General features: G+C 46.9%; 3 protein-coding genes across 3 annotated transcripts; 1 reads left to right on the top strand and 2 right to left on the bottom strand.

The window, feature by feature from the left end:
* The first annotated feature begins 222 nt into the window (after positions 1 to 222).
* On the top strand, positions 223 to 2,406 carry LOC112953152 (tubulin alpha chain-like). The gene is made up of 3 exons (XM_026046154.1): positions 223 to 236; positions 1,755 to 1,977; positions 2,176 to 2,406. The coding sequence occupies exons 1-3, from the start codon at positions 234 to 236 to the stop codon at positions 2,388 to 2,390; spliced, it is 441 nt and encodes a 146-aa protein (XP_025901939.1). The 5' UTR covers positions 223 to 233; the 3' UTR covers positions 2,391 to 2,406.
* Positions 2,407 to 6,236: 3,830 nt separating this feature from the next.
* On the bottom strand, positions 6,237 to 6,824 carry UCN3 (urocortin 3). The gene has a single exon (XM_026046153.1). It carries the CDS (start codon positions 6,794 to 6,796, stop codon positions 6,308 to 6,310), a length of 489 nt encoding a protein of 162 aa, XP_025901938.1. The 5' UTR covers positions 6,797 to 6,824; the 3' UTR covers positions 6,237 to 6,307.
* Positions 6,825 to 22,049: 15,225 nt separating this feature from the next.
* LOC112953147 (collagen alpha-1(VII) chain-like) lies at positions 22,050 to 115,269 on the bottom strand. Its single transcript, XM_026046149.1, has 72 exons — positions 115,236 to 115,269; positions 110,678 to 110,858; positions 110,194 to 110,353; positions 109,032 to 109,125; positions 107,820 to 107,993; positions 106,748 to 106,905; positions 105,665 to 105,794; positions 104,057 to 104,173; positions 103,329 to 103,484; positions 102,672 to 102,788; positions 100,152 to 100,298; positions 99,015 to 99,134; positions 98,392 to 98,550; positions 97,436 to 97,564; positions 96,701 to 96,850; positions 96,221 to 96,346; positions 95,629 to 95,775; positions 94,937 to 95,056; positions 92,248 to 92,394; positions 90,921 to 91,060; positions 89,948 to 90,071; positions 89,291 to 89,434; positions 88,768 to 88,958; positions 86,809 to 86,883; positions 86,408 to 86,488; positions 86,290 to 86,316; positions 84,987 to 85,031; positions 84,275 to 84,343; positions 84,067 to 84,153; positions 83,154 to 83,180; positions 82,951 to 83,004; positions 81,956 to 82,027; positions 81,410 to 81,469; positions 81,185 to 81,220; positions 77,940 to 77,975; positions 76,606 to 76,638; positions 75,160 to 75,231; positions 74,405 to 74,464; positions 73,727 to 73,762; positions 72,185 to 72,247; positions 69,970 to 70,011; positions 68,193 to 68,246; positions 67,166 to 67,204; positions 66,713 to 66,748; positions 65,779 to 65,913; positions 64,859 to 64,975; positions 62,577 to 62,687; positions 56,238 to 56,282; positions 55,721 to 55,756; positions 55,362 to 55,397; positions 54,739 to 54,798; positions 53,808 to 53,933; positions 53,095 to 53,166; positions 52,588 to 52,623; positions 51,753 to 51,812; positions 50,001 to 50,045; positions 49,173 to 49,208; positions 47,983 to 48,018; positions 44,626 to 44,682; positions 44,153 to 44,224; positions 42,986 to 43,057; positions 42,488 to 42,523; positions 37,386 to 37,466; positions 36,420 to 36,473; positions 36,138 to 36,191; positions 35,153 to 35,215; positions 34,505 to 34,567; positions 32,963 to 33,079; positions 30,143 to 30,220; positions 29,077 to 29,130; positions 27,559 to 27,607; positions 22,050 to 22,447 (listed from the first exon to the last, which is right to left on the bottom strand). Exons 1-72 carry the CDS (start codon positions 115,267 to 115,269, stop codon positions 22,050 to 22,052), a joined length of 6,468 nt encoding a protein of 2,155 aa, XP_025901934.1.
* Between the last annotated feature and the right edge of the window lie 12,275 nt (positions 115,270 to 127,544).

Below are 127,544 nucleotides of genomic sequence, written 5' to 3'. Positions count from 1 at the left end.
CCAACCCTACAGATCTCCAGGAGCAATTCCTTCTAGACATGTCAGTGGCCCCATATTGCTGTCTCATAAGAGCAGAAACGTTAGAGGACTTGGCTACCAGGTGTGCACAGGAGAAAGGGCAAGAGCCAGGAGGAGGTGACACTGCCCCTTTAATGGTGAGACCAGCTCTGCTGCTATAAAATGCCCCRAGAAGGGGGTGAGGTTCCATTGAGGAGCTCAGGTGGTTCCCAGTCATGGTGAGGAGGTGTGGGGGCTTGAGGAGGGGGTTTTCTCTGAGCACCACCAGCTGCCCTGGCTGGTCCTTTGCAGCTYAGCAGGAGGGTGAGACTGGAAGCAGCTTTTTCTCTTTATTGCAGCTTGGTGGGGGGAGAAGCAGGGAGCTGAGAAGCATGTGAGGGCTGAAGAAAGGTGTCTTGGGGTGACCAATGGGTGCTGGGGGGAGCTTGGTTTGGACTTGCAAGCGTGGTGCTCAGCAGCGTCTCCTGGCCTGGGGAGGATTGACCCACTGCAAAGGCTGAAGCCCTTCCAGACCTGCGTGTGCCCCTTGCAAAGCTCCCTTTGAAGAGCTTGCAGGTTGTGTGTGATCCCAGGCAGAGGTGGGACTTCTCATCCTGCCCTTACAGCAGCAAGGTCACCAGCCCCATGGCTCTGGTGTAGAGGGTTTGTTAAGCAGGCTGCAGGGCTGCTCCCTGAGTAGGGAGAGGAATGTTTGGTGGTTAGTGCAGAGCTGCTCTCTCAAATGGCCACCCTTGGGGCAGGACCTTCTGCTGTGGTGGAGGATGTTGCCTTGTGTTTKTGTGCTTTAGTTTAGTGGCTGTGCTGGGTGTCTGGTGGGGTGTCCTGCCCAGCACATGCTTAAAAACTGGGAGCTAGGGCAGAGTAAGCTTTGGCCAAGCCTATGAGGCTCTCCTAGTTAAACTTTCCTGTAGGTGAGAGCGTCCTAAATGACTAGAGGAAAAAGTCCCATGCAACTCTTGGTGGGTATCTCCTAGCCCAGTGTCTCTCTGAGCCCTAAAATCTAACAGTCTCTAGTCTCAGGAAGTTCTCAGCTTAGCTATGCCTTGAATAAAGGGCTCTCCTCCTTTGGTTCAAGCCTAGTAGCTCCATGGGACAGTTGCTGGCTCCCATATGGAGCAGGTGACTGAGCAGTCTCTGCCCATTGTTGCTGGTAGCCCCTCTACCTGTCTCCAGCTGGCTGCTCCTGCACAGCTGCTCTTGGTGGAAGCAGAGATGAGGCCAAAAAAGCTGGCCTTATTCACCAGTCCCTCCCTGCCCAGCTGAGAGTCCCGGAGGCTCCACCTGGGCAGGCTCCGTGTGCCCTGGCTGCTGCCCAAGGCAGGATGGGCAGAGCAAGGGGCACGCAGGAGCAGTCTCCCTGGCTCTTGGTGGCTGCTCTTCATGGTTTGCCTTGCTGGCTGTGCTGGGAGCAGCTCTGCTGTGCGGAGCGAGGGCAGTGCTGGGGTGCAGCAGGTCCTCCTGCACTCCGTGGCTCTCTGTACCTGCCTTGACAGAAGCATTGGCCCCTCAGAGAAGCTGCAGYGTCCCTTGTTGCTAGTTCTACAGCTCCTGGGTGCTTGTTGTGGGGGAAGTGTCCTTGTTGTCCCGAAGCTCTGCAAATGCTCCTCTTGTCCTGTGTCCTGCTCCTCTTGTCCTGTGGGAGCTCCAGTGGTGTCTGCCATGTTCTCCGTGAGCAGAGCCTGAGGTTCTAGCGTGGGCACGTTCCTAACGTCCTTRTGTCTCCTATTGCCATGCAGAGGGAGTGTATTTCTGTCCACATTGGCCAGGCTGGCGTGCAGATGGGCAATTCGTGCTGGGAGCTGTATTGCTTGGAGCATGGGATCCAGCCAGATGGCATCCTCTCTTCTGAGGCATCCGTGGGGCTGGTGGACTCTTCCTTTGGGACCTTCTTCAGCGAGAGTGGCTCGGGGAAGCATGTGCCCAGAGCAATCTTTGTTGACCTGGAGCCCACTGTCCTTGGTAAGGCATGAGAAGTCTGTAGGACTCTTGTTAGAGCTCCTGGAGCTTTCTGGCCTGCTATGGGGATGTTGGCTCTGAGAACTGCCTGGGAGGTCCCTGGCTTCCATGGGAAAGGGTTTTTTCTGAAATGAGTGGAAGTTTCTTGGGAGAGGGTGGTGGTTCTGGCAGGGGTGCTCCTGAGCTCACAACCTCTTGCAGATGAGATCAGGACTGGCAGTTACCGCGCACTCTTCCACCCGGAGCAGCTCATCAGTGGCAAGGAAGATGCTGCCAACAACTATGCCCGCGGCCACTACACCATTGGGAAGGAGATCATTGACCCTGTTGTTGAGAGGGCTCGTAAAATGGTAACAATGCCCGTGAGACTCTGCTGCTGCTGCCTTGTGGCTGTGGTTTCCATGGCTGTCCAGTGAGGCAGCATAGGTGTAGCTGCATGGAATTCTGTTGGGTTGGCCATGATCCCCATGGGACAACAGTGATGAGATGCTCTTGGTGGGAAGAGACCGACTTAGTGGTTGTGACTTGAGGGAAAAGAAAGGGGTGCCTAAGTGCCTAGTTCAAGCTAAGTGATGTGGCATCCCAGTTCCTAGCTGATATCTCCTCTCAGGTTCCCTGGGCAGCCTGTTCCACTGCTCTGGACTCCCTCTCTACTACCTTCTTTTACATAGTTCTAGAGTGATAAGGTCTGTCTCGAGCTTCTTTTCCACACTAAATTATCCCACCTCCCTCAACTGCTTCTTACCAGGTCTGTAAGAACGTCATTCCCTGGCTTTGTTGCCCTTGTTTATACATGCCCTAGCACCTCAATGTCTTTCTTGTAGTGAAAGCCCCAAAACTGAACACGGGATTTGAGGTGGGGCAATGCTATTTACTGTCCTGAGCTGGAAGTCAGTTAGCCAAGACGTCACATATGCAAATGTGGACTTCTTGTCACATAGCAGGGTCTATTTCTAGCTAGATAGCTGATGCCCATTGAGTTACACGGCCTACATGCTGACCTTTGGGATCATCCTCATCAAGATGGGCATAGGACCTCCTCCATCCCAAAATGGGATTCAGACACCTTGGACTTGCTGCCTGGAGGAGGGGCCCATATCACTGTAGTATCTACAGTTTGCCGTGAGGTAGGTGAATGAGGCTTTTGTGTATTGTTTTGTGGAGGAGGAGGATGTGTTTCCTGGAGGCCAGGGAAAGCCTGGATGTGCTGGTGAAGAACTATGAAGAAGCTGCAAGGGACATGGCAGTGGAAGAAGATGAAATGTGGAGCAAGCCTGACTGAATCTCATGTATCTACTCCTGACTGTCCAGTGAAACCTTCATTTTGAATGCAGTATCAAGGAATTGAGTTTCATCTCTGGATTCTCCATGAAATGGTGGGAATGACTGAATCCTCGTCTGATTTTTATGTAACTGCTCATGCAATCTCTAAATAGCATCACTGTCAGCCCCTTCCTTTCCAAGAGATTTGGCTCCCAGGGCTCCCAAGGCCAGGTGGTGGCTGATAGATATTTCAGCACTCGTGTTTCAATCCAGCTTCCTCAGGAAATCTGGCTCCTGTGACCTTTGTCTGTATCTCAGCCCCTCCAAGCAGCTTGTGATCGTGCGTGGCAGAGGCTGAGAAGATGGATTCATATTGGAAAGGTTTGTCAAAGCCGACGTGGGATGTGAGATAGACTTGCCTGTAGGGATGTAGCTGGGGCGGGAAGATCTCTGCTTTCCTCATCACTTGTTTTGTGTTAGTATCTGCTGTCCCATGCTCAACTGGGCAGTCCAGGGAAGAACCTGGAGCCAGCAGACACCCTTGGGCTCGTCCACTCCCAACACAAGATGCATCCTCCAAGGGGACACTGCTGACTGGGATAGCAATATGGCCAGAGTGCTGAGTGGGACCAGGTGGCCCATGCTGGAAGCCAGGCTGGATGCCTTCCTGTGAGCAGAGCCAAATGAGCAGCTTTGCAGTAGCCAGATTTGTTTTTTTTTTTTTTTTTTTGGCTTCAAGACAGTGCCTAAAACTGAACTGCCTGTGGATCTGGATGTAGATAATGTGAGGCCAAATGCTCCCCAATTCCTCACTCCTTAGTCCATAAGGAGGTGGGAACCTCCCCCAATACGTGTTGGAGGGATGTTCCAGGTGGCTGAACTACCTGATGTGAAAGCAAGACGTGGACGTGAGCCCCCAGGAATGGGATGCTTTGATTTCTAGGCAATAACATGGGGCTGAGATGTTCACTTTTTCTGAAAAAGTAGCCATCAGTGAGTGCTTTCCCTCCTGGAGCATCATGGGGCCTTTGGGCCACAACCAACATTGCTGCAAATCCTCCCGACTGCTGGGGAAAGGTCCATTCCCAGCCTAGAAATTTGTGGAAAAAAAAACAGCTGAGGCTCCTCTGGGTGGCAGGGAGCTTCCTTGTGCATTAGAAAGGCTGAGCCCTCACAACCATGGGACACTCTTGCAGGATGTCCAACCCGCACAGGGATAAGCGTTTATCTGGCTGGGTATCCAGCTGAGTCGGACTTTACTCTTCCCACTCTGTCTGCTGGGATGTGAGCTGACATCTCTGCCTCTCTCTGCTTGCTGTCCATAGGGCTCCCTGGAGCTGGTCCTGTGCCCTAAATCATTTCCAGGCCAAGCTGGGTGCTTTGGGTTGGGATGATGTGACCAGTCAGGTCCTGGGAAGGAGGGTGGATGTGTGGAGAGGGGCATCTCCTTACTCAGGGATGATCTTTCCTTCCTGTGCTGCCCAATCCCAGAGGAACCTCTTTGCGGAGACCTATACTCAGCTAATGAGTTCTGAATGGAAATGGAGAGGACTAACCAAACAGGTCCCTCCCACCCAGGCTGCTATTTCTGGTGCTCTGGAAAGACCTTCCTGGTCTATCCATGCCCCAGTGCAGAAGTGGGATGGGCTCAATGCACAAGGGCCCTGCAGGTGTGTTGCCTGCTGGAGCAGTGTGACATGAGGGGAAGATGCTGGATGGCCTCGTGTTTTATTTTGCATTCACTTTCCAGTGTTAAGTCCAGCCTATGGATAGTGCTGAATGCAGGTCCCCCTGGTGATGTCCCTGGGCTGCAGCTCACCCAGAAGCCTTGGTCACCTGAGCTGGGTTAAGGGCTGAAATCAGATGTGTTGTTTCCTCTGGTGTCCTCCTTCAGAAAGCCATGGAGCAGAGAGGAGGTGCCTCTAATTGCTTCCCTGCTCTTGACTGGTGGGTCCCTTCAACTCTTCAAGCAGAGACCATTCTCCAATAAAGCCCTACCTGTATGGGGCTACTATAAGCTCTGTTCTCGTTCTTGGCCAATGTCTCCTGGGGAAGAAGAGTCAAGGTTCTCTCCATCTCCTGCCACTGTTACTATGCAGGGCTTGAGGCCAAGAGCATCTTGGAGCTGGGTTGGGAGGGGAGAGAGATTATAGAGAAGGGAACAATAGCACAAGGCAGCTCTCTTGGGTTCAAAGAGCTGGGACATCGATGGAGGGTGGATGAAGAGGATTAGGCCATGTGCAGATGACTTGGAGAGGACTGTTCATGGGGAGGTTAAGTTCATCAATCTGCACAGATGCCCACTGCAGAAGGGGGAAAGGCAACGGTGTGAAGGCACCTGTGATGCTTGGAGCTCCATACTCACCTCAGGCTGTGGTTGTCAGCACCTTGTAGAAGCACGCCTAGGACCACCGCAGACATGCTTGTAATGGACCATGTGGATGGGACCCATGTCTGGGCCATGGGTGAAGCTGAGCTGGCTGGAACTGCTGAGGGTGTGAAGGGAAAGGGGTGTTTGCAAGATGGCTTTAAATCTAAAGGGTCTCCCACATCCTTTGCTGGGAGTTATTGGGAGACTTCTCTCCTGTCCTCCTGACAATATTTCTTTTCCCTTCCCAACACATGAGGTTGTGTGGGGGAGCTGGGATGGAGCAGGGGTTGAGTGGTGGCAGGGACAGGGACATATGGCTGGATTGAGGGAGACTTTGGACAGACCACAGGGCCCAAGTGAGTACACAGTGGAGGTGATGGGAGAAGAAAGCATTGGAAACCTCAAGAGATCATAGCTTTAATAGGGACCTTCCCGAGGCAACACACCCCCTCGCCCTGTTTCAGAAACCAGCCTCTTCTCTCCATGTGGAAATGTCCAGGGCATGAAGGAGGACTGGGGATAGAAGGAAGGAGAGAAGGAAGAAGAAGAGACACCTGAAAGTTAGGTAGCTTGCTGGGTCAAATATATACAACACTGATATCATACACAGCCGTCAGTCCCCTCTGGCCGGGGGGAGTGGGGCTGGTTGGTGGCCCCCCTGTCCCCACGTGGCTGTTTCTGCTCCAAGTCCATCCTGGGTCACTTTCGCCGCCCGATCTGGGCCATGAGGTGTGCGTTGGCCGCAGCCTTGGCCCTCAAGTTCTTGGCTTTGGCGATGTTGAAGAGGATGTTCATGATGTTGGTGGGGACGTCAAGAGAGAGGGTGACTTTGGTGCGGCGGTCGCTCTTGGCCCGGTTTTGGTACGTCTTCCCCTTCACCTGCGCTTGAGAGACGTATTTGTAATGGCCTTCCCCTGGGAACGTCCTTTTCTCCTTTTCTTCCTCCAGCGCTGCTTCTTCTTCCTCTTCCTCCTCAAACGCCTCCTCCGGTGGTGGGTAGTCCAAGCTGCGCTTGTCCAGAAGATCGTTCTCATCTGGGCGGCCCTTTTGGGCCTCCGTGAGGGCTGCGTTGAGGCAGCTGAAGATGGAGGCGGCGTTGTAGAGCTTGAGGGCCCGGCCGGTCTCGGTGGCACAGAGGAGGGCAAGGAGGAGCAGCACCTTGGTGTGCGGCATTTTGGTGGCCTGCATGGTGGGAGACAGGGAGGGGAGGACAGAGGCGGCCGTGAGAGCCCCTTGGGGCTGGTGTGAAGTGGCATCACCCTCCTCCCTGTGACCACCCTGGTCTTCCCTGTGCTCCTCCCAGAAATGAAGGTTATGGGACCAGCAGGACTCGTGCCCAAGGGCCTCCTTCTCCTGCTGTGGCTCTAGGGGCAACCCACAACCCCTTGTTTTGGGGTGCTCATGGGGAGATGGGGTGTTGGGGCATTTCCCTTGAGGAGACAATTTGGCTCTTATGCCAAAATGCAGCTACCTGCTGTAGGAGGACCTGCTCCTACCTGGGCACCTCCCTGCCTGGGACAACCTCCTCGGCCTCCTCTCGCAGACCCTCACCCTGCCTGTCTTGCTCTTTACACCATGGGGTAGCCGTGGATATCACAGACCCAAATCTGGCTGCAAATGTAGAGTTTCCTTCCAGCTCCTTTCCTGTCAGCCTGAGGCCACCAGAGACGCTTCTCTGCTCTGTGCTTCTGCAATCACCTGCTCTCCCAACCTGGTCTGAAAAGTACGTGGCATATCCGAGGTGTGGGGTGCAGGACAATCTGCCACCCCTTAAGCTGACCCTGTGGCTGATCCTCTGGTCCCCTCTCTGATGCCCTCCACACCTTCCTGTCCTGCAGCAAGCTGGAGCCTACGAGTCAAGCGGAGCCCAGTGCTCCTGGTGGCACGAGACCGCCCACATTTACCTCCCATGACCAAGGAGCTTTGGAGAGGGTCCAGGATCCCTCTCTGTTCTGGGCACAGGATAAGCTGGTCCATCTGGTGGCACGATGTTCCCAGCAATGTGCTCTGCTGGGCAGTTCTGCTGGGAAGTCTTGGGGCACCTCGTGGCACAGCGGTATTGCCCCCTCAGCCCTTCCCGCCTTGGAATAAGTGCTCTTCTTGGGCCCGGGGGCTGTGCAAACCTGCTCTACCAGACCTCCCCATCTCCAGGCTCCGGGAAGCACTGGGTAAAGTGATCAGGTTTATTTATTAGTTATTGGGATTATGACTCTTGCGCCCATCGCTCCATCTAACAGTCTGTCTGCTCAAAGGGACCGATCAAGACCGATTTTTCCAGGGATTCTTTGCCCTCAGATGAGCATCCCTGGGGCCATTCCGAGGAGGAACTAGCCAAGGGGGACTGTGTGGACCTGGGCTCGCATTCGCAATCTTCGGGCCCCATCTTGTGGCAAATGCATCGCACGGCAAGCCCGGAATGGAAGACAGCGCCCAGGGATGCAGGGACCCTGTCTGGAGTGATGGAGTGATGGAGTTTGGGAGGCAGCCCCACGGAAGCCCTTGTAGATGCCTCCTGGCCAGCTGCATCACTCGGCACCATCCCTGAACGTTCCTCTGCAGCCGCTGCACCCTGGGAGCAGAGTCTCGTTGGGATATGAGATCTTGAAGAATTGCATGAGGGTGTCCTCAGGCTGGTGCAGAATCAAATCAAAGTCCTTTCCCCCCCGGGGAGCTGCCACTCTCCATCTGCTCTTCTGTCATTAGGTCATGGTCACTGCTATCACCTTAACTGTGCCCGTTGCTGTCCCTTGGACTTGGATCCCTCACTTGGATCCCTCCCTTGGACTTGCATCCCTCATTGCAGGCTCTGCTCAGCTCCCACCTCTTCACCTCCCTCCTCTTCAAACCCGACCTACCTCTGGTTAAGAACCGTCACCTTAACTCTATCCCCGATGCATTTCAGCCTCTGTGAGCCTAGAAATTACCATCCTTCCTCCCCCTGCCTCGCAGCGATTTGGGAGCAATTGCTCCAACGGGACATGGAGCTTTCCTGCCCAGGAAAACTCCTTGGGAAACATGGGCTGAGCGAGAAGAGGGTCGGCACAAAGAGGGCAAACACAGCTAGAATGCATCCCGCATCCTGCATCCCTCTCCAGATTTGCAGTTCCCAGTCTTCAGCTGGTTGGTGGATATGCTGGAGAAAGGGAAAATGAAAAAACCAAGGAAAAGCCTCAAGGGAGCACAGTGCCTGTGGTGTGGGCTGTGTGCTGGCTGTCCTGAGCACGCAGCAAAAGTGTCATTTTTTTGGGGGGAGAAAAAGAAAGAAAAAAAGAAAATAAAAAAGAAAAAAAGAAAATAAAAAAGAAAAAAAGAAAATAAAGAAAAAAAAGAAAATAAAGAAAAAAAGAAAAAAGAAAATAAAGAAAAAAAATAAAAAGTGGAAAAAAAAAAAAGGTGGAATTGGGTCATTCGGATCATCTCCCTAAGCAGGATGAGAAGAAAACCCATGTGCAGCAGATCCGAAGAGACTGGACCTGCATCTCCTCCTGCTGCTGGAGGGTGACCCGCAGGTGCTGCTCGCTGCAGGGAGAAATTGCTGGGATGTTTGTGGGCAATTTGCAGGCGTTACAGCAAAATGCTGCCGAAAATCTGCCTCTAAGCCTTAAAAGAGAGAAGCAAATCCCTCCCCTGAAGCCCCTCCAACAACGATAGACAAGGTTTGCTGCTTATCGTGGGCTCCTTCATGGCAAAGGCACCAGATTAAGCTAATTTTTATATATATATTTTCCCCATCAAAACGTAAGTCGGAAATAAAGCAGAATTGCAGCTGACACCTGTAGACTTTTAAAATTCTTTCTGCCCAAGGCCACCTCTGCCTTTCTAGCAAACCTCTCTTGCAAAATGCCTTGCTTCTTCCCAGGGGTCCCCAAATCAAAGCCGAGCTGCTGGCGAGGGGGCTCTGCCTCGATTTCCCCCCTCTCCCTTAAAGCAATAGCTTTTTCATCCCCACTTTTATCTTTCCCAGGAGAATTTTCAAACTCTTATCACACTGCCCAGCCTCAGCTGCCCGATCCAGTTCCCCAAATTCACCTTGAGGGACCCAAGACCCAATATAGTATCTCGAATTACTTTTCCCTATCCTGCCTTTTCTTTCTAATTTTTTTTTTTTTTATTCCCATGTAGAAACGTGGTCCCTGTTCTCCCAAGGAAAAGCACGGGAATATTTAAACTTCGTGCCGATGGAGCCGGCTGTGGTTTAATGAATGAAATCCCGGCAAGACACTCACCTGCGAGGCTCCGGTGGCGGGGACGGGAAGAGGCTCCGTCTGCGAGCGGCTGTCTCACACCGAGCAGAGAGGCATCAGGACCGTTCCCCCGAACTTCCCTACCTTTGCTTTTCTTTTATTGTTATTAAGAGGGCTGCGATGCTGGTTTTTTTCTTTCTTTCTTTCTTTTTTTTTTTTTTTTTTCTCTCTATGGAAACGCTTTTCCCCTCCCTCGTGTATATATAAAAATGAGCGATCACGGGGTTGGAGTCGTAACTCCAGACGTGGAGCCTTCATTTGGACGTGATTTCATTAAAATGAAATCAGAAGGAGCTGGCAACGTCACGGGGCTGCGGTGTCTGTCCTCATTCAGAAAGAAAAAAAAAAAATAACAAGGGAGCGGGGGGGAAAAAGTCCTCTGAACCCAAGAGGCTGAGCAGGCTGGTGAGTCTCACCAAGAACCAGGGCAGCCGCCGACACGGGGACCTTGCACGGGCTGCAGACACATTTCCCCACAGTTTCCCCCAAAAGCTGGAGATTTGGTGTGAAAAAAACAAACAAAAAAATTACAACCCCTTGAGAGGCTTTTTCGAGTTTTCAGATCTCAGTGTGTCCTTGTCCTAGTGCAGAGTCGCCGACCCCCTGTCTGACCAGAGGACAGGTCTACCCTGTGCTGTGTTGACCACAGCTGAGGGTTTCTGTCTTTGGGTGTAGGGGTCAGAATTGGGAACTCTTTTTGCAGGACATGGTAGCAGAGTCCCCCATGGTGGTTTCTGGCACCTTGCTTGGGTCCTGAGCACTCTACCGAGCTCCTCTCTGAGGCTGATTGGTGCCTTCAGCATCTTGGCTCATGAAAGCTGGCTGGTGTTGGACACTGAGGAGGGACACCCGTGGACCTGAGTCTCTGCTTAAAGTGCCACCTTCTGGTCAGTGGTTGCTGTCCCTGAGGAGGGAGAAGTCCTACTGAAGCTGAGAAAATGCCGCTGAACCCTGTCATGAAGAGGTGAGAGCATCCAGTAGTGACAGCGAGTTGGGTGCCAGGCTAGGATGGGAAGAAGTTCTTGACCTTAGGCCATATGCTGGTGAAGAAAAGAGCTAGAGACCTGGATCTTCTTGGAGAAGAACCTTTGAACTTCCACTCATCTTCTGAAGGTACCAGCCGTGATCTGAGAGGCGGTGACTGGTAGTGATGAGAGCTCTTCGTTGGCTTTGATGCTGGGTAGAGTATTTGCCCTGCATGGCATTCAGCTGTTGACTAAGACCCATCTGGATCCACTGCTTCAGCAATTAACTCGCTTTTTCATTTTCCTCAAGGCTTTCACCCCCTGACCTGAAATTTCCATTTCTCTTCCTTGACCTAAGGTGGTTTGGTTATCCAAGTCCCTGGGCTCTTTGGTCATATTCCTGGGCAAGGGAAGCCACTGCAGGTGCCAGTACAAAAAGCTTGGTGGGAAACTCCATTTGAGCTACTCAGGTGTGGGACTCTTTAGCAGCAGGAGTTGGAGGATCCCCACATAGCCTGCAGTCCTTTCTCATCTCTCCCTCCAAGAAACTCCTCTAGATTTATTTATTGCAAAGGGATGAGCTTTCCCTCAAGGCTGCATGGTCCCTGGAGCTAAGAAATCCCTTCACCTTGAGTTGAAGAAGGTAAGATCTAGCCACATTCACACCAGTGATGCCTGCTCCACTTCCGCAACGAGCTGGTGGGGAAGCATTATGAGAACTATTTCCAATGTGTCCCTCCTTCCCACACCACATTAGAGCTCCATTAAAGATGAATTCCCCCAGGACTGGTTGTAGATACCCAAGGGCTGATTCTCACAAATCTTCAGCTCTCCGTTCACTGTCAGGTTATCTGTCTTGCCTTTCCTTGACATCCATGGGGTGAGAAGGGTTTAAGTCAGCATTGTTACCAGGTAGCTTCATTAGCACTGATGGCCTGGGTGACTATCAGGTCAAAGCCTGACACTTGGCAGAAGATGTCAAAAACTTTAAAAAAATATGCAATTCCTTGGGGAGTGCTAAACACTTGAGTTCAAGAGCAGGAGAAGACAGAAGTTAATAGCAGAAATACGTTGTTGAAAGAGGTAGCACATCCACGTCTCTTTCCTTTGGTTGTCCCACCAAGCAGGTTTGCTTCCCTGTAGAAGAAGGCTTCGTGCCTGTGGTGGATGGTGAGGACTTTCTACCCTTCTTTATCTCCAAAAGAGATATGTTTTGCACCCTCTCGCTCCCTGAGGCATGTAGATTTTGGTTGAGGACCAGATAGCTGAGGACACCCTTCAGCACTGCTAGGCTCAGAGCACTGACAGCCCAGTGCACTCAGTGCACTCTATATAACAACTGAGCAGAGTGTAATTTTCCCACTAGAAAAGTGAACTTGGATTTCCTTTCTGGAGCATTCCTGGTGACACAAGCCCTGGAGATGAGGCCCTTGCCCTTCCTCTGCCCCACTTCCCATGTGCTGAGAACACAATGTCTCGAGCACTTCCTTTTCACCCTACCTCCCTGTGCTCCATTTTAGGCCATGGTGGCCTGCTTTTTTGGGCTGTGTTCAGGTTGTCAAGACCAGCCAAGGCAAGTCCCTGCACCCAAGGTAGCCCACGGCTCTCCTTTGTAATCAAGATGGGCTATGCAATCAAGATGCTCATGGAGAGCCAGGACTCATTTAGTCAGGGCAACCTGATCACCCATCAGTTGTTTCACCTTGATTTTCTCAGAAAAGCAGGGACAGAAGGATATGATGCCTGGCTCAGACTGGGGTTGGGTAAGGTTTAGCCACATTCACACCAGAGATGCCTGCTCCACCTTTGCAACCAGCCCGCTCCTTGCTGTGCTCTCTCACTGAGGTCTTTCTTGCGCTGAAGGAGAGCATGTGATGGAGGGAGAACATATGAGCAGTAGTTTCTTCTGCACTGCAATTGCACTGGGACATCCCCAAGGGTTGTGCATGTTCCATGGGGAGGAGAAGGTTGGGAATAGGGCAGTGAGGAAAGACCCAAAAGAGCCCTAGGCCTGTCTGGCTGATAGTGGCAATAAGGTGGCTCAGGGATGTTGGGAAGCAGCTGACTCAGGCTGAGAGGGTCTGTGGAGCATTAGGGGGTGATTCTTGGTGTCCTCTTCCATCTGGATTCCTTGGTGAGTGCAACGAAGGACTTGCTGTTATAGTCTTGCATGGGAGGGTCACAAGCATGCTTAGCCACCTAGACCAAGGGCATCATCTTCATGGTGTTTGCTTGGTTGAACATGGGCCTGTTTGGCTGACTTCCAGGGCAGGAGATCCCAAAGGTTCAATGGGCAACCAGGTTTTCATCCCTGTGGCTGAAAACCTGCCCAAGGTTTAGAGCTGTTTGGATCTGAAGAGGTGAGAGGTGAAAAGCAATCAAAGCCACCCTCAAAAGTCAATCCAAATGTCCCATATAAATGGACAGTCTGCACAGCTCTTGGAGACGGTGATGTCTTCCCAACAGAGTCTGAAGCTTGGAAGAGAATGAATTTTCCATCATCTAGCAAGTCACTGCTGGGGCCAGGTGGTGAATACCCTCTTCATCTCCTGCAAATGATAGGATGTGTTTCCATGGCTAATGCCAGTAAAATGCTCTGTTGTTGGGAAGCCTTGGTCCAGGGGAGCATCCGACAGGAGGCAAATCCGCCCGCCAGACATGGAGTCTTCGTGGTGATTTTATTAGAGGAAAATAAGGAAGAGTAGGCAGTGACTAAGAAAGAGAGATGAAAGGAGGCAAACCATCTGGTTCATCTCTATCGGTCTACTTTGAAAGCAAACCAGAAGGCTTAAGCTCTCACTGGTTAGATACTGCGGCTCGCAGATCCTTTGTGCTCTACGTGCTGTCAGAGAGGAGATTTAGCTGCAAAACTGGAGATGTGATAGCACAAAATAGCCCAAAACTACCCAGAGGAGAGCGGGAACAGGGTTATGGAAAGCTTGGGGCATCCGTGGGAACCAGGGCACTGCTGGCAGCTAAGAGAAAGGCGATTCAAGTACCCAGAAGTTTCTCTGAAAATTAGCAAACTTATGAAAAACGCAGGTTTGTCAGGAGTGTCCTCGCTGGTCTCCTATTGCGTCTGTCTCTCTAGGAGCAGGACACCTTCCAACCCCTCTCGCTGTTGCAGAGCTCAATTTCCTTCCATGAATCATCATTTAAGACTAAATGTGGGCAGCTAAAGAGGATCTTATTAAAGTTTCATCACTATAACCGTTCTACCACTGGGAGAAGTAAGGCACAGCCACTCCTGCCCTATCACACAGAAACCTTGCAAAAAACCTGCCCAAAATAGCATCAAAAAAGTTTTGCCTGGCGTGGGAAATCTATGTAAACATGAAATACAGTCCTGCTATTTACCAAATCTGCCAGAATTGCATAGAGCAGGCCGGACATGGACACAATACAGGTCTAAAAGGTCGACAAGGTCCATCAATACCTCCATACAGGCCCATAAAGATATTTTTTGGTTTGCTTCCAGTCCTATCAGTGCCCGCTGTGATACTGAGATCCTCAACTCTGGTCATGCTCTAACCCCACAGCAAAGAACAGCGGTGTCACTATCCATCTTTCTTGGTGTATTTCCCAGCTTCATGACCCCATGGAGAATCCTGTCTCAGGGGTAATTTTCAATCCGGTGAATGTTAAGTCTTCTCCTGAGGAGCAGTGAGACTTTTTAAAGGTTATTGCCCCATACTGTGCTAAAACTGGGTGTTATGAAGAGAGATGTGAGGCTGAGTGTTGATTTCTAGGCAAGAAAGAAATATAAGTGTTGAAAAATAAATGCCAAAACTCTGCAGCAATTTGATTTTTGGGAGGGACAAGAGTTTTTGATGGGAGCACCCAAAGAACACATCAGAAACAGCATCCCTGAGGAGACTGACACCATCACACAGGGCTTGAAAAGTGAGCGCTGAAGGGTTTGGAAAGCCCTGTGGCCTCAGGCAGGGTGGTTGGACCCCAACGGAGACACAATGACAAGGGCAGTTAGTTCTGTGGGAAGTCAGTGCAAATTATTACTCTGCTGCTGTGATTTTTTAACCTTCTCGGGCCCCAAGTCTCTTGTTGCTGCTGCAGGACCGCAGGGGATTTATGGCCACCTGAAGCACACGGCTGACTCTAAGGATTAATGTCATTATTGGTGACATAAAAATGCAACATAATGACTGTTGCATTTTTGCCAACAGTCCCTGAATTCAGGGTTTTACAGTAGAAATGGCTGAACTCATGAAAATGTAGGATCTACTCCCCTTTTTGGTGTGCTACCACCCCAGGTCCTTGCTCCCCTCAATGGGTGTCCTGATGCCACCCTTACCAAATTTACCTTGTGTTGGACCTGGTGCTCGTAGTCACTGACCAAGGAGGAGATTGCCAGCTCCCTGCTCACCCTTTCACACTGAAACTGCTATGGACCTTCACACTGAAACCCTTTCCCAAGGAGATGTTTGCGTTTATCATGCCAGTGGCGCATGCTTGAGGATATGGTGAGTCGCACTTTCTGTTGGAAGGAATCATGTAAAATCAAGAAAAATGAAAAGGGAGGTGGCGGGAGCATTGTAGTCCTGCAGCTGGATCCACACTGGAGCTGGGCTGGTGAGAGGTTCCTCCTGCCAGCAGGCTGACCCATAAAGACTATTTATATTGCGTGGAACAAGCAGCAAAAATATCTCCTTCTCTTCTTTCCTGCCTCCGTGGGCTGAGGTTGCTCCTAATAATGAGGCTGTAAAAGCTGGATGAGGTTGGTGGGAGTTGTGCAAGAAATAGTGGTGGTTTCTCTTGGGCTTTTATATGGTTCTCAGGTGGATCACAGCACCTTTTTGGGGTAGTGTCTTTTAGGAAAGTCATGGGGGGAAGCAAATAGCCTTGGTTTTGTCCCTAACGCACAGGGCAGCAGTGATAGAGGTTTGGGCAGGGTTTTCACATTGCAGTGAAGGGCTTCAAGGCTTTCCTCCCTCTATGGGACGTCACCAATGTCAGGTTGCAATTGCAGGCTTCTTCGTCAGGTGCCACAACTGCCCTCTGCTTTGGGATGTCTCTAGGGACTTTTAAAGCTGGTTTTATGTGCCTTTAAATGCCACTGTAGGGACTTTTAAAGCTTGTTTCTAAAAGCCTTCAAATTCCATTGCACTAACTTTTAAAGCTGTCTTTAAACTCAATTTTTCACTCTTCAAATCCCTGGAATTGGCCATTTGCAGTGATGCTTTTGGCTTTTTCAGGGCTTTTTTTTTCCCTCCAGCTCACAGAGTTCAGGAATCTTCTGGCTTCTTATTTACACCAGTGCCACCTCTCCACGCTTGGAGAGTGACTGGCTTGCTGGCAAATCACTCTGCCCTAAAAGTCTCCCCTATCATGCAATCAAATCACTTCAAGAAACTCAATTAGCATGACATGACATTTCCAAGGAAACACCGAGGATCCATTCCGGTAATATTTTGGCCCTGCCAAAAGCAGTTTAGATGGTAAATCAATAGTAAGCATTTAAGGTTAGATTTATTAAAAAAAAAAAAAAAAAAATCAAGTTATCAATTCCCCATTATGCCCAAGCTCCCAGAAACAGTGATGGGAAATTCAAGTTGCATTTAATACACCTAGCAAGGGAGCAAACAGCTTGATCTTATAGACTCATCCACAATATTAGTTTTCATTGCTTGAGTCTTCCAGTTGCTTTGCAAATCGGAGTTGAGTTCAAGCAGCTCCCCAGGGAGTTGGAGATTTGGCCCATTTTTAGGGGGTGGGAGATATGGGGAGGATCAGGGCATCATTTCAGCCCATTTTTAGGGGGTGGGAGATATGGGGAGGACCAGGGCATCATTTCAGCCTTGTTGTCTCAAGCACGTTTGGCTCTTGAGCCAAACTGCTATCCGGGTGCTCTCTCTGTTGGCTCTGTTGGAGCCAGGCAGCAGAGTTTTGGAGCTGGGATAGAGGCAACCCAGGAGAATAAAGTGTGGAGCCCAAAGTTGCCCAAAGAACTTCTCCTGGTAGCATTGCTGGCCCCTTTTCCAGTGAAGACACTGGATTTCCAAGGAAAAATGAAACCAATAAGTGACCTGGCAACAGCAAGGCAGATGGAGAAGCTCCTTGTTTCCCCTAATCAGTGCCAGGTCCTGAGCCCCAGGAATGGGATGTCCGTGGTGTGGAAGAAGACCTTCTTTTCCTTCATTTTGGTAAATAAGTGCCACTTTGAGTTATTTATAAGTCCTCTGATGTCAATGACCCTACGTTGTTGTTTAGGGTAGCAGCCTCACCAGAGAGCAGCACAAATGCGTGAAAAAGGCTCAACTTCTTTGGTGGGAACCAAATCGGATGAAACCATTCCAGATCTGGAATCAGTCTGTTCATGGCTGAGGGCCCTGGATCATTTATGGATGATGACCAGGCTGCCACCAGCGTCATGCTTGGCGCCAGGAGGACTTAAGCTGGGATCAAGGAGATGCTCCTGATGCACCTCAGCATCACCAAAAATAGTGCAACTACATATTGTGCTGGCTTGGTAGGAGGAGGCAGGAGTGAGACAGTCGAGCATTTTGCCAGAAGGCCAATCCAAGGCTTTTCCTCTCAAATCCCTCTTGCTGGGAAGTTGCCCATCCCTACATGGCCAAAACCCAGAGCTGTCCCAATGCCTGACCCTGGGTGACAGGCAGCCTTGGACACCCTGGGAGGAGTCCAGGACAGAAAGGTGGGTTTGGGGAGATCCAGAGTAGGCTCAAATGTTGGTTAGTGTTGGCCCAAAGCTCCTTCAGCCTCATAAATATGACTTTTTTATTGCAGATGGGCACAAGTTTTGCACTGATCTGATTGTCTCAGGGTTGCTCCAGCCTGGCTGTGGTCAGAACACACGTTAGAAGTAGATCAAGGAGGCGGAACCTTTCTGGAGGTGCTTCCCTAGCTCTTCATATGCCTCTGTTGCTCACTTTGCAAAAGTGCGAGTGCTCAATGACTTTTGCCTTTGGCCATGTCCCATGTAAACAGAGGTATTAATTCCAGGGTGATAAAGTAACCAGCGGGGCATTTGCTCCATTAGGCCTCTGTTTTATTGTGCATGATGATTGGGTTTTTTATCAGCACAATTTATGAACAAAGGCTTTTCTCTCTGGTTGCAAATGTTTCGGGCTCCTGGATGGCCTCTGTTGTCCTGGGCTGGCAGAGGAGCTGGGGTTCAGTGCTGGGAGTTATATATGTCCGTGTGGGTTGGTCTTGACCCTTACATATGGGCCTGAGCATTGCCTGAGATCTCCTAAATCTTCAGAGAAGTCTCTTAGACCTGGCACCATCTCACGGCCAACTTGGTTTCTCCATGACATCCTGAACCAATGTGAATCCTGGCCATGGTTCCATGATGTGTTGATGGGGCCCCACCTCCCTGCTCTGATGCTACCACCCAATGTGAGTGTGAAAATTCGGGAGTTTGTCTGCTGCCAGGCAGAAAAATCCCCATTTGGTGACGTTGTGGCCTCACCTGAAAATGCAGAGACCTTTCTTTTGAATGAGGCAGGAACAAATGTTTTGCTCAGTTAGGAACATTTTGTTTCTTTTCGGAGAGAAGGTATTTCTTGCTATGATGACATCTGAATGCCTTCTTGCCGAAAATACATTTTGATATTGAATATCATTTTGAAAAAGAGAGGATTCAAATGTCCTTCAGAAAATGGCACTTGTTTCATTTCGAGCACTTGAGAAATGGGTCAGTTTACAAAATTCCATATTTTCTAAGTTAAAAAAGAATGGCTGTGGGGACAAAAAGCCAAAAAGTTCTGCTGAATCCCTTCTCGGAGCCTGAGACATTATGGTCCAGGGTGTCTTGCTTCCCTCCATGCTACCAACATCAGAGAGATGGAGAACAGCAGTCTGCAAATACAAGCTGGAAGTGATCCCTTGGACATCGAGACAAGGCGAGCAGTAGTTTCTCCCAGTAATCATCTGTCCTACAGAGCTTCCTCTGCTTTGGGCTAAGCCTTGCCCTAGCCCTTGTTAACTGGGGGTTGGGTGCTCTAATAGCTGGTGCGTTTGGCCATTAGGCCATCAAGGTTTGGCCGTCCTGCTCACTGATCCTTAGTAGGTGATGACATGGGTTTGTTTGGTTTGGTTGGTGGAAACCTCAAGGACATGACCCCGTAAGAGGGTTAATTTCAAGGAGAGGAGCATGTCTTGCCCTTCTAGGGTCCTCTGTCACCTCCTGATCCTGTGCTGCCAAAGCTAAGATGAACACTCCTGGGCGGTTGAGAGTGGGCAGTGATGCTCCTTCGCTAGGAAAATCAGAACTCAACCTTGACAGGGTGTATGTGCAATTAGATTTTTAATAACACTTTGCTGATAATTTCCCAGTAGCCTCCCTCACCCCATCCCACCCCACCACAACCCTCCATTTAACCATTAAATTCCCATTACAGTTGTTCAGAGGAAGAAAAAAATTCCTAGTGCAATCCTTGAAGACACAATGCAATGCAAATTCTTTAATTAACACATTTATTGTCTGTATGGGCTCGAAAAACAGCCCCTTATAGAAATCTTGGAGGGTGTACGGGGGGATGCTATGGAGGATGCTCTATATTGAATCAGCCCTACTGATCAGACGTCAGACATTGGACTGGTCAGTGGAAGGGACTGATAAGACCTTGGGGCTTCACAAATACAGGGAGTTTGTGAACAAGGCAGCCCCTGTGATGGTGCAGGTTAGGAACCCACATCTCACTTGACAGGTATCATTTTTAGACACTGAACATCGGACGTGGGCTGGGTGTCTACCAATCTGCCCTGTTTGATACAAGGCAATGGGAATTCCCAACCACTTTCTCTGCACCTTTCTCAAAGGATTACAATGCCATATCACTAGAATTATACAACACATCATTAACACACTTTTATTTTACAAAAATAAACTCAGGGATAGGTGTCAGCTGGCTTTGCACAGTAGCTTTATGGGGTGAGTAGCGTGGTCACGAGCCTCTGAAAAATGTCAGCTTTCCTGATCAGACACTTCCCTCTTATCACACCAGTTTGTTTTCTCTTTGTAATTACAATCATGACTTACAGAACCAACATCTGTCACCTCTTTGCGTTCACTGGTTTGTCCAATCTCTGAGATGTCTTTGAGGTGTTTCTTGCAGCTCCACGCTCCTCAATCTGAACCCTGCAAGTGCAGCCACTCACCTTCATCTGTCAGGTTCCCAGAAACAAGGGAAGAGAGAAAACAACGGCAGCACTGGAGCCTGGTTGCAACCTTGGGGTCCTGGACCTCCCATACCCACAGAGGGTTGGGAGGTCCTGTCCCTGTTGCAGCCAGATTGTGTGTCCCATGTCATCTCACAACGATGCAGTTGGGTTGTCCCAGTCTGGGCTAGCTCTGAGCACCCGTTACAGCCAAGGAGGAGGAATGGGCACTTCTAGGGTGCAGTACAGCTGGCCTGGTTTGGGATGAGTCCTGCTCAGCAGTGTCTGTTTGACCCTACAAATGCAGAGCAGATAAACAGCTGGAGATACACCAGATGTGGGCACTTATCTCACCAGGATCAACTGGCCAACAGGTTCCCTAAGAAGCGATGCAAACTCCTTGCAGTGGGGAGTGAGAGGAAGAGACTGGAGAGCCAACCAGGGCAGGTTGCACCAGGGCAAACAACAGCTCATTCCTGGCTCGTGAAGGACCGAAGCAACCTCTGCTTCTCAAAGAGCACTTTTGCTCTCCAGGGTGGTATTGTGTGTCCTAAATGGAGCTAAGAGCAAGGGAACGTTTGCATGGCTGTCACCCTCGCAGAGCAAGAATCTGGGCTGTGCAAAGTCCGTGGCTTATCAGAAAGGTTTGAGCAGAGCAGGGCAGCCAGTGCAACGATATTGACTTTATATATTTCAGGGGTGAGTCTAAACGCCAAACAACCAGATACAAAAACAGTGAAAGCAACCCAAGCTGAGACCCATATCCCCACCTTTACTTTCCTTCTCTTTTTTAAAAGCCTTCGAAGACAGAGCAAATGAACCCCGTCAGAATTCCTCAAATGTATTCTGGAGACCAAATGCTTTTGTCCTGTGGTCCAGAGGTTTCCTTCTAGGAAAGCTTGTGCCCGTGGCAGCTAACAGGCTGCTCAGCAGCAGTGATGTTTGCATTGCTGTCACAGCCAGCAGTGGCAGGAGCTGATTACTCCTGCTGTGAATGTCCAAGCTTCCTCCGGAGAGGAGGATGAGCTGTGCAGACTGACACCATGAATGGGAGCCCAGATGTTCTTGCAAGAAGGAGCCTTGTCCGGTGACCCCTTGGGTGAGGCATGGGTCCATGGGCACGGAGTTCTGTGGACTGCTCACTAGCTGATCTGGGTCAGTGCTGCTCCACGGGCTTCGGGCTGTGCCTGGAGTCCCTGGAGGCTGCAGAGACAAGAGAGACATTTGAATAAAGCAGTTTGGGATTCAGAGGGCACCAGTCCCTGAATCAGTGCAATCCTCAGCCCTCCAACGTGTTTCTCTGCGAGGTCATGGTGAGCACTCTGAAGCTGGCCACAATTTCTATGGAGTCCTGAACCCTAACTGAAAATTTCCTCATCTACTGGCCTCACCTTGGACATGAGAAGATTTAAGGGTGCTGTGTGCCCAGCACCAAGGATCTCATTTTCACCTTCTTCTTCTCCAAAGCCCTGTAAAGTTTTTGCCCATTCATAGAACCATTATTAGAGTCATTATGCTTGGAAAAGGCCTTTGAGATCATCAAGTCCAACAGTAAGATCATCAAGTCCAACTGTATCATTCCCAGTACAGTGTGTCTCTGCCCCGCATCAGCTCTAGCTGGTGGTCTCATTTGAGATCCACCTGTCGCATGAATGTGGCATGAGGTGACAGAAACCAAGGCAAGCAAACCAGCAAGGCCCAGCAGCTGTTGCTCTGGTCCCACCTAGACTCTCCGCATCTCTTGCTCCCACAGGTCCAGGTCAGAGGGGGTCCAAGGGAGAGGCGTTCAAGAGGGAGAGGTGTTCAAGAGTTCCCAGAGCGGGCTGAGGGGGACCAGGGTACAAAGACCTTACAAATTACAGGCAATGTCATGGTCTCCCTTGGAGGAAGGGATGGTGGAATCCGCAGGAGATTAGCGGATTGTCTGGGGAAGCCACTAATGTTAAAAGCCATAAGAGATGTGCAGCCCATCCTGGAGAAGTCCCTTTGGGCAGATCACCCCCAAGCACTCTTGCTTTCCTTGGCATGGTACCGGCATTTATTGCATTGCCCTCAACAGAAGCTCACAGTGAGCAAGGCAGATCCTCCTTATGACTTTCCTTGGGCCTCCTCATGACCACTGCTGCTTCCAAAGATGCTGGGAGATGGATGAGGGCTTTTTTGCTTCCACTTCCGCTTCTTGTTTTCCTCGCCCAAACCCACATGTGTGAGACCCCCCCTTCCCTGGGTAAGTGCAGGTACTTCCATATGGAGAAATACGGAAAGGCTGGAGGAAGAGGAGGCTTGGGCCCATGCCAAGCAGAGAGCTCCCTTACCTGCTGCCATTTTACACTGCTGCTCGCACTTCCATTTGGTCTCAAAACGGTTGCCGTTCCCTCGGCATCCCCCGAACACGAAGGGCCGGCAGGCGTCTGCCTCCGGGTGGTAATACCAGAGCAGCACGTACCGCTGGCAGGAGCCCTCATCCATCGGCTGGAGGCAGGAGGCTGCAAGGACACAGACGTACCCATCACTCACGCTGCCACTCTGGCTCTTTCCTGGTCCCTTGGTCAGGCCACTGGAGCTCCCTGATACCCACGCTAAGGCACTTGATGCAAGGGGACTCATATGGTGAAGGTGGCACCATCCAGCCCAGTAGGAGCCAAAGATGGGACAAGCACAAGGCTGCCGGTGGCTCCACACCACCAAGTCCCCATGGGGTGTGCATCATTGTGGTCTCAGAGCCTTGGAGGGGATTTTTAGTCCTCTGGCTCCTGGCAGGTCTTTGCAGCATGTAGAAGTGTTGGCCTTGGGAGACTCTTGCTGCATGTTTTGCCACTGACCAACATGGAATGAGAACCTTCTCCACCAGCTCAGTCCCAGTGAGTCCTTCCCAAAAAACAGCTACATTAAAGCTAGGTTAAAGAGTACAAAGCTGAGACTTAGACTCTTCTTGGCACGCATAACTCTTTCACTGCCATGTCCCCTCAATCTCAACGCAAAAAATCCCTTCCTACCCGGGAAGTGACTTCCCTAAATGTCATTTAATTCAGCACATTTCACCTGGTAATTGACTGTGGGCTTTGTGGTGCTCGTGCTGAGAGGGATCCATTATCTCCTTATCACTGGAAGCTGCTGAGGAAGCAAATGAAAATCATGAGTAATGAGGGCATGCAAATCAATTAGACATCATTTAAATATTGATTGTTGGGGCCTTACATGGCTTTCCGCAGCCTAACAAGCTCTTAATAAATGTCACAGAGCAATTGGTATGGGGGGGGGAAACCAGTGGCAATAAAAGTCTTAATGGTGTTAAACAACTCAGCCCAAGAAGGTTGGATGTTAGTCAGAGAAAAGGGAAGGATCTGTGGCTGTTTGCTGGAGCTAAATGTCAGGCTGGAGTTCTGCAAATTTGTGAGGTTTGAGAAGCCAGAAGCGATTGTAATCTGGTGGTAATAACCCTCCGACTGCAGAATCCTGTTAACATTTAGAGCGTCTATCCCCACTCACCACTTAGTGGGGCGATTTATGAGCCCGCCTGCCTCCGCCCCAACTTTAATGGGCTTGTCGGCTGGCGACGGCCGCCGCCGTGATTCAATAACATGTGCTACACTCCATCGGTCTGAAACCACCCAGATCCCCAACGCCGCCCTAATATGAAGTGAATTTAAGCCCAGATGGATGATGTTTTCTTCGAAGTACGGCAAAGACATTAGGTGAGAGCAGGCAGCTCCTTGGTGGGAGGAGGAGGAGGAGGAAAGTGATAATGTTTGGAATCAGATTCCACGCTCAGCTGTATTTGGAGGATTGGATTTGGCCTTTAGAAGTTGATAGAGGAGAAAGATAGGGGACATTAGCGATGGGTTTGACTTAAACTCTTCCCTAAGCTCAGGGAAAAGGCCAGCATAGATAATAAAGATCAACATAAATAAACTGTAGGTCAACAACTCGTGTAAGTTTTGGGGTGTAGAATTACCCAAAACTGCAGCGTGTCACTTGGCAAGAACGTACCAGGTGATTTTCTTCTGAAGTAGCTTCTAGAACAGCAGAACTGATTGGCCAGCTTGTGTACTGATTGGCTGACAAGTGTGTTCATTGGCTGACCTGGGTTTTGATTGGCTAAGCCGTGTACTCATTGGCCTAACAGGGGGCTGACTGGTGATGACTGGTGGGGTCTTGGTGCTTACTGGCCAGTTGGCCACTACCCCTTGCCTGCATGGCCTTCACAGAGCCTTGCCTCTGAGCTGGACCTGACCCCTTGCAGGACTGTGTTTTAGATGGTCTGAGATAACTCTCAACCTGAGACTATTTCACCGAGCTGAAGCTCCAATACCATCCTACAGCCCATGCCAAAGGCAGCCCCATCCATTCTACCCAACCCTTTTCCTCTCGGTGATGAATTTGGAGTGTAAACATCTTGACTGCTGTATCAGAGTGGATGGAAGGGATTGTGGACACTGCAGAGGTTCTAAAGAAATTCTTACTTCGTCTCAGTTGTAGCCTGCTGAATAGCAAGAAATCAGTCTGAGCGCCCCTCTTTTTGAATCCTGTTCTTTCTAGCAATGTGTTTGAAGTTTGAACATGGAGTGTAGAAGGCCCTCCAAGCCCACAGTTTCTTAGGCCCCCCTGCCAACCCTTTTGCACCACTATTTCACTACTTCCCTTAAGTTGAGACAAGCAGATCCAAGCCCTGAGGAGGAGTTCTTTGGGTACGGCTTCAGAGAGAAGCAGTAGACTGTGGGTGGCTGTGAGCTGGCCCAGAAGATGTGATGTAGCTCGAAGAGGGCAGTTTATACAGGTTCAGTTGAGTCCAAATGATCTCCAAGGAGTGGCTAAAATTGAGAGCTGAGCTACCCAGAATACCCTCGAGCCAGTAATGTCAAGGGCTGCTGGAAATAGCAGGCTGGTCATGGAGCCTCCTCCACAAAATCCTACTGGGAAATTTGATAATAGTTAAGTATGTGGCTGATCACAGGCAGTCACCTCGTGTAGGGGTAGCTGCTGTGTGAACAGGCTCAGCAAGCCCACGGATGTTCCCACACAAATAGACCTGTACATCTGTGGTGTAGGACCTTGGCCTTTCTCTCTAGTTCTCTCTCCTCCCTTTGCTCTCAGGCAACAGAAAGGAAGAGAAATAGAGCTAGTTTTTTCCCCATTAGCTGTAATCGTGAGTTTTACCCATTAAAGGGTTCATGAGGCCCTGGATAGAAATAGTCTGTAATAGCACAAGAGTTTGGCCTCAGAGATGTAATTTCTAGCTGGTAGGAGGCCTTACTAGAAGTTACTGTAGAAGCAAAGGGTGTGCTGCAAAGAGGAGGACAAAAACAACTTAAAGCTAGCTGGCTCCTTCCAACCTTTGAGTGTGTGTCCGTTCCCAGATGCTAAGCATAGACCTCGTGTAGCTGGTGCTCGCCTCATGTTGAGCCTGCCCCAGCTCGGGGCAACACAAGCTCTTCTTCATCCACTGCCCCATCTAGGGCCAACAGCTCATCTCATCTCTGATCTGCTGACCAAAACTTTCTAGCATGGAGGATGGCAGTGTAGGAGTCCTCCTCTGAAATCCCCTTGCTTCTACATTTCTGTTTAGTGCCAAGGAAAAGGACTTAACAGGAGGTTCACGGCAGGCTCTGGGAGGTGGGACACCAGTTGCCACGGAAATAGAGGCAGAAAACATTTACCTGTAATAAATGAAGTTGGCTCCTTGAAGAACTCCCCCAAAACTGCTGACGTTGTCATGTTCTGAGCTCTTTTAAGCAGTTCTTTCCAGCTTTCACCATCTTTCTTGGTGCGTTGCTGAGACTGAAAATACCCTTGGCGTTTCCTGTTCATTTTAGCAGTTCCTAGGCCCGTGGATTTAATCAATGGATTAGAGGTGATGAAGACTGGCATCAGAGCCAAGTTGGATGGAGAGGATGCTGTGCTTTGAAAAATAACCGTGGCTAAACGAAATTAGTAGCAGTGCACACAGTATGGAAGGAAAGTTACAAGATGACATTTTGTTGGCCAAAACCTACAGTTCAGTGGGATGTGTGGCCAAGGTAGAAAACCTCTTTCAAAATAGTGTGTATATATATACACATAATATAAGGTCTGTGTGGTGCATGAATCAGTCATTTCACTGGCAGGGTGGGATATTGGAGCTTTTAGGTGCCAACGGAGCACTTAGGAGCAACAGGATCTATTCCATGGGCAAGGAATGATTTTCCCGTGGCTGCAGTTTTTAATGGGCAGCTATCAAAAGTCCTTGTGAGGTATAGTGTTGACCCTGTTTTTCAGGAGAGTGTGAAAATAGGACACTTCTTGGCCTTCCTCTCTAGTCAGTTTTCACAGAATCCCAGAATGGTTGAGTTTGGAAGGGACCTCTAGAGATCATCTAGTCTGACCCCTCTGCTCCAGCAGGGACACCCAGAGCACAAAGCATAGGCTGGCATCCAGGTGGGTTTTGAAGACTCCAGAGAAGGAGAATCCACACCCTCCCTGGGCAGCCTGTGCCAGGCTTTTTTCCTCAGGTTCCCCTCAAGAAATAGCCTCCCTAGAGCCTGAGTCCAAAAGCAGTTGGGGATCCAGTGTGACAGCCCATGCTGAATCAAGGAAAAAGCACTTACTCTCAACAGCACCCTCTCACTCAGAATTTCAGACTGTTTGGGGAAATTAGAGCATCCTTTACTCGACCACACAAATTTGCATGCATTTCTGAGGCTTCCTAAAGATTAGCAGCCCTTCCATGAGCCTTCTTCCTAACTCACTCATACAATCTGCAAGCATAAGACAGGTCATCATACCAGAAGCTTTGTGGGGAGCCAATGGATATAGCTGAGACCAGTCAAAATTTGTTTACTATTTCTTTTTTTTTCTTTTTCTTTTTTTTTTTTTTTTTTGCTATGAAACCTGGATTTTCAACCAAGTCATTATTTTCATAGGCACTTTCCATCTTTTTCTCCCTTAAAAATATTCTCCCTTAAAAATATGTCTCCCCAGACAGGAGAGTGTGGGGCAGGAGTGGGGCAGTTCTGTCTTCCTTCATCAACCTGGACCACCATGGGGCAAGGAAAGCAAGCCCACAAAACCTAGAAACTCTCGTGATGTTGGGACTCTGGAGTAAACCCATCCTTGTATGTATCTTCCCCTCCTTTTTTGTTATTGCTGTTATAGCCCTGATCAGCAATTATTCGCTGTCAGAGGACAGAGAGCTTGGGGTCAAGAAGTGCCAGAAAGGTGACAGGAATTAAAAGGTTGCTTGAAGTCCTCATTAGGAAAAAACACAGCTCCAAACTTTCCCTTTTGGCCCAACACCAATTGACAACCCAAGAGAAACTGAGATGGAAAGGAAAACTGAGATGACAGGAAAACTTTACTGACAAAACCGGCACAGAAATGGGAAGATAAAGGGATAAAAACTAGAGTATGAGGTCAAGGCTGCAACAGAGACCTTGCGTCCCAGAAGCCTGAACTCATCTCGGTGCATGGAGAGGCAACGTGTCTCCATTTGCTGCTAATGGAGTGATATTTGCTCTGGCAAGCGAGCTTGTGCTGGCACTCAAATTGCTCCAATTTAGTCCCTGGCAGGTGTCAGAGCGGTGCCCCATGCAGCAGCCAGGGAGCTCACCAGCCAACTTACCACATCTGCCACTCATCTCACTTCTGACCATCTCCTTCACTTCTTCCTCCTGTGTCATGCGGGGGAAAACAGCGGGTTAGCAGCAATTTTGTACCCAAGCCCTCCCATCTCCCTCCAGTCTGGGCCCCTTCCAGCCCTGTTTACTCCATTTGAGTTGTATCAGAAAGCCAAAATAGCTCAGCTTTGATTTGGTTGAGATCAGAGACACACAGCTGGTGTAACAGGTTTGAGATTCAAGAGGCTCATCAATGAAGAGATTTGCAAATCTCTTTGCAATGCCTGTCCTCTAAAATCTCTGTGACTGTTTCCTTCTTGCTCTGGGGAGCCAGGATCTTCAGCCCCATGTGGTGGCTCCCCAGTGAGTATCCCATGCTCTTCGCGCTGTCCCATTGAGTCATGCTTTCTCAAGTATCGCTTACCTCTGAGAATCTTCATCAACTCATCTGCTTCTGTGCAAAGGGTCTGCTCAAATCATACGGCATGGAGATACTAGATACTAGCTGCAGCTCATGTTCTTCTCCTCTGTCTCTTTACGAGCTAACACTGTTACATCCACAGCGAGACATCTATCCCTTCACTCTTGTGCTGACCAAGGATCAGCTGAGCTTCTTCCATATGCAGTGGTTGGCATTTTACCACATTTCACATAGTCATACCCCTTGTAGGGATGAAAAATTCTGCATGAGGAGAGCTATTCTGGGGTGACAGCTGATGATCTCCTTGTTATTTGGGGATGAGTGTGTCTACATGCCCCGAGCTCTCTTTGTAATCAGTGTTGTTTAGGGAGCAATTCACCTCATCTTAACAGAGATGCCAACCAGCTTTGACTAAAGTTCTCTTTGTAAAGGGAACGGAGATAACTTGCCCAACTGTTGGGCTCACTTAAGCTGCCCACACGTAGGGGTAGCTCCAGGTAAGTTGCCCAACAGTGCTTGCAATGCCAATGCTCATCCTATCTGGCCTCCAGACACCAGGACGGTGGAAGTCCTATCAAAGGGCACTAAACACATTTTCTCAGGCAACAGGATAGAGACTCTGACATTATGGGAGCTGCATCCAGGTCTTTGTCTTGACCAATGTGTCTTGACCTTTGTCTTGACAGTTGACCAGTGTCTCTACCACTCCTTCAACACCTCATCAGCAAAGGTGGAACCTTCTTCAGTAATGCCAGGTCTCTAATCACTCTTGTTGACTTTGTGGGACAGATTTCTGTCCACTGCTCTTTCTTCATCATAGCACTGATCTTAGAAGGTTGATGGGGAAGATGGGAGAGGAGAACTGCAGCCCAAACTCTGGATCTTTGGGTTTGGCCTCTTGTTGCTTTGTCCTGCTCTCTCTCCAGCTTGTGTGTGTCTGATATCCCTGGGTAATGACCAACACTCTCACTTCCCGGATACTAACCACATTAATTTGTTTCTCAGCATTTCCATCTTCCCCTCTACCTCTTAGGGGCGGTTTGTCCTATTTTCTCTTTTCAAGCCTGTGTAATAGGATGTGATCTTGGGCTGAAGTACTTACAGAAAGACCAGGATCTCCCTTTTCTCCTTTCTGGCCAGTTGGGCCATTTTCACCCTGTTAAAAACACTTAAGTCATTACAAAAGTTCAGCAGATTGACCATTAAATGCTTCAAGAGTAAGTGCACCTCAGGGAGAAAAAGATGCTCTAGAAAGGGAGATGGGGAAAATGCTTACACGTTTTCTCATAAATTTAAGGCATATCTGTAAATAGCTCTCTGAACAGGAAGGAATGGACTTATCCAAGAGCAGAGAGCTAAGAACAAAAGTGCGTGTCCAATGGTTGGGTTCAGGCGCTCAGATTTTGTGGGCTAGTTTATGCTTTGCTGATGAGTTTGAAGAGCTCTGTGACTGCTCTAAATTGTATTATAGGTGACCTCCTACAATACAAATTTGTAGGTGACCTCAAAGAACCAGGCAGAGGAGTGGAGGAAAGGTTCTGACCTCCAGAGAGAAGCTCTGGAAACTCCAACCAGGAAAAAAAAAAAAATCACTCCAACTGGGTAGAAACAGAATTTGTTGATTAAGAATACTCTAAAAAAATAAAAAGAAAGGGAGTACAGGAAGAACAATCTAAATTGAAGCTGTGATGACCATTTTTCTCAATCTGTGCCCTGTTCCTGGGGCTAGAGTGCCAGGAGAAATCCTATTACCCTCCAGTGACACAAGGAGCTAAATGCAATGCGAATCTGATGCGAAAAGCACGTCAGTGTTAGGGAGACGTGCAGCACACAGGGATTTATCCAGGACATGAGTTATTCTGGCTGCAGGGAAACCATTGACGGCTTGGATATCAAGATGAAGCTCTTGTTGTATTCTACTGTGTGCATTAAAGGGCTGGGCATCCCTTCTGTGGCCTGAATCCAGGATTACTGTTTGCCTCCCAGTTTTGTGGCAAGCACAACTGGTGAGGAGTCACAGTCTCTGGCCAGAGATCTGTCCACCAGCTGTCCCAAGGCAGCAGACAGAGAAGATGTGATGCTAGCCTGGGTGAAACTGTGAGATCATGAGGCCAAAAGGATTTTTTCTTTCCAGGTAGTTTCTAAAATGAGCCAGTCTCCACACTGACCTTTTCTCCCTTTTGCCCCTCCATGCCTGGGGGGCCTTTGATGCAGAGCTGGGGTCTCCCTCTTCTACCTCGTGGACCCTGGAGAGGTGAAGCAGAGCTCAGTTACCAATGGCCGGGCCCCCTCCAGAGATGCCTTACACCACAAGTTGGCCTTTTCTCCCCAAAGTCCAGCCTGGGCCTGAGCAGAAGAAGGTATTTAGAGCCCTCCAGAACTCAGACACCAGCTCAGGTGCTGCAGATCAGAGGTGCTACCTTGGTAGCTTCTCCCCTGGGCAATCCAGAGGAATTTCCTACTGTCTAACCTGTGGAAAGGACTGAGGCTGTGTGGGTAGAAGTCGTTTTTCTCCCTCTAGCTCTCCCTCTGTTTTGGCACTAAATAAAGAAATTGAGTCTCATCAGGGGGAGAAAGGCTTGCAGACCAGGATAACAACTTCCCACATAAGAAATGAGAGTGGCCTCATTGCGGCAGTTCAAACCCAGGGACTTTCTCTTTTAACTTAGGGAAAAGATGAGTAGCAGTGTGGGTGTAAGAAGGCAGCATCTCACGGTCTCTCTTTAATCAGTGTCCAAGCAAAAACCATTCATCATCTCATGCATGGTGCTCTATTCATGCAATGCTTGTAACTACTCAGCTCAATCTTCCAGCCTGCTTAAAAATGCATGAAGGGAACTCTTGTATTTTTGCTCCCTTACTTCCCTTGGTGGTTCTTTTGAATTTTCATTGCAAGGTACAGCCTGCGGGGTGAGGAAAAGAAGAATAAAACTGCTGCTCTGGTTTGGAGCTGGATCTAGCCTCACCAATATTCTCTCTTTGTAATTTCAGCAAAAGGATCATCTAGGACCAGGAGCAGACTCAATGTTTCCAGTTAGCGTAAGATGACATTCATTCAGCTTCCAATTTGTGTGGACACATCTCAACCAGAGCTAATTGTTCTCTGAGCTGTGTAGAGAGAATGCGATCCATAGGTTTTCAGGGTGCAGTTTCTCTGAAAACATGTGGGCATCTACTAAAGGATAAGATGGATCATGCCCTCAACATCATTTACCCTGGAGGGGCATTTCTGGTCTTTGAACAGTGTCCAGTGCTGCTTGTAGTGCCCTAAGGTGTCCCACTTAGCCTAAAGTTGCTGGTTCGGAAGAGGTTTTCTATGGATCCTGTGTGATATTTGTCAGTTCTATGTGTAAATTTAGGCACCTGAATAGGCAACTCAATAGTCTCTTCCTAAGGACTAAGCAGGGAGCCTGAGCTGAGCTGTTCAGAAGCAGATGTAGACACAGTGCTCACATGAGATGAATGCTACCTTTGCTCTCTGGGATGTGGACACTGACACCTGAACTAGCCATCTGAGTTTCTTTGACTTGAAAGCAGGAGGTGAAAGTCAATGAAGAAATCATCTCACCCCAATGTAGTCACAAGGAACAGACCAGATCAATTATCTCCTAAACGAGCATTTCTTTTTCTCCCTTAGCTATCAATTTGAAAGCAATAGTGGCTTGGGGAGGAAAATTCTACATCACAGGTGTCAAACCAGGTGAGAGGGATTCTCTCCACCCTCTGCTAACATCATCCATAGCTGATTTGTGGATTCTTGCAAGGACACTTCAAAAGCACAGTATGTTACTGAGCAACCTTGAACACCTATAGCCTCCTCTCTGCTTTTGCATCATTGCCTGGATTGCTTGAGGCCCCATCTTTAAAATAATCTGATCTCTCTGAGGACAGCTTGACCCGAGTGTGCAACCTTGCTGCACCACCTGCATTTTCCCCTTCCTAATTATTTCTTGTACTCCTACAGCATTTACCTCTTTATATATGCATACATAAATACATATATAATGCACACACAGACACCTAAGGATTAAATCCATACACAGATATAAGGATGCATCATTTCTGGGGTTAAATGCGGCATATCAAATACATGCCAGATTTACATGTTGACAGGAGTTAAAACCAACCTGTCTCTGAGGTGATGCATGGAAAGCAGTTGGTCTTTAGTTCCCCAGCTCCATTTTTGCTTTTGCCTTCGGATCGTTTATGTTAATTTTTTAAGCCTGAAACACAGCCAGCCCCTCTAGCACAATTGGGAAGGATATTTTTATTTCTTGTCTTCTTTTATACGGAAAGTTCTTCATCACCTAATGGATGCCATCTAAGGTCTGGTGATTAGTGTTAATCTCTAGTATCACCCCACTTCATTGTGCTGGCAGCAGCAAGACACCCTATTACCATGGGATGTGGAAGCAGCATGTTCCTCCTCATAAACAGTATTAGCGTGTCTCATTTAAAAGTCTTTTAGTTACATTTCAAAAGGTGCCCAGCATGTCTTGCATGCAAAAACACTTATTAAATGCATCTCAGAAATGAGGTTTGAAAGCAATGAACTCCTTCAGAAGCCATGGCATCCTGATCCCAACCTAATTAGCCATAGGAGGGGTGCACTTGATGTCCTGATGATTTGAAACGATCGTCTTTTCTGTCTTGAAAAGTCAGATCTTATATTACAGACAGGTAAAAAACTATCTGCTCTCAGCCCTGGCATACGAGTGTTTTGAGAGTGGAGGGAACATATATTCGCCCACGTGTGAGGTCCAGAGCTTGCTGACCAAGACATGACATGACTAAAGGTAAGGAGAAACCTAGATGTCCTGGAAGCTACCAAATTTTCCACAGCTACAGAGCCTCCTTTCCTTCATCCCAGGTTTATGAAGCAGCTGAGGGGACCCTGACTACACATGAGAGCTTAATATTCACACCCTACCTCTACAAATCAAATCACACCAGGATTTAGTAGCTGTTGCAGAGCTTGAGGTATTCACCTGTGGCCCTGGTTGGCCCTGTGGCCCTTGAGGTCCATCTGGCCCAGCAGCTCCGATCTTCCCAGGCAATCCCATTTGTCCTTTGAAGCCTCCCAAGCCAGGAACTCCTTTGGCCCCCTGGGAATCACCAAACGAGATTTTCAGAGAGTTTTTTTCAAGCACAGGTGGATTTAGACATGGGCTAGTCAAATATGTCAAGTCAATATGTCAAATATGGCCAGTCAACTTCGGTAATTTCATGCGTTTTGTCCATAAGGGGAAATTGTGCATACCCTCCTTTGCCTGCTCTTGTGGTAGATGGATGGTAGGATGGATCAACTTTGCCTTGCTCTCCACAGGACCTTTAGTCCTGCAGAAAGCACCTCACTGCTTGGTAACATGGATATCCCCCTCTCCAAGGTGATGCCCAGTAACTTCACATCTAATACCCAGTCTCCATTCTTAGAAAAACAGAGTCCTTTGGTCTCTAGTCCTGGAAAAGTCAATGATTCTGGGGTGAGGAGAGGCAGTTACAAAGAGCCAGCCCATAAATTTCCCCCTTGTCTGCATGGCTGAGCTTTCTCCTAGAGACGTTGGGACCAGGAAAGGCTACAAATAAGCAGAGCAGGGCAGATCTCCCAGAGTCAGCTGAAGGTGGTTTTCTAAAGTAGACTAAAAGCAGAGCCTGCCCATCTAAATCCAACAGACCTGCATAAATGTGCTTTTCAAGAGGGGTTGTCTTGAACCCTCTGATACTCCAGGGCAAAGTTCCCTTAAAAACGAGCCCTCAGGGTGCCTGCCACCTGAGTATTATGCACAGATGGTCCTCACTGATGAGCAATGAGAAACATTTTCCTATCCAACAGTTCATGTCTCCCTTTAGTGCAAATGACACTTCTGCTTGAACTTTTTTCTCAAGTGTGGACATTTAAACATGAGATTTACTGAGGGGAGAGATTCACCATGGGGAAGCAAGACCCTATATTCTTTCCTTTCCTGGAATCCCTCCAGAACCATTCTCCCTGCAATGGGAGATCTCATCCTCAGGGACATGACAGAGGGAGAACAGATATTGTCATCCTCCTGCAGAGCTACTGAGCAAGGGGTATTGCTTGACCAGGAAAGAACTCTCAGTTTTTGACACAGATGAGAATCGGTGGATGGAACTCAGAACAGTCACTATCAATGAAGGCATCAAACTCTCTAAGAGCCCAAAACAGATGCAGACCAGCCTGTATAGCTGAATGCAAGACTGGTGCTGAAGACACTCTGCCAATTAAGCCCACTGCAAGTGTTTGAATGGCTTTAAATCAGTACAGGCCCTTGTGTGCAGGCACCTTCCTGGGGTTTAGTACATCAGCAGAAGGTGAATTTAAGAAGAGTCCCGTCTTATGCCCTTTCCAACTGTAGTGCCAGGTTTAATGCTCCAGACAGTTGACATTTGCCCACTGGAAAGGGTACCTGTAATGCAAAAAAAATGTATAATTTTGTTAACTTGGCCTGATGGATGTGAAATGTATTCCTTTATAAATGGCAGCTCAATGCAGTTTGGAGGGTACTAACCTTTTCTCCTTTCTCTCCGGGAATTCCTGAGGCGCCATCACCACCTGATTCTCCCTGTCTGCCCTGAAAAGAGTCAGAAGAAAATCATGATTGATGCAGAGGTGACTGGGGAGGTCACTACCTGTAGAGGTCCATCCCAACCTCCATTCCCTCCTTTGCTCAAGGCTGTGGTCCCTGCAGAAGCAGCATTCCCGTGGAGAGGGTCCCCATATCCCAGGGCTCCTCAGAGGCTCAGCAGGACCTGGATGGGACATCCCAACATGGCTTTGGCAAAGAAGACACATCTGGAAGGGATTGAGGCAGCTATGCCAAAACTGGCACAGAGAAGCAGCTTTATGGGCAGGTTATTTTGATTTCATTGGCGTTTCAGATGAACAAACACATGACTATAGACAATGTCAATGTCAATTAGCACTAAAATTCATATCAATATTAAATCAACACTGCCATTACTACTAACTGATCTGTCTGATGGTAGCATCCTTACACAGATCTGTGCTGGACTCTGCAAACAGATTCAGAAAGGCCTTTTCTGGTTCTGTTCTTGGATAAACTCTCTGAGAGAAATAAGCACTTTGGAGGGGTGGATTGGCAGCATCTGCAAAGCTTTTATGCAGGCTCTACTTGTAGGCAGATCGAGACCTTCACCTTTGGTCCATATGGTCCATCTGCCCCTGGGATTCCTGGTCTTCCGGGACTGCCCATTTCTCCCTGTAGATGGAAAAGGAATGAATAGGCTAAGCTGGGCAGATGTTGGGATTGAGGTTGGGTCTTTATTTGATTCCCAGCATGGTCTGTGCCATGTGAAAACACCACTGCGCTGTGTCCTTTTGAAGCAGGGATATAGCCAAACTACCGGAGCCAAGCACGCACAACCCCCTAAAACAGGGGGAAAACGGGCTCTATAATGGCATGGTGAATAAGTGAACCTGCGTGGGAAACGTGATGACAATCCTCATAACAGAAAGCCTAAATATAGGCAAAATCTATAGTCTCACAAATTTCACACTGGCCAGACTTTACGCCCACGTACCTGAGGGTAGGTGGGAGATTCACTGAGCAGTGCTTAATTTACCCAGTAGGCCAGGGCTGATGAAGGAAAATATTAATAACAACAACAACAAAAACAACAACATATCCCACTGGTTCAGCTATCAAAGAGCTCCCTTATATCCCATCAAGCGTTTCAAAACCCTTCATAAAAAGACCATTAAGGGCCATTATCTCTGTTTACAGAGGAAGGGCCAGAGATGCTGAGCATCCAAGCGTCTTGCCCAGCAGCAACTGGAAATTGGGTCCAGGCAGTTGCTACGTTACTGGGCAAGAGGTCCTGTGGGCCCAGTGCAGAAACAGTCTGCTTTTTGTTGCCCTAGATGAGCACAAGATGCTCTTCAAGTCTAAAGATCTCCATGTCACTGGCTTGCTGCTCATCACAGTGATGTCTCTCCATGCCCCTCTGGATGGGGTGGGCTGCATCCCTACTCGATGGAGACACAGTTGATGGATTGAGCTGTGGAGACTGACTTCTCCTGCCAGCATTAGGGCTTCATGCTTGGTGCTGTGCTGGGAACAAGTGGGAAATGCCACCTCCCACAGCAGACCAAAGTGGGAGGGAAGGCTGGACTGAGCTCACCTTGGTTCCTGCAGCTCCTGGAGCGCCGACACGTCCTGGGAGGCCTCGTAAACCCTGGGGATAAATCACAAGTAGATGGTGATGGGAAATCCAAGTTAGGACAGGAAGGTGGGATGCTGCTAGGCACACAAGGTAAATCCTGACAAAGTGGTACCTTGTTAGCAAGGCTTCCCCATCCCACAGTGTCCTTTCCCATCTGTCCCACTCATTCCAGGCTGGAGCTGGAGTTTTCCCACCACAGTGTCCTAGCCTCCATTCCACAGGGTCTTGTTTATGCCCTACCTTAGATCCTTTCCGTCCAATATCACCAGTTATCCCAGGATCACCTTTCTCTCCCTACAAAAAAAANNCTTGGTAACAGCATCACCTGGCATCTATATTGTACATACAACCACTGGAGGTTCCTACCAGAATTACAGATGGTGGTCACCTTGCTTCTAGAAATGTATCCAGCTCTGGGACACTGAGTGGAGCTCACAGAAGTTGGATGATTGCTATAGGGCTGTGACCAAAGCAAGAGAAAATGTTGCTATGAGTCACCATGGGGCCTGCACCTTCTGCTGGGGACTGCTTCAAAAATGAGCCCTGCAGAGTTGAGTCTTGGAGTGAGCATTACTCTGTCTCAGGAATTAGCAGGGTTGAAATGGCTGTGAGGATTTGCACTCTGGATGCATTAGAAAGTCTCTCTCAGCTGGTCTAATCTGAAACTAGAATCTGTCACAGAAAGTCTGATATGGGACTGAGCTCCTTCAGTCATTACCTGAATGACCTGGGGGTTGTCCATTACTTTAAGTGAGAACTTCCTCACCTGCTCCCTCCCTAAATCTTCTATTAATTTATCTCTAGTGGGAAAGATAAAAGAAGAAAACAAAAACCAAAAAAACACCAACAGATTTCAGTGTGTTTCTAGAAGCTCATCTGAGGTGGAGACATGCTCCCACCAAATGCCATTTTGGAGATACGTTTGCAGTAAAAAGAGGCCAAAAGAGATGCTAAATAGATGTGGAAAGATATTTTCTGCTGGCAGGTAGAGATGTGCAGAGATTGGCAGCACCTCGTACTGGTCCAAGGATGTGCAGTAGAAACTTCTCCAGGCACAATTTCATGTCTTTTTTGGAAAGACTCCCCCGAGCAATAACGTGACTCCAGTAACGAGGGACATAGCAGGTATGAAGAGAAAGAAACTGTGAAGAAAGGCCCAGAACATCTTTCTGTCTTCCAAAAACACCTTCCTCGCTCGCTACTCACTGGTTGCCCCTTTTGTCCCTGAAGACCTCTGTCGCCTTTGGCTCCTTTGTTCCCGTTCTTCCCATCTAGGCCTGCTGTGCCCTGCCATAAAGAGGAGCAAAATTAAATTCCATGTTAGCTGATGCATCACCCCTCCAATTACTCCTGTTCTCAGTGAGGAATGAGTGCTTCAAACACGATCACCGTGACAAGCAAACAACCTGGAGAGGCACAGACAGGACAGCGTTGTCCCTGCTGGCTGGTCAGCCTGCGAGGATAGGCCCTTTACCTCTTCATTTTGGGGTAAAAATTCAGCTTTTCCTCTGGGGAACATGTTGCTTCTTCAAACCTCTCCCTTCTGCCACATTTTGCATTTCAGAGCAAGAGCAGGTTTGGGAGCTGCTATAAAGAGCCTATGTGGCTCTGTCCATCATGTCCGGATCAGCTGAAGTCCATGTTCCCTCAAGCACTGCCTGCGTGACCAGGTACAAACATTTGGTGTGTACTCTTTATTTACCTTATTTATTTATTTAGCCACTACTTAGTGACATGATCAATACGGAGTTCCGGCAGAGGTAGTAAATGGACCATAAAAACAAACCAGCTAACTAGAAACCCCTGTTTGCTAGGGCAGATTGCTCGCTTCGAGGGTAATAAACCTTTTGTGGGGATGATTAAATCTCATGAGCCCAGGTTGCCTTGCAGTGCTTGATATTTTTGAGAGAGCTTCAAGACAGCTACAGACCCATCTGGCCAGGGATTTATACACCTGCATCAAGGGGGATGTATGAGAAAGTCTGTTCCTGAGCACTCTGTGCTCCTGAGGGACCCTGATGCTAGTTAGAAGCATCTCAATTAGCTTGAATATTCCTTCATCACCTCAATTCAGTTCCTGCAGGGGTTTACAGTGGGTTGTAGCAGCACTGTCCTGCGATGCCAACGCTACTGTGATACTGATTTAGGTGTCCAAAGAATCCCAGAATGGTTGAGGTTGGAAGGGACCTCTAGAGATCATCTAGTCTAACCCCTTTGCTCAAGCAGGGACACCTAGTGTTCCCCACACTGATATCACCGCAGGGTCCCCATCCCTTGGGAGTGCTCAGAGCTCCAGGATATATAAGCAAGCTTTTGGCTTGGGTCTTATTTAATCACTGGAGAACTTTCATCTTTGACAGATTGAAGAGTTTTGCCTTGAAGTCGAGAAATTTTATAGCAAAGAATGTTTATGACGGGGGGGGGGGTGTCTTTCCTCCCTTCAGTTGATTGAATTTGAAGTCCCTTTAATCAAGAATCCCGTTGGATTGGTTGGGAGTGCCAGAATGGTGATGCTTTTCAAGGCCATCTGCACCCAGGAAAAGCAAATGGTGGTTGAAGACAGTCAAGAGGGAATGGGAGAAAGAAAATGAGAAAGAAAAAAGTAACAGGAAAAAATGAATGAGGAGGAGGAAAATGTCTGGGCACAGAACAGGGGAAAGAAGCCAAATGGAAATGTGTTCCCTGAGATTTACACACCGTGTTTCTCCAGGCAAATAAAGGCACGGCAATAAAAGCTAGTAAAACAGCTGTTTAAAGACAATTATTGGTGGAGTACTGGAAATGGCTTTTGCTATTGGATTCTATTATTAAAGCATTGCTGGAACAGACTTCGTCTGACTGCAAAGACACGAGCTACCACAAAGGCACAGTAATGCAGGGGCTTAGTCATAAGTCCTGTGACGCAAAGACTTCTTTGAAGAGCTGAAGAGTTTTGCTTCCAGGCAGAAATCCGTGCAAGGCTTGGGGCTGGAGTCTGGGAGGAGCCTGTGCTAACAGACCCAGCACTTCCACTAAAACCAGCAAGTTGGAGAATTAACTTGGTCACACTGGGAAAACTTGAAACTTATTGATGGCAATGTGATATGTGACTATGATCCTCCAAAGGATCAATCTGTTTGGAGCAGGGGGGAAGACATAAATCAAACACATAATATATTTCCAAGCCATGGGGTTGGTGGCAACCTTCGCTAAAGGATTGTCCTCCTCCTGGATGTCAGTGCTCAATAATTGATGTTCTGATACATCTAAAGTATCATCTAAAGACAGAGGGAATGTCAACCTACAAGTTGGGTCTCTCTTTGAATCTCTGCTGTATCTAGACCAGCCCGTCTACTTTCCTACATTGGATACATCTAGCATCTTGTTATCTGAATTTTAACCAGAATTCCCTCATTTGCTCTCCTTCCTTGCTTTGCCGTGGGATTTATTGCTTCATTTTCATGCCTTGCAAACTCCATCCCGTAACAATCTGCATGGACCAAAAGGTGTTGGATTTCTTTTCATTCTGCCCCTCGCTTTCCAAACTCAGCTTTGATGGATGTGCTTTGAGGAGCTGAACACATCAGAAACCATTTTGAGAGCCATAGTGGCAGATCCATGGGCCTGGTGGCTCTTCCATCCTTCCAGGCAAATTTAAACTGGATATCCTGGGAAAAGCCACATGTCTGAATAGATGGCATTAGCATATGGACTGTGGCTTCCTCAACTACAGGGCAAAGATCTAGCTCAAAGAGAAGAGGGAGAACATCCCTGAGCCCCAGCTCGTGAACCTAGTGAGGAAGACTGCAGAGCAGGATGGAGAAGGCCAGGGCATATGTGCAATTATAGAGCTTGACAACCCAAAAGTGTGAGCAAAGGCAAGGCAAGGGGAGATGGGTATTTATAATAGGACCTGAGGGACCACAAGGGGGAGAAGAATGGATCAGAGAATAATCTGCTGCACATTTAAAAATCTGCATATTCATGTAAGAAGTATAGCTATAAAGAACGGGAGATGGAAGCCTTAATACCTGATCAAACTTATGACTTAACAGGCCTAACACAGACTGGAATATTAATATAAAAGGGTGCAGCATGACAGGAATATTAATGTAAGAAATGCAGTGCTTTCAGAGAAGAGGACAAAAGAGGAGGAAGTGCCCAGAATATCAAGAATGCACCCATTGCTCTGATGTAAAGTCAACCAGGTCCATTGAAATTCTCTGGGCAATGATTACAGGGAAAAGACACAAACACTGTCCGCAGGACAGAAAGCAACCAGCAAATTTTTGCAATGAGCTGGTGGCAGTTTATGGACATCAAAGAAGGAATTAGAGAAAGTTGAAAGCAAATGAGAACCACCAGCCATTGTCTTTGAGACCGTGCAGAGTACAAGTTGAGTACAGGCAGAGTTGACCAAGCCTTTCCTCAAAAAGAGGGAAAAAAAGAGGATTTGGAGGCTGTTAGAATAGACAGCTTAACTTCTCTCTCCAGGATAACTCAAGAACAAATAATCCAACTATTTGGGAACACTTGAAAGATAAAGTTAGATGCTGTCAACCTGGGTTTGCTGAGAGCAAGTCACATCAAGATGTCCTGCCCTAGCACTGGTGTCTGAAATAGATGATGTGATTCATGCTCTGACTTTAAAGTTGGCTATAAAGCGAGTCTGAGGCTGGCTGGCTCGGATGTGGGAAGTGAACATGGCAGATATCTAACATGAGGTCAGATAATTTCATGCAGGATGTCGTGTATCATGGCTCTTCTGTCAGAGCCCTAGCTCTGAGCTGAGTTTTGCAATTACAGAAGTTTAATGAAAGGTCAAAGCTTTGTTTCTCAATCTTGCTCCAAACACAGCAGGGATAGACTTCCCTGCACCAGTTAAATCCCCAGATAATAACTGAAAATGATTATTTTTCACAATCACTGACAAAATTACTTATTTCTGGCAGTTAATTTTATCATGCTCTGATCCCCATACTGCCAAAAGAAAATATTCCATCTTCCAAACATGTCTGGGTGATGAGATTAACAACTAGGGTAGCAAAATCCAGGTGAAATCTAACTGTGCTGCCTTTGCCACTCAGAAGAATCAACATATGACCCAACCCTGCTCTACTGTATTTTAACATCATGGATTCTGTGGATCCAGGTGTACACTTCAAAGCTATTCCAGAAATGCCCTTGATCTAGGGACTTGGTAGATGGGATCTTAGCAAGCAGATTTCTCATGGCACATTACACCTCCTTCATCACCCGCTTGGCAAAACCCTTAAAAGGCTGCTTACAGTTAAGCGTGGGTTTAAATACTTAACTGAAGGAGGATGTTTTCCCTGTGAACAATTACTAGTCTGGATCACAGGCTTGTAAATAATTGCAAAGCCATGGTCAGAGATCAGCAGGCATCACTGAATGGCCATGGAGCCTTCCTAGCAACAACTAGTTGCTGAGAACTTAATGTTCATAATTGGGGAATAGTTTAGAAAAACTCCAATATTCCTCACTGCAATAAAATAATTTCTTTGTCAAAAATCTTTTTTTTTTTCCAGAGGAAGGAACGTGCTCATCTTTCCATGCCTTAGAAAAATCCCAGCTGCCTTCTGATGTTCCCTCCTCTCCTATTCCTTCCTCTCACATGTGAAAAGAAACCAAAGGAGACTTTTGTACTTTGAAGATCTTCAGGGGCCATTTTCCACTCCAAACTTCCAGATGAAACGGAAATGTTCCAGGGCACCTAAACAGTTTTGCGAAGCCTATCAGTGAAGCTGAAATTGCTTTTCTTTTTCAGTTGCAGTTTGCCAGAAAACAGGCTGAACTCCAAGATTAGTAGGTCCTTCAGTATAACTGTTTTCCCTCTGGCCTGCAGCACGCACACACTGAATATGATGACTAGTCACTTGAGTGCAGCCTGCAGTCCAGCTGCATAAGGATATATACATTTCTCAAGGATATATACATTTCTCATGGGATATACAACAGCTGCTCACAAGTCTTGTTAAGACATTTGAACATGAAAACCCCCTGGTTCGTGTCCCCTTAAACACTAAAGGCATTAAAAGCTAATCATTAAATGTGTATTTCAGGTGCCCTCTGATGCAAAAAGCAAATTTCTATGAAAACACAGCTCTGGTTCTGGCCATCCCTGCTCATGGCTGGTTCTGCAGCAAAACCCCTTTGGATGTGGACATTGCTGAGCAGCACAGAGCCAGCATTGCCTCCCACCATGGCCAACACCATGAGACTTGGCAGCCGTGGAGAGGTGATTGGTGGCACAAACCCAGTGTTAGCACCCAAGACGTGCAAAGGTAGAGAAAGATGCTCCAACTCACAGCAGCACCGGGCAGGCCTGGTTCTCCTGTCTCTCCCTGCAAGGAAAGTGATGGAGAGTTAGCTGGGGAGGAAGATCTGCATCTCCTTTCTGTTCACGGCTTGGCAAATAATCACTGCGTAGTCGCTTGTGTCTTCCTAGCAAGAAGAGCCATTTGGTATCTGGAAGGAGACACCCACAGCTTGTCTCTGCTGTGGAGGATAAGGCACAGGAGCACTGCACGTGCTGACATTTCTGCAAGTCCTTATGACAATTTTGAGCCCAGGAAAGGTACCAGAGAGCTCTGCTTCTTTACAAAAGGAAAGAAATCTTGATGGCTCTACTGGCAAAGCACCCCTAATTCTGATTTCTGGCAGCCCCATAACATTTTTTTTTGGGAATGGTAGAGAAGGAATGCAGAATTCCACTCCATTAGGAAACTGAAAGGCTTTTGCACATCAGTCCTTGCAGACCATGCCCTAAAGCAAGTTTTGAAGCTCTTTGAGGTGACCTTACTCACCTTCTGTCCCACTGGTCCTCTTGTTCCAAAAAGCCCCATGGCACCCTTGGAGCCAGCTTCACCTTTGATTCCCTACAAATTGAAATCCCATGTTAAATACCTCCCTGCTATCTACTGCTCTCAGAGTGACCCTCCTAAGAGAGACCAATACGGAAACAACGGAGGTGGCTGCATGACAAAAACAGTGTTTCTATGGCTGCCTTTATTCTCAGAGGTCTATCCAGTAGTCAGTGCTCAGCAAGCCATGAGCTGCAGAGCATCTCAGTAAAAACCATAAGATGCTGTCCTGTAACAGCATTCATATAGTTACTGGAAATTTAGTCAGCCTGGTCGTTAGTGGTCGGGACATGATTCGTCCCATCACAAAGGAGATGCCCACCTCGGGTGAGGTGGCTCCCACCTTGGGCTACATTGATTATTCAGATTAGATCTTCATGAGCAATAAGGGGAGCTGGGCATCTAGCTTAGATGGAGAAGCTGCTATTGTAGACACCTGTGTTTATTCAACCGAGTCCCATTACAAGGTCGTATTTTTAGAGCAAAATGCATTAACATGATATGAAAATAGGGATGATGAGTACATGGAGAATTAGTTTGTGATTCAATCTGAGAGTGAGAAAATTGCATGATTCCTCCCAATGAAGTGATGGCTTGGGAACTGAAAACTCTGCAGGATGCATTCAAAGAGCAAAGAAAGAGAGAGAAGAGCTGGTGCCTTGCTCTCCCACTGCACACGGGGACAGATCTGCATGAGGGGTAGCTCTGAACAAGAACAGAGGATGAAAATGAAGCCTTAGCAAAATGCTAAAATGCTCAGTGTGTAAAAAAGGATGGCCATTTCTTGGAAGGAGATGGAGACATGGGGCCGTCAGAGCACTGCAGTAATTGATGGGGAGCCTGCAAACTTTTCCCATAGTGATCCTATACCGCAGACACCTATTTTACAATTTTACAAGATCCTGCAATCTCAGGTACAACGAGTGTGAACCATGTTCACAAGCCCTAGTCCAGCAGCATCCTCTCCCCTTCTGTGGAACATCGCACCATGTTTCCTAGCAGGTGTATGTGGAAGGAGGATGCATATTTGCAGGGATATTTTCCCTTTCCTCAGAAAGATGCACAACCAATGACTCTTTGCTGTATCTCATCTTTCCAGGAGGTTCATACCTTTTCTCCCACAGGCCCATCCTCTCCCTTCTCGCCTTTGTCTCCATCAAACCCTGGCAGGCCCTGCTCCCCCTGAAAGACAAAATAGAAATTAGGGGATTGCAGCTCCCTCTTGGCAGGACCCACTCACAGTGACAGGCTCTAGCCCCAACCAATGATTTGTAATGCTTTATCCCTGGGGATAACCCCTCCATCAAGGGAGTTTGCCCTGAAAGAGATGGTAGAGCCATCCCGTCCACCCCTGGAGCCACATCTTGTTTGGGTTTTCTAACTAGTTCTCTGAACTAGAAGCTGATTTCAGCAATTCTTCCATCTCGGAGTCACATAAACACCTAGAAACCCAAGCCAAGGTGTGGATGACAGGGGTTCCCAGGAAGCATCAGTAAAGCAGATGGAAACTAGAACACCCCATGCAAAGACCTCCAACAATGGGGAAGGGACAGCTTTAAAAAGACAAAGGGACATAAACTTACAGGGTCTCCTTTACTGCCTTTATAGCCCTGGGGTCCAAAAAGTGTCCTGCGCTCACCCTAGAGAATGGAGACACAGCAGAGATGTGGGCACACGGTGGTGCACAAATTCATGGGTCCAGCTGGGTGGAACCACTTGTGCTATGGCTGGTAAAACAGAGAAAAAGGGTAATTCATGCATCTGCAATGAAGGGGAGCATTTCCCAAATTGTGGTCTATGTGGACCCAGTCAGGTAAAATACAGATGCTCCTCAAAACAGCCTAAAATGTTAGGTTCAGTGCCTCCTTAATTGAAAAAATGATGATGAATACACCCCTCAAAAATGAAAGCTATGAAGTTTGACACCAAACAAGGTGTCCTGGGTGGAAATGGAGTCATGCCTGGCAAAACAGGAGTTTGAGCTTCAATTCCTGGTCTGGGACTGTCAGGGATAGGAATATTTCTCATCTGACATGGTAACCTGGCTCCTTCACCTCATGTCACTCAGGACATCAAGTTTTGCACCTTTCCCAAACTTACTAGATATAGATATAGGAGGGACGGTGAGCAGAACTGTCCTGATTTACACAGGTGAGTTGGAGTGAAGTGAGAGGAAACAGAACTTAGAGCATGCCTCAGAGGTAGTTTTTGACAAACTCCCAAACTCTCTGCCATCCTGAGATCATTAGTAGCCATGGGCATGCAGTAACCCCATGGACACATGAATTTCAAATATATTTGTCAGCTCCGTGGCTGAGCAGGGACATATTGCCATCAGGAGGCCATCTGAATGCAGGAAATAGCTCTGCTCTGGTGAAGAGATGGTTGCATTGTCAAATGGGTGATGCTCCTTGTAATTCAGAGTGGGGAACCTTGAAGCCACCTTCCAAATAACTCCAGGGAGAGTAACACCAGCTTGGAAAGATGAGTCTTTTCATAGGGAGAAGACTCCCTCCAAAAGCAAACCAAGCATGTGGAAGAAGGTGAACACAAGGTAGGAAAGTCTGCACAGGTAACTGATGAAGCCCTTTTCATTTTCACCTTAATTTAAGCCAATTAAGACAAGCTTTTTTTACCGGTGCCTTTTGCAACTTCCTGCAGCTCTGCTTGCCTGGATGTCGCATTTTGTTGCATCCTAACCCGGCTAAAGGATGGCAACTGGATAACATCTACACTAAGAGGCAAGTTATTCCTCAAAACTGGGACACTGCAGACAGGACAGACCCAGGAGGTTCATTCTCCCATTATTATGAGCAGAACATAAAGGCAGAAAGCAAAAAAACTCCTTTGGAAGATTTTTAGCTCTGATTTGGATGGTAAGTGCAGCAGGCACTTAATGCTTTGCTCTTCCTGCTAGCAGTAGACAGCATTAATGTACTTGGCTAATCAGAAAGGCAAATTAACCCCTTGAAGGCCGGTCATGCTCCTTGTTAGTCTTTTCTGACAGTTCCAGCCCGTTTCAAAAGGAGCCTTTTAAAATTATCGCTCTCCAAGGATGCAAACGTCCCCGTGTTTTGGGTGACTGTGCTTTGCTGCCGAGCCTTGAAAAATAACACCACAAATGCCCTCAAATTAGCAATCCCTTTAGCAATTTATAAAACCATCTTCAATACTATGTGACCCAGATTAAATTCGATCTTTATGTACACTCCTGTTTTCCTGCTCTGGAGGGTCTCTAATGGAGAGGAGATTGAATTCAATAGATTTTAGGGGAAAAGACTTTGATCTGATATAGGACCAAGATCCATGCAGTTCCTCCTATATTGATCAGGAGAGAGATAGAAAGTTAAGCTGCCATCAGGTGAAACAAATCCAAGCCAATTATGTCCCTCACCTCCTGCTTTTTCTCTTGCACTCCACCTTATCTTTTATTAAGGTATTCTTTGGAAAAGGCATTAGCCATTCCTTCAGGTTGGAAAGTGGTTTTGGGGCCTCTTCACAAAGCAGATTAAGGATTGATTTGTCTCTGGAGTGAGTCCCTTTAGAAAGCAGCTTCCTCAGAGACAAATCAGCCTTAATCATTTAATACGGCATGACTCAAAGGCACAATCATCGCGCTAGTTTTCCAAAACTCATTTTCTAACAAGCCATTTCAGCCAGGAAGGAAGTTAAAAAACACTGGGCAGAAGTTCAGCATTTTTCTATAGTGAGGATTGGAGCACTTTCCAGAACCATTCTGCAAGTTATTTTCCCATTACCTGCTAGGAGCAAACTCAGGCTTTTTAAGATTGCAGCGTGCTCTGGGGCGAGCTGGTTATACCAGAGTCATTGGATACCTTCACATCCTCCCTTAATTTGCAGGAAGCATTCCAGTGCCCTAGAAAATAGCTGCCAAAATTACTGCTTTTTGTTGTCGGTGGTGGTGATGACGACAGGATGCCTTCAAATCTATGAGAAAAACTTCACCTGGATCAGTATCCAGTACAATAAAAAAAAATCGACAAAATGGATGGAAACCAGTGTAGGAACTCAGGAAGAAAGGGGGATAAATCTTCTACTAAGTCTTACACTGCCTACATGGGAATTATAGAGAGGATGGCTCCAGATTCTTCTTGGAGGGGCCCAATGAAAGGAGAAGTGGCAACAGATACAAGTTGTAATGAAACTCCTACTAGATGTAAGGAAAAAAGTCTTCTCCATAGGGGTGGCCAAGCACAGAGAAGCTCACATTTTCAAGTGAGCAATCTGATCTGACTTGGAAGTTGGCCCTGCTTTTCAATGGGCTTGGACCAGAAGCCTATTCCACTGCAGATTATTCAGAGAATCACAGAATGGTTGAGGTTGGATGGGACATCTGGAGATCATCTAGTCCAACCTTCCTGCTTGAGCAGGGACACCCAGAGCATGTGGCACAGGGTGACATACAGGCGGGTTTGGAAGACCTGCAGAGAAGGAGATCTCTGTGATCTTATTCTGTGATCTTAAAATGAATCCTCCCCTTGGGATCATTCCCATTATGGTGCTGCTCCTAGACACAACTGCCTCAAATCCTATAGATTTTCCTAGCAAGGGCATCCTGATCCAGACATATACCCACGGTCTTTGCCCATACGCCTACTACCCACAGTGCTGTTCCCATCAGAGGTGGCATTTGAAGCTCTCTTAGATGAAAGGTCTTTGCCCATTGCTGCTTGTCATCCTGGTTCAGAGCTCCCTCCCAGATGGGCTGTGATCACCCACAGCTGGCAGTATGGATCCTATACAACTGCTAATATTCCAGCTATTTGAAATTATATATATATATACACATATATTTAACATTTGCATCTCTCTCTTGTTGAGTCACTGACTTGTTTAGAGATCTCTTCATCTGCTCATTGGTAATTATAAAATCCTGTAAGCCTTTTTTACCCCAACTTCACAACCTGGAATGTCCTTACTCTGTCTCCCTTGGGTCCCAGAAGTCCCCGGTCACCCTAAACACAGGAGAAAAAAAAGAAAAAACCCACAGTAAGTGATTCTTTTTTCCCTCACTCTTGCCCTGTTGCTCAGCACCCTGCTTTGCACGCAAGGCACAAGGATATATCTCAGCTGGAAGCTCTGCACAACAAGTAGTTTATCACAGGAGATGGTACAAAACTGCAATGTGAACATGGGCAAAAAAATAAAGGTCCAGGAGACTGAAGTGGTTTGGCTGGCTCTATATCCAGTGTATCTGCAGTGTGGAGCTAGGAACGTATTTCAATACAACCTCCCCTCACTATAAGGTTGTGCCTACTTCTCAGATTGAAAAGCATCCTGGGTGATACTGGAGTTCCCAAATTTCAGCTTGAAATCCTGCATCCCCTATCAAAAGTGTGCAGAATTTTAGCTGTTCCTGAAGGCTTATTACACAGGACATGGGATAAGATGCTGAAGGGCAAGGTCACATTCTGAGTGTCTTCTCCTAACTGCTTTCAACACATAAGACTAATGTGGTGACAGCAGGAGAAGGTGGAGTCCACAAGGACCATGATAGGGGCAGGAGAGCGGGTGGATAAGGGAGCAGGCTTTGAAAGTTACTTGAAATGCTTCTGAGCTGTGGTATCCAGATCACCCTGGATGACCCCCTCAACCTGTGGACCAAATTCACTCTTCCCAGCACTGCATTTCTCAACTTTCCTAGCGCTGCATATGGCAAAAGGAGACTGAAGGGTCTCCAGCTCATGGAGGTAAATGAGAAGGTTCTTATTGCTGGTGAGCAGTCATCGTTCTGCCTAGGCTGCTGTATTCAGAAATGCTCCCCAGTCCTGCTCCTGCTGTGATGCATGCCTGGGGAGTGACTGGAGCATACTAGGGGCCCCTTTCTGTCCCAAATCCTGTTTTCTTCCAAAGAAATCCAAGGCATGGAGAATAATATGCACCTATGTCTTAGCCCATCTCTCGCATGGGGTTGCTAATGTCACTTCTTGCTTCCTCATATTTTGATTAAATTCCCTTCTCAAGATACCCCCAGGGATAGTGTGGGACTATCCCCACTCTCTTGGCACCAGTAGCATGAGGTGTCCTCAGCAAAAGGCTCCCCTGAAAAAGCGCCCTCCTCCTGAGGACTCTGCTCGTGCACTTTATAGATATGATGACCTTGACTTACTCTTTCACCTTTCACACCTGGGAGGCCTTTCAGACCCTGCAAAGAACATAAAAAAAAAACCCATTTTAAGACAAATACCAGAGCAGAAGCAGGTGTTAAGGGAGAGCTGTCTCCAAGGTCAGGCTAAATCAACTAGAAGCTGCTGCTCTGAGGGATCCATGCAGAAGCCTGTAGTCTTTCTGCTCACCAAGAGCAACCTGAGAAGATGTAAGGGGCAAGACACTTGGATTACATCAGGACAATTTGCCCTTGGCTTCTATCCATGGTTGTATCCCAGACACAACGCAGGACTTCAAGGGTGAGGCCAAGGATGAATCCAGACACTGCAGATTCCCTTGGCTTTCTGAGGAGCTGCACAGAAGCTGATTCTGTGATGAAAGCCTTTTGTGCTAATGATAACAGCTTGATTCTATTAATGATAACAGATAAAACCTAAAAAGTGTTTGCAGAAGTATTGGTTGTGATCTGTGGCTCTCCTCACTCACTCCTCAGCCAGGGAAGAAGAGAATTTACAACAGAACAAAAGACTGAAATTCATGCAAGCAAATAGACATGACGAGGAAGAGAAGAAAGGCAGTGCTCATTTTGGAGGACTTGCCTTGTAGATGAGTCAGCCAAATGGACAAGAGCATAAAGCAATTACACTCAGCATGACAGCTCATGTTTTATATCTACCTACAGGATTTATGTTCACAAATCCCATTGGAATTCAGGGTTGTGGAGGCTCCATTTCTCACTGAAAGCATTAAACGGCAGGGATTTTGCCAGCCGTGAGGGCACTGTTGTCTATATCATAAAATGATCCCTCCACCTTGTGCTGACACTCACCATGATGCCGACAGGGCCTTGAACTCCCACGATGCCCTCGTCACCCTGTTAGCAAAAAGAGGCGTCGTGATGGCTATCAGCAAGGAGAACTGTGGAGCAAAAGCAGTCCTGTCTCTGTCAACCTCCCCACTGGAGTCAACGGGATCCTCCAAGGAATTGTTCGACCTCAGGTTAGGTGCCTTAGTGCTCCTATAGAGCTCGATTAAAGGACCTGAAGAGCTCTCAACATGTCATCGCAGGTAGACAATGCATTCAGGTTTTAGAGAAGGACGTTCTGGGAACCTTCTGGCCACCAGAGGTAGGAACCATCTTGCCTAATTGCTAATATTTATGTAAATAAATTTATGTAAATAAATTTTATGTAAATATTATATGCTAATATATATGTAAATACCTATGACTTGTTTTGTTGGACTTGCTCTTCAACCTCTGAGAGAAGGAAGCATTTGTAGGACTTAGTTTAACATGACATTAATCACTCCAAAATGGTGCCTCTTTCACTCCCTTGGGATGCAGAAATCCTGAAGCTGGAGAGTCCTGCGCATCCCAAGCTCCACCTGTATCTGCCTATGCAGGGAGAGCGGTGGGATGCAGTAGCCAGGGATGGAGGGATGGGAGGAGATGTTGGAGCTGGTCCCTGATTAGGGGGACTTTTCCCTTCACCCTGTTAAAGGGCTCCACAGCTTTCCTGTACATCTACCCCTTCCTCAACATGCTGCTACACTTATTTCAATAGGACTCTTTATAAGAAATACAGCAGGCAGGAATTCACCCAGAATCCCACACCACTGATTTTCAGAAGATACCACCAGGCACCAGATCAGTGGTAACCTACGTTTTTTGGAGACAAATGTGAGCGCTATCTTCACATCCACCAGTGGTTTCCAGATGCCGTAGAAAATATTTGGAGCTTAAAGTGTCTCCCCCTCATTTAGGAGAGTAACTGCAGATCACAGTGTGACTCTAAGAAATCACAGGTCTCCTTTCCTGCAGGAACTAGGCGAAGAAGTTGAGTTTTATACAAGGTAGACATTGCCTCCATGTGAGGTCCAATTCTGATCTCAAATAGGACTCCAACGTTATTTGAGATTCTGTGATTCACTCTAGATTTATGCGGGAGCCAGAAGAGCAGAAACATTATTTCATCATTTCCTTCAGATGATAAAACTTCATTGAGGTTTACCCCCAGACCATTCACAGCTGTTGACATTCTCATTAAGTGTTTTGTCTCAGGGGCCTCATTGAGCAGTTCTGCGGGCAGATGGGGAGTTTATCTAAATAGATTGCAACACAAAATCAGTTTATTCGTGAAGCAGCCATAGGAGCTGTTGAAATTGAAGCATGGCCTCTCCTTGTGACTCAAGAGGGTCTCCCTTGTATCTCAAATAAAGTTTTTCTGCAGGGTGAAGGGAAATGGATGTTGCTGCCTCAAGGATGAGGGACCGAGCTGGGCTCCCTCTGCCAGAGGGCTGGGAAAGATAAGGGAAGGGGGAGATAAAGGATAAATGGGAGGTGGATTCCTAAAGAGGCAAGCTCTCAGATAGCAAATTCAAAGCATGCAGAATAAGATAGTTCTTGACTAAACTGCTGGGACCTCAGCTTCACATTAAGACACCCAGATGTAGGGGCGTAGGTAACTGAGCTCCCATCTGGATGCTCAGCCGATACCATCAAGTGCCAGGATCTACTTGGCCATGAGGTTACTGGAGCTACTTGAAATGCTCCAGGTTGTCTAAGGAATTGCACACCTACCCGAGGGCCAGGGAGACCACGGGGACCTCTTGGACCAGCTGCTCCAAAGCCAATATCTCCCTGCAGAGCAAACAGAGGTATCAGTCAGAGCGAGGACACCATATCCCTTTATTGCTGATTACTTTAATCACGATTTAGAGAACACAGGAAGAGGGAAAGGACTCACTTTCAACATCTTTCTGTTGCATCATTATTTTGCAAAGAGAGTTTGGTTCAAGACTATTGGATCAAAATCACTGCCTGCTTCCCATACAATCAATGCCCTGAAGCAAAGGTGGCAAAACTGGGCAACGCCAGCCACTTCCAAGTAGTCCTTAGACATCTCAAAGCTTAGGGTGCCCACAGCCAGTGGATATACTTATTTTTTCCAGCAGATGGGAGTGGCAGGAAGCAAGGTATCTTGTGTGGTTGCACACAAGCACAAGATGAGAATTCCACACAGTCGATGTGCATCACACTGTGCTATAGCCTTTCAGTGCCCTTCGTCCACCAGCTGCTGGTGGAGAGCAGAATACACACAGCACCTTACATGTGTCTATCTGTCACTTAGGACTGATGTCACTGCTGGTGAGACTGTTGGTCCTCCCAGTAAAGGAAAGGGCTGGGGCACTCATTCCTCTCCAGACACTAGAGAATCCACAAAGGAGGCCAAAATCAAAAACCAGTCTTCAGATTTTACCCCAATGGGTCCCAGCCACCTTGAGGAAGAAAAGCATGAGGATGAAAGAGGGATGAAGTATCTGGATGCGGTTGGGGATGAGGAGCCAAGGGAGGGTAGTGGGCTCTCCCATTGCCACCCCAAGATCATGGCTACTTGTGGCAGTGTGGCACTCACCTTGTTGCCTTTGGGGCCAGGTGATCCAGGGATCCCCTGCAGGACAAGGAAAAGAAATCAGAAGGGAGGACAGAGGGCCTTCAAGCTCTTCTGTCCCACTCAGTGCTCTGGTAAGGTCAATGGACATCCAGCCCAGTCACCAGGACTCAGCCTCCCTCCTGCTCATAGCTATGGCCAAGAAGCCCTCCCTGAACGCAGAAGCACAAAGCAGGGGAGCAAAGAGACCTATATAATGGTAGGTACGTGGGAACTGACAGTCAAGATCTCCTCCTAAGATCCCTTTCCCAAGGACCTTCTCCCCTTCCACCTGCAACTCCAGGTTAAATCTCTTTGCCTCCCAGCTATCTCTTCCCTACCAAACCCTTCAGGGATTGGGACTCCTTGCAGTTTGAGTTCAGCAGTGCTTCCAGGAGATGTTGCTTTCACCCCACAAGAAGGACCACAACACGGAGGGAATATCACCAAACTTCCACAGCTCAAAAGACATGGGAGTGATGTGTAAGTCACCTCTTTTCCTGGAAATCCTGCTGGTCCAGCTGGCCCGGTGAATCCATTCCGTCCTCTCTTACCACGTTCCCCCTTGAACACAAAATTTGTTAAGAAGGAAAACACCCTGGTGGGAAGTTCCAAGCTAGCTAGAAAGCATGAATCTCTGCTCCTACATGTTCCCAGGGCTAGAGGCAAACTCAACAAATAACTTGTAAAAATACTGTAATATCAGGTAGAGCAAATTCTGGGTTGCAGCCACTGAGCTGGTCTCCATGTGGACCTCTTCCGTGCAGAGGACAGAGTGCAAAATGTGGTTCTATTTTGCCTATGTGGAGGATACAACCACTGCCCTTATCTGCTCTCCTAGGGCAGAAAAACAGCTAATCTGCTTAAGACTTTGAGATGTGGCTGCAGCTACATCAGAGTAGTTCATGATGGATTTTGCTGCCAGTGATGCCCCAAACGTCTTACAGACACCCAGGACATGAGTGTGGCTTTAAGCCTCTCTTCAGGCCCCTGGTATCACAGACTATCAGAGAGACACAGAGTTTGCACATACAAACTTTGTACCTGCTTCCCTGCTCAGCTACTATGGGCCTGGAGATGTAGGGAGGAGATAGCTTGAACTGCAGAAGACATCCATTATAGACAGTCTAGGTAGGACTATCATTATTCTTGCATGGAGGAGGTTAACACAGTGCAGCAGTTTCCTCTCATTGTGCTCCACTTACCTTCTGTCCTGGCACCCCAGGCAGTCCTGGGGTCCCTCTCTCCCCCTGAGATCCAGGGATGCCGGGGTTGCCACGAATGCCTTGGATGCCCTGGGCTCCTGGAGGACCTGGGGCTCCTGGCTCACCCTGTTGCCAAGGAATCACATGAATCATCCATGAAAACACTGTCTCTTCCATCCCTTTTCTGTCTTAATCTAACTTTCCTCTGTGCAGGAATTCATAGGTCTTCCCAGCCAGCAAATCCACATGAGGAACCTACTCAATCTAAGCTCATCCCATACCCATCTGTATCTTCTGCACTGTGAAGACAACAGCAGCTCTGGACAATATAGATCCTAGGTAGAATCAGCTCCTCCCAGAAGGTGCCATTGGTCCTGGAGGAAGCCTGGGGAGTCTCTGTGAATGCACATGATCCTTACACACAAGTGGAGCCACTGCCTCCTGCTCATCCCCAAAGCAGGGATCCTGGATATTGAAAAGAGAGGCTGCACTATTGCTTGCTAAGTGGAGATCCCTTATCTGCAGACCCACAGTGCTCCTCAAATTCAAACCTTGCTTGCCTGCAGTGCCCCAAAGGATCTGAGAAGCATACCTCTTCCAAAACCATGATTCCCTTTTTTTATCAACATTCATGTTTATCTTCTGCACCCAAGAGAAACATCCACTCTGAAATGGCCCCTTGCAGGATACAGAGTTGTCTCAGAGTTGCCCATGTGATTTGACATGTGATGATGTTTTGGCTTTCTCAGGTTGGGTCTCGCTTTGGTGACTTATCTTTTCAGCCTGAACCAGCTCCATGCTCCCCTATGGCCCAGTGGTAGAAGGATCAGCAAGGATTACAATGACCCACACAAAACAAAAAAAAAAAAAAAAACCAAAACAGAAAAAACAAGTGAGAAGCCACCTAAACAAGAAGAAAGGCTTGGCTTACCTTATACCCAGGGGGCCCAGCCTGGCCAGTGGGGCCTCTCAACCCAATTCCTGGTTCTCCCTGAGAAGAAAAAAAGATCAGGAAAAAGCAAAACCACTGTTTCCACCATGGACTCATCAACATCAGAGTTTGCTTCATCCTGCTCATTAAACATCCAGGTGACCTCCCCTCCCTCAGAGCTGATCACACACTGAGGAGATCTACAGAGTCCTCGCTCACCGTCACATCTCCTCTAGATGGTGAGAAGTTTGATCTGACCTGTTCTTGGACAGGCAATGCTACTGAGAGCATTTGGACAATAGTCAGTATATGGGTTGCTGGAATATTACAGAATATAGTGTCAAAAAGCTCTGTATGAGACTTGTATCTTCTAACATTACTCATTACAACGCAGATGTCCTGTCTGTGATCAATACATCCCTAATCCTACTCTCCCAGTGAGTGACCCATTCCAGCCATGCTGAGCCTACATCTCAGGACCAAAGGAGGTTACCTGGGCACCTCATTGAGATAGTTAAATTAGATATAGGAAAAGGAGAGAAAACATGGAGCGAGAGCAGAAGACAAGTTCTCACAGTGTAAGAAGAGACATCCCTGACCACGGTACTAAAGTTGTTCTTTACCTTCTGACCATTTTCACCTCTGTGCCCTTTGGTTCCCTATGAAATGAAAAGAGAGTTACCAAGCCTGTGATTCCTCCCATAAGGAGAGGCCATGTGAATGATAACTTCAGAGCAAAGACTTTTTGTCATGGTCATAGTAGAGTGGGGCAGCTGGCAGCTCAGGGATGCCTCTGACCTCCATCTCTGGCCTCCTTTGCAGGGGAGGTGGGAACAACTGTGTGACCAGGGAAGAGCCAAATGCCCTAAGGCAGAGCCACATAGCTCTTGTGAAGGAGAAGGGGATGATGCAGATGGTGACAGGGTCCAAATGGGGACAGGGTGGGTAGATTCTAGCTGCAGGTCCCGATTCCACAGCTCACCTTTTCTCCAGGTTCTCCCATCTCTCCAGGCTGCCCCTGCAAGACAGAAACATCCCATCTGCTACCCACCTCCAAGACAAAAACGTCCCATCTGCTACCCACCTCCTGCCCCTCTCCCATTTCTTCCCTCGTGCAGAGATCCTCAGGATGCTGCAGCTCACAAGTGTTCAAAGACATGCTTCTTGAATAGCCACCCCATTTGCCTGTCCTCAACTGTTTCTCCTCTTCCAGATCTTCTAAGCACTCATCTGCAGTCCCAAATACCTCGTGTCAATGATTCATCTGCCTGTATTTCTTGTATTTGCATATATGCATGCTTCCTTGCCCTTCTCATAACCATCAGAGCCCAACCACCACAGGAGGAACGTGACAGTGAGGGTAATGAGTTGCTCTCTTGCAGTCTCACCCTCTGACCCTGCTAATGAGGCTGTTGGAGATGGTTTAGGCAGCAGTGGGACTTGCAAACCATTCAGAATCTCTTGTCCAAACCTGCTGCAGTCCACAGAGTGATAACTACCTTTTCTCCTTTGTCTCCACGGGCTCCTGGAGCTCCCCTCTCTCCCTGGAAAACATAGGGAAACCCCTTCAGTCACAGGCATGTATGTATAGGGGAGCTGCAAGGAATTTCCCCTGCCCTCTTGGGATCAAGCTGATGCTGCTCTGGGTCCTGCAACACCTTTTGGAAAATATGTGTTTGTGGAGGGCCCTCTCCCTTCCATCACTCCCATTCCCAAAACCAGTTCAGAGACCTGACCTAGTCCCTCTTACCCTAAACAGTAAAAATGCACAGATAGAAAACCTAAATTGTGGAATAAGGATGAGATATGAATAGTAAGCTGAGGTGTCCCTCTCCCAGGACTCTGCAGATAAGTTTGAGGGAGACTTGAGAAGTTCACAGAAGAGAAATCTACTGAGGATCCCTGTGTCACTGGCCAACAACTGGTCATGGTGGTTGATTGTTACCTCTCCCACACACCAGCCTGGCCAATTTTCACTCATTATTCCTGAGCCTCTACATGAGACTGACCTGGGAAATGAATTAAATCCCCCCAGAGATGTGAGAACTGGGAAAGCAGGGTGGGCAGATAGGTTTGGAACACGTATCATTCTTGGTGGTGCAAGCACAGATCTTGCAAGGTGAGAGGCAGTCAAGACCAAAACAGAAAGATGCCTCATTTAGTCCACTGCTTAGAGCTTGCCATGTTTAAGACAGGTTTGAGTACGGTCTGAATAAGTTAGATTTGTATTTTGACCTCTTTCTTCTATATCTGTACTAAAAGATGCCTAAAAACACTGACCTTTTGGCCGTGGGAGGGTAGATCCACTGGGCCTATTTCCTGCTTCTGCAAGAAAAACCACACATACAGAATCCAGCCGGGATGCTGAGCAGCAGCAGAAGGGCTCAACCACATCCTAAGTGACACGGCTGCAGTGACAGGAGCTCTGGGACAGGTACCTTAATCCTCCTGGAACGCTGAGGGCCTGGGTATGTCTTGAATTGGAATAAGAAAAAGAGAATGGTGTAAGAATGACTGAATAAATGTTTTGTCCCTGAAAGAGTCTCTCAGAGCAGGGAGATGTTGGGCAGCAAGTCACTACATTGCGAGCAATGCCCTGACACCTGTCTTAGTTCTGACCCTCTGTGCATGGCAAGGAGAACGTGCTTTTTCTCATACTGTGTACAAATTCCTTGCTGTCCACCCAGATCTTCCTTAGGGTCAAATGCAAAGGCAGGGTTCCCATACTGGTTTGGAAGAAATTTGTTCAAACACAGAGGAAATCTGCTGTGCAGAATTTCTCATTTATAACTTGTGGAAGTTGGACTTTCCATCTTACGTTTTGCAAAACCAACACTTTGCATGATCCACTGATGGGAAGTTGCATTAAGGTAAGCAATATAACTGCAGGCCTGTAAAGATGTTAAGGTTTATAATCACACGCCCAGGCTTATATTTCTAAATATAAGCAAACCCATACAAATACATTCTATGTTCTCAAGACACAAGACAGCCTTCAGTTATGCTGCTTTCTCCATGAATCAGGTTATTATTCCCCCATTGATTAAGTTTGATTTTCCCCACTTCTCTTTTCTAAGTAGTGTTTCCCTTGCAAAACACAGGGAGAACAATCTTTTTTGCCAAGAAATATGGCTTTGCCTGCAGCAGCTTCTTGCTTTATTTATTAACATTTATCAGCAACCTTTTACCCCTCTCCAGATTCATCATGGCTTTGAACAAGAGAGAAAGAACCAGTGTTTTCCTTGCACCCATGTACCTGAAGACCCCCTTCATGTACAGTCTTCACTCACCATATATCCAGATGGAAGTCTTGGACCTCCCGGGGCACCGGGGGAATGAACCTGCAACAGAACCAACAAGGAATCATCATCTCCCTCTTGGATTAAGCTGAAGGGGAACGTGATGGGGAGTGGGATCTTTCTTTACCATGTGCCCCTCGTGCTCTGAAGATCTCCTGGCTCTAAGGTGTGTTGGCAATGCAAAGCTATCATCCTGGGAATTCACATTTTCCTGCATAAAAAGCACGCGTTATCCACCTGAGCAGCTAGTACTAGTACTTATATAGCACTGCACAATTAGCTGAGCATAATCGTAGAGAAATAACAGCTAAAATGTCACAAGTTTGAGATTTAAATTTCAAAATGTTTAGTCTTTTCCTTAACAACAGTGAATTATCTGCTTGCTGTTGTGAAGGTGTTGACATTCCTAGCTATTAGACATTAACAGGATATCTCAATGTTCAGCAATTACTCCCTGGACCACACAGGGGAGGTGGCTCTTGGAAACACTTGCAGAAGAAAAAAAGACGTGAATTCATCTCATTTTTCCCTAGAAATAATGGGCAAGACATTCAGAAGGTTAAAGTTAAGGGAAGGTAAATCCTAAGCAAAGTGCTTTAAAGAAATGCTGGTTAGTCCAGCCCTAGGAGTTAGGCTTGCAAGGATGGTAAAGTACTGAATAAAGGCAAATTTCAGCTAAAACTCCCTGGACTGCAGAGGCAATGCTTTGCAGGAGGAATGGTCAATGCTCTGCACCCATGGGGTGATTCCTAGTATATCCCAGGTCCAAGGTGTTTTGGAGGCTGCTGGTCCTTGATACTCAACCAGTCTCTTGAGCAAAGTAAGGATTCCTGTTTGGGAGTATTTAACTAGCTGGATGAGGGTTTCATCTAGTGAGTAACAAAGCTGGGAAGTTTCTGATTCACCAAATATGTAAAGAAAGGAAAAAATTGTTTGGGGTCCAATTAAAATTGAAATGCACCCTGAAATGGGGCAAGGAGAGAGACAGGAGGGAGGAAAGCAAGATCAAAGAAAGGCATGGACTGTTCAGAAGCATCCACCTCGGGCGGTTTGTGTGAGAAACATCACAGGAGATGAAGAACATGGAGAGAAACATCTCTCAGGCTTAGGTAGAGGGTGGATCCATCCATTTTTGGGTAGACTGGATGCTACCAGGCAACTTCTTGCAGGTTCCTGTGCACATAGAGGGTCCAAAGTGGCTCTGTCTTGCCCTGGATCACAGCTTCCCTGCAGACCAGGCGTCACGTGCCCATGCACAAACACCTTCCCACAGAGAAAGCAGTGGCCAGGCAAGCCCACAGGTTGCCAAGACCTCTCTTGAGGTTTTTGCATGGTGACCCGTACACATTAGATCTCAAAAAGCTCTCATTTGCTGGGGGCATGGGAAATTGCTGGGGGGTAATAACTCTCCTTCACACGGCAATTCCTCCGCAATTTCAGCATTTTCCTGTTTTGAGGTGCCAGCAATGAGATACCTTAAAAAAAGGTAAAAAATAGCAGAAAGGCTGCTGCTTTCTAAAGCAACGACATCCTGATAGCAGGTATCGGTGTAAGGGGTAAGGAAAGGCCAGAAGAAAGGACAAGGGAAAAAAATAGAGAAAATGGAAATAAGAGGGGAAGAAAGAAGCAGCCTTGCAAAGAAAGAGACATGGGAAAGGGAAAATTAGAAATTGGGGAGAAAAAAAAATTAAGTGCCAATCACACTGTACATACAGACACAACGAGGAGGTTTATCTGAATTAACTTGGAAAATGACTAAGTTCAGCTCTTTTATACCTCTCCGGAAAAACTACTTAGAGTAAAAATGGTCTCAATTATTAGTATTTTTTTTTCTCTTCCAAAATGTTCTGCAGACTGGAAAAGAGATGGGGGGAAAAGGGAGTGAGAAAGGAGTCAGAAAGTTTAGGACAATTGATCCAAGCAAGTTTTAGGTAGGAGCTTACAAAGAATTAGGCTTGGAGGACCAGTTCACCTGGAATTAAGCCGGCCCTAACATGAACTGAGATGCCTGGGAGCAAAGCTGGAGCTGGTGGAAGAGCTTCGGGTTCCTTGTGGCCGTATTGGGATGGGCTGCAGAGGCTGGAGACGGAGGAGGCAGGAGGATTGGTCCAAAAGAGCAAAAAATTGGGTTCTCCACGGAGAAAGCAACCGGCCACTGCTTCTTACCCAGGTGCTTGCACCAGGTGCCTTCCCAACTTGGCTCTTTCTATCCCATTAATCTGCTTCCCCCATTAACACCTACCAGGCAGAAATTACACATCTGAGATCAAACTCTTGGGCTATTTTGAGCTGCCTCTCCCCAGGGCCTCCTGAACCTTTTATGGGTAAAATTCCTGATCACAGCTGCTGCTAATGGGAAAACAAGGGGCTCTATTTTCCCTGCTCGTGTTGCTCCCCTGATAAGCCCCGTCAGGATACAGCAGCCACCAGGCATCTGTCTGGCTTTTCCAAATGACACTGCCTCTACCACCATGGTGATCACTACATATGGGAACAGCAAGGGTGGTCATTTTTTTCAATTATTTCAAAAAATGCTCATTTTTTTTTCAATGATTCCTCCCTTTATGGAGAATCCAATAATTACAACCAAACAACTAAACGTACCATCACTATCAGACAGCATTGATAATGCAAGTGATATTGCAGAAAACCTTGGAAAACCACCCCAAAGGGCTGGAAACAACCTTCTCTAAAACCAAAGGGCAAAACCTTGCCCCATCTTCCTGCACGCTGGTTCTGATAACTTAGCAGCAGACAGGGAGATGGATAGAGAGACCTTCTCATCCCAGCTTTCTATGGCCTGCTCCCAGGGTTAATCAGATTGATCTCTAATTTCTCATGTGAAATGTAAGCTTTCAATTTCCATTCTCCAGCTCTCACTCTTCCTTTCGCCGCAAGATTAAGGAGCCCTTTAACATTCTGTACTTCTTCCCTGAAGAAAGCTTTTCTGCACAGAAATCAAGTCCTCTTGGCCATCCTTTAGTTCTACTAAAAAGCCTGTGGTCTTTAGGTCTCTCATGATAAACGAGTCTGCATCCACCTGCAGATCAATGCTTTAGGTGGGTTCTGCACCTTCCTCATCCTTAAAAAAGACAGTGGGCTCCCAAAGAGGACACAGAAGCCTTGTTTTTGTCCCTTGGGGTTGGATAGAGGGATCAAGTGACTTGTTCACATCGCTGATTACTGAGGATGGGCCTTTCTGCCAGGACCTCACAGTGGGAGCTGCTGACATTGGGCATGACCAAGTGAACCCATTCCCTTACCCTACTGCATCTAGATGCCTGGATGCATTTAGCTCCCTGACAAAAAGGGGTCCTTCCTTCTTCACCAAGGAGTAAGATGCTGTGTCCGTTAAGGATCTGACATTAAATCCCTCCACACAGGGGCCCATGCAAAGCTGCAAGGAATCTCCTTCAGGAAGAATCGCATGCCTATGGCCCACAGTTTCAGATGGAGCCACAGGTTTGAGACACCCAATTTCATGGTCTCCAGATGCTGCTCTTGAGAGACTAAGCTCTCTAGAGTGGGGCACCAAGAAGCTCTCCCCAACAGGGCAGACCTGCAGCCTAATCCCAGGAGAAACAAGGGGCTTTGGGCTGTGTGCTAACAATGAGGTATCTCTTTCCAGGTTAAATGTGCTGGGACTGTATCCAATGGATGCTCATCCCTGAGTCGTGGTCTCCAGAGTTGCAGTTCACATGCATGCACGTGTGTGCATGTGTGTGTGCACGTGTGTGTGTGCACAGCCCTCCTGTGGCTGCTGCAGCAAGGGAGGTTCCAGCTTCTCTCTGCAGTTCAGAGCGGTTTTAATTTGCAAGGAGATGGCAAAAGTGAAGGGAGCAAAGGAAAGTTTTTGGCAGGCTACTCAAAAGCAGGGTTCCCTCCTTCACACAAGCACCTCGATGCATAAATACATTTAAGCTGGATAAAAGCATTTGCATTTACAAAATGGCTTAGAGGGTGCACATTTGCTTGTCAGCAGCCATAAGAATTGGAAGACACTGGTTTCCTACTCAGACCCTAAAAGTCCTCCTTTTTAAGGGGGTCATCCCTTAAGGATGCAGCAATATGTACCAGATCTGGGCTCAGAAGGGCATCTCAGCCATCCTGAGGGTCCAGGAATTATTGCTGAAACATTTGCAAACAGCAGAAAGGAAAATCTTATCATAACTCTATCTTATATTATTATCTGCCTCTAGAATATTAGAAGTCTGACATTTTAAAAGGGGCTGATTATCACTGGCTGTTCATTTGACCAAGTGTAAAAGATAGATGCTGAAGCCTGACTTACTCAGATTAGAAAAAAAAAGTATAATTTTTAAGTAGGTAATTAATCACCCACATTTGCCAAGGGCTCTGGTGGTTTCCCACACCCCTGCATGTATGCAGAGCACAGCTCCCATGCCAGAGCAGAAGGGGGAGTGTGGGAGATGGTCCCAAGACTAGACGGGTGTGGGAGATGGTCACCATGGCCCTTTCAGTCTATCACTTATCTCCACGTTGGTCTATCATCCAGCACCACTAGGGATGGGGGCGTACATGGCTGCTTTCCTTCTGCTCTTCCAGCTTCTCCTCCAAGGACTCAAGAAGCTCCATGGGCTGGTTACCTTGCAGATCATCTTCAGAGGGTGGTGGGGGCACAGCTGAGCTCTGCAAAAGATGATGTCCACAAGTGAGTGACACTGATTACCAGAGCAGAAGATGGAAGGTGAGACCTTTTTCCCAGTTACACTGATTACTGCAGACACCTTGATTAGTCCCTCGTGCTCTCTGTAAGTTAGTTTTTCACTCTCGTGAGACAGGGTCAAAACTCAGAGACTTGCAATGTTTTGTCCAATCAATCTCTTGGAAATGTTATCTCTTTGCATCTTTTATATTGTCACACACAGAAACACAATTAAAACTCACTGAAGAGACATTTACATACACTGCAGAGAGGAGTGTTTGTTGCACTTGAGCCTCTCTCCTTCCTTCTCTCTTCAGGCATTTTCTCTAAGGATCCCATCACTTTCTCACTAGGGTTTTCCAGAGGCTGGTACTCTCGTTCATGACCACGAGTAGATTGACCCTGTGGAGACAGAAGAAAGTTTTTTTGTTTTTTTGTTTTTTTTTTTTTTCCTGAGGCAAATCCCAGTGTTTTATCAACACTGCTGTTTATTCAACAGCACAGAGTTGATTGGAACAAGACTGGAAAGGCAGGTTGCTGAGATCTTTCTTGCACATCATTTGGGAAGTTCTGAGGAGGATGGGTTAGGGTAGACTGTTAGGAACTCCAATTGAAACCCAGCCTAGAGAGGGTTTTTTTTTTTGGTTGGACCCTGTGAGACACCCATGCTTGGATTTACTGGGCAACTCTCAGCAGCTTTAGCTCTTTATCTAGTAACCCCATCTCCAAGCACCTGGCTGAAGTCCCAACAGTGCATCAGTATCTCCCCAGTCTTTTATGCCAGATTTGGGGAATTGGGGAGAAGCAATAGCACTGGGATGAAAACAAAAGTGAGTCTAGGCTAGAGAAAAGGGGCCAACATTTTGACTGTTCTCATCTGCAGCCCAATCTTGCTCCAATGCTCTTTTCTTAGCAGGACTGGAACCGGTAACACTGTGCTTATATCTGCAAAGCTGGGTGGCCTGAAGAATATCCATTCATCTAAGACATAGTAAGGCCAAGTTTCCATGGCAGAGTCCCTAATAAGCCCAACAGAGCCATTTTTTGTGTCTTTATACCCCAAATCTCAGCAGTGCTGGTTCCAGGGGTTGCTTGCACATACTTGGTTGGGATCCCTGGAGATCTCTGGTGCAAACTGAGGTACCTACTGATGTTTATGCAGCTCTTGTGACCTTTAGGTCCCCTTAGGCACCTAAAATGGTGCCGTGTGGGCCATCGAGAAAAGCTACATCTCACCTGAGATTGCGACAGGAGCCTGGAGCAGAGAAGGGATGACTCTGCCTAAGCCTTTCTAAGTGCCCGAGCAACTGGTCTGTCACTGAAGCAACCACTGATGATAAAAAAGGTCTTCAGTAGCTGGCTCCAAACACCCCCACAGTTCTTGTGCTCATTTCCTACCAATGACTAGGAGGAGTTTATGGACAGTGAGTCACTTGTTGGCTGCCATAAAGACAGAATTAGAAAAGCCTCATCTCACGGGCACTATGGCCTGGACTATCCCTACAGGACTATCATGGCTGGCTATCTGTGTGGGTAACTTCTTAGGATCCATGAATACAACAGCAACTATGAGACATGGCCTGGATACAGCCAAAGGGATGTTATGCCACATAAGAACCTAGATACAGCCTTAATATCACTAATGAATTCCTAATGCCCATACTTACAAACTATCTGTTACTCGCAATTGCAAAGGATTCATGTGACTAATTACCTCTAGTAATTAGCCTGATTACTCAAGCAAATGAGGTCTGCGAGGTCACACTATCTAACAGTCCCTCTCTTGGGCAATCTGAATCCAACCTAACAGGACTGGATCCATCCTTTCCTGCCCAGGAGAGACACATCTAGGTGTCAGCCTTGAAGGGTGGAGTTGCAGAGTATGCTCAGCAGTGTTCTGGTATGCAACCAGTACAGGTATGGCTGGAAAACTGCTGGATTTTTGCTCAGACAGTGATATAGAAGATGAAGAGGAGCTGGCATTGGGTGGAAAGAAAGTAGTAGGTATTGCACGTGTTAGCAGTAGGACTCACTGGAGCATGGACCGGGAGCCCACCGACATCAGACACGCAATCTTTTAATATTATTGCTGCAGCAGAACAGATGGACAGGTCCATATGACCTGGATTTTCTCTGCTCTGCTGCTTGCTTTTACCTTAGTGAGTTGTTCTGCAGGCACCGACACCCCAAACTGAGCCTCCACAGCTGCATTTTGTGCTTCTTCACTGACCCCTACACTGACCACGGCATCACGGGACATGTCAAATGCATCCTGTAACAACATAGAAAGCACATCAGTGTGGCTATGACAAATCTGAGCTTGTCACACCTGTGTGACAAGCTGCATCCATTCAAGGTAGGCTGCTTCTCCCTACTTCTCCTGGATATCCAGCATGCCCTGTCCCATTTGGTGGCCTTTCCCTCTCCCTAAAGCCAGCTGAATCTCACTAGGGCCATATATCTTAAGGGCAGGGTCAACAGGATCCTGCAGATGTTAAAGACTTTAGGATACCCAGAGCACACACAATACAGAGGCATTGGTCTTTCCAGTAGAGGGATAAACAGACATATCCCAAATCCTATGTTCCTGAATATCTAAGGAGCGGGTAGCCAACAGATGCTCACCACTTTCAAGCCTTCCTTCCCAGCTAGCCCTGCATCCCTTTGCTTCTGAGGCCACACTCATGGTCACCTCCCTTGCATTCAGCCACTTTGCTCCCTTGGCACACCCAACACTCCAGCAACAACCAGTTGGGTCAGGGGGCTCCTGCTTAGGAATCACAAGGAGTCACAAAAAGGGTGGTCAATTGATTCTTTCATTTCCCTAAACTCACTCTAAAGAAAGACTGGCTTCCAAACCCATTAGCTCAACTTCTAGATCAAGGATGTTGATGTGAGCCATTGGCGTCCTCCAGCTCAAAACTGGTTATAACTGGATCTACAAGCCACCATAAACTGCTTTTTAACACAGGTAAACCTCTAGCCTTCAATAATCTATTTGTTTTGCTGTCTTCTCCTCCTCCTTTCTCCTTTGCCTTCAAGTCTGCCTGTCCAATGAAGAAGACAAATACTCACGCTGTGGTCAGAGGCTCGCTTAGCCTCCTGCTTCCTCTTGGATGCCTTGCTTTTCCTGGAGCTGCCCAGCTGTTGGACCAGCCCTTCCAGGCCATTCTGCTGGAGTGCATTGGTGAGGTCCTTCAGCAGTGCCAGCTGCAACCAGAGGACACATTCAAGCAATGCCCCAGAGCCACCCATGAGTGGTAACTCATGAGATACCCAAATGTGAATGCAGCCATCTTAATATGAAGTGTTTGCAGTGTGGCTTGCTGCTGTTTCACAGGTCACTTGGTTGTGAGGCACCTTGACAGCCAACAGCCGGTTTAAATGAAAGCACCTACAGTTTAGGTGTCCATTGAAGCAAGACTCTTTTTTTAATAATTAACAGAGAGCTGGTTAATGGTGCTTTTTCTGCAATTTTCCCCACCCTGAATGGTGTCTATCTATCTTTGGTCAGATCAGTCAGTCCCCAGCCTCCCTTGGTCAGGTCCCTCAGCAACGAGCTGAAGGTGAGGAGCCTTTGTAATTGCCAACATGGGAGATAGTAAAAACTGAGATTTATCAAATTCTATGAGCGTGGTGGTAACCTTAAGAGCAGAGTGAGAGTTTCACCAGCCCAGCATTACAGTAGCACTATTACTTGTGTTATGAGTTAAGCAAAAACCCAAACTGGTCCATGTTATGAGGACTTTTCTCTGGGTTCCATAGGTGGTTAGGTATTGCACTTCCTAATGTCAGATGAGTGTCTATTAGCTTGGGACACGCAAAGTTAGAGTTTGACATCCTGTGGAGAGCACATCTTTTACTATGAGGGCTCCTAGAGGACCAGCTCTAGGCCATGTCCTGCAGCCAGAGCACGCAGAGGTCTTGTGGGTCTCTTCTTGGTGGCTGTGCAGACAGGGTGCTGAAGCAAGGTCACCTTGTCAAGAAAGAACATCAAAGTATTACCTACCTTGATGCCATTTGCTTCAAAAAACCTCTCCAGATCCTGTATGAAAAATGAAGAGCATAAATATGAACTCAAGCACATGCCTTACAGAAGGGAGCAAAGTCCCCCTTGGAGTCACAGCTGGACTCCACCGCTTCAGCAACCCATGGAAACACCGATGATGCCTTGGACATGGATCAGGCATTCAATCCTGTGGTGCTCTGGATGTGAACATTCAGACTAGCTCTTTCCAGAGCGTCTTCTCATTTTGTTAGTATTAATCAGAGTCTTGGGGAGGAATTTATTTCACATTTAAATCTGAGCTGCTCAGCCATGGTTCCCATGTCAGTGCAAGTACAGAGGATTTCCAGAGGATAAAGGTCTCCCCTATGCCATCCGTGAGTCCTCTCTGCTGTCCCTACTCCTGGTCAGAAAGGGAGGTGGTCCAACACTACTACACAACTTCATTTTATTTACCTTCATTTCCACTCCTTTGCCTGGTGGACCAGGATCTCCCTTCAAACAAACAAGAAAACACTAGTCATTTATTAAGTCATTAGACTGAAGAGCAAGAGGAAGAGGAGCTCAAAGGAGGGGTGCAGTAGAGCATTGCAGGCAGGGTTCATGTATCCAGCCCTTATTTTGCTCCCACCTGTTTCTTTAACCCTCTCCCAAAAAAAACCCTGTTGACCAAGGAGGTAGTTTCATCCTTTATTCCCACCCTGTGGAGTTCTCCCATGGACACAGCCACTGGCTGCACGTCTTGTGACAAGAGGTAGCTGTGGTCCCAGTGGCACCACGGTCTGGTTCAAACATCTCCAATGTCAGACAGCTCCTAACTGTGTGTCCCATGGATGGGCTGGCTGGATGTACTCGTACAGCACAGCGTGGCATCTGAGGAGAGGACTTGAGGCATCCTTGGGGTATGAAATACCAGAAGAGCTACCATTGCTGCTGCTGGGAAGCTGAATTAGCAGTCAGGAGGCCCATGCAATGCAAGCAGCATGCGGCGAGGCAAGACGCTGAATGCCCTCTCTGATGGGCTTCATTTCACTGAAATCTGGTTTCTGTGCACAGATTCCGGTGGAATGAAGGGCATCAGAAAGGCATCGATGGTGACAGCTGCCAGTGCATGACAGCCCCAGGCTCCAGGCATGAGAATGCAAGATGCTGCAGAGCAAATAAGCCATGTTACAAGGACATGCTGGCTGTCATTGAACCTGTCATTTCCATAGGGTTGGGACCTTGAGACCACATGGGGACCGAGGTCATTGAGGTGGGAGAGCAGGGCTCCACACGCTCATGCTGTGAATGGGGCACACCTAGCCCTTCTCATCTGAGCCCTGCTCTGGGTCAAGCCTTCAAGGTGAAGGAGATGCTGGGCTGCTTGTGGGTTTCTTCTTTGCTTATTTTCCTATTGACTTTTCCTTTTAGGAAGGTGTACATCTGCCCCACAGCACAGCTGGAGAAATTCCATGCTCAGAGCAGTACAAATGGCACGTACCTTTGGGCCTGGAGGACCTCTTTCGCCTTTCAAGCCATCCTTTCCAGGATCTCCCTGTAAGTCATCAGGAACACATTAGCTCCAGTTCTTCTCCCCCTCTAAAATTCTCAGGGGAGAAGTTGGTTTCACGATTCATTCTGGTGTTTCCTTTACACTGGTCCCAAGTTAACTTGCCTTTCATGTCAAGTCACAAGGACTAGCAGCCTTTTCTCTTAACTATCACATTGACTCATGTAATTAAGTTAAAATTTGGGGCAACTCTTGTCTTCACTTGAAATTTGCTGCTTTTACTTTGGACCTAAAGAAGGGCTTATGTGTCATTTCTGGTTTTTCTTTCCTCCAACTATCTCCTCTGGGATAATAATTGGTATTGCAAAAACTTTGCCTCGACTTCCTTGCCACTACAGCTTGGCTAATGAAACAACAGAATTGAAGTAGTAAAGTTTGGGACTGAGTGTTTTGAGTGAGACATGGGCAAGGAATCGACCTCCAGAGAAACTGTCTGTAGTTCTTGCTCTCTTGATGTCCACCATCTGCTTTGCCTGTGACCCAGGCTGGGCATCTTCACTCAAGAGCTCCTTGTTTGGAAAGGAAACCCAAAGAAAACCCCAAAACAAGGGTTTGCCCCTGAGCAAACCAAGCTCAGGTCTGCCTGCAAAGCCCCTGCTGGGATATGCAGTGTCTGTGTCAGCCTTTCCTCCCAGTACAGCCAAATTTAGGCAGAAATTGATGCCGTGGCTGGGCTGCCTCCTCCTTGGCTGGCTCATTTCCTCCCCTGTCCCCTGCCGCAAGGTGCACAAAACAAATGGACAATTCACAAACTTTGTTAAACTCAGGGGGAGGAGGGTAATTAAATTCTTCTTCATCTCATTGGGCTACTCTAACAAAAAGATTACTTAGATTATGCCATGTTTCTGCCTCTCTTCCTTCACCAGTCAGATCCTGCCTGGCACTGTGGCACAGCCAAAGATGATTTTTGCTGTTTACTTTGCTAAACAGAGTGCAGTAAGGAGCCAAGGAGCTGCTTAGAGACAGACCATGACTTGTGTGTGCCCAAAAGAGGACACACTGGCCCCTGGCATGTAGTCGTCAGGGGCTGAGCACTATGTTCTGTGGTCTTGTATTTCACAGTGCTGGAAAAAAGGATCAACTAAATCCTTTTCTGCTGTTTTCTATCACTAGGGTTTCTATTTGTGCTGAATCCATCCCAATGTGAACCATCTCAGTGTTGGTGCTCAATAAAAGCTCTTGTAGATATTCCCACAAGCAGAGCTATTGCTATATAGTTAGGGAGCTACTATGGAAGCAATAGGACTGCTGTTCTGGAGAAATTCACGGCAGTTATTCCAGCATCCAAATCATCTTATTGCCTTTTGGCAGAGCACTCAGGCTCACAGCAAGTTTCTGAATGGCTCTCACTGATATCCGAGTCGAAATGTTTACTCTGGGTTGCCTTGCAGAAACACAAAGCCTTGGAAAGAGAACTGAAGTTCACGTTGCCCCAGCATCATCAACAGCAATTCACTGGATTGTGCCTGGAGGAACTTTGTTGTTGCACAGGGGAATGGCAAGAATTTGCTTAATGAACTTGGGAGTTTGGGGCTGCATTTGCAGGCTTTGGCTTACAAAGGTAATGAAGCTAGGGCAGTGGTATAAAGCTTGCTCGGAGCTTCTCAGAATAGCTTTGATCCTTTGTGCTGCAAAATGTACAACAAATGCAAAATAAGCAAATATTCAGCTTCTACACAAAGCTTCTCCAGCAGAAAGGAAATCTTACCTTGTCACCTTTCAGGATGCTGGTGTTCTCCAGAGAAGACATCTGCAAAAACAGAAGAAAAGTAGCTCTCAAAGGGGGAGGAACTGTGTCTGATATAAGCTCCCTCCTCTATGTGCCTTTTATCCCACTTAGCCTTTACTCATAAACATAGAGCTCCTGATGGTAACGTGTTAGCAGAGAAGGATCTTGGCCTATCCTGAAGCAAAAATGCTCCTCCCAGCTTTGAAGGGAACAGAAGGTGTTTGGTATTCCCACATGACACTCCCAAATATGCCAGACTGTCCCTAGTGCAAAATACATGAGAGATAAGTGAATGGGGGTCCAATAGATAACAACTGAAAATAGGGCTGGGACAACAAAATGGTGTGGTTTTCAAAGAGCATGTGGCACGTTGTCTGCCAGAGTACCTGTCTGCACATTAATGTACTGAAATATCTTCCTAATCTCCAAGGACCTTCCAAGATCCTTTAGAGAGAGATGATCAAGAGATCATTGCTTTCTCTCTTACTCGTCTTGACGTTAGGGGAACTTGTCCAAAGGAAAACTCAGCTCAAAGGCACAAGAAAATCCTGAGCAAAGTTTTCCCACCTATTTAAGCTCCTTTCCTAGGAGACGTCCACCCCTCTGCTGTGACTACAGAAGGTGCCTGGTTGATTTGATTAGACAACAGCTATTGACCAAAGGTATCAGATAGGTTTGTATTTATGGTTTACACCCTTTGGTGTCACAGATTTCTTGCATCACCAATAACAAATCATTTGGGATGAGATTGATTTGACCACACATGTCTATATCCATATAGGTGCTGTCTGCCTTGCTGTGCATTGCTGTGATAAAGCCAGGAGGAGAACCCATGCCATAGTGCTCTCCACACCAGTAATTTCTAGCAATGTTTCCTCAGTGGTACCCAGAACTTGTGATATATCTTAATGTATCCTTCCCCGAAACAAACATATCACTCAACCAAAGTGTACATCTTACTCACAATAGTTCCAGGAGTCCCAGGCAGCCCAGGCTTACCCTACGAAGATACAACACACCCATAAGAAACATGAGTGGAGAAATTCTGCATTTTCAGCTCCATGATACACTCTCTGTCATGCAAGGTTATAAATATGAACATGCAAACCTACAGAATCACCCTTGTCTCCCTTCTTTCCAGCAATTCCCTAGGAGGCAGAAGGAGAGGCAAGATGAGAGCAAGTCCTACCAGAGGACTGGACCTCAGCAGTCTCTCCTCTTCTTGCCACCTGAGCATCCTATGGACTAACAAGTCCATCTTCAAGCAGCTAAACTAATGAAATCTAGACTTCAACATGTCTCCTGCAGGTGACTTCCTTGATATTTAATAAGAGGTAAGATTATCAGCTTCTTTCTCTGAAGTGAACTCATTAGGGAGTCACTCTCCCCCACCCAGCTGTTCAAGTTCAGAAACTTTGTAGAAATGCCATTTCTTTGAGACCTCAATTCCTCTGACAAATTAGTTGATGTTAGTATTTTCCCAAAGCTATTAGGGAGAGATCAGACAGAAACAGTGTAAATGCATCATTTCACATCTTTCTTCAAAGGAGAAAGCATAAGCATCTCTGTTTCAGTAGTGTGAGCTTGGGGAAGAAAAACTATGATCCTTCCTTTGACTGGTATTGCACCATCCCCTCTCTTAATTGTTCCTTTAGTGATTGCCTTACATCCTTTACAGGTTGTCCTATATCTCCTTTTATCCCCTGCTCTCGTCCTAGTGGACGCTACAAAAATCTTCAGAGAAAAGCAACCTCCAGGCATAGCCAGCTTCCTGAGACTCCTGAATCTGAGACCAGGAAATCTCCCTGGGAGAAGGTGGCATCGCATTGCAGACGCTTGCCCTCATGGCCTGAACAGACACCAAAATCATCAAGCAAGTTACTTCTCTCCTTTGAAATTCCTTCTGAAAAGAAGGCATGTAAATTGTAGTGTCTGCATGGTGAGTCAATTAATAACAGTAACAGAGTACTTAATAACAGTAATAACAGTAGGTTTTTTTTTCCCCTTTGGAAGCTGTAAGCCAAAAGCAAAAATAAGAAAAGCCCTGGGCAAGATAAAGATGTTTTTGACCAGTCCCATCTTAACACTTGCTCCTAAATACTACTGCAAGGGCATAACCTAGGGTCATTACTCAATACATATTACTGCTGTGGTTCAGTATGGTCATCTTACTGGATTCTTAGTTTCTACTTACATCTTTACCTCTTAGTCCAGTCTCGCCTGGTTTCCCAGGTAATCCTGGTTCGCCTTTCTCTCCCTTCAGACCTATCTCTCCCTAAAAATGAACAAAACAATAGTTATTTTCTTCTTATGCATTTGATAGCCTACATATTTTAGGCTACATGCAGTATGAGGAAATGGTCTCAAGTTGCTCCAGGGGAGGTTCAGGTTAGTCATTAGGAAGAGTGGTGGAAAATCATGGAAAGGGTGGTGAAGCATTGGAACAGGCTGCCCAGGGAAGTGGTGGAGTCACCACCCCTGACAGTGTTCAAGAAAGGTGCAGATGAGGCACTTAGAGACAGAGTTTGGTTGGGATGGTGTGAAGGGTTCACAGTTGGACTTAATGATCTTAAAGGTCTTTTCCAACCATAATGATTCCATGATTCTATGTCCTCTATGAAGGGATAGACTTAGACAGCATGCCAGGCCACGTGGCTATGTCATTTCTTCCACAGTCCTGGTTGTACCTTGAGCTCAGAGCATTTACCCTGTGTGGGGTAGAGCTGTGCTCAGGGTATCTGCTAGGTGGACTAGGTTGGAAAGCATTTAGCTCCATTCAAACACAGACTGTCCTGAGTCTTAGTGGCACTTCAGGACAGACTCTTGGGAGACCCTCTGCCTCCCAGAAGCTCTGCAGCTCAAGTGAGATGGCCACTTAGTGGAGAAGCCATCACATGGCTCAGGTCTCAAGAGGCTCAGGCTCACAGGCTCTATTCCCACTTCATGATTCCCATCCTATTCCTGGGTTAAATGAGTTAAGCTTTCAAAGGTGAGGACTTTTTTCACTTGGGGTTGGTACAAGACACCTTCCTCAACACTTAGCCACCAGGCCATGAGCCTCCCAAAACAAAATACCTCTCACTACCTTCTGTCTTGGTTACATTCTCATTTCTCTCTTTTCATATTTAATCCCTTCTTGCTCATGAAGCAGATCTAGATTAAATATTTGGTTCACTGGGCCACCTGTTATGGCATTTCCCAAAACCACGTGCCCCTTCAGACAAATCTGGGGAGAAATATTGCTTGAGAAATACATGCAGGGAGGCAGAGTCTCTGAACAAGTAGCACATTTAGGATGTTTTCTATCTCTCTCTTTTGGCCACTTCAGAATAATTGGCTAGGAGGAATCCTAGAAACAAGAGTCTGCAGAATTTTCTAAGGCATCATTTCATTTTCCACATCTCCAAAATGACTCAGGTGTGCACAGGCATTCTGTAGACTTCTGTGTACCATCAAAAATTCAAGTCTAAACAGTCTCTACAGACTCCCCAGAGTTAAACAAAAGCACAGTGCAAAGAGGTGGCTTTAGCCTGTGTCACCGTGCGCAGGACACTGGCACATCACACAGAGACTCCAGCAAAGAAGGATTTCTTCAGACCTTTCGATTTTTGAACCTTCCTCATATTTTAACATGAGCTTCGTGGCAAAGATAATGCTCTTTACATTGCAAAACTCTCCTTGGCACAGATTTTTTTGTGATGTTGCTTTGCATGCTGCAGTCACTGCATACGCTCACCTTTTGACCAGGTTTGCCAGACAAACCTACGTTTCCCTGCAGAAATACAAACCATTAGGCTCACAGCAAGAACAACACAGGCAAAATCATTTCAGGTGAGGGTTCTCTGTCCTATCTAAAGGGTGTAAACATCAGACTCATGGCTGCAAAGCTGCTCTTTGGTTGCAGGTATTAGAAAACAGAACACTGTAGTATGATGCAGAGAAGGGGAAAGCATATGCTTTCCATATATGTATATGGTCCTATAGACACCACATAGTAGAAGATGCTCTACTGTAAGTATGTACAGCTTAGATGTGTCTGTCTCCCCAGTAGCTTCCTCTTTTTTGAAATCACTAATAGCTTTATGATTAAGCTTGACAGAGGGATGGAGACTCTCAAAGATGTCGTGTGCAAGATTTTTCTGGATTAAAATGAAAGACACAACTAATATTTGCACAGAAGGGAACACCAACATGAGCTCAATACTTATTAGACATCAAGGGACTCACATGAGAGCCACCAGAAGCTTGCGTCTTCTTAAAAACAAAAGTCAAGAAGACAAAAGACTCACAAGAGATCATTTCTCAGCATTATAGAGTAGTCCCTTCCTGGTCCTTAGCTTTTGGCCCTGAGCATCCCTACCTTGCTCCTTTGCCATTCCCTTTCCATACGCAGCATGTTGCCACACTTACTTACCCTGTCACCTGGGTCTCCTTTCAGTCCAGGTTGTCCAGGAATACCGAAACCTGGACTTCCCTGGGAAAAACAACAAGGCATGTCTCAGTGCAACACCAGGCAACCTTTTCTGCTCTGAACCCTTAAGTATAGCAGAGGTAAAGCTAGAGCTAAGCCCCACATTGCTCCCATCTCCCAGCTTGTTCTGCAGATCTTGGAAACAATTTTTCCATTGCTTTGCACAAGGTGCAGTGGCATGACCCTGCTCCACTTGTTACCTCATTCTGGAAGGCTGTCACGTGCCATGCTATGCATCACTATCTCGCTAGCTATCACCACTTTGCTAACCTACAAGAGCTAATCTGCTTTCCATCCATGGCGTAATAGATGTGAGATAGTTGCCAACACCGTGTTTTGTGCTGAGCAAGATGCGTGGTGGGGATATAGTGTCTTCCCAAAGTAGCTTCAAAGCTGAAGACATTAATTTCCACGTCTGAAGCTAGCAGGAAAGCATGGAGCAGATTCTAGGCATTTTCATCAACGATAGGCAGTCGCACAAGTTGAGCATTAGTGCCCCAGCACTTCTCACTGACACCCCTTCAAGAAGCCTTTGACGTCTCCAAGTAACCACAAGTCTCCACTTGGGTTACAGTGTGAGGATGCTCCTTGATAACACAACCTACGAATGAAGCCAGTCTGCCTCAGAGCTTCCTGCAAAATGAACAAAAATAACTTCCTACCCATAAAGGACATGCTGAGAAAAGCAAAGGCGTTACCTTCTCTCCTTTGTTTCCTTGTTGCCCTTTGTTTCCCTGTGGTCCTTGGGCCCCTGTTGGTCCAGTCTCTCCCTGTGAACACAGACAACCCCGGAGCTAATAATATCCCGCAGAGAGGCCAAGCCCTGTTCACATGGCTCTCCAGATCTGCATTTTGCATTTTTGATCCATTCTGACAACTGTTCCCTTGAGAAATCTCCCTAACCATCCATCCTGAAATTTGTGTTGCAGCTTTTCTTTGTAGTACCTGGACTTCAGCCATGCCAAATCCATCACAGCAGTTACACCTCTTCCAGCTATGGAAATGGTATAGCCTACCTTAAAATGTTGTGTATTTACAGTAGTGAAAGTGTGATGAAAACAAGGCCACTAAATGCAGTCAGCCTAGAAGAAGAGACAAGTTTCTCATGACCAGTATTAAGCAGTCTGGAGAATCAGACTGACAAAGGGAGGGGGTTCTTAAGGAGTCTCTGCTCATCCCAACCTCATTCCTACTGTTTCCCAGTGCAGAATGCTTAGAGGCACTGGCCGTGCTGGCAAGTTGCGTGAGGGAAGATGCAAGTCATGAGTGAGCCCTTGTCTGGTTGGAAATGACCTTAGAAAATTACAGAAGTGAACGGTAAACAACTGAGTCTGGAGGAAAGGATGTAAATCCTTGTCCTGAATGCCAGCAGTTAAAAGAGCAGAAGCCAAAAACCTAAGTGAATTAATAAAAAATTACTGCAGGCCAGGTAGCATCACAAAGCCTCTACAAAAGTGAACTGTATCAATCATGCTATAAAAATGTCCAATATGAACCACGTACCCAGGGAACAGCTTTGTCTCAGTGATATCAATGATCTAAGAAAAACTCAATTTCCTCTAGTAAAGTGAGTCCAGTGTTGTGACAAGGCCCCAGAGAGATGGAGAAACTTCCATCTGTGGAGATGCTTATAGGGCGACTACACAAAGCCCTGGTGCAGCCCGATTCACCTTCGAAGCTGGCCCAGTTTTGAGCAGGCTTTGACTCCAGAAGTCCCTTCCAACCTCTGCTTCTCTTTGACTTTAAGTCAATTCCTCACTTGGCTTGAAGTGGGCCACTTCTATAAGTAGGCTGCAGCTGTGCTTCAGTGATCTCTAGCTTCTAACATCTGGAACCCTCAAATTGCCCCATTGCCTGGGCTTACATAGAAAATAACAAAAAAATATGCATCTACCTTGTGTTTCACTAACATTTGGGAATGGGGTAAAGTGGTGAATTGTGTGTGTTATTTTCCTGTTAACAAAAGCAAAATAAATACCAGAAAGCCAGGTTTATTGCTGCTTCTCCAATCTGTCTTCTCTTCAATCTGTCATTAGACTTATGTGACTCAAGTGGTGAAAGGTTGTCCAGCCCTCACTTCTCCGAAGCTCTCACTCTGCAAAGATTTCACTTAAGTTTCAAGCAGTGCAAATTAATGGACTTACCCTGACACCTTTCTTGCCCGGAGGTCCCAAAACCTGAGGATAAAACAAAATGACAGAAGTGCTCTATTTTCTTTGGAAAATGACTACCCTTCCCAATGAGGACTTAAATCGCCTTGTTCTAAAGCAAGATAATCTCAACCTTGTTATGGAAGAGGAAACCCATCCCCTGCACTGGATCATAAAATGCCAGGAAGAGCTAGAAGACACACTATAAACCCAGTGAAATCTGTGAAATCCCACCAGCTTGACCTAGGGATGGGACTGGAAGATCACTCCCATGCAAGGGGTAGTTGGCAGATGGCTGTTGTGGACTTGGAACAGAAGAACTTCCATTCTGTTCTGACAGCAACAAGTCGCCAGCACTCTGCAGAGCAGCCCTGAGGTGGATTTAGAGACTATAGAGCCATCTTCTACCCCATGTTTCCAACACAAATATGCCACTGTTCCCAGAAAAGAGACCTGAGTTGTCCCTGCTCATTCAAGCACCCCCAGCTCACACTGATCTTGAGTTGTGGTGGGTTTCAGCACTTAATGCAGCCTCCAACTGCTCTTACTGCCCTTGCAGCAGATGTGGTGCATACAGAGGTATCCTCTTCTGAGGTTCCTCCTTAAAGCTGCAATTTGGACACCTAAGAAGAGGGGGATATAGCAGCCCTGTTTACACAGGGGTATGGGGTAGATAAGTCACCAGCAGTGACTCTTCAGCAGGACAAGAGCAGCCCCAGATCAAGGGTCCTTTAGTTCAATAGGACACATCTCTCGGTCCTTAGCCTACTACTGGTTGCAAATTGGATGGTTATGGTTATGGTAAAGGGTGTGTGCTTTGCTGTCCTCTACTTGTGTACAGCGAAGGTGACAGAAGGGCTGCAGCCCACTCATAATTACCCCTGTAGCGGGAGCACCTGGAAATCCTGGATTTCCCTGCAAGACAAGAAGAAACAAAATGAACAATCTGGGTCATGAAAAAGTTCCGCTCCTCGCTCTTCCTCGTCCATTCCTTAAACAAACTGAATATTCAACTCAGAAGCACGAGCAAACTAGAGAGGAGATGCTGAGCGCTTGGGGTGAAAGTGTTCCTTGCACTATTTGACTGATATCACTTGAAACCAGATGGAAGAATAAAACTTGCAGACTCCCCCTCTACAGTTTGATTGATGGAACATGCAAACTGCTTGTTGTTTCATGGGAAAGGAGGAAATCTCAAGTGACTCCCTGCTGGTTTCTTTGCAAAATCCCATGCGAACATACTCAGCTGCGCTTGCAGGAACCCAGTGGTCGCACAGAGGTTCGGTTCTGCCCACTCAGGACACCTGCACCCAAGCTGCTCGACTTACTTGGTCTCCTTTCTGCCCTGGAGGTCCTGGGAGTCCCTGTAAGACATCGAAAAAATAATTTCTACCAGCAGTTTTTGTCTGTGCTATATCCTTGCTGTAATGAAAGGCTCCCAGCTTGATATAAAGAGAAAAGAAGGTCTTCGGTCCATTTTTTGTTGACTATGAGACAGCCCTGTGAGCTGCTATAAATGCTCTTGTGTGAGAAATCCCTGCATTTGGATAGAGATCTCTAGCCTGTCTCTCTACCCTAGCTGCCCCCTGCCAGGAGACTGCTACCATCTTGCTTTGCCCACGACAAACCATCAGAGATGGGCCTGAGAGGAAGAAAAAGTGGTGGAACAGTGCTGTATTCTTGGGCTGAGCCTACCTAAGCCTTCTGGCATCAGCCAAGCAGAACGTGGGAACATGTCCTGCTCTTCTACCCAGAGCGAGGACTCGACAGCTTCTTCCACTACTTGCAGGGCAACTCTGCAGGCCACTTGCAAAATAACTTGCAAGCATGAGAAGAAGACAGCCATGAGATGCATGGGAGCTACCAAGCAGGTCAGTGCTTCAACTCTTGGTCTCTAGCCGGACCTGGGAGTTGCAAGCACACATATCCAGCAGGCTTACAGATCCTGAAGCACCTAATTAAGGTAACTTAGATTGATCGAACTTTGCCAGACCCTGCACATCCTTCCACCACCATAATGAGGTAGGCAGAGTATCCAAACCAGCTGCTGGCATCATCTGGCTTAGGGTTCACACTCAATACTGAGGGTCCATGCTCCTTTCCTATCAAATAGGACAGGAATGATACCGGGTAGGATCTGAATTCTATCAGATAAGATGCCTTGAGCTCTGACTTGAGGAACATAGACACCTTAATTCCCTAGAATGGAGGGCAGAGCCAGGCCCACCTTCTCTCCTGCTCTGCACTCCCTTGCTTCTTGTTCTCACCTTTTCCCCTTTAACACCAACTTGCCCTCTGTTACCCTGGAAAACAGAAGATCCTTTAGTGAGGAAAATGCTCCACTGGCAGAGACACTTGGAGCTGAAGGCAAAAATGCCCCATGCTCTGCAGAAGAAGGGTCCCTTCATGAGAGAGTATGAGGGACGGGGGAAAGAAAATAAATAGATATTGTTATTCACATATCATATATAATATATGATGTATGATATATATAGTGAAAGCATCTGTGTGTTGTATAAATGTATATCAATATATACTTACATAATACCTATAATATGTTAGAGTATTTTGTATAATCATATTATTTGTATTTGAGATATAATACACTATATGAAAACACATGTATCATACAATAAAATGTAGTCATATATCATATAATTATTTTGTAATTATTTCATCCATAATTATTGTAATTTTGTAATTATTTCATCCAATTTAGGGAATGGAACATCTCTCGTATGAAGAGAGGCTGAGCGAGCTGGGCCTGTTTTCTCTGGAGAAGAGACGGCTCAGAGGGGATATGATTAATATGTATAAGTTCAGGAAGGGAGAATGCAGGGAGGAAGGGGACAGGCTGTTCTCACTGGTGGCCAGCGATAGGACGAGGGGTAATGGCCACAAGCTGAAGCACAAGAAGTTCCGTCTCCAGGTGAGGAGCAACTTCTTCACTGTTAGGGTGACAGAGCAGTGGAACAGGCTGCCCAGGGAGGTTGTGGAGTCTCCTACTCTGGAGGTCTTCAAAACCCGCCTGGATGCCACCCTGTGCCACATGCTGTAGGTGTGCCTGCTTGAGCAGGAAGGTTGGACTAGATGATCTGTAGAGGTCCCTTCCAACCTTAAATATTCTGAAATATTCTAATACACATAACTTTATTTGGACTATATATGTGTTTTTAAAATACATATGCACATGTTTGTGCGTGTTTGTATATATGCACATACACACATGTATGGACTGTCCTGAGCTTGATCAGACTGTTCCTTTCGAGGATGCTTGAGAGGATGAGATGGGACAGGCTCTTGGAAAAGGCTTAAAAGTTTACATCATAGCTCAAGCACAGGCCAAAGACTGAGGGCTGGGTCCTGGCTGAGCTCAGAGGTTGACCATAACCAAGAGGAGCCAGGTGAGATGCAGAACCAGACCCAATTACCCTATGTATACCTGCCCATGTCTATATTTACAGATGTCTTTTAAGCCTTCCTGGTTTCATTCAGTTAGAGCCAAACCCTTGGATCAACTGATCCTCCTTCCTTGGGTGGCCCTGGCTCACCCTACATGAGAGCGAGCAGCTGTGATGGCCTCCTGTATCCTGTGAAGTCATCTCAGAAAGCTCCTTACCAACATCAGCAGCTACCTCAGCAGCGAGCATCCTGCCAGGCTTCAGTCTTTCTTCAAGAGGGTCCATGAAAGGCCACAAAACCCACATTTCTGCGCACTGAACCAGGACTGGACACCTCAGAGAGGCTGTGACTCTTGCAAGGAGCAAGACATTAGCAGCAAACTGGCTGTTATTGCTGGCAATGGGATTTGAAATCCTCTTACGTTAAATAAAATAGCACCACTGCAAAGGGAAGCAAAATACTTTGTTTTTGGGCTGAATTAAATGTTTCCTTGGATATATCTTTTTCTGTCATTTTCCATCTCTCCTAGAAGTATGAGAATCAATTCTTTTCTAGGTCAATATTAATATTTTTAAGTTTAGTAGAAATTAAATAAATCAGTGGCTCATATAGATGCATTTAGCTTCTAAGAGAAATTCAGAGAGTATATCCTGAGGTAACTTGAGAAGGAGCATGCAAAAAACCACGCAACCCAGTCCTAAACTGTTGCTCTTCTCATAGCCAAACCCAGGACAATGCTGAGGTGGGAATAAATCTGTACCCAGATGGTTCAGAGGATGGTCCTGGTAAGGCATGAGATAATCTGCTCCTCACATTTTAGCTCCTCATCCCAAATAGCATCAGAGCTGAGATCAAGCCCTGGTGCATGAGGTTCCATAATCCTTCTGAAACACATCTGCTATGAGTTGTTGCAACTCTGCAGATCTTTACCAGTCACAAAAATGTCATTTATTAATTTATTAAAATGCTGCATCTTGCTGTCATTCCAGGTCTCTGCAACATCCTGCAGCAACAAGTTCCCCAGATCAAGGACTGCTGACAGTCACTGCTTTTGAATAAGGAGGTCATGTTCCTTCAGCCTATGATGATCTTTAGAGCTAGGTGCTTTCCTTGGCACCTGAGTAGTAGGCACAGAGACCCAGGTACCATGTGAATGTCTTTCAGTACCCACCTTTGCTCCCGGTACTCCTGGAGGACCCATTACCCCCTACAAAACAGAAGAGCAAAAGCTCAGACTTTAAGACCCAAAGTCTTCTCTCTCCCTTCCCGTTTGCAACCACAGGACACACACCTTCCAAGGAAAACCTAGAGAAGGAGTCCTGGAGGAGACTGCAGAGACATTGAGCCAACCTAGAGGTCTTTTGCTGCAAAACTGGCTGAAAAAATGCCAACCTACCTGTGGTCCTTCTTCTCCCTTCAAGCCAGCAATGCCAGGAATGCCCATTCCTGCCAGCCCCTGCAAGACAAGCACAGCATTGCCCTTGGAAAAGTAGACTCCATGCCAGGAGGAAGGCACAAAAATTGTAAAGCAGGGAATGTCCCACCCCACCACGGGCATATAGGTCTGCTCTTAACTGTCCTGCAAAGTTGGAGGGGAGAAATTTGCTCTGTGGCCATTTTCAAAGAAATATGCTTAACCAGTAACCTTCAAGCGAGGTGCAAGTAACTTGGAGGAGGGAGAAGTAAAGAAAGGTCCCGTGTGTTTTCAGCCATTATTTGAAGAAGGGTGGGGAAATCAGAGAAGCAGCCTCATCCAGAGGACAGGCAGCATGTAGGACTGGGAAAAAACATCTGTATGAGCAGGGAGCATTGTGGAATGAGGGTAAAAATCTCTACATGTCTCTATTTGCACTCAATCTATCTTACTAATACTTCTTCTCAGATATTATCAGGTCCCCCCTTGGACTGATGGATCCTGCAAGCATCTGATATGTATAATGACCTTTTCTCCTCTTGGTCCAGGCAGTCCAGGAACACCATCTAGCCCCACGGGGCCAGGCAAGCCAGGCTTCCCCTGCAATGGAAGAGAAACTGTCACATCTTTTCCTTCCCACCTGTTTGTTAATGACCAGACTTCAATGTTTACTTTGAAGTCTGCAGAAACAGAAGCAGCATATTGGGCCCATCTTGATGGACCCATCATCTCATCTCATTGTTTCTTATCTCCCCTTCGACTCAAATCTCTTGTACCCTATGTATGAATTCTTTCTGTGACAATCTACCTCCTTTTGTCTGGCTTGGCCACCCCATCCTTGTCCATTTGATGCCCCATACTTTCAATCTGCCTTCTTGCCCCCCTCTGGACCTGTGCCAGTTCTTTCCTGCACCTCCTGAGTAGGTGGAAGGGAGTAGGGCTCTACTCATCAGCCTCATGGGGCAGCAGGGTCTTGAGGTGACATCATCTAACTGAGCTCAAGGGAAATGACCATTTCACAAAGATATATTTCATAAAAGGCCAGGCTAAGGCATGACTCTTTGGAGCAGCCTTCCTCAGGCAACACTGGCTATCATCTGCCCAAATGATTGACTAAAGCAGAGGGTTTATTGCAGTAGGGAGTGTGGCGATGGATGCTCTTTTCACAATTGTTTTGCTCTGTTCTCTGAGGAAGAGCATGGGCTTGCTTTTTGCAAAACAAATGACTGCTATTGAATGTCTTTGCTGAGTCTCAGACATTTCCCTTTGATAAATCTTGAATGACAGGTCAGCAGGACGGAGCTGACAAAGTGAGAAATGCTTAATTGGCCCTGCTTAATCTGCCAGATCCAGCAGGAAGGGCTTGTCAGCAGTGAAGCATCCCAAGGTGGTGGCTGATAAGAGGTGTCAATAGATATATCCCTGCATGACCATCCTCCTTGACAGCTGGTGTCCCAAGGTCAGTGGTATTTTCCCACCACTAATAGTGGCCTGTGGCTCTTCTTTGGCTTCAGATAACTCACCGGCTCTCCCACACCTCCTTTGTCACCCTTGAGGCCATTCCTGCCACGAGGACCCTGCATGAAGCACAGGACAATATTACAAGATGTCCCACCACCATGGTCTCCATGAGCACCTGGCAAGGATCGAAACCAGAGCCTAGTGGGCAGTTTAGGAATAAAAAACCAGGCTTGTCACCATGTGAAAATCAGCCCCAGGTACTTACCCTGACACCCAAATCCCCAGGTTCACCCTGAAATGCAAAGGACACAGCATTGGCACAGAGCCTGGGAACAAGGAGAAGAAGATTTTCACAGTCTTTCCCCACTTTCCTCCTTGGAGATGCCCAGCAGCAGCAAGCACCTTTCACTACAGAGCTACCAAGCATTCCTGCATCTGAGCATGATGCTGCAGTCCTGGGGCTTTTCCCTCTCTGCCATTTCCTACCAAACAGCAGCAAAAAGGAGGAGTTTCTTTCTAAATTTAGTTCCAGCTAAAGCTCCTCCAGAGACCAAAATCCTCTACCCCTCAGGGTAAAGCAGAGCTTTGATGGAGGTGTCTGCTCTCTCTCACACTCCAGACGCCTCACCCTGTGAAATCTGATATCCAAACTCCCCTTAGGACAGAGAGGGGTGTTTAGGACCTTTGATCTCTGCTTGGTGACACTTGGTGACATAAATCCATTCTTTTGCTGTGCACAGCACAAGTGCTCCTGGATTTTTCAACCTAGATGTGGAACGACTCATATGGACCTGAAGCTGGAAAAGTTTTAGTGGCCACTGAATCTGGCCCACATCTGACAAGCCTGACCATAACTTTTTCAAGCTCCATCATTAACTTCTGCTGACATTTTGAGTTGAGGTTGAACAACTAGGCACTCATGGAAGGAAAATTCCCTCATGGAACCAAATTCCTGCCATTTGCAGGAATTTGGAACCTGAGGAACCAGAATTTGGTTCAGTGAGAGAATCCTATGGGCCTCAGCACTGCAGAATTGGTTGCAAGAGATGTTGAAGACTAGGTTATTTATTGCATAATAGAGAAAGGAAATGTGTATTCCCAAGACTCCTAAAAAACAGGGTGTCCAGGGTTTCTGTGGCTTAACAGTGCAGGGCCATGCTGCAAAAAACCTCACTCACCTTGATGGACACCCCTGGTGGTCCCCGTGGCCCTGGCAGACCTGGTGGTCCTGCTACCCCGGGAACCCCCGGCTGTCCTCTCTGTCCCTGAAACAAAACAAAAATAGGAGAGAGAGGGTCATGCTCTCTGCCTACCCTTTCTCTGCCCTCTTAGCCCAGCACATGCTGAGCAGATGAAGGGTTCATCACACTGGGGTATGATACTCACAGGAGGACCAGGTTGCCCATTCTGACCAGGAATCACTTCCACTCCACCCAAGACGTAGCCTGGTTCACCCTGCACAAGAAAGAAGAGCCCTTGCTCAGTTATGTTAGGAGGTCCAGGCACTAAGAGGCAGCTTCATGACTTTTAGTTGACTTAGTTGACTTAATTGACTTCATGACTTAGTTCATGACTTAGGTGCAGTTGCAGGATCAGAGTAGTTGGAGAACAAACAGCCTGTGCAAGGCAGGAGCCTCCCTGTGCTGCAAACCCAAACCACCTGCGTGCTGCACGTCTGTTGTGGAGGTACCAAAAACAGCCACACAAAACCGTCAGGATGGGACAACTGCTCCTGGGAACAGCCCACAGCAGATCATGAGACTGTGCTTTTCTCTGTCATAAATGTGTACAAACAGGCCTGTTAATAGAAGCAGCTCTTAAAACCCAGAATGACCCAAGAGCGTGCTACCTCCTTGTGCAAATAACCAGGTGAGTTGTGCCAAGGGTAATAGGGACTGGCCAATTTTCTCCATGAAAACTTTAGATATCTCCTAGTAAAACTGAAGACAGACTCCTCCAAGGCTGATATCTGTACAGGACTAGTAAGATACAGCTCAGAAGTTCACATTCAGCAGTGGCTGCTGTGCAAGCCCTTGGAAATAAGAGGCGAGAGTATTACAATGGCTTTTCCCCATTGAAAAGCAGGAATGCAACTCACTCTGTCTCCTTTTGGCCCCACTGGTCCTGGATAGCCAGGAGATCCCTAGAATTAAAAATAGATCATTCATTACTAAACAACAAAGTACCTGTAATACCATTGTTGTGAAATGTTCAAGTTACAGGCCTTAAAAATGTCATCCACCCTTAAGCAGTTATGAAAATAGTTTTCTTCTAATAACGAACTGATTTTGGTTCCAACACTGATGTACTCATGCAGGTGTCACCCATGTAATAATGTGTTATAAATCCCCTCCTTGTGATGAGTGCAAGTAAGAGATGTCCAGGGATGTCTGAGATATCCTCAGGTATGCAAGATGCTGGGCTGGTAGACATGACACAGGATTTACAGAAGATTTATACTGTTTTATAGTATAAGCTGGAGTTTAGATAACAGGACATTTCAAGTGACATTTGAGGACTCTTTTGAAACAACTGAAAGGAGCCCAAATAATGGGGTTCAGATGAAGATTATGACATTCAAACCTTGTGTCTCCACCTGACATGGAGTCCAACACTTCTGGTACTCATCATAAGTGATGGAGATCCAGGCTCAGTTCAGTGTGCCATTTAGGATGCACTGTGATACCTGCCTGGCCTCCAGGTCTCACTTCAGAAGTGCCCTGGAAGTCCCATATTTATCAGCTGATTGCTTTGGAAACCCTAGGGGTTCTCAAATGACCAGAGCCACCTTGGTAGAGCCCTTATCAAAAGCCCTCAGGGCTTGGAGGGTGATTTACCTCATCGAACATAAATGTCTATTAACAGAGAGCTGGTGTAAGTAGGTGACGGACATTTTCATAGCTGATCACTCATCTAGTGTGTAAAGCCATGCTGTCTCCAGTAAAATCCACAGTATGGGGATACTTCTAGTGAAAACAAGGGCACAGGAGGTTTAGCTGGGTTAGATAGAGAGTGCTTTCCAAGCTATGGCATGAACAGCTTTGTGAAACTGTCAGAAGCTTAATTAGTGTAAGGGATATCAGTGAGCAAATGATGCTACTGGTGGTTAAGTGTATAACAGACTGTGGTTAGACTGATATATAAATGCAGGCAGAGTTTGCAGGTCTTATTTTTCCTTTTCTGGGCAGCTCTGGTTCAATGATAGCTGCTTGGCTAGGAATATGCCAGTGGTGTGTTGCATTATGTGCCAGGTCTCCGAACAGAAGGAAATCTGAGCAACACTTCTGGTACTGAGACAATTTCACAGGTAGTGGTGAGAGCCCGGGCTGGCAGGAGAGGCAGATGTGGAAAAACAGCCAACAGACTTTGTGGAGGATCTTTGCTGCATTCAGAATACTCACCACATCACCCTGGATGCCAGGGAGCCCCTACAAACCAGGAGAAAGAAAGATTTCAGAGCTATGTCCACTTCTCTGTTATATGCCATTTTTTACAGTGTTTGTCGAAGCAAATACAAACCTTGAGCCCAGTGGGACCAGGAGGACCTGTCCGCCCTGGTCTGCCTGGCAGCCCAGGAATACCATCCTTCCCAGGTAGGCCCTAAGAATATGAAAAGCAAGAGTTTGAGAGTTACTGCTCCAGACCCAAACAGCTTTGGGCATCCGTAGTTCTGTGTGTGGTTACAGAGAGTCCTCAATTCCTAGTATACAGAGCAATTTTTCATCTCATGCAGAAGACTAAGCCTGTATCATTTTACTTTAGGTTGAGTTATTTCTGGAGGGAAAGTAGAAATATCAGATTTTTCACACTCAAACAAGTTTTGCAAGCTCTAAGATTCTTGGATAGATCTCTGCCTTGCTAATATTTTTTTTAGTTGTAAATTAATTAACCAAGTGACTGGTTGAGGTGAACTGACTCACCCTCTCTCCTTTCTCTCCTTTTGTAGTAAGGATGTATGGGTCATAACCTCCATGAGGAAGAGAGTCTCTTAAGTCCTTGAAAGGAAAATGTTTTACATTAAGAAATGTTTGAAAACAAATGTTTAGGGAATTATGACACGCTACAAATAAACCCAAACCAGAGCGACTTCAAAATAAAGACTAGCACCTTCCCTGACATATGCAAGAGAAGTAAAGGATAAGGCTGACCCTGCAGGAGACTTATTTGTATCCTCAGACCCTTTAACATACTTGTAAAAATATGCATTACTTATAGTGTCTCCAGGTTGCACTGAATTTGAGAGAAAAGGGTGGAGAACAGAGAGCTGAATGGGGAGGAAATATCGTTAGGAAACTTATTAATGTTTCATGCAGTTTTGGTCTTGTTACAGCTACAGCTCAGGATCTCCTTTTTGGCTCAGAGATGGTAAATGCTCTTGGTTATATGTTTACCAAGACTCATAGAAATTTCAGTGCATTTTTTTTCTCCTCTGGGAAAAACTATGGAGAGGAATTTGGCAGGAGTGAGGTCAGGACCCAATTCAACCATCCATGGAGAAAGGGGGTGACATGCATCTCATTTTAGGTAGCCACCATCAAAAAGAGGCACCACCTCTATGTGGCTAATTAGCTGCTAGTATAGGCACCTACTTATGAAGTGAATCTTGACCTACACCTTTTTGATCACACTGCTCCCTACTACTACTTACTACTGTGGAGACACTCATTTACTCAAATGAAGCTAGCACACCTGAGTGATTTATCCAGGGCCCTCCAGGAAGCTGGTGACATATCAAGGAATTATGTAGAATACTTCCCAAAGCTGACTCTAATCCAGGACACTATTTGGAAAGACTGAACTTCCCTTAGAATTGGCAAAAAAAAATGTATCCCCACATCCTCTTATGAGTTAAGGGTATGTGGGCACTACTGTTCTTCATTTCCTATGTCTTTCTGCTTGATAGGTGGGTAGAATTGCCTTCCAATGTTTCAATTCTGTAGTAAGAAAGCTCAGGGCTCTGTTCAATGGCTCACATGTTGAAATCTAAAGCTATCTGAAATGGTGTAGGACATCTGGCATGACTCTGTGGGGCTGGCAGATATGATGGAGGATCTATGGAACCGCTGCGCTACAGGCTCACCAGGCGAGAGCATAGGAGGATGCTGCATATCCCATGCAGAAGTGGCAGGTCCTAGAATGATCTTCCCCAAAACAAACACAACCTCCAAATTAAAGACTGTGAGGGTGATACAACTGCAGTGAATGCAGCGTAGATGTGAGAATTGACCTGGGCAAAACAGACATCAGTGAACTAAATCTCACCTTCAAACACCGGGGACTACAAGCCTCCTCTCTTCTTTGGATGTATGGTTCAGCTGAAGGTGGATCAGGGACCAGTAGCTTGCTGTCTGTGCTATCAAATGCCAATTGCTTGTCTGCTTTGTGACTGGGAACCTACAGCAGGGAATTTGGGTTAGACTAGTGATCCTCCATATTCTGGGGCTGGACACCGCCATCAACCCTCAGCAGATGCCAAGAGGTCTCTGTGCATTTATACCACCAACCTTTCAATTGAAATATCCACAAAATACTGCTGTTTGACATACTCTGCAACAAGCTCATGACCTTGCCAATGATCCATGGATCAGAGTTGGAAGAGGTCACTGAAATTACGTATGTTCAAGTGCTTTACGCTCGCATTAGCCTTATGCACCTTCAAAACTGTATTCTCTCCTCCCCTATTTTACTTCTTCAGTTTCAAAGGTTTTGTTCTTCATCTCTGGATTTGAACAGTAAGTGAGGTCAAGACTGGACCCGATATCCTGACTTTTTGCTCCCCTAGCTTTGAAATGTGGCTCAGGCTAAGTGACTGCCTTGTGCATGACTTGTGCCAATAAAAGCCAAATGACTTTTATTCAAAGCTCTGCGAAGCAGCTCACCTCCTCATGCAATGTCTGGGCCCCTGGAGGCTGCAGATCAGAACAAATGACTTCTATCAGCTCTTGGATGATATGGGGAAAGTCATCAAATGTGCTGATGTAGAAAACATTCTGGAGGTTCTGCTGCAGCAGGATGGTGTTCAGCTCAATGGGGTCAGCTCCGGAGACACCCACAGCAATGACGTGGATCCCTGAAATACATCACTTGCTTAATGAATAATATTTGGGATCAGAGTTTGCATATTCATTATCATATTCCTCCTTTTGATGTCCATTGGTGGTAATTCATACTCCAGCAGCCAAGCGACAACTCACCTAAACCAGAGTGTATAAGTTCTAGCAAAATTAAGACACTCTAGCTTGGAATGAATAAAAAGAAAAGATGATGGAGTGAAAAAAGGCAAAACCACTTTTGAGGTGCAAAAATCATGCAATATATCACCCACTATACCCTGGGAATTCAACTTGGTTATGTTTGAAGTACAAGCAAGACCTTAGGGAAACACAACAGGGGAATTCTTACCTAAAGCATGGGCTGTTCTGGCTGGTGGCAACACATCATCTTGTGATCGCCCATCAGTCACAAGCACCAACACATGAGGGAAAGCTGGTCTCAAGCCTCTGGAGGACTGAAATATCTCCTTTAGCATGTAGGCTAAACCACGACCTGGGCAAATGTAGAGAGACACAGTGTAAATCTGCCTAAGTAATATGTCTGCAGGTGGTGAGGGCTGTGGAGTGGGAGTTCCACTCCACAGCTGGGCAAATCAGGGCATTCAGTGTAGCCTTATGAACGCAGAGTAGTTCCTACAGCAAGGCAAAATTTTTTGAGGGGAGACAACAATGAATTGGATTGACTCAAATAGTTCAACTCAATAGGTTGAGTTCAGCAGATAACTTTGAAAAGGAAGAAAAAAAAAGGAAATACATTCAGAAGAGTTGAAGCATTTCCCCAACATTTTAGGGAAAAAAAATCACTCTATTCCTGTTCTGAAATTTCTTCTGAAAGATCATGAAAAACCTTCAAATTGAAAGGGTTAAGAACTTTGGGCCATAACTTTTTACTGATAGCAGCTATAGCCAAATGGTTTCAAAATGCTCAGAAATGCATTCTTGGACTTCAGCCTCATTCGTGAGGCAGGAAGGTCTACAACACGTGTATGGACTCACACATACGTACCAGTTTTGGTGTTGCCTCCAGCATAGCGCAGCTCCTTGATGGCTCTCAGAACACTGTTGCGGTCCTTGTGCTGGTGAAAGTGGAACACAGCTCTGGGCTCCTCACTGTACTGCGCTAAAGCAACCTGCCAAAGAAGAGGCCAGGCTAAAAAAGATGAATTTCATATGATAGCCAACTATACTGAAGTATCCTCATCTGACCGGAATTATCTGTTAAACCAGGATAACGTCATCACCTACCTAAATCTTGCAGATTATCTGCAAATGAAGAGCGTAAGAGACTCCTCATTTCTCAATCAGCTGAAAGAAAGCAATATAAATCCCCATTTCAAAAGGCTGGTTCAGATATCAGATGGGCTAATGGATCCTTAAATACAAATTATCTTTGCTAATATATCTACTGAGCATTGCCATTTGCTTTGCTGGATTGCCAGTTAATTCTGCAGGCTGCAGCTACCCTTGAGAGGTTTCACTGCATGGTCTGCTTGTCCAGGCATGTGCTGCATCTCCCACTCAGGCACCCACCTGCGTCTCCTCCAATTAGCAGTCTGGATGCAAGCAGAAATGGGGCCCTGAAGGGAGATCTTTGGTCCTGGAGTGGGATATCCATGGCTTCATCCACAACTGAGACAGAAAGGGGATGCTGACATGTACCTGGCCTCTATAATCTAGACAGACTGAAATACTGCATTTTAATAGGTTCAAGATTTGCTTTACTCTTGATGTTTCGGTCTTGGAAGAAAGGTCAAGAAATGGAAATATGCTCAAATGAGTTGGGAGCCAAGCTGGAAGTTAGGAGATTCTTATTTTTGTCTTTGATAGGCCACATAATTCTGATGGGGCTCTTGGCAAAATACTTCACCTCAGCAAATGACAAAATATGAGCTAGAAAACCCTTTATTATTGCAAGGGTGAACAAAAGGGAGATAATTGGACAGAAAACATTTCCAGGAAAGAAAATAACAAATTCTTGCCTGTGTCCCTTCAGGCCCAATCTTAGGGAAATAGGATATGATCCGGAAGAGGAAGTCTTTCACTTTATTGAAATTGCTCTGGCCAATACTCGAGGACTCATCCACCAGGAATGCAATATCTGCTTTGAACTTGCCACAGACTGCAGAGGGAAGAGAGGGTTTTCGTAAGTCATGCAGCCTTACGGGAAAGCCACATTTCACTGTGTTCATCACAATGAAACAAACCCAAGCACAAATATCTCATGTCATCAAGTGTTAGTGAGTAGGCAGCACCCTCTCCCATACATGCTGTACGGGTTTTGTGTTTTCCCCTTCACCAACACTGCTCATCCTCATGGAGAACCTCAGATTCTTTGGCTCTTGGGCAGTTTCTAGGACAATAACAAGTCTAATAGTTCCTTCTTGGCTTTTAGGACTGCCATCACCAAGGGGAAAGTATTATCTCCTGGCTCACTAGCACCACATCCACCTACCACTTAACCTTAAACTGAACATCCAGAGGAACACTGAACTTGAAGTTCCCTTATCCCAGGTTTAAACCTGGGATATTACACCATGTCATAAATAACTCTTTCATATGAGCAGATAGAATTCAATCTTGAAAGAAGAGAGGTCTTTTCATTCCCCAAATTCCCACAGAAGGGCTGTTCCAGAAGCTTACTCCTTAAAGGGAATATCACTATGAATCAACTTCTAGTTTAAACATCCTTACAGACACCTCCCTCGGTGAGGGCTAGCCTATAGCATAGGCACTTCTCCAGTCCTGATGTTAGCCCACCAAATGTACTTTTAAATGATATTCAGGCCATCTCTTGCAGCCTTCATTTGGCTGAGCAAGCTAAATAGCTATTTAATACTCAGCAAATGAAGACTCACTAGTTCTGGCTCCTGAGATGAGAGCAGACTGTGGTGTCCAGGGACCAGGTGGTTTTGATCACTGTCCTTGAATCACACATGGATACACACTCACTTGGCCCAGGAAGAGTAGTCAGTGGTGCAGAAACTATGGGAGTTGATAGTAGGGTTTCTAGGGTTGGTTTTAATGTTGAACTGGTGGTCGGTGGAAGGGAAGTGGTTCTTGCACTGCTAAAAGTTGTGGAGGGGGATTTCATAGTAGGCTCTTTTGCTGAAGTAACAGGAGAGACTGGCACAGATGAATATCTGTGAGGTTCCTCTGTAAGAGACAAACAAAAAACATGTTCACTAAACCCTTTCTAGCTAGGATAGCACTACCCTGCAAAGCATGAGAACAGTAGGGAAGCAAAGAAATAAATCTCAATAGCAGTTACCTAGGAGAAACTGCAATTTAAGCATCTAGCCTTTATACCTGTATGCCCAATGAGTGTTGTCTCTGGTCCTTCCGTCTCTCCAAAGACTGGCCTTATAGAAAATAAATAGGTCTCTTTGGAGTGCAGACCTGTCACCCAATATGACCCAGAAGCTGACGGCAACAGTTCCAGGGAAAGATCAGAACCTGCCAAAAAATAAAGGAAGAAACAGACATTAGCTACTGGGAGAGAGAGGGGCTCAGCGTAACTCCCACACTTATTAAATGGCTGATTAATATCTGTCAAAAATGTTCTCAGTCAAAGGAACAGGAACATAAAATGGGAATTGGTACTAGTAGTTGCAGAGAGCATTTGTTCCAGGTAGTGTCCAAGACTTAGTTTCCTGATAGCCCAATGAAGGAACATCAATTATGGTTTGCAGGGCTGATCATATATAAAACCAGGATCCTTACTTGCTAAGGAATAGAAAGTTTCCTGAAAAACAGAAGTAAATTTATTTGAGAAAGTTAATGGCACAAGATAGATAGTTTTGATTTTAAATAATGATATCTGTGGAAACATCATAGTGATGTTTTGACATTTCAAAAGCATTTTATTTTGGAAAAACAGAATGATGAATTTTGATGTTATTCACAGCGAGATTTGTGCCTGTTCATTCTGGGAACATTGTGGGTACTCAAACTCAGGAGAAGCTTCAACCAGCAAGACCCCGCTAAAACTCTGCAAGACATGACCCCATAGAAAATCCCCAGTTCCCAGATGTTTCCTTGTGGATCTGCTTGCTAAACTACATGCTCCATCCCCAGACAGTAAAGGACATAAGGGATTTCACATGATGAGAAGCAGTGTGGTTACCACACTCACACTCTGGGGTACGCAGAAGATTGCTGGGAAACTGAGGTAGAAGGTTCAGGGCTGGATGCTCAGCACCACCCACAAGGTTGGGGAGCACACAGCAGGAGAAATCTGAAACCACTGAAGAAGGAAGACGCTCTTCAATGGCAATGGTTTTTTAGAAGAGAGATATCAATGTTTAGCAAGGGACAGGAGGACAGTAGATGGTAATATTTAACGTGCAACTACAAAATTAAAAGTACTTCTGAACACTGACTGTTGTGGACACCAAACCCATAGCTTTAATGATCCTAGCATAGTCAGCAGAAGGTAGAAAGAAGAGAGAGGATTTCAACATTCAGATGAACTTCTACAAGGCCCTCCTGTTGCATGAGGGAGGAACATTGGGTCTAAATGGGAGCCTATTGAGATGCATGGGTTTGGTTTTGTGAAATGCTGGGCACAGTAGCTGGTTGACTCCAGCTGAGTAGGAGGTGAACAAGTCTTTTACAGGACAACTTGGCTAGGTTTGGTGTAGGGTAGAGAAAATGGCACTACATGAGCTTCAAAGTAGGCAAAGGAAATGGGTAATGCACAAGCACACGTTCAGCAAAAACATCAAGTTGCTGAAAACAAAATTAAACAAGGCATCAAGAGACACAAAGATACAAAATTCTTAATTTCCTTTATATGCTAATGCTCTCAGGCTGAGTAATTAAACAAGAGAAATTGGAATTATTCATTTGTGAGCATATGACCTTGCTGTTATTGTTGAAACATGGTGGCAAGCTTCATCTGATTGGAACGCTTTATCAATAGTTATAAACCTATTTCAGAAGGATCGATAGAGTGAGAGCACAGCAGGGCTGTCAAAAGCAGCATTTTCCATTTCTGAGCCCCCGATGACTCTGAAGCCAATGATTCTGAATACTCATGGATCGATACTTAACAGCATGACACAGGAGCGCAACAGTTGCATTAGATCACTTAAATCACCCTAGAGAGCCAAAAGTTGAGTTCCCTAATCACTTATCCATAATGCGTAGAGCAAAGCAGAGAAAAAAAGATGTTATCGCAGGTGACTTCATCCTGAGTGACATATTCTGGAAGTCTTATGCTGTCAATACCAAAATGCCCTTAGAATTAAACAAAAATAAAGTTGATGATCTGGTCATTCAAAAGGCTTTGCATGGGACTGCAGTGTCAGACCCGTATCCTTTAGTGATCTGTGGAGATGAACTGATCACTAGCAGAAAGTTAATGCCAGAAGTAACTGTGAAAGGCAGCTCATTACAATGAAATAGACTGAGGCCCAATGTGAACCCTACAGAGAAAAATCCATTGGAAAAATAAAGAAGTATAGACTAAAAATTGTGAACAGTGATTGGGAAAGTTTTAAAAGCTGTCCACTAAATAGTAAAGCTTTTAAATGGATAAGAAATGAGCTGTCATTGATAGTAAAACCAGGCCTGCTTAGAGTAAAAAGGAATAATGGCATGAATATGGATCACAAATTGAAAAGGGGATGTTAAGAGCAATTGCTGAGAATTATATATTAAAAATTGCCAAAAAAATGCTAAGTGAAGTCTATAATGGGGATTGTGCAGAGATTTATGGATCAGGGGAGTCCATTAAAGAGTCACACCAGAGAGTCCACATGAGATGGGAACATTGTGGGTACTCAAACTCAGGAGAAGCTTCAACCAGCAAGACCCTGCTTAAACTCGACAAGACATGACCCCATAGGCAATCCCCAGTTCCCAGATGTTTGCTCATGGAACTGCTTGCTAAACCACATGCTCCATCCTCAAATCCGTGTGGCGATGTGACAGCTCACACAGGAGAGGTCCAAACTACAGGCTGCTCCACCTTCCCCCACCGAAGAACTGATACCTGAGGACAAGCGCCACGTTAATAGGTATGCTGATGCTTCAGAAACTGCCGTCCAAGTCAGCAAAATGCTGCTCTCTGCAGCCTCCTGTACTGCAAACTCGGCTACTTTGGGCAAATCCACTGTTGGAAAGAGAAAAAGAAACAGAGACTTCTTGATATGGTTGCAGGCAAAGCGTAGGGAGAGTAGGTAGAAGCGACTGTCGAGAGCTTGGCCGGCTAAAAGGACATACTGCATCCTTTCAGAACATAAAATTTTGGCCTCACTGAAATTTATGGCAAAATCCCCAGATAGGAATTACAAGCATGAAGCACATCCTTGTGCCAATGAACATAGTCTGTCCATGGCTCCATCTCTCAGATCTCTTAGATCATATCTGAGAATCTCTCAGATCACATCTAGCCCAAGGTGCAAAGATGTGCATGCAAGGCAAACATACCTTGGATTGCAACCAGCTTCAGAGACCTTCTGCCTACTTAACCATAGGATGAGGAGAAAGTCCCCAGAGGGGAAAGAGTCCCCAGAAAATGATCATTTTCTGCCACACTGGTGGGATCTGAGAAGCAGTAAGGTGTGTTACAGCCAGCATCACTCCTCTTCCATTACTACCTCATGTTACAGTCCCTTGCAGGGAGATGTCTCCCCAAGCACTTGAGTGGAGATGTTCTTGTCCCACCCTGCAGTTTGTACTCACAGGTTTTGGCGGTGAGGAGCACTGGGCTTCCTTCTCGTCCCTCAGTGATTGCAGACACGCTGATGGTGTAGGTGGTGCTTTCCTTCAGCTTGGGTATGGTGTAAGAGACAGTCTCTGCTGCAACCAGCTGGGAGGTTTCCAAGCCACCTGACAGCAGCCATTCCAAAAAACACTGTTATGTAGCAAGGGCAGGGCAATTGCTATTAATAATTGTAACAGCAGTTTCTCCCACAGAGATCCGAGGGGAACTGGCATGGGAAGAGTATTATGAGCTCAGTTTTCATATGGGAATATCAAGGCATTGGCAGCCAAATGATCTGGTCACAAAGTCATCACATATATTGTGATACAGTTCCCAGATGCCAACTATGGCTAAAAATGATTAATGCCTTTATTATAGATTAAAATCTGCTTGATTTCCAAGGGTTCAACTTTTCCCTTTTGACATATTCATGGAATTTCTAAAATCAAAGTCCCCACCTACCCCAATCAATCTTTGGGAAAAGAGATGACTTGCACTAATCTCCCATTTTATGAGGTTCTCTGAACTCTATCCTCATATCATACCTCACTAAGAGAGCAGGATGCTTACCACTGAATGGAATCCAGGATATCTTATAATGAGTTGCACCAGGAACCCTCATCCAAGACACTTTCAAACTATTTATGCCACTATCAGTAAGCCTTAGATCTTGGACAGTCTGGCTGGGGTTGGAGTCTGCAAGAGATGGTGGAAAATCAACCAGAATGAGATGTTAGAAGTAACAGCCCAAATTATACAGGGCCAGGTTCATGACTGAGTCTAGTCTTGAAGCCCATAGGGTTCAGGGTCTACCTTCCTGGGATCACTAGGCATAAAGAGGACTGGCCAATGTGTTAGTATATCCAGGTTGTCTATGTGTGTCAAGGTTGTTGAACATGTCAGCAGGATGTGCCTACACCTATGCTGTTAGCTACACCATCAGGAACCTGCCAAGGACTCATGCAGCACAGTCAGCAGGGTGCAATGCACATGTTCATGATTCCAGCCTTGATGTTCACACACTGAGGAGGTCTTTCCACTAGGACGTACCTGTGCGGTGAGTCAGAGTCACCTCTGGCCCCTCATTCTTGCTGAAGACAGCCCGAATGCTGACTTTATACAAGGTGTCAGGCAGCAAGTGGTCAATCTGATATGCCAGCACTCTGCTGCTCAGGTACTGAGTCTTGGTGACTTGCTTCTCTGTAAAGAGAGAATACTTCAGAACTGGTAGCTCTCCAGTGAGGCTGGTGGCATCTTCTCCAAGAGAAATAGCCATTCTTTGCTGCACTGCTGTTCCAGAGCTTTTGGAGGTTATCTTCAAAAATACAGGAGCATGAATACAAGGAAGGAAGAAACTAAAACCAATGGGTGCAACCTGGCCTATATTTCTCAACAGTGAGATCTCTTTTCCTATGACAAGTACTGGGGTCAGTAGTCCTGGGGACTGTCAGGGTTGTGGGACCTGTCACAGTTTTGTGAGCTTCCATTTTGCACATTGGAGCCCTCAACTGAGAACCAGCACTTGGTCAATACCCAGGCAATGCAAGTTCCTTGCAGACCAGGAGGTCCATGCAAGCACTCCAAGGTGCTCCCAATACCCTTCTGGTCATATAAATTGCATATACATTTACAATTCACCAATTAGGTGACTGAAGTAGCATGGATGGAGCAATGCATCCTTGTAATGCACATCAATAGATCAGAAGATTGGAAAAGTACTTCCCATATCCTTGACCATAGGCATAGGTCTGTGTCTCGAACATGCATGTACACTCTTCTGCTCACCTTTGCCTGCTCCCACAGGGCTCCAAGTGACTTTGAACTTGGTGGCAGCTGTTGTGGCACTCCATGACAAAGAGAGGCTGGTGCTGGTGTAGGATGTCACCTTGAAATGGGAGACGTAGCCCAAAGGAGCTGCAAAGAGAGGACGGCATTAGACAGAGCCCCAACTACTGTCCATCAGGGATCCCTGCAGGCAGTATAACAAGGACATAGTCCTGGAAAAGGTTCAGAAAGTGTGCCTCTGCTTATCCCCTGTGTCACATTGTACTCATCTAGACAGACACCGGTTTGCACTGCTCGAGATCTGGGTCCCCAGCAGTGTCAGGTGTGTGCATCATTGTGTTTTATGAGTGTCTAGCTCAAGGTAGGAGTGTTGTACACTCCAGAAACATCAAGAAGTGTTTTATGCCTACCATCAAGGGGTGTTTTATGCTCTAGCTCAAAGTAGGAGCAATTCTGAGAGCCCAGAACAAGCAGTTCTGGGATGCAGGGAGCTGTGAGTTCCAGACACATTTGCCTTCACCTTGTCCTTAGCACCCAGAACACCCACCCAGAACTTGCATAGGTACTGAACATCAGTATTCACCCATGCCTGCCCTTCACATAGATCAGTTCATTATTCACATACTAAATTCCAGAGCGACTAGTCAACTTTTGCCACCTTTAAACCTCTCTGAGGATGCATTTGGCACTGCACAAGTCTCACTTCCTCTTTCTTATTGCCTTGTGCAGCATTGCTACGCTTCCTCCTGAAGCTGCACTATCTCTGAGGTGGTGAACAATAATTTGCCATGGATGGGTATGCTCTGTCCATAACCAAGACCGTTAGACCACCATCTTTCCCTGTCTCAGAAGAAGGAGAGAGGAGCAGGATGCCTGGTGTGGATGCCTTTTAATCAGTCATTTTACATTTACACTCCATGAATGTAACACTACTTGAATGTTCTGCCCGTACTCACACGTCCAGGCTGAGGTTGTGATCCCTGGTCCTTCCACTGAGCCGAAGAGCACGTAGAGGGAAATCACATACTCGGTATCGTGGGCCAGGTTTCGGAGTTGGTAGGTTGTGATCGACTTGTTGAGAGCCAGTTGTCGAGGACGGTCTTTGCCAAGGAATTCTTTGGGAGGGAGAGAAAAATAAAATAGAAATGGATGAAGACTGAGGAGCCTGGAAAACAGTATGGTTGCATATTGGGAAAGAAACATATTCACCCTACGGTCTGTCTCAGCCTGGGTGAAGCTCTGTTCTGGGACATGCGTGTGCATGTACATGCATGTGTTTGGGTGAGAGTTACCTAATAAACTGGGCAAGAGAGAGTTTCCTTGAGGGTCACATCTAGGATTGAGGATTGGGACAAGGTAGTGAAGGACTCTTGCACCAACTGGGACATGCCCAGCATTAGGGTTGCTTTGGAGGTACTGCTGACACTAGCTCAGGTCCACAAGTAACACCTGGTTTCAGTTCATGTCCTTAAGCTGGGACAGGCTGCTCAGCCCAGCTGCAATCCCCTGACATTTCCAGTTGCATATGTCCCTGTGGGGAGGTGTGGGTGATGTAGACTGGAGGAGAGCAGGATCTCACCTTGCGTAGGACCCCAAGCCATTCTGTACCCCGTGGCCCCAGCAACAGAGTCCCAGGAGACCAGAGCGCTGTTGGTGGATATCTCAGTCACTTTCAGCATCTGGACAGTGCTTGACGCGACTACGAGAGAATAGAGTTGCCAAGTTGCATCAAGGTCCCAACAGACGGGGTGTTGACTCCAAATGACACTGGTTCTGAGAGCAGACAGCCTGGCTTGTAAGAGACAGCAAGCAAACGGATTTCTGTGATCCATCTGTTGGCCACAAACCAACGGTGATCTTGGCTGGGGCTCTAGGGCACTGCTGTGCCCAGCAAGAGCTATTTGGTGCAGCAATGCAGGACAGCGTAGTCACTTCCAGAGATCCCACAGAAGAGATGGAAACAACTAGCCTTTCCTCAGTGGACTTTAAGGCAAAGAAAAGTGGGAAGACTGACAATTTCTCTGCCTCTTGATCTCAACATGAAGCCACACTTGTCCAGCAAGATGCCTCACATTATGGTGACTTTCTCCACCCAGATATTCTCTTCCCTTACACATTTGGGATCTTTCCAGCACTGCTAATGGAGTCCACATGTTTCTGGTCGTTGTGACCATACTGGCTCCCCACTCCTTGGTGTGACATTGCCACTCTACAGTAGGACATGGCTGAAAAGCAAAGAGGTAGGAGCCCCATATGGGAGACAGAATAAGCTCCAAACAGGTGTCTGGTCGCATGGAGAAGAAAAGACTTTGGGGAAAACACTGAAAGAACATCTCAAAGCCAGAGTAATCCAACTTCATCAGATTCTTCTGTTCACTATATTCACCCTCAATCTTAATCCACCCTCAATCTTTAGAAACTCTAAAGTTAAACCCACCCCTTTTGTTGTCTTTGTGCTAGCCCCATAGAACAGGAGCCTTTCCCAGTGTTTCCATCAGCTAATATGGACCCTGCTCCTCTCTGTCTTTTCTCTCCAGTTTGAGGCCCCTTCCCTCCCCCTAATTCATAACCCATCCGCACATCTGGGCCCTACCTCAGCCTCAGCTTTCTCCAGCACTTCCCCAGATCTTTCCACAAGGATCTGGCACAATGTCATCCCTGGACTGCATCCTCTGGATCGGTTCCCTCTATCTCATCCCTGCTGCAGGACACTTACCAGTGGTTGCTTTTCTGATCACTACCGGTCCCTCAATATCTCCAAAGATGGGGTTGATGGTGACAGTGTATTCTGTGCCAGGCTGCAACCCCTGGATCATGTAGTAGCTGTAGATGTTGCTGAGATTCACATCCTGGATGGTGCCCTCTGCAGAAGGAAACAATGGATGAGCTCTCTTGGCTCAGACTAAGAAGGATCATCTGCTGCTGCACAAATGACCATCCAAAGACTACACAGCAACAACTATAACTTTGAACTCATTGCCCAGACGTATAACTTGGTCTTGAGAGAAACAAGAAGGATGTTTTACATGTATTTGGGTGACAGGGCTGGATTCCTTCCTCCACAGGTGTCTCTACTCCATTCCACCTTGGTTAAATGAGATTAAACAGCATATCTTCCTCCTGGCTTGTGTATGTGCTGGTAATGTCCTCAAGGCAAGGAGCACAGGGACACCAGAACACCATGCACAAATCTTGGCTGTGTTGCTGATTTCTATATGGTTTGAAATCACAACTGGCTTCTCGAACAGGCCTCAGCAATTACTAACAGACCAGGATATCTTAGATTTTTGCAGACCAAAGAAAACAAAGTCACCAATGCATAAATTTTTGCATGTGGATATTGCGAGCAGTCCTGTAAGAAGGTCCCTACTCTGCCCAACCCTGTGTGACTCAGTGCTGCCCAGCCCCTGCCTTCCCTGCAGGACATGGGAGCTGACTGCTGCTGTACGAGACATTTTCTCAGGGTTAATCCTTCCTTCGTATCTCTGCTCCAAACTACCAGCTGCTCAGCGACACATTTCAGCATTGCCCCGGAGGGAGACAAGGCTGGAGAAGGTCAATACCTACCTCCTGAGGATGGAGAAGGTCGATACCTAACCCCTTGGGGATGACACCCTGTTTTGCAGAGGGACAGGCTGCAGCAAGCATGCACTTGAAGGAGGGTTGCTGCCATCTGCAGTTTGGTCACTGGAGGGTGCCATGTCCCCATGTTCAGCTCCAGCAGCACTCCGTGCTCCTTCCCCCTCTCCCACCCCACACATGGATCTTCTCTCCACATCAGTCACTCATTTATTTTGATCTATCCTCTGTCCTGGAAGTCAGAGAAGAATAAAACGAGCTCCTCCAGGCCTTGGCATGGCTGGCCAGGGATGGACATAAGGTGTTTATTTTCCTCCTCAAAACCCTTCTATGCGGGGAGAAAAGGCCAAGAAGTCATGATAATCTGTGTATAACAGCATGGAGTGAAGGCATGTGAGCCCCCATTGCCCTTCACTGTAGAGCCAGGCACCAGGGAAAGCTGGACAAGGAGAAATACTGTGATTTACTGTTGTGAAGCAGGGCTGTGCTACCCATAGACACTCATCTTAGCCTCAAAGTCAAGGTGCCTGTAAAGCCTGACCCTGTCTGGGACCACGGGAGCAGGATCCCACAGCCAGCACGATCCCTGTCCCCTCAAGAAGGGGTGTCCCTGAGTGCTCCTTGCCCCAAATATGCCACAAAATGAGCACTCGTGTGCTCACTTCCAAGCTGGGATATAGAACAAGGCCTGGGTAAACAGCTGAGATTGGGGTGTATCTCGAGATATACATACCTTTTTTGAGAACCATTCATTACTGGTTCATTACAAAGCAATAAAACCAGTGTTGTATCATCCCCATAAAGATTTTTCCCTTCTGGTGACCTTCCGAGCTGTTCTCCAGCTAACCTCCCACTTCCCCCGGTGGGAGATGCCTCTATTTCATAAACCAGGCTGCTGAGCCAGAGGAGTGCGTGCTATTTATTCCAAGTCTATGATGGAGCCCAGGTGTCCTGACATCCCGCCTTCTCTTTGAATCACAGAAACATCCATCTCCCAAGGCCAAAATATGCCATCAAACCTGAATTTCTAACTTCCACTCCCCCGCACCAGCAGTGATAATGTTTTTAGGCTAAGGGCAAAGGAAAAACGCCAGCTGCAAAAAGCAGATCTGTCTTCCAGCATCAAAATTTAACTGAGAATTTAGATGCATTATGAGATGCTGCATTTCAAAGTCCGGTCTTGCAGCTGCAATGACAACATCAACCATTACACTCCATCATCTGGGCCCCAGTGCCCCTGATAAGAGGTAACCCCAGGTCCATGGAAGCTGTGGGATGTGCTGCTCTGCACAGAGTACTCTTCTAGCTGCACTCCAGCGATTAACCCTTTCCTGGGCTACACAAGCCCAGTAAAGCTGGCACTAAGCCCATGCAAAAAAGCTGGCTAAAGGATGCCCCACTTTGTACATACCAAGAAGGGGCAATTTTGCAGTTTATCCATAAAGCTCCATGTGAAGGCTCTCCATTACAGGTGGCTACCTAATTACCATGTGCAGAAAACTCCATTAACCAGGGCCCAACAGGCTTGGCTCCCTCCAGCTTTTTTTGGCCATTTTGGTATCTCAGAAGGCATCAATGCATGCAGGAATCATTGCATAGCTCTTCTCCTCAGCTCTCCAACCATCAATGCATGGATCCCTGTTTCCCTGGACTCTACCTGCCGACATCCAAGTGAGCCTGTAGCCGGTCGCTCCCCGGACTGGACTCCACCTGGCCTGGAGGGTGTCAGTCGTCTCGTTCTGCAGCAAGATGCTTTTCACAGGCAGGAGCTTCACTGGAAAGAGGACAGAGAACAAAGCTTTCAGTGCAACTGCTTGCCAGACGATGACTTTGCTGGCTGCCATCCCTACATCTCTGTTCCTCCAGCCCATCTGTCAGTGAGAGAGGGATTTCTAAGGGCTCCTGCGCTGCCTGGCAGGCTGAAGGTTTCTTGTATGAGACAGCTGTCTGGTCTAGGAGCAGTGAGGAAAATACACACATCTGTGACCATTGCTCTCCAGGACCCATGTCTGGAGATACTGAGGTCTGAGGTGAGAACATGAGGAGTGAGGAAGGCAGCAGCATGTGGGGCAGGCAGGGAAGGACTGGGCAGCCAGCAGGGGAAGGTTTCTTATGGAAAACACATGGGTAGGCTCTCAAGTGGCAGAAAATCCTTGGCCATTGCAATCTGCCCATGTTCTCCATAAAGCCCAGGTTCTGAATGAGCTATCTGGTAGCCTCAAGTGGCTCTGCCAGTTGTGGGGGATTCTCAGTAGCAAAAGGTGTGAGCACATCTCTCACTGCAATGACACCACGGATGGGTCAAACCTCTTACATGTTCTTCCCATGGCAGACACGGGCTGGCTTGGTCCCTCAGGGTACATGGCGTAGATGCTGATGCTGTACTCCCTATCCTCCTGCAAGTTATCCAACACGTGGGAAGTGGTGTCACCCTGCAGAACTTGCTCGTAGGTCATTCCTGGTTTATTGGCTGAAAAACCAAAGAGGAGAGTGACAGTGAAGAACAGTACTGTTGCCTTCCCAGTGCCTGAGGTCTAGGCTCGTGACAATGTCACCACAACAAGGTGAAGAGCACGCACAGAAGCCAGTTTGAATGCATGGCTGAAGTGGTTGAAGGTCCCCAACCTATGTACTTTTGCTCATGCTGTAGCTTAGGTTTGACATGTCCACATGGTCCCCAGTCTTGCAGATCACCAAGACGAATGTAGGGGGCAAATATCAAAAGCTTGGACTTATCTCGTGTCCACACCTAAGCACCTGAATATGAACAAAATCCATAGCAGATCTGGACGTAGTAGTGCAAATGGGTACGAGACCTCCATGACATCACCCCCTTTTGGTCCTTCACAAGAAAGTCCTTCAGAGGATGCTCCTACTGGAGGAACCACACTGACTGGAAAAGGCAAAAAATGGTCTGCTTCAAGATAATGAGCACTGTACTTAATGATGCTGTCAGGCCCTAGATAAAATGTGACCTTTCCTGTTCACAAGACATTGCTCATTTTAAAGATAACTGAAATAAAACTTAAAATCTCAACTCACCTCTAGGAATGTAGATCTTGTAGCCTTCCAGCTTGCCCAGGGCGGGTGTCCAAGCCACCTTCAAGCTAAAAAGTCCTTCTTCTATCACTCGAAAATTAGTGACTGGAGGGATAGGTGCTTTGGGGTACAAAAATGATGGAGAAATTTATGGGACATTATTGTACAAACGTACCACATTAAAGACTCCTGGAAAACCTTTTGTTTTTACTGATAAAGGACACAATGGTGAGCCAAAACTGCCCTCCAAACATTAGTTCTCCCTGTTCTCTCAGCCATACCCTGAAGAGCAATCTTCCCTCCTCTGATACCCTGGCCTGCCTTGAAAAATGAGCTGAAACGTCCCTTTGGCAGGGTGCTTGCTGATGTCCTCTTTGGGTGGTGCTGGGGACCATGAAGTGTCTACCCACAAGGCACTGTCCTACAAGCAGAGAAAACTCTGCTGCATTTTCAGGCAGACTGAGCAAAGCCACACAAGGACAAATGGATCAAACACTCCTTGTGCCTATGGATGCATCTCTCACAAAGAGGAGCCCATTTCGATCCAGCCAGCCATGGCAGCCAGATTTATGGCTTCTGCCTCTGGCTTCATATTGGGGATATTAAGAGAAGAGATCAAATGATTTTATTTCCACCCATAAACACATTCCATCTCATTCTTGGCAAGTACATACGAGTCAACCTCATTGAGGCTCTTTATTTATTCATCCTGTCTGAGATCTTCCCTCAAGAAGACAAACAATTTAGACATCACAAGGAAAAAAAAAAGAAACAAAAAAAAAGAAGAAAGGAGTAATTCTCTTTCAAGCCCCTCAGGCAAAGCAAACTTGGTGCTTCATGCAAAACAGAGCAGCAGAATTAGTGCACCTCTTAAACAACAGCAGTACCAAAACTTCTCCATCAAAACCTGCTCTATCCGCTATACCTGACCCAGTGTCAACAGGTCTTCAGTCTAGAGGAAAGCTGGCCCTTTGTTTCCAACAACCTTGTCCTTAGTGATGTGATAGCAAAGAAATTTGGCATAGCACACTGCAACTTGGAGGAGACCCAGCTCATTCCATAGGATCAGAGTTCACCATTTGGGGCATTTCCTAATAGCCTTGGCCATAAAATTTGATCTTCTCCTGGACTGAAATGAAGCCCGACTGCGAACCCAAAGCTTTCAGACCATCCATTTCCAAACAATATCTGTTTCTAAAATTACTGTCTTCAAGAGCTTCTTTTATTCTAGGTATATAAGAGTTGCTGAACCCTAGTCTGGATTCATAAATTCTGAGCAGAAGGGATGGACTAGATGATCTCTAGCAGTCTCCTCCAACCTCAATCATTCTGTGATTCTGTGGTTAAATCAGATGGTAGGAGCTACCCAGCAAACATCACCCTGTACTTCCAAGGAGCACACATGCCACACACACACACTCCCCAGACCCCAGCATCTCTACACAGCCTCACTCTGCATACGCTCACACATGATTCACCATGGACATCTGGACAGGAGATGTCCCATCCTTCCCCATCACCCCTGGCTCCCCACATGTATAGTTTCTGGGAGTCTTTCTGGGCCCGTATGGACAAGGAACATGCAGGGATGATTGCAGGACAGGCACTCACTTGTTTTACCCTTGACAGTGGCCAACTTTCCAAGGGAGTCTGCATAGACAGCCTGCACCGTGAAGACATACTTGGTGTTGGGTTTGAGATTGGTGACGAGCACAGTGTCTTTGTCACTATCCACCACAATCTGTCACACACATGAACAAAGGACATAATGTCACCTCCATGATGGTAGAAGACTATCATGTTTGCAGCAGGTTAGGAGCATCACGCTGCTTCTCTGACACAAGTTAACTCCCGTGAGTAGCAGCGACCTCTTAAAAGGCACCAATTTAGAATATTGCAATTGCAGTCCTCGAATGATACCCATGTTCACACTGGATGTGGCAGTGACTCTTCAGAGCTCCTCAGTGCTTGTGCCCTGATCCAGGTGCAGACAAGTTGGAGGGAGGTTGTGCTGCACAGGACAGAGTCAAGAGCAGGTTTCATTGGAGAGTCTAGAAAAGACCCCATGAAACCAAAAGCATACACAAGGGGTAAATCAGTTTGAAGGAAAATGAAGGAAAAACAGCCACCTTACACAAAGAAAGTTTGTTTTAAGCTGATGGAAAGAGATTCCAACTGAATGCAAGAAAAAGAGAGGTGGAGATGCAACTTCAGTGTTTTTACAATATTCCTATGAGATTCTGAAACAGACAAGGAAATTCATTCCTGTTAAATACAATCTTAATAATTAATAAAATGAATAATCTTAATCTTAATATTTTATGCTTTAATAGCTTTGCGCTATTATTAGAAATCAAAGCTTTAGGCTGAAATCTATTCTTCAGTCTTGCTCTTAAACTTTAGGCAGTAGCTGATCCTAAGCAAACTGACAAACGCTGTGATATCCCTCACCCAACAAGCTTAACAAGTCTCAAACCAAACTACACAGAAATCTCACCAGGAGCCCATGTCCTGGACATGTCATTCAAGCATGACCACGGAGGAACAAGGGATGCTACCAGGTAAGCTGGAGCATGCTCCTTATCAGTCCCAAAATACACTATGAGAGCGGAACTATATTCTCCTTGAGATGGTGGCACTGGAAGCTCATCCCTTTCAACCTTGGGCATCTGCACAGCAGCAACACAACTCTACCTGTCGCTGGTCCTCCAAAACCAGCTGCCCCGTAGGGAGCAAAGGCTGCAGGTGGACGTGGTACCCCGTCACTTTGCCTGTAGCTGCCATCCACGTTAGCCTCAGCGAGCTGTGGCTGCGTCCGCTGACAAACAAGTCCTGGGGACCGAGGATCTGAGCTGCAAGAGGAGAAAGGAAAGGTCTTTGATTTGTGACGCCAGTCATCAAGACAGTGCTGGATGTGTGCAAACCCTTTTTTATTGAGATCACCATAATTGTTGCACATATTGAGATCACCATAGTCGTTGCCAACTGCTGGACGGCACAAGAAGGGAAACCAAAACTAGTTCTGGCAACATTTCTTTCTGAAAACCTGCTTAATGTGTAGGGCATCAACTCCTCTCTACATTCCTCTTCATTGCCACCAGAGCTTAAAGTCTGTATGAGAAAAAAGAAAAAGGGAAGCTCTGAAGTGCTCAATGTTGAAGAAGAGAGAAAGAAAAACAGACCCTCTGAGGACTTAGGACTCATGCCAATGGATGACATTCTTCCAAGCCCTGCCCCCAGCTGTCAACTCATCTTCTCACAAGTTTGTGTGCCAAGAAGTAGGGCAGCAAATCATTGCCACCCCTGCAGGTTTACTGCAACATCTTTATCTCTCTGGGGAGAGATCTAGGTTTCTGTGGAGGTCTTTTTGGCTGCTACATGCAAGCATTAGAGTCTTCATTCCCTGAAGAAGGGAAGAACTCTCTTCCAGAGTTCACTATGACAGCCCCATCACAAGGGTCACCAGGAGGCAGAACAGTGTCCTAGTGAGCAACTCCTGCCCTTGGCTGAATGGGCAGTAAAAGATTCAGGATCCTGCATCACCAGATGAACCATGGAGACAGACACAAACAACATAGGCAGGACTACTCCTGTGAGCAATAGGTATTTCATGCACTCATTGATCCTCTAGGACCATCCACCCCAAAAAGGTCCCTTGTACTGAACAGAGGCGACACACAAGGTCCATCTCCATGGTATGGCTGGCACTTCCAGGGACAGAGAAGATGGTTCTAGCAGGTGAAAAGCAGGATAAAGAGAGATGCACCTTGCACAGTCGCCTTGATGGGCTGTGGTGGCTCTGAGGCAGTGAAACAGAGTCTTCGAGAGAGTTTGGGGGCCACGTTGTGGAGCAGGTGGAAATCATCAGCATAAAGCACATGCTCTTCAGTAGGCTCAGAAGCTATTTTGTTCAGTTCATTCTTATCAGCATCCTTAATTCCTAGATAAAGAGATGAGGAAAAGAGGAGCATCAGGGCCCATCACTGTCCTAAGCCACACATTGTCTAGAGCAAGCAGAAGCTTTACAGGTGTGCTGCTCAAGGTAAAGGATAAAATCAAAGAATGGAGACACAAGCTAAACAAGCAATGATAGAGCTGATGAAACATCTTGTTTCAGAGAAAAAAAGGTCAAGGTCTTCTCCAGAAACATGTCAGGGATGGTCCCAGGGGATTCGGTTGTGAATGGGCTGCTTGGGGTTGAGAGAGAAAGAGAGCAGGACGGGATCCAGTCTTCCTGTTTTCTGTTAGATACAGAAACATTTCTGCCTTCTGGAAGGAGCAGGGAATGAGTCCTTAGGAGCTGCTGAGAGTCATGTGAAGATTGTTACTTTTTTTTTTCTTTTTTTTTTTTAAATTTGGAATTTCACAAAAAAAAAAAAAAGAAATCACCGCTCAGTTTCATCTTACATTGGTCCAAAAGGACTTGTTTGCTCTCCATAATGACATCTCCCTGCCTTCCCCATCCCTTCCTTCCTGAACTTCTTTTGTCAGTGCTAGGTTTGACTTGTAATAAATGACTGTATCTACCTTTTGGAAGCACTTTTTTTTCCCTGCCCATGGAAATATTCTGAAGGACATTTTTAGCATTGCTAAAGTTGGATTTCAAACCCCATTAACAGAAACCTTCCAAAGTATGAACATTTCATTTTTGAAAATGTCACATCAAAACATTTTGACTTTTATGGAACTATTTATCGAACTCCTCCTGAATTCGTAAGTGGTTTTGACAGATGCAAAACTGCAGATTGCCACTGAATAAATCAGCTATTGACAACAACAACAAAAAATCCCAGCATAGCACAGATGCAATTTCCCTCTATGTACAATAGTTGCTAGAGCCTCAGCTTGGGCTTGTGCACAGCACTTAGAGATGGACATTTTCTGCATCGAGACTCTTTCCCAGTGCATAACTTCTATGCTGGTGCACGCCAAGTATTTGGTAGCAGCGCTGCAGCTACCTTAGTATGTCAATACATACCTACAGCAAACACTGTCACTCCACTGTTCCACAGAATGAGGGCTTCATCTTCAAAGGAATCGCCCGATTTACCATCTGTGATCAAAATAAGTATCTGCAAAGAGTTGGAGTTAGATCCAGACAATGAAAGAGCAAAACATGAGGAGTCTGCAAAGACAACTGAAGTATTTTCACATCTATGGCTCATTCCTATAAAAGGATAAGCGCTCGAAAACAAATCCTTTGATAACCTGTATCTCTCAAAATTAAGTTGTACCCCACTCAAAATTAAAAGGGATCCCACTACCACACCTGGAAGCAGGTAGTTACCATATCCCACCTGTAGCATCACGTTCTCCCTCCTGTTTTGTTATCCAAACCAGATCACACGGACTGCATGGATGATGTAGATCACATCTGGCATGCAGGATCTCAGAGGAGGGGAGAAGGTGCAGCACCAAGCTGCAAACATGGAGAGTCTGTGCCTGGCCATGCGAGAATGGGAGGTGAAACGTGGCTAGAGTAATTTCAGGCTCAATGAATCAGGCATATCTACTCCTTCCTTATTGATTTCAGGGTTGCTTGCCAGCGGAGCAGAGCAAACTGCCTCTTACAGGTCTGCCAAGCAAACTAGAAAGCAGGGCCTTTTTTTTAGTATTTTCAGAATTAAGAATCCCTTAAAAATGATGAAAAAAATTATTTGAGGAAGCAGGTGACTCAGAGATATGTCTGCAGGTAGATACTAAAACATGTCTGCTACTTAAATAAGATGTCAATTGTATTGCCACACTGTGTAAGGGGAGTGGATGTCTGCATTCCCACAGAGGAGGCACAGGCGCCAGGACTTGTCTCTCTCTCGTGTCTAAATCATGTCCTGAGGCCATCACTGTGCCTGACAGTGTGGACCTGCTCTTTCTGCTTACACAGCGCGTGCCCTGAATTCACGTGTTCAGCTGGAGGCGCTAAGGCGGGAGCACTGGGTCTCTCTGCAATAAGTGGAGAGCAAGAAGCATTTCCAGAAGTTTAGCCAGTTAACCTGAAATGAGCTCCTACCTCAATTCCAAATCTAAAAAAAAATGATAAAAAAAACCCAACTGGCTCCTTCCACCTTCAGGTGAAGCAGATGGAAGTCTAATAGCTTCAGAGGATCACACTAGTGAAGACATCACAGAAGGTGACTTACCCTCGCTGCATCCTCCCTCATCATGGTAGGGTGAAACACGGCACGAGCCACAAATGCCAGAGCAGACCCTGTTTTTAAAGTGCCCCCTTTGAATGAGAGATCCTGAATGGCCACCAGCATTTCTTCAATGGTTACGTAATCTGTCAGCTCAATACTCATCCTGGGAATGAGAAATGGAGGGAAACAGGTGAATAAAGAGCAAGGGGACTCCATTGCTACAGAAAGAATACATCCTTAGTGGTAATGACCAGCAATCACTTTGATACCTCAATGGTCATAGCAGGCTCAAAGGCAGACAAGAAGCCCTTTTCACAGTGGTTAAGGGAGTTCAGGATATGAGCCACAGAGGCTTCTTCCCTTAAAACAATATCTAAAATTGGACTATGAGGAACTTCTTGGCTATGTTAAATACCAGACTCCTTGGCCTGAAATGACTAAGACCTTAGAAACCCACATGCTGGTGGAGAAAGATGGACTGACCTACCTTGGTTTCTCCTCGTAGAGTACAACCCCCAGTCGAACGCCTCCTTTGCCCATCACCACGTTCTCAAAAGAGTGGGTCACGTTGGAGATGAAGTCCTTGACCAACTGAGAATTCTCTGCCCCAGAGCTCTGGGTCTGCCCCACAAGGAACAGAATGTCTGCCACCTCCACCGTCCTGCACACTGAAGAAGAAGATGGGCAGGAAGGCTAAGTCCACACCATGCAACCAACGAGTTGTGAGATAAACCCATATGAACCCCAGAGATAGTTTAGCTAAGGAAGAGACACTTTGCCTAGGCCCAATGAAGTGGGTAATTATGGACCTTCCAGAAGAAGAGACAGACACCCAGGGGTGTTCATTTGGCCAGAGGCAGACATTGACACCTGAGCTGGCCATCCCAATTTCTCCTTGGGGACAACAGAATGAAACACACCCCTCCAGAGTGATTCACCTCCAACCATTTATTATTGAGACCTCCCAGGCATAAGCAGAGACCAGACAACTCATTCAAATGTCGACATTAGAGATGTCTGTTACTAAGTGAATCCTTTCCTATTCATGGGTCTGAGTCACTCATCCAATATCAGATTAAAAATTACTATTGCAGAACTGAAATTGAGGAGTTGGATAAGCAACTGGTTATTTTGGTACTGGTTATATTTGTAAGCAACCACCCTCACATGGTGACTATCGTCTGCCTTTCACTGGGCCCCGTCACCAGTCACCAAAACCAGTAAAGTGATAAATACACCAAGGAGAAAGGAGATTTGAGCTCCGAGAGTCAACAAGAAAGTGGAGCCTGTCAATGTAAAGCACTGCCCATTTACCTGAGATAAACTTCATTTATCAAGTTGTTGGAGGCCCCTAATGAGAAGCCAGAAAAAGGCATTAGCAGAGAGAAATCCCCATTGTGCAAGTGATTTATAGGGTTGTTTTGAAGTGCAGTCCCAACCCCAGGAACAACTAGACTCTATCCTAGTAAAGGCTGACAGGAACTGCAATCTTCCACATAGTAATGAAGGTGATTAACCCCACTTCCTCCTCATTTGCAAGTTGTTTTCTGGGCATAGGCACCATATGGCACCCTGGGCTTCTCGTCATTGGAGCTCCAGAGCTCCAGCAACTGCTAGGAGAGATTTGCAACTGGACAGAGAGGTGTAAGATGTTCACCCCAGTCCTCTGCACCAAGTGCCTTGTGTTCAGTTACTTTTGCGATGTCATTGGGCCATTTCAGTCTTCCATGGGGAGAGCTCAAGACACTTTGGTCCCTCAGCTCTGCGATGTTCACCTCTTCCCAGAGGACCAAAGAGATTTCCCATGCAAGAATGACTGGTTTGAGTGTTTTTCCCGTACAAGCCAGAGCCAATCTGATGACAGCTGGTGGGGAAGGGACAAGTGCACAAGGAAACTGGCTTAATGATCATCAAGGCACATTTCCCTTTACAAAGTGTTCAGTCTCTTTTAATTGAATTTCACTTTCTTTAAGAATTCAATAATTGTGTTTCATGGGCAAAAATCCAATGTCTTTTAGGGACACTCAAATAGAAGGCTGTAAATAGGAAGCTCAAAACTTTGCTTTTTTTTTGCTATTTCTCTTTGTTGCAGATAAGATGCTGAATTATTATTGCAGAATTTATGCACAGTAGACCATACCAACTACACAAGCAGGGCTTTGGGCAGACCAGCTCCAAAAATCTGGGCTTGATCCCACATTTTGTTCTTGCTGGGCCAATTGCAAAGGCCAGGAGGTGCATTGGGTTGTTATCTCAGAAGATGATCATGGGTCCTGGGCTGGCATTCCAGCTTGCTTGGATGGGGCTCTTAAAACCACCTTGGAGGAAGAGTCCTTCCATAATGGACTGCACACCATTCCCGAGGAGAATCCAGGTCCACAGCCAAATAGGGACTGTTATCACCACTCACTAACTTCCTTCTGGAGCAGAACAAAGAGCTTTGTTAGAGCAAGGAAAACAGGTTTACACCTTGGACGGCTCTACATTTTTTTTTTTTTTTTTAATTCTGCGTCACTATCACCTTGGACTTCACCTGGCTCCTGTCTTGACTTTCAGCTGCAGGTTCAGGGACCCAAATCTGCGAGGGCTGGAGCAATTGCTCCTATTTGCCTTTCTGAGGCTCAAGAGATGTGGTGGGGTGGGGGCTTCCCCCCAGTTTTCAGCTGCTTTTGGGGGCACAGGTAGATTTCATTTTGCTTCATCCAACTGTACATACAGGTATGGTACATTCAGTAATTCCATTACATATTCATAATACAAAATATATTGTGGCTGTTCTTCTAGAGATCAATCCCAAGGAGGACCTGGAGGTGCAAAGTTCCTTCTACTTGCTTCCTTCTATCCATCTGCTGCAATGGACAACCCATTTTAGCTCAGTCTGTCCAATTTACCTGACTATTACCCTGTTCCTACAAGCAGGTAGAGCTGATTCCCAAGACTTTGGGGAAGATGCAGTCTGAATTTCATCAGATCATGCTTTGTTGCTGTCTCTTCCATCTCAATCTACTTTGGCCACCTAATGGGACAGAGAATTGTTTACCAGCTGCAGATTGATGGTTCATGGGTCTTTGTTATCCGAGGTTTTTGGTCTCTTCATGTTTCTCCATGCCTCTGACCTTGATTTTTTCATGGTTTAACAGTTCTTTTTGCTGCAGAAAAGTAATGACTGGCTCTTTTTAGTTTAAGAAGTTCCCAGCTGGGAATACAAAGCACTTTTCCTTGACAAAAAAATGGGGGCCGATTATTTCAATTATCCTTCCTAGAGCTATCAGTTGATATTTCCCTTCCTTTCTCAATTCTCTGTAACTGCTTCTCAGCTGACATGTCAAGGGCGTCTTGGAGGCAGCTCAGCTTCTAACAACTACTCACCATAAGCTCTGGTCCCTGCTTCTGCCTCTGACTATTTTGAAACTCCCATTTTCCCCTGTCTTGGATCTTGATTTCCTTCAGAAGGACTTCAGGAAAGGCCAGGCCAGTCGTTGGCTCTGACTGAAATTTCCCCAAAACTGAAGGAAATTGTATGGCAGCCTCACAGGTATCTTCAACCTGTGTTACCATGAGAAAATCCTAATAAAGGTTCAACAAGATAGGGAACTATCTACTCATCTACCCATAGAGAGATCTACATCTCTCCCCAAATCACCCATCTCACAAGGCAGTGATGAGATCTCTTTCTGGGAGACCTGTGGTTTTGTCCCTGATCTGGAAGTCATCTCAATATGTCATTGATATTCATAGGATTTGGGTCTTTGCTGCTTTTGGGGAGCATCTCCACACCCCAAATCCCCTGAGAGCTTCTTCCATCCATGCCTGGTCTCTGGAAGTCTTGCCCACTCAGCACAAATTCCTCATTTGCATCCTAGATAATGAAGGGAAAGCCAATGGTGAGCTTGAAGGGGTCCATGAGATTAATAGTGGCAGGATGGTGCCCCCTCTTCTAGAAAAGGAGACCCAGACCCAACTCATTGAGATGTTGAGTCAGTGCTCAGCACCTCTCCAGAGGGGACGCAGCTTGGCAACGAAACCTGAGCACGTTCTGCTGCTTGGATCAGGTACTGAAGCTGTCATCAGAAACATGTGATATTACGCATATTTGGACTGGTACCTTCTGGAGAAAATACCAACACAGACAGCTATATTAATCACAGGGGGATATGATTTTATTGGAAATTTTCCATGCACCTCCAAAATTACCACGTTTCATCAATCACAGGTTTGCCAGAGACATCTGTAAACGTTGATTTATTGCACTGTTCCCAGCTCCGAATTAAATAGCATTATAGTCAAATATATTGGCTTAATTGATGGACAGGAATTTAATCAAGTTAATTTTGTAGCTGGTCCAAAGCTTCTATTAACTCCTTGTTGTATTCAGTGAATTTACTCTAGGCAGTGTCAAGGCCTGGGGGTGGGTTCCTGCAGACCAAATCGAAGAGGAAGGACCCTTGGCTCACACCCAGCCTCATGATAATCCTGTAAGCTCTGATGTATCTCCCTTGGCTGGACACAAGAAGTAGATTTGGAGGTACTGGACCCTTTCCACAGCACCGACCCAATTTGCTTCCTTCTCATACTCCAAGAACTGCACCTCTAGAAAGTCATAGACCAGATCGTGTCCTAACTTCACTGGACTGCTTCTCTAGGGTCCTTTTGGCTCCTGCCTTTGCCAAGCTCACAAACATGAGCCGTGGCAGAGACATCTTAGAGATCAGATGAAGATCAATAGATGGCAGCTTTTCCTTGTCTCCTCACATCTTCCTCTGAAGCAGCCGAGGTGGAGTAGAGTCCTGATGCCCTTAAATGCTGGTGTATCAGGTCAGATCTGTCTCCCTTTTGGGGTCAGTTGTAGATGCCCTGTTATCCAGCTGCTCCCAGCCAAAAGGGACCTTAGCACAAAGGTCAGAGGTATAAACACTTCAGCCTCACCCTGATTGTATCTATGTGACATTAGCAAAAAACACTGCTCAGAAGGGGCATTTCCTTCCTTGCTGTCTCTCAGCATCATCCCCAGCTGCTGCTTTTGCAGGACACAACCAGGCTCATACCTTCATGAACAGCTGCAGGTCTGTACTGTGCCATGGCCACTGCCAAGGCAAGGAGGTGGGCATGCAGCATTTTCCTCTTCTTTGAGAAGAAACTCCTCCTCGGGTCCTGGAGTCAGCACGCAGCCTGGAGAGCTGTTCATCTGCCAGAGAAAAGGCACTTTAATGCATGTCCTCCTCACGGGATCTTCCTACCCATCCATGGTGGCAAGGTGGCCACGCTCTTTTCCAACTACCAAAGCTCATCTTGGCTTAGCGCTAGAGTCTGTGAACCCTTTAAATCCTCTGCTTCTTTGAAGAGGTTGGCAGGGGGAATAGCACAACTTTGTGTCCCTGGTATCTTATCCCAATAATCCTGCTCTTCAGGCAGCAATGGCCAGGGTACGTAAAGCCCAAAGGTGAATGTTACCTTTGGAAAGGAAAAGGAGAGTGGCTACAACCTCAATTATTCAAGAAAGAGACATCTCTGGGCCTCCTGTCTTTGAGTCTCACTAGAAGGTCATTGCAGACAGCAGCCACCCACACTCTGCACTCAGTCCTGCCTTAACCTGCTTTACAGCAAACCTTTGGGTTCCTAAATCTATGATGAATGGCCAGGCACTGGCCGTCCTTGGAAATCCAAGCTAGCAGCATGCAGAGGGACCCGAAAGCTCTGGTTTCTACCCATGGACAATTTAGGAAACTAACCACCTCTGGCAGTTTGTCAGGGCTACCTCTGCAAAGGAGTCTCCCTCTGCAAAGTAATAACTTCCTTCTACAAAGCAATAACTGCAGCAGAATTGGCCTAGCCAGAAGGGGATTTATTCCCTTTCAATGGGCAATAAAAGTTCTTCTGCTCTAAGTTTCACTTGCTTGTTTCAGGCTAAGCAGATTTCTGAGAGACATGGATTACTTCCAGGATGGAAATTACAAAGGTTGGAGAAGACGAGGTCATTATCTAGCTGAGCCTTTTGCCAGTGCTGGGTTTCTCCTTCCTTAATAACACACAACTTCAAAATCACATTAGATTATAGACTGGGTTTCTTTGGGAAAATAAGGTTGAGCTTCCAGGCACTAATTTACCAAAACGAATCCCCATATGAGTCAAAAAGGGAGCTCAATCCACCTGGAGTGACCCAGCATGTGCCTATGTAGCACTGTGCACAGCCAGGGCCACTGTGGCTGATGTCACAGAATCCCAGAGTGGTTGAGGCTGGAAGGGACCTCTAGAAATCATCCAGTCCAACCCCCTGCTCCAGCAGGGACACCCAGAGCACGGGGCACCCGGGCGCATCCCGGCGCGCTGGCAGATCCGCAGAGCAGGAGCCTCCGCAGCCTCCCTGGGCAGCCTGGGCCAGGGCTCGGGCACCCTCCCACCAAACAAGCTCTTCCTCACGGCCACGTGGAGCTGCCTGCGCTGCAGCTTGGCCCCAGGGCCCCTTGGCCTGCCACTGGCCACCACCCACAAGAGCTTGGCCCTTCCTCCCTCCATCCTCCCCTCGGCTGCTTGCACACACTGACCAGGTCCCCTCTCGGCCTCCTCTTCTCCAGCTCAACAGGCCCCGCTCGCTCGGCCTCTCCTCACACCACAGCTGCTCCAGGCCCTTCCTCAGCCCTGTCGCTCTGCGCTGGCCCCTCTCCAGAAGCTCCACGTCCCTCTTGTCCTGGGGAGCCCAGAGCTGCCCCCAGTGCTCCAGGTTTGGCCTCCCCAGAGCTGAGCAGAGGGGCAGGATCCCCTCCCTGCCCTGCTGCCAACGGCCTCCTGATGCAGCCAGGAGCCCATTGGCCTCCTTGGCCACGAGGGCTCTGCTGCCTCATGGTTAACTTGGTGTCAACCAGGACTCCCATGTCCCTCTCCTTTGAGCTGTTCTCCAGCACGTCAACCCCTAATCTGTGCTGGTGCCTGGGTTGTTCCTCCCCAGCTCCAGGATCCTGTCCTTGTCGTTGTCACCCTGCACATCACAGAGCTACACCCAACTCTGGGCTTTTCCGGGCCATTTTCCTATCAGGCAGCTCTGCTGCTTAATGTCTTTTCTATTTCTTGATTCCTCTCTTGCCTCCCCTAATTGCTTGGTGTACCTGGATGTAATTGTGATCTCTGCTGCGCAGCAGTTAACCTGTGCCGTGTCCTTCCTTTTTGCATCCTGTCAAAGACCTCCGCATGATGCTGCCCTTATTTGTTGTGAAGATGGCTTCAAAGTCAACGACAAAAACAACCATACCAAACCAAAAAAACAAAACAAAACCCTAAGACAACAAAAAATAAACACAGCCAAATGCAGGGTTTTTAAACATTCAGAAAGAACTTAACCAAAGCGGCAAATAAACTTATAGGAAACCAAGCCAGAGAAGTGTAGAGATGAGATGAAGCAAAAAAACAGGTTTTAACCTCATCTTTCTACAGATGTTGTGTTAAAACTTTTGGCAGGGTCACCCCTCATGTCTCAGCATCTTCTTTGCAGTGCAGAGCTTCCAGCATCCCCTTTTCCTTTCCATTTACTATACAGCTCTGTAGAGCACGGTCTGTTCTGGGGCAGGAGCATTAGCAGCAAGGAGCAGGAGGTGCTAAATTCTTCATCTATATTTTTGGTTAGCCTTATTAAAAAGGTACAGCTTTCCAGACTGCTCCTGCAGAAATCCTTACTTCAATTTCAGTATTCTCCAAAATAAACCTTTTTCCTTCCTTTTCCTCCTCTATGTCACAGTTCTGCACTTCCAAGGTGATGATTTATCCCCCATCACCTTGGGTGCCATCATCAATCCAGCCTGTCTAATTAAGGAAAGCACCCACATCTGGAGGGTAGGCAGTAAATTAACGAGTTCCAATTGCCTTTTTTTTTTTTTTTTTTTTTCCCTAATTGCAAAGCAATGAGCACCTTCATTGGCTGCCCACGTTTTAGAAGCCCTTTGCAAACACAGCCTCTTTCTTGGCTCACTGCTCCTCTCCATGCACCATACAGACCCTGGGCTGCTGTGTCACCTCCCCAGCCTGAACAGGGCAGGAATCACAACCTCCAACACCCTGCACACACCTCTCCTCTCCAGATAGACCCTGACCTCCTCTTCCCCATTCCTGACTTAAATCAAGAGTGTTTTCCCTGCTACTTAAAACCTTGGGACACGCTGAGCCCAGAATATGTGAAAAAAAAATTGAAAAGTTGAAGTAGTAACAAAAATCTCCTCCTTTCTTTGAAATTTCAAGGAAATTTTGATTTATCCTCAAAGGAGACAAAGGAGGTCTAAGATGCCTCCTTGAGATAACAAAATAGGTGTCAACATCATCCTACAGAGTATCCACTTTCCTGTGTGACCAGGCAGGATGCTAATCCATGGAGCAGGGTTATGCAGATGTCCTGATAGAAATCCTCACAGCAAATGAGATAGAGACAGTAAGTGAGAAAGGACAGAAAGAAAATGAAATCTGAATCTTGGCCCTTTGCCCAGGTTCACACAGGTGCATAAAATAAAGAAAAGAGAAGCAACAAAGAATAAGTCTGAGTTTCTGCTGTGGCTTCAGGCAGCTGAGCCAAGCACATTTTCCACAGATAAACATTTGACACTGTGATTCTTCATTTCTTTTTCAGACCTGATACTGTTTTATGCTCCAAAACTGAATAAATACATTAAAATAAGTCACACAAACATGCTTCTACCCAGCAATAGGAAAGCAGTTAAATCAGGAGTAAATCCTAGATGACTGTGTGGAGGCAAAGAAAAGCCTGGCGAACCCGTGGCCCTTTGGTCAGAAAATATTAATGTCTGTAAATACGATGATTCCATGGGTGCAAAAGGCTCCAGCTAGACCATGAGCTCCTTGAAGCTACATTGCAAAGGTGAGGAGAAGGATTCAACAAAGAGGAGAATCACAATCCAGATTCATATATGTGTGTGTGCAAACACACTGGGCTATTACGTGTCAAATTTTTGAACACATTGAATTTTTTGAATTAAAAAAAAATATAAATCAAATTTCAGTTAAGGCAGTCTCTGCCTTTTAGCAGTGAGATGCAAATGTTCACCTATGGTGCAAACCCACTCAGCTGCTGCTGATGCATCGCAGATGTAGGCTTTGGCATATGACAGCAGTGTATCCAGTTTGCAGCTGATCTCAAATCAAGAACATCATCCTAAGAGTTCAAAAAGAAAATAAATCATTTTTCTCTCTTGTTTCTTCCTCTCTTGGTTCCTACCAAGATCCATTTGGATCAATTAGGTATAGAATACCCAACCCCGGTTGGGGAAGGGCACTGTGGGCCATTTATGAGAGTGTGAAGAACTGCTGTGCTATATCCAAGGGCTGGGGAATACCAGCCCTGATCCCAACAAACTGCTCTCAGTTCCCATCCTGCCAGCTTGGGCACCTCGGCGAGCATGGATCACACAACACATCCGAGATGGACACTTCGCACTGGGGCTGTGGGGTGTCATAAGTAACATGGGTCCCACTGCAGACCCATGTTATATGTCGGACAATGAGGTTGGAGGGACGTTGCCATTCTCTCTACCACTGTAATCCAACCCAGGGCAGTTTTGCTCTCTTCCAGTCCTTGGATGCCATCACAATGCTGCCTATATACGTCCAATATCAGCCAACTTTAATCCAGCGGGTCTCAAAGCTGATCCCTGCACTCCCTGGCTGCCATCAGCCCCTATCAAAGCGTTCCGAAACCGTTACAGAGAGCTTAAGAGACACCTGGTAGGGGCAGGGAAATGAACTCCATAAACGTCAGGGCTTTGCCTGGAATCCTAGCAATTTCCTTGATCTTTTACTGCCCCAGTAAATAATTTATTGGGGCGACTTCTTCAGGTTTTACAGTACCTTGAACAAATCGCCTCCCAACACCATAAAGTTGATGGACCAGGTTCTCCCTTTCCCTTGCCAGGATCAGATAACAGAGCTGTAGGAAGCCTAGGAAGATGTAATGGGGTAAGAGCAATAAAGTAGGACTTACGTGCTGACAATAGTGCTAGAGGCTGGGCTGCTCCCCTCCTATTAGTTTCCTTGTGCATGTATTTATAACAAACTTTTATTTCGTTTTCCAGTGTCTTTTAGGATAAATAACCCCTGTCAGCAAGTTCAGGGATGGGGCACAGTGGATCTGTAGGTTCATCTGAGCAGCACCTGCCTTGGTTTGCCCAAAGGTCCACCTGGACCTTGTGGCCTCACTCCTGCCCCAGGATGTCATGTACCAAATGCTGCTGCTAAATCCATCCACCCATTAACTACTCCTGTTGCACACTAAAAATATATTATGGTTCTAAATCCGGGTATGCCCTGAGCAGCCTTCTCCAAGGATCCATGGAAACCCACTTCCCTACAACCAGCTCCATGCAAGGGCATTTTCTCTAACACATAACCAAGACCTTCCATCTCCAGCAAAATCTCATCTCCTGCATCAGAAAGCTCTGATGGACCTGAGATTATTTCCCCATAAGGTGCTGATTTTTCTTCTTTTCCTTTTCCTTTTTCTTTTTTTCTTTTCCTTTTCCTTTTCGTTATTTCCTGTTTATAGGCATTTTTGGTTGCAGCCCAATTTAGATAATTTCTGCCAAATCTGACAGAGGAAAACAGGCCCAGAAATACTATTCATTTACAGGTGTCTTGAAAATAACCCTCTGGAAAGCAGGAAGATATCCCATTTGCATCTCCCTCTGAAACATTGCAGGCTGTGAGCAACCTTACATATGAGCAGCAAAGAATCCACAAGAGGCAACTCCTTACAAAGAGCCCAGCTGCAGGCAAAACTTCAGCTATGGGTCACACCTTAGTAAACATGATAGCACCCAACCCAACACATCAGGTCCTCCGATCATGGAGGAGTTCAGGAAGCTCCTGTTTGGGGAAAGCCCTTAGGTCCAGGTAGCTGCTGTTTGGGGAAAGCTCTTAGGTCCTTCTTATTTCTCAGGTGTCTTGTTTCACAGCCACTTGTGTTTTTGAACGTAGCACTACCCCTCTCAGGACACAAGCAAATGAACTGTCAGACACCTCAAGAAAGAAGCATTTGTCATTGCTATGACCCGTAGGGTGGCATGGGGCCAACTCCATGCCATGCTTTGCTTCTCCTGGAGAAGTGAATTGGAGAAGGATGCTCTCTTCATTCCTTCTTCCATCCAACGCTGCTTCTCCTTCCTGCCAGCAGATCTTTGGAGCAAATCCAAGCTGCTGTGCATGTGTGTATGGGGGGCAGCATAGGGGACAAGTGTCTCTGGGTCCCAGGAGGGGTGAATGAGGTGGGATGTCATTCTAGGGTAAAGAAGGAAAAATGACACCTTCATGCCACCAGGATAAGGGTCAAAATCCTACAGAAAAGGGCCTCGAGCCCAAAGAGATTGTGCTGAGATATATGGTGGAAACGTTCAGACTGGCCTGAATAGGGAAATAATAGGAACTTCTGGATGTGGAAGCAGAAAAAGGTATGGGGAAAGGTCCACATATTGATGGCACTTGAGTTAGCAGGTGACCAAATCCCAGCTTACTCATGTACAGCTCTGCAGGACACCCAGTCAGGGGAAATGAGGGACAGCCTGCATCCAAAGACAAAAGACAGACACAAAGCATTGAATTTTGGTGGCAAGATTTAAACAAAAAGCAGGACTTGATCCTTGCTCCAAGAGCAAGGTGGCAAAGGATGGGGAATAAATCCAAGACACATCCCAAACTAGCATGTTATTATCCCAACCTAAGCTTGGGAGACAGGATGAAGATGCAATAGCTGCTGTCACAGGGTTGGTCCATTTTCCAAGCAAATGTGTTCATAACCAGTTGGAGGGGAAATCTGGAGCCAAACCCTTTGGCTTTGTAATGTCTACATGGAAATATCTGGTCAGGGGCTGTCTCTCTCCCATGTTTAGACATCATTTGCTGCAGGAACATTGAAGACATTTTCAAATCTCAAGGAAAACACAAGATTTGGATAAGAAGAAAGACCTGGTTAAGCACTGGCTGTTCCTTGCTCGATAGAAATAAACTTATGGGGTCCAAAAATTGATTTAATAGAGTCTTTTGGTAACTGATTTCCTTCTGAATCTCTAAAATACAAGTTGTTCTTTTGTATATAAAAAAAGAATCTGTTGACTTGGTATCCATAAACACACTCCTGAAATGCAGGGGATCATGGAGCAGCTTGAGGAACAGATCTGCAGACAGCGGATGCTCCCTCTGCAAGCAGAGGTATAAATCGGCCTGAAAACCAGAGCTCAAATCAAGTCCAAAGCAAGAAAGAGCATTAGGCTCAGGCTTAAAGTCAGGAGGCCCCTCACTAGTCCAAGACAAGTATTGGCTGGTATTGCCAATAACACCATAGGCACCCACCTAGCAGAAGGTGCAGCCACTGATGATGTGGGTGAATCAGGAGGATTTTTGAGGCAAAGAAACCATTTTTGAGGAGTGTTTTTTCCCACATACTGCAGTGTGGAGTGTGTTTGAAGAGCAGTGTCAGCAGCCATGAGGAACTGCTGCTCCTTGCAGGACAGGTGAATGATTCCCCTCCTCTCCCGGAGCGAAAGCCTTTGAGAAAGTGTTTTGTTGGTGATTTTTATTTTTTCCTTAATAAATACCATTGATTTCCTGGGCCAAAGGGGTTGTTACTGTCTGATAATGTTTAACAAAGAGCATGTGGTGGAAGGAAAGGAAATCTTGTGAGATTGCTCAGGAGGAGAAGATGAGATCAGAGTTGGAGAAAGACTATTTTCCACTTTGGCACCCAGCTGAACATGTAGGGTCCATTCAAAGACAGTTCAAAGACAGCTCTGCAAGGGCTGCCCACAACCCACTGCCACCAACTCAAGGTTTGGACTCAAGAGTTCCTATTTCAACAAGGAGCTGGGGTCAGGTGTAAAAGGTACCACCAGGGTCACACATCTACAACACAGAAGGCAGCAAGGCACAGGTTAGAATTTGGGTAGAGCCTATGGAAATGGGCAGGTAACGGAGAATTTGGGGGAAGAGAGACCTCCTTGGGTTCCCGGCCAGAGGCCACTGGCAAAAGGGCAGCAAGGCTGATGACAAGGAGCTGGAGGCACCTGGCAGGTGATACCTCTTCCCCTGTAATGTGACAACTTGCAGAGTTACATCCAGCTGATTTTCTATCTCCTGCAGAAATTATTCAAGCGGCATCTAGGAGCACTGGATGAATCACTGAATCCCAGAGTGGTTGAGGTTGGAAGGGACCCCCAGGGCTCCCCCAGGGCAGCCCCTGCTCCAGCAGGGACACCCAGAGCACGGGGCACCCGGGCGCATCCCGGCGCGCTGGCAGATCTGCAGAGCAGGAGCCTCCGCAGCCTCCCTGGGCAGCCTGGGCCAGGGCTCGGGCACCCTCCCACCAAACAAGCTCTTCCTCACGGGCACGTGGAGCTGCCTGCGCTGCAGCTTGGCCCCAGGGCCCCTTGGCCTGCCACTGGCCACCACCCACAAGAGCTTGGCCCTTCCTCCCTCCATCCTCCCCTCGGCTGCTTGCACACACTGACCAGGTSCCCTCTCGGCCTCCTCTTCTCCAGCTCAACAGGCCCCGCTCGCTCGGCCTCTCCTCACACCACAGCTGCTTCCTCAGCCCTGTCGCTCTGCGCTGGCCCCTCTCCAGAAGCTCCACATCCCTCTTGTCCTGGGGACAAGCTCCACTTCCCTCTTGTCCAATGCTCCAGGTTTGGCCTCCCCAGAGCTGAGCAGAGGGGCAGGATCCCCTCCCTGCCCTGCTGCCAACGTCCTCCTGATGCAGCCAGGAGCCCATTGGCCTCCTTGGCCACGAGGGCCCTGCTGCCTCATGGGCAACTTGGTGCCAATCAGGACTCCCAGGTCCCTCTCCGTGGAGCTGCTTTCCAGCAGGTCAGCCCCTAATCTGTGCTGGTGCCTGGGGTTATTCCTTCCCAGGTCCAGGAGCCTGCACTTGTCCTTATTGAACCTCATGAGTTTCCTCTCTGCTGAACTCTCCAACGTGCCTAGGATGGAGTGTTTCAGCTTAGATACACCAAAGAGAAAAGCTGAAAAATACATGGAGTGAAAGCTAGACCCTTCTTTCCTTTCCTCCACACTCCAGTGAATCCCCAAACATCAGGTTTTCACATTAATGTTAGCAAAAATACCTTCTTAGCTAACCCTACAAGCCTTTCCAAGTTGAACACTGTGGTTGGACAGCGGCTGTGAACGTTGTCTCCAGCCAGCAGAGCTATCTGCAATTACACACATTTTTTTTCCTTCCTCTCCAAGAGGGTTAATGATTTTGCATGTGCAACTCTTGCAAACAGCAAAGAAGAGTTTGCTGCCTGCCGTAATCTCCAGTGCAATAAACACAGGAGACAAATGAAGGTTTGGGGTAGATACCTGAAAAGCGTTTTGCTTGGAAACACTCCAGAGGTCCACATGAAACAAATGTCTCTACCTTGACCCCGCTTGGCCTCCCCACTGGGATGCTGATCTTCAGGCCCTAACATAGCCTTTGGCAGCAGGACCTAGATAGACACCAGCTAAGAAGGACCATATTCTATTTAAAAAAGTCAGGAAGCTACCAGACCAGTACATATCAGTCAAACACATCACACCATCTCCAGAAACAGGTAACACCTCCAAACCAAACGTAACTTCTTCCTACCCCCTCTATCCCATTTACTCCTCATCTCTGAAGCAAGCTCCCTCCTTCCTTGCCACAACGCTGCTTCTCAGGGTTCACAGCTTTTAGGAGAGTTGCAGCTTCTTTATCTTATTGCTGCCTGGGGCCTTCTCGAGGTTCATTAAACGTGTTCCCATAGCGGAGCGGAAAGGTCTGCCGTGCAGAATTAGGTATTGGTGGAGTCAAAGGCAGTATCTCCAGGTGGGCAGGCTGATATTCCAGACATGGAGAGCAATAGATTTGGGGGCCGGGAAGGGGAGAAAGGGGGAGGAAGTCAATTGATCGACAGATTGAGCCCTTGGCTGACCGCCAGATCTGCATTCTCAGGTTGCTCCCGCTCGGGCTGGCTGTTCTCCAGGCTATTCCTATTGCAAAGTGCCCCTTGGCATGACCGTGAGGACCGGGAGTGGGTACAAAGAGGACAAAGATGCCAGTCTGGAGCTCTGCATCCCCTGGGATCAGAGGCCGCTGGGTTTTGTTGCAGGATGAATTCTACAGGGCAGTCCCTGCTTTTGTTGGGTCCTTCCACTGCGTCTCTTTGCTCAAGGAGGTCTGGGGTTGTGAGGGTCAGAAAGAAGGAGGACTCACCCCATCCTGCAGGCAGGCCTTGGCTCATGCTCATGACCATGACCATGGCCATGACCATGCAGCCCCACTTCAGAGCCCACAGAGGCAGCTTGACCTGACCAATCCATCCCTCCATGCCCACCCATCACAGTAGCCCCATGGAGGTCCCCTGGGATGGGACATCTAGTGCTGTGTCCCTCTCCATGAGTCACTGTGGCTTTGAAACCAGGGTTTTGACAGGGAGACATCTCTGCAGACATCAGACAGCACTGGCCTATTTCACCTTCTTTACTTTTTGCTATTTTTTACCTCTGTACAAACACACTGTCTGCTACAATCTTATTTTACACCCTCCATAAATGCACGTTAATAGTTAAGGAACTGGCTCCCCATATCCATCCAGTCTGATAAGGCTTTTAGGGACTAACTGAGCAAACAGAATCCAATCAGTTCACGACCTGCTGGCGACCAAGGTGGATGGTGATAGGCAAGTTGTGCAAACAGGAGGGTCAGGCCAAGGCAGCAGTGAAACCTTCATGGAAAACAAAACGTCCTCAGCACAAGGCCACAATTTGGCCCCTGCCACCAGGGTGTTGCAGTGACTCGGGGACACTCGCACCATCAGGATCTTCTTGGAGGGAAGGGAGGCTCCCGTGGATGTGACTAAACCCATTTCAGACATCTTGCTCTTCCTCCCACTTGCCCCAAGGTTGCTAATGGGTCTGCCCTCCATCAAGGCATGAGGGAAGGAGTAATTGAGGATGCTCTGATGGACCTCCCAGCCCCTGTGCTGGAGCCGCCCTTGGTGACCAACCGTGAGGACTGGACCCCAGGCCTCTCACCGTTTACATGAGTGTCTTTATGGCCTTCCTTCCACTCACTGATGAAAGCCAAGATAAACACAGTGTCCACCTTCCAGCCTCACCTGCACCACCTCCTTGGCACTGCGTAACTCATCCCAGCAGTGATAGTCATTAATCCTTTCTCTGCTTGCTTGATAGGGTTTCTCATCAATGCAAATCCCAGGCCCGATCTCCTTTTCCAAAGATCAGATCTGAAAGGCTCCTGCATGACAATCCTTGCTCTGTCTCCCTTCAGCAGTGTTTTCTAGGCCAAGGTTTGGGCAGTGACAGGGTGACCTTTCCTATAAAGGAGGAGACGTCGCACCTGCCCCATAGCCTGGCAGAAGGCTCCGTGGAACCAGGAAAGGGAGCATGTGGAAATGGGAGACATCTGTTTTTGACCTGCTGCATTTCTCCTCTTTTTCTTGTCCACTAGCTGGAATTAGTAGGAGACTAAGAAGGAGGGCACGGAGAAGCTGTGCTTCTCTCCAGGAGACCAGGACAGGAGCCACCAACAGCTCCAGCCTGGTGGGACACCCTCTATTAGGACTCTCCCACTGGCTCTCCATTGACCAACGTCGGCCACACAACTTTTTTGTAAAAAAAACTGGCATTTGGGGACACCACACAGACTCAACTCTGTCCTTTCCCAGAATATACACCTGAGGCCTTGGTCAGAGGAACAAACCCAGTGGAGAGACACTATCTGCAGCAGGAAGACCTATGTGAGAACAGTTGAACCACGGGGCAAGCCAGGTTTGGGAATGACAGGATGTGGGGCAGGGGTGAAATAATTAAACAAAATAACACCACCAAAACAAACAACCCTCTATGCAAACCTTTCTTCTTTTTTTTTTTTCTTTTCCAGACAAAAGGCACAGTGCATCTATATTTAAAAACAGGGAGAGCCAAAAGAGCTGCTCCAGTGAGAAATATGAACATCCTGGCATGGAGACGGGCCCTTCTGCCCAAGCCGCCCTGGCTCCCCTGTTGATGGGGTGCTCAGCATCCCTCAACATCCCAGCTTGGGTTTGTTGCTCACACACACACCTCCTCTCCTCCTTCTGCCATGTGCTTCTCACAAGCCATCACCTCAATAACCAGACGGTCCCCATCTCATGTCTCCTAGCACCAAGTAGCTGCCATTCAGAGAGTCCCTGGGGAGAAATTATTACCCCTGGCATCCCCAGGCGTGGGCAGTGTGTGAGATGAACACATCCAATTCAATGCCTCGTGCTCCCAAAGCTTGAAGAAACTTGCAGTGGGTCCTTACCCACCTTTACAACACAGAAAACCACAGCAGATTCTGTCTAGCAGAAAGC

The sequence above is a fragment of the Nothoprocta perdicaria genome, unplaced genomic scaffold (genome assembly GCF_003342845.1).
Source record: "Nothoprocta perdicaria isolate Ctin4 unplaced genomic scaffold, notPer1 scaffold_420, whole genome shotgun sequence".
Classification (NCBI taxonomy): Eukaryota; Metazoa; Chordata; class Aves; order Tinamiformes; family Tinamidae; genus Nothoprocta; species Nothoprocta perdicaria.
The sequence above is the reverse complement of the archived record's forward strand: the minus strand, read 5'-3'. Positions and strand labels throughout refer to the sequence as shown.

Excerpts from the sequence above, each read along its gene's own strand:
- LOC112953152 (XM_026046154.1), top strand. Across the intron at positions 1,978-2,175 it reads CCTGGAGCCCACTGTCCTTG|ATGAGATCAGGACTGGCAGT; the intron begins GTAAGGCATGAG and ends AACCTCTTGCAG.
- UCN3 (XM_026046153.1), bottom strand. The coding sequence starts at position 6,796 with ATGCAGGCCACCAAAATGCCGCACACCAAGGTGCTGCTCCTCCTTGCC.
- LOC112953147 (XM_026046149.1), bottom strand. The coding sequence starts at position 115,269 with ATGGCACAGTACAGACCTGCAGCTGTTCATGAAG. Across the intron at positions 84,154-84,274 it reads ATGGGCAACCTGGTCCTCCT|GGACAGAGAGGACAGCCGGG; the intron begins GTGAGTATCATA and ends GTTTTGTTTCAG. Across the intron at positions 74,465-75,159 it reads AAGGAAACAAAGGAGAGAAG|GGAAGTCCAGGTTTCGGTAT; the intron begins GTAACGCCTTTG and ends TGTTTTTCCCAG.